The sequence below is a fragment of the Bos taurus genome, unplaced genomic scaffold (assembly GCF_002263795.3).
Source record: "Bos taurus isolate L1 Dominette 01449 registration number 42190680 breed Hereford unplaced genomic scaffold, ARS-UCD2.0 Leftover_ScbfJmS_1274, whole genome shotgun sequence".
NCBI lineage: Eukaryota > Metazoa > Chordata > Mammalia > Artiodactyla > Bovidae > Bos > Bos taurus.
Genome location: NW_020190379.1, coordinates 30362 through 174540, shown reverse-complemented (window position 1 = coordinate 174540; position 144179 = coordinate 30362). Strand labels below are relative to the sequence as shown.

Genomic DNA, 144179 nt, shown 5'->3' with positions numbered 1-144179 from the left:
ATACAGAAATAAACAGAACTGGGTTACATATAATCTATGAAACTAGGACACATGAAAGTGGCCGAAATCATCTGCTTCTGAACCCTGGAGGGGGCCAGTTTTCAGATCTGCTCTGTCCAGACACACTGGCTCCCCAGTTCTGTGTCCAGCTAGGTGCCCTGTGTGCTCACGTAACTCCCTGGTCCCCGTGGCTTTGTTTCAGACAAGAGCGCTGCCCCTCTGCCCCACTGGCCGCCTGGGGGCCACTGAACACACTGGAATCTTGATACACTAGAGACAGTCAAAGCTGGAAAGACGCTATAGAGAGACTTCATGCAAGCCGTCTCCTGTTACAGATGAGGCAGCTCCAGCCCGAAGGAGCAGTCACAACCCAGCAGAGCCCTGTCAGTGGTTCCAGCCCAGGGCGCCCTCCTCACTCCTGGAAACACAATTCACTTAACTCTTCATCTGTAGAGCAGAGGTTGGCAGATGTTTTCCATAAAGGGGCAGATGGTAAATAGTTTAGGCCCTGTGGGCCACGGGGTCTTTGTCCCAGTGCAAAAGCAGCTGCAAGCAACAGTAGATAGATGGCCATGGCCGTGTTCAGTACATATTTATGGACACTGAAACATTTGAATTTCATAAGCTTTCCACATGTCATGCAATAATATTCTTTTTTTGGTTTAGTTTTAACTGTTTTTAAAGTAAAAGCCATTCTTAGCTCAAGAGCCACATAGAAACAGAGGGCCACCTAGCCTTGGCCTGAGGGCTGCAGTTTGCTGACCTTGACCTAGAGGCCGGAAAGAGTGGGCCCCGACCCCAAGTGCCAAGGCGGTAGCTCGCCGTGCATTCCATGATTGGACAGGGTTACCAGCAGATTCTGGAAGAAAAGGCTTCAGTTGTATATTTGGTGGGTTGGCTGGGGTTGTTTCCTCTTGCATAGTAAATACCTGATAAAATGCATGCATATTAAACCCCTGGGCACGTCAACAGACAAGGAATGTACATTTGACCATGCGCTTGCTGCAGCTGTCACCACCAATTCCAGGACACACCTAACAGCACTTGGTCCCAATTCTCCCCTCCCTCCATTCCCTGCCAACCACAAATTTACATTCTGTCTCTAGATTTCCCTATTCTGGACATTTCACAGAAGTGTAATCATATCTTCTATGGTCTGTTTGTGTCTGACCTGTTTCATTTAGCAGGTTTTCAAGGTTCATTTATCTCGTGGCACATAAGAGTAGTTCTTATTTATTGATGAATAATATTCTATTGTATGAATAGACCACATTTATCCGTTTGTCAGTTGATGGACATTTGGGGTGTCTCTACCTTTTGGCTATTAAGAATAATGCTGCTATGAACACTGTGTGTTAGCTTTTGTATGAACATATGCTCTCATTTTTCTTGGGTATATACCTAGGAGTGAAAGTGCTGGATCATAGGCACTCTATGTTTAACTTTTTGAAGAACTGACGCACTGTTTTCCTTCCTTTTCTCCTTTGCCTTTTGCTTCTCTTCTTTTCTCAGCTATGTATAAGTCCTCCTCTGTCAATCATTTTGCCTTTTTGCATTTCAGGAAATGAATGGAAGCCTGGCTGCAGTCCATGCAGTAACAAAGAGTCGGATATAACTGAGTGACTGAACAACAACAAAACACTGTTTTCAAGATAGCTGTATCATTTCACACCTCCACCAACAGTGTATGAGGACTGCAACTCGTCCACGTTCTCACCAGCACTTGTTAGTGTCCATTTTTTAATTACAGCTGTTCTAGTGGTTGAGAAGTAGTACTGTGCTTTGATTTGTATTTCCCAGATGGCTAATGATGTCGAGCAATTTTTATGTGTTTATTGGCTCTTTGTGTATCTTCTTTGGAGAAAGGTCTATTCAGGGCCTTTCCCCATTTTCCAATTGGGTTATTTGTCTTGATATCCTTAGGAATGAAACACAAAGAGCAAAACTATTTGGTAAAAACAGCTGTCCCCATGCCCCAATGAATAAGGTAATGTAATTTTACCTCACCCTGAGAAAAAATCTTCTATCTAGATCCTCAAAGAGTCAGTTTTTTTACCATGTTTGTACTGAACTTTGACAAAGTGCCCACATCTGTTTTCTCCTCCTTTAACCACAAGGAGCTGAGTCTGGGGAGCAGAGTGGAGGGAGAAACTGACTCTGCCCAGAAAAGAAGATGTCCCATTTCAGGTGGAGTTACAAAGAACACATGACAAAGAAGAAACCTATAGAGGGGGATATTATGCCTGTGCGAATTTAATTCCATAGTTTTATAAGGAATGTGTAATTCATTTAATGAGATTTCATTCTATCAACAAATCGTGGGGCTGACCTGTAAATTTATTTTTTTAATATTTTTATTTTGTATTGGAGTATAGCTGATTTACAATGTTGTATATTTTCAGGTGTACAGCAAAGTGATTCAGTTATACATATACATATATTGATTCTTTTAAAATTCTTTTCCCATTTAGGTTATTACAGACCATTGAGTAGAATTCCCTGTGCTATAGAGTAGATCCTTGCTTATTATATATTTTAAATATAGCAGTGTGCACAGGTCAATCCCAAACTCATAAAATATCCCTCTCTCCTACCTTTCCCCTTTTTCCACTTTTCCCCTTCTTGACCTCAGATTTGCAAGCAATAAGTGCCCCAGCTCCAATAGGAAGGGGCTTACCTATTCCCTGATGCCCAAAAACCCAGCTTCATCCTCAAAAGGAGCCATAAAGAACATGAGGAGTCAGTGGCCTGTAAATTGGAGCAGAGAAAGTGTGTGGATCAGGGGAGTGAGAAGGGAAGCAGACAGAACAGTGGGAGGGAGAAGGAGCAAGAGATAAACGAGGGCCAGAAAGGAAGGGCCTGTGTCCACATGAAACATTTGGCCCATCCTAAAGGCGCCAGAGAGTTATACAGAAGTTTCCTGCAGTTGGAAATAGCAAGGATTTTGCAAGACACAAAGCAGCTTCCATAGAAGTGAGGTGAACTCAACAGGCGCCAGTAAGATTATTGAAACATTACACCAAAAGCAAAGGCAAGAAAAGCAAAAGCAAACAAGTAGGAACTACTTCAAACTAAAAAGCTCTGCACAGCAAAGGAAACCAACAGAATGAAAAGGCAACCTACCAAATGGAAGACAATATTTGCAAGTCATGTATCTGAAAGGGACTAATACCCAAATATAAAATATAATATAAATGCAACTCAAACAACTCATTTCAAAAAAAAAAAAAAAAAACTCTGATTTTAAAATGGGTAGAAAATGTGAAGTGACATTTTTTCAAAGGAAGACATTCAGATGGCCAACACACATACGAAAAGGTGCTCAACATCAACTAGTCATCAGGAAAATGCAAATCAAAACCACAATGAGGCATCACCTTACACCTGCCAAATGGCTATCATCAAAAGACAACAAATAACTAGTGTCAGTGAGGATATGAAGAACAGGAACCGTCCTACACTGTTGTTGGGAATAAATATTGGCACAGCCACTCTGGAAAACAGCGTGGAGGGTCCTCAAAACTTTAAAACAAAACAAAACAACCATACAACCTAGCAGTTACATTTCTGGGTATTTATCCAAAGAAAATCTATATGCTCCCCTATGTTCACTGCAGCATTATTTACAATAGCCAATATATGGAAACAACCTAAGTGTCTATCAGTGAGTGAATGGATGGGAAAAAAAAAAGTGGTATGTATATACAATGGAATATTATCCAGTCATGATAAAGAATGAAATCTTGCCATTTCCAACAACATGGATGGACCTTGAGGGCATTATGCAACCTGAAAGACAGATTCTGTATGACCTCACTTATATATACTTAAATGTGGAATCTAAAAAACAGACCAAAAAGCCACCCCAAGCTCAAAGATACAGAGAAGAGACCTGCGATTGCTGGCAGGGGCCACAAAACAGGTAAAGGGGATCAAAAGGTACAAACTTCCAGTTATACAACAAATGAGTCCTGGGGATGTAACATATAGCATGGCCATTATAGTTAATTGTGCGTGCTCATGCTCAATTGCTAAGTCGTGTCTGACCCTTTGTGACCCCACGGACTGTAGCCCGCCAGGCTCCTCTGTCCATGGGATACCCAGGCAAGAATACTGGAATGGGTTGCCATGCCCTCCTCCAGAAGATCTTCCCCACCCAGGGATCGAACTCGAGTCTCCTGCAGTGGCAGGCAGATCCTTACTACTGAGCCACCAGGAAAGCCCCATTGTTAATAATACTGTAATGCATATTTTAAAGTTGCTAAGATAGTAAATCTTAAAAGTTGCCATCACAAGGAAAAAAATGCTGTAACTATGTATGGTTTAGAGATGGTAACTAGACTTATTGTCGTGATCATTTTGCAGTATATACAAGTATTGAATCACTGTGTTGTACACCTGAAATTAACATGTTTTATGACAATTATACCTAAAAAAGATTACTGAAACTGTGAGATGTGAAATTAAAAAGAACCAAATTGAAATGTTGAAATATGATTTAAGAAAAAAGCTTACTTAGAAACTTTGGTGAAAAAGCCCAGGGTTCCTGGTACAGGTGGTCAAACCCATTTCATATGTATTTGTCAAAGTCAATTAGTTTTGATTGTGCAGAATACTGCCTGGGGTTAACTAAGAGAAGAAAGTTACCAGAAGGTAAAATTCATATACTGTTTGTACATTAACAGCACTCTACAGAGAAATCTGCTTTCTCGAGTTTTATTGCTTTCACATGTTTGCCTTTAGGTGAAAAGGTGAAACTGAGAAATCTGAGGTGTATTAATTCTTTCCAAGACATCATTTTTGACGCTGTACAAAAAGTATCACTTGTAAAACTCTCCAAAATGTTAATGATGAATACTTAAGCCATCAAAAACTTGTTAATGAAGTCAGATTTCTTATCCACTATCAGGGATTCCTTCCCGGGTCACAAATACATTTTAGTATTACAGCTACGTTGGAAGACATCATAAATTCGACATTACATATAGCCTTCTTACTTTTTTAAAACATGAAAAGAACAACTAAGACTCAACTCATGACTGAGAAATAAACAATGGATTCTGGATGTTCAGGCAACTACACAAATCATAAAACATTGCTTTGGTCTCCAGCTGCTCTATGGATGCAGAGACACGTTCTGTGTATATTTCCTATAGGAGAGCAAGCACCTTGAAAGAACTCTGTAGAAAAAGCCATCAGAGAACCATGGGAGTCCATAAATGAGCAACGTGCCTTGTAATTAATGAGTGTGCAGTCCATGTAGTCACCCAGTTTTGAGAAACAGCTTCAAAGGGATAGCCGCAAATGGGATTTTACTGGTTTAATCATCAAATTCACGTCTGGTCAGGAAAGTGGGAAAACAGTTTAAAAGAGGGAAATCACTAGTGGATAGAATGGCTAATAACTACTTTCTGATTTGTAGATGCTGGAGGAAATTTATTTATTACACCAAGAATCAAGTTCTGCATTCTATGCTTGATACTTTTTTTAATTCACATATGGCAGCTACTTAAAATTATGGATAAAAAGAAAATTATTTAAAGTGTTTCTGATTAAGCTGAAACAGTATTATTGAGGGGAAGAGAGAATCTACCACAGGCAAGCACAGTATTAATGATAACAGTGGGACACACTATCTTATAATATCTTTCTAAAAACTGCTTAAAAATAAAAAAGCTTTAACTTTTTGTTTCTTTAACTTCATAGTTCTCAAAGGACACTGCAAGTAAATGTTAGTAAGTAATTCAGATTACTTTCCCAGCATCGTCTCCTACCTGCCTTTTGCACTAATTCCAGGCCCAATCACTAACTTTCCCACCACTAATTTGACCACTCTTTAAATATCAGGTTGTGAGTACTCTGGATAAGAAATACAAACTATTAGGTGAAACCATATGAAACTATTATTTTAGAAGTTAAAAATGTCCAAATATCTGTATATCATATGTTACAGTTTAACGATCATGGAAGAGAAGGCTAGTTCAGTTCAGTTCAGTCGCTCAGTCGTGTCCGACTCTTCGAGACCCCATGAATCGCAGCACGCCAGGCCTCCCTGTCCATCATCAACTCCTGGAGTTCACTCAGACTCACGTCCATCGAATCAGCGATACCATCCAGCCATCTCATTCTCTGTCGTCCCCTTCTCCTCCTGCCCCCAATCCCTCCCAGCATCAGAGTCTTTTCCAGTGAGTTAACTCTTCGAATGAGGTGGCCAAAGTACTGGAGTTTCAGCTTCAGCATCATTCCCTCCAAAGAAATCCCAAGGCTGATCTCCTTCTGAATGGACTGGCTGTATCTCCTTGCAGTCCAAGGGATTCTCAAGAGTCTTCTTCAACACCACAGTTCAAAAGCATCAATTCTTCAGTGCTCAGCCTTCTTCACAGTCCAACTCTCACATCCATACATGACCACAGGAAAAACCATAGCCTTGACTAGACGGACCTTTGTTGGCAAAGTAATGTCTCTGCTTTTGAATATGCTATCTAGGTTGGACATAACTTTCCTTCCAAGGAGTAAGCGTCTTTTAATTTCATGGCTGCAGTCACCATCTGCAGTGATTTGGAGCCCCCCAAAAATAAAGTCTGACACTCTTTCCACTGTTTCCCCATCCATTTCCCATGAAGTGACGGGACCGGATGCCATGATCTTCGTTTTCTGAATGTTGAGCTTTAAGCCAACATTTTCACTCTCCGCTTTCACTTTCATCAAGAGGCTTTTTAGTTCCTCTTCACCTTCTGCCATCAGGGTGGTGTCATCTGCATATCTGAGGTTATTGATATTTCTCCCGGCAATCTTGATTCCAGCTTGTGTTTCTTCCAGTCCAGCCTTTCTCATGATGTACTCTGCATAGAAGTTAAATAAGCAGGGTGATAATATACAGCCTTGACGTACTCCTTTTCCTATTTGGAACCAGTCTGTTGTTCCATGTCCAGTTCTAAACTGTTGCTTCCTGACCTACATACAGATTTCTCAAGAGGCAGGTCAGGTGCTCTGGTATTCCCATCTCTTTCAGAATTTTCCACAGTTTCGTGTGATCACACAGTCAAAGGCTTTGGCATAGTCAATAAAGCAGAAATAGATATTTTTCTGGAATTCTCTTGTTTTTTCCATGATCTAGCAGATGTTGGCAATTGGATCTCTGGTTCCTCTGCCTTTTCTAAAACCAGCTTGAACAGCAGGAAGTTCATGGTTCACGTATTGCTGAAGCCTGGCTTGGAGAATTTTGAGCATTACTTTACTAGCGTGTGAGATGAATGCAATTGTGTGGTAGTTTGAGCATTCTTTGGCATTGCCTTTCTTTAGGATTGGAATGAAAACTGACCTTTTCCAGTCCTGTGGCCACTGCTGAGTTTTCCAAATTTGCTGGCACATTGAGTGCAGCACTTGCACAACATCATCTTTCAGGATTTGAAATAGCTCCACTGGAATTCCATCACCTCCACTAGCTTTGTTCGTAGTGATGCTTTCTAAGGTCCACTTGACTTCACATTCCAGGATGTCTGGCTCTAGGTGAGTGATCACACCATTGTGATTGTCTGGGTCATGAAGATCTTTTTTGTACAGTTCTTCTGTGTATTCTTGCCACTTCTTCTTAATATCTTCTGCTTCTGTTAGGTCCATACCATTTTTGTCCTTTATCGAGCCCATCTTTGCATGAAATGTCTCCTTGGTATCTCTAATTTTCTTGAAGAGATCTCTAGTCTTTCCCATTCTGTTGCTTTCCTCTATTTCTTTGCATTGATTGCTGAGGAAGGCTTTCTTATCTCTTCTTGCTCTTCTTTGGAACTCTGCATTTAGATGCTTAGAGAAGGCTAAGTGCTCAGTAAATCCATTTCTGTGTCTTCTGGGCACAAAGCTACACTATACTTCCCAGCCAGCCTGCTGGTTAGGTGGGGCCACATGACTGGTTTTGGCCAACAGAATGGGGGTAGACTGTCTCCAAGCCTGTGCACAAAGCCTCCTGTGGGATCCTCGACTCCGTTTCCATCAGCCCATATAGAGGACACTGGGGCCCTGGCCAAAGATGGCACCTCAAGATGGATGGAACCTGGTCCCATGTGAAAGCACGTAGCAGACTCTCTCAAATGTGTGTTGGAAATGAAGGCAGGCAAAGAAATGAACTTCTACTGTGTTCAGCCACTCTGATTTTGGGATGGTTTGACACATAAAGTTAGCCCACCTTGATGAAGAGAGTAATATTCCAAGACCATTTCTTTTCCTAAAGTCTAGTACACATGATATATTCCTCCTGTGTGAATCCACTGAAACAAGAAACAAAAACTTAGAAAGCTATCGGTGTGATTTGCATTTAGTTTCATGTTTAGCAAAGCATTTTTTTTAATGTAGAAAATTGGAGCAGTGCATGCTGGGAGATCAAGAATGCATGGTTAAGGCATTCTTAGTCCTGAATTTAAGAGACATCTGAGTATCATGAGCTCATATGCATTTGGCTGGATTAACCCAACTCTATGGAACCTGGTAAACCTGGGGTGATCAATAAAAAGGGAGTTCCTAAAAGAGAAAGACAAAGCTAGAAAGAGAATTCTTGGTCTTGGACTGAAAGGATCCCACCAACATTCGCTGCCACCCTGGGAAGTCTGACCAGGCTAGACAGCTGCTTGCGCATGTGTGCTTGTGTGCTCTGCCTTTGATCTCTCTTCCTAAACAACACTGGACATATAGCAGGCTCAAGGCACCCAGTCCTGAGGGCAGGGAAGTGGCTCTGTAGGTGAACAGTCTCTGTGGGGGAGGAGGCCCTGAGCTGTGGCTGTCTGAGCTACATGCTGAATTGCCCAGAGCTCCTTTCACGCATTACAGCTTGCTGTCTACATTGATCAGATTAATCACAAATCGCCATCTCCACAGCTGAAGTTAATGTTTTTTAAAACATTCCAGGGACTGTGTAAGTCATATAGTGTTTCTTCATGGGATTTCTCATTTTCTGTGCAAATACACTTTGCCAGAATTGTTAGTATGCCTGTTTATGGTCAGGTTCCAGGAAACTTTATGATATTCTCCAAGACAAATTGAGAAGTTAAAACTTTTTTGCTGATGTTTTTACATTTAAATATTGCCAAACGAAAGAAAAGAAGTGTTTTCTAAATACGGACAACAAGGTCTAGCCAGAAGAGATTTGTTTTTGCTTTCTCCTGTTTTTATCATACCTTCCAGCACGACAAGTCCATAGTACCCAACTAATTAAAATAAATTTGGGGCTCCCATCCATTTCTGACATACAGAGTCCAAGTCCTGCAGGCCCAGGGATGCCCCCCAAACATCTCACTTTCCTGGACGTGTAGGCATCTGAGAACCCAATCCAAAGTGCTCAAGCTATCAAGTGTATCCCAGTGTGTGTTGATGCATCTTCAAATTTCCCATGCCAGGAGTATACAAAACTTGGAACTCTTCACTGCTTCTTCTATTTCTCTCACTTATTCTTAATCCAATGGAGAGTTGCTGGGAGGTTTTAAGGAGAGAGCTGACCTGACCTAATTTATTCTCAAGGAGAAAACTCTAAGACATGGACTAGAGGGGACAAAAGAAGAAGCTAGGGGAAGCTCTTGGCAGGGGGGTGGTGGGGGTTCTGGTGAGAGAGGATGGTTATAGGGCTGGATGGTGGAAGGCAGGAGGGAGAGAAGGAGACGGACTTGACACATGGTCTGGAGTAGGACTTAGCACCTGACTGCAACATAAGTGGGGAAGAAGAGCGAGTGGTCAGGAATGACATCCAGGTTTTCGACACTAATCATTCTGGACACTCCTGAAACAGGGGGAATGGATGATAAGCAGGAAATGAGTTTTGGAGAGCTGACCAAGAGTTCAGTTTTGGATGTCCTAAGCTCAGTGAGACATCCTGATGGATAGGGCAAGAATTGACAAGGGATTAATCTCTAAAATATATAAACAGCTCATGTAGCTCAATATCAAGAATACAAACACCCCAATCAAAAAGTGGCTGCAAGATCTAAGTAGACACTTCTTCAAAGAAGACACTCAGATGGCTAAAAAGCACATGAAAAGATGGTCAGTATCACTAATTATGAGAGAAATGCAAATCAAAACTACAATGAAGTATCACCTCACACCAGTCAGAATGGCCATCATCAAAAAGCCTACAAAACAATAAGAGAGGGTATGGAGAAAAGCGAACCCTACTACACTGTCAGTGGGAACATAAACTGGTACAGCCACTATGGAGAACAGTATCAGTTCAGTTCAGTCGCTCAGTCGTGTCCGACTCTTTGTGACCCCATGAATCACAGCACGCCAGGCCTCCCTGTCCATCACCAACTCCTGGAGTTCACTCAGACTCACGTCCATCGAGTCAGTGATGCCATCCAGGCATCTCATCCTCTGTCGACCCCTTCTCCTCCTGCCCCCAATCCCTCCCAGCATCAGAGTCTTTTCCAATGAGTCAACTCTTCACATGAGGTATGGAGGTTCCTTAAAAAACTAAAAATAGAGTTACCATATGATCCAGCAATCCCACTCCTGGGCATGTATCTGGAGAAAATTATAATTCAGAAAGATACATGCACCCCTGTGTTCATTGCAGCACTATTTACAATAGCCAAGACATGGAAACAACCTAAATGGCCACCAATAGAAAAATGGATAAAGCAGAAGTGGTACATATACACAATGGAATATTATTCAGCTATAAAAATGAATGAAATAATGCCATCTGCCACAACATGGAGAGATTTGCAGATTGTTATACTGAGTGAAGTGTCAGAGACAGACAAACACCATATGGCATCACTTATATGTGGAGTCTAAAAAAAGGGGGAGTGGTAAAAATAAACTTATATACAAAATAGCAATAGAGTCACAGATGTAGAAAATAAACTTGTGGCTACCAGGGGGTAAAGAGGGGGTAAGAGTTTTATAGTATCCAGCCTTACATTTAAGTCTTTAATCCATTTTGAGTTTATTTTTGTGTATGGTGTTAGGGGGTGTTCTTATTTCATTCGTTTACATGTATCTGTCCAGTTTTCCCAACCGTGTGTACTTTCTTTTTAATTATCTGTCTTTTGTTTCTTAAGTTATTTTTATTAGAAAAATTAACATTGTCTGTTTTCAGGTGCACAATACTGATCTAGTACATCCCCAAGCCCCCAAGGAAGCCAGCTGTGCTTAACAACTCCCCCAGAGGAAACCCAGAAGACATGGCTGAGGAAGGCTTCTTGTAGCACAAATTGTTTCCATGCCTTGGCTATTGTAAGTAGTGTTGCTATGAACTAGCATATATCTTTTAGAATTATATTTTTGTCCAGATACATGCTCAGGAGTGGGACTGCTGGATCATATGGCAACTCTATTTTTAGTTTTTTTGAGAAATCATTTGAAATTTCATGTGTGCGTTCCCAAGGCTTTTTGTGCCCCGTCTCAGAGGTCTGATGGCTTAGGAGAACTTGTGCACATGCTTGTTGGGGCCTGGAGCTTTCTCTGAAGATAAGCCCTAGACTCTGCCCATTTCCCTTCTGTGTCATGTCCTTGCTACCAACAGGCTGAAATGGGATTTCTGCTTTAAACCATGACCTTGGATCCCAATCTTGGCAGGACCTTTAAGAATATAAGGTGACTGAGGAATCTGAGCACATTGGGGGCTCCCCATTATTAATCAGAGTGTGTGGGGTAATTCTTTGGAGAAAAGTTAATAAGTACATACACGGGCTTCTCCAGTGGCTTAGTGGTAAAGAATTTGCTTGTAACACAGGAGAGGTAGGAAACCCAGATTTGATCCCTGGGTTGGGAAGATCCCCTAGAGGAGGGCATGGAAACCCACTCCAGGATTCTTGCCTGGAGCATCCCATGGGCAGAGGAGCCTCGTGGGCTACAGTCCATGGGGTCACAGAGTCAGACACAACTGAGGGAGCATGCAGGAGTTGATGGTGCTACACAAATGCACTGATGTGCTCAGGGCAACAGAACTTTCTGGTGCTTTTTACTCTTCCTGTAGCATCCTCAGCTCACACTGACTTTCTAGTTGCAAGTGCCTTCATTTGTCACCTGTTGCCCACTCCCCTTTCCACAGGCCCAAATTAAGAAGGATCCAAGTTCCCAGGGGGACAATGAATAATCCTGCTGAATCCAATATTTCTCATAGCACATTTCAGAGTGTGTGCTCTTCCAAGCACAGAGGCGAGGCTTTGTGAGAACCACGTTACATGTTCACGAGCTTTCTCTGAGGCTCTCATACACTCATTGAACACGTGTGATTTTTGTTTTTGTTTTTTTTTTCTGGTTTCAAATATTTTTAAAAATCTTTATTGAAATATAGTTGATTTACAATGCTATGTTTCAGGTATATAGCGAAGTGATTGAGTTATATTTATTTATATATATATATATATTTTTTTATCAGATTCTATTCTCTTATGTTATTACAAAACACTGAGTATAGTTCCCTGTGCTCTACAGTAGGGCTTTATTTATCTATTTGGTATATAGTAATTTGTATCTGCTAACCCCAAACTTCATTTTTTTTTAAAAAAAGTAAAAGCATTTATTTTTATTTATTTATTTGGTTATGCAGGGTCTTAGTTGTGGCATGTGGAATCTAGTTCCCCGACCAGGGATCAAACCCAGGGCCCCAGCACTGAGAGCTCAGAGTCTTAGCCATTGACCACCAGGGGAGTCCCTAACCCCAAACTTCTAACTTGTTCCCTCCCTTCCCCTTTGGTAACTGTAATTTTGTTTTCTGTCTATCGATCTACCTCTGTTTTGTAAATAAGTTCACTGGTGTCAATTTTTTAGATTCCACATATATACAATATCACATAATATTTGTCTTTCTCTGTCTGACTTCCTTTTCTTAGTATGGTAATCTCTACACGTGGGTCATTTGTTACTTTGCTTTCCCCTATATACTAAGGACAGAGTGTTTACTAAAATGACAGTCATCTATTCTGGGTGTACAATGGGGAAAGCATCTTGACAGGAATTTGAACATTGCCCATGATGTCTGATGAGGCCCTCACTCTCAAAATGTTTAACACCCAGTTAAAAGTTTGAAATTGTCAGTTTGAATCACCTACTGTTCTGTCCCTGATTACCTTTCACAGCTAAATGTTCAAATGGTTTTAGACTTTCCGGTATCCTCATTCTCCAGAAACTCAGACGAATGACATGGTTACTCGTTTAAGTTTCAGTTTCCAAATATTTTTGTGTTCTGATTCTATTTGGGGTGGGGGAAGGGTGTATATTTGGAATGGTTTCATTAATTTCGGGAAAATAATCTTCCCTTCCAATCTGGAAACAAGATTGCTGGGAGAAATATCAATAACCTCAGATACGCAGATGACGCCACCCTTATGGAAGAAGGTGAAGAAGAACTAAAGAGCCTCTTGATGAAAGTGAAAGAGGAGAATGAAAAATTTGGCTTAAAACTCAGAATTCAGAAAACTAAGATCATGGCATCCAGTCCCATCACTTCATGGCAAATAAATGGGGAAACAACGGAAACAGTAAGAGACTTTACCTTGGGGGGCTCCCAAATCACTGCAGATGGTGACTGCAGCCATGAAATTAAAAGACACTTGCTCATTGGAATAAAAGCTATGACCAACCTAGAGAGCACAATAAAAAGCAGAGACATTATTTTGCCAACAAAGGTCCATCTAGTCAAAGCTATGGTTTTTCCAGTAGTCATGTATGGATGTGAGAGTTGGACTGTGAAGAAAGTTGAGCGCCAAAGAATTGATGCTTTTGAACTGTGGTGTTGGAGAAGACTCTTGAGAGTCCCTTGGACTGCAAAGAGATCCAACCAGTCCATCTTAAAGGAAATCAGTCCTGAATATTCATTGGAAGGACTGATGCTGAAGCTGAAACTCCAATACTTGGCTACCTGATGCAAAGAACTGACTCATTGGAAAAGACCCTGATGCTGGGAAAGATTGAAGGCAGGAGGAGAAGGGGATAACAGAGGATGAGATGGTTGGAAGGCATCACTGACTCCATGGACATGAGTTTGAGTGAACTCTGGGAGGTGGTGATGGACAGGAGGCCTGGTGTGCTGAATTCTGTGGTGTCACAAAGTGTCGGACATGACTGAGCAACTGAACTGAACTGCACTGATTTACATTCCCATCAACAGTAGACAAAGGTTCCTTTCCTGAGCATCTTGGCTAACACTTGTTATTTGTTGTCTTTTTGATAATAGCTATTCTGACAGGTATGAGGTGGTACCTCATTGTGGTTTTGATTTGCACATCCCTGATGATTACTGATGTTGAGCTTCTTTTCATGTACTTGTTGGCCATCTATATGTCTTCCTTTGAAAAATGTTTATTCAGATTCTCTTCTCATTTTTTAAACTGGGTTGTTTGCTTTTTTTGGGATGTTGAATTATATAATTATTTTTTTGTATATTTTGGACATTAATCCTTTATCAGGTATTTTGTGTATTGTTTACTTTGGTGTGCAAAAGCTTTTTAGTTTGATATAGTCCCATTTATTTATTTTTGCTTTTCTTTCCCTTGCCTGAAGAGACATATTGAAAGAAATATTAGAAGTCATGTCAAAGAGCTTATTGCCTATGTTCTTTTCTAGAAGTTTTATGGTTTCAGGTCTTACCATTTAAGTCTTTAAACCACTTTGAATTTCTTTTTGTGCATGGTGTGAGAGAGTAGTCCAGTTTGATTCTTTTGGCACATAGCTGTCCAGTTTTCCAAACACCATTTATTGAAGAGACTGTCTTTTCTCCATTGTATATTTGTGCCTCCTTTGTCATAGATTCATTGCCTGTATATGTGTGGGCTCATTTCTGGGTTCTCTATTCTGTTCCCTTGATCTATGTGTATGTTTTTATACCAGTACCATACTGTTTTGATGATTAGGTTTGAGGTATAGTTTGAAAACAGGGAGTGTGATATCTCCAGTTGTTTTGGCTATTTGAGATCTTTTCTGTTTCCATATTTACTTTAGAATTATTCGTTCTAGTTCTATGAAGAATACCATTGATAATTTGATAAGGATTTTGCATTGAATCTGTATATTGCCTTGGTCAGTATGAACTATTTTTTTAAGAAAAAGATAACATTTACTAGCTCCTTTAATTGATTAATTGAGAGGGAATCTTTCAGATGAGGCTTTATTCTAGGCTCTAACGATGTCTGTGACCCAGTTTTTGTTTTCATTTCCCCCCCATCTCCATTAAAAAAAATTTTTTTTTAAATTGGAGGCTAACTGCTTTACAATGTTGTGTTGGATTCTGCCATACAACAGCGTGAATCAGCTGTTAGTATACATATATCCTCTCCCTCTTGAATCTTCCTCCCAGCCCCCAGTATGGACTTTTTAACAATAATCATTCCTCCAGTCCTTAAATGGGTTTCCCTCATAGCTCAGTTTGTAAAGAATCTGCCTGCAATGCAGGAGACCCTGGTTTGATTCCTGGGTCTGGAAGATCCACTGGAGAAGGGATAGGCTACCTGTTCCTGTATTCTTGGGCTTTCCTGTGGCTCAGCTGGTAAAGAATTCACCTGGAATGTGGGATACCTGGGTTCAATCCCTGGGTTGGGAAGATCCCCTGGAGAAGGGAAAGTCTACCCACTCCAGTATTCTGGCCTGGAGAATTCCATGGACTGCATAGTCCATGGGGTTGCAAAGAGTCAGAGACAACTGAGCAACTTTCACTTTCCCTTTCCCTCTGTTTCTCTCATCCTTAATTTCTTTCATCAGTGTCTGATAGCTTTAGATTTAGTCCTAGGCATTATTCTTTTTGATGCTATATGATATATTAATTTTATTTTATTTTTGATATACTAATTTTAAAATTAAATTTTATTATCTCTATTTGAACAAATTTGAGTGGGAGAGATATTTTGTATTATTCAAATTTAAGAAATATATTTGAGTTAAGTGGAAATAAATTGTGACCAAGAAAACTGATTAGGGAATCTAAGTTGATAAAAGTAACATAGACTAGAACAACAGCAACTGGGAATGTTTTAGTTAATAAATCTATGCCTCACAAATAAAATAAAACTTAAATATATGTATACATATGTATGTTTTGTATTATATCTCAAATATTTCAACTAATATGTCAGATAGCTCTTATTGTAAAGGCTAAGATTAATTAAAAGATAATTTTTTAAAAGGTGAAATGATAAAGATATAAACACATGTTAAAGATTTTCTTTAATTGCTGTGGGAGCTAGGGAGATATGACAACTAGTTCAAAGGAGAAACCAAAGAACAGACACATATAAATCAGAAATGTTGAAATGAGCTTGCAAATGGAACCAAAACTGTCCTCTTCCACCATGAGGGAGGGAAGTCACTTGAATCTCCAGAAGACAGGATGTACATGTCTGTAGATATGAATGACTTTGCATTGTTATATTAGTAACTTATAGCTTGCAACAAAACAGCTCAAAGACAATGAAAGGCTAGACTCAGAAAACCAGGAAGGGTATGATCTAACAGTCTTTTCACTGAAGCATAAATGTTTCTCTACACCACCATGAGATAATACATGTTTTCCATTTACTATTTTTTAAATTGAAGTATAATTCATTTACAATGTTGTGTCAGTCTCTATTGTACAGCATAGTGATTCAGTTATATATATATTCAGTTTTGTATATATTTACATATATTCTTTTCATATTCTTTTCCATTATTGTTTATTTTATTTTTTTTTATTTTTTAACTTTACAATATTGTATTGGTTTTGTCATATATCAAATTGAATCCGCCACAGGTATATATGTGTTCCCCATCCTGAACCCTCCTCCCTCCTCCCTCCCCATACCATCCCTCTGGGTCGTCCCAGTGCACCAGCCCCAAGCATCCAGTATCATGCATCAAGCCTGGACTGGCGACTCATTTCATATATGATATTATACATGTTTCAATGCCATTCTCCCAAATCATCCCACCCTCTCCCTCTCCCACAGAGTCCAAAAGACTGTTCTATACATCAGTGACTGTTTTGCTGTCTCGTATACAGGGTTATTGTTACCATGCTGCTGCTGAGTCACTTCAGTCATGTCCGACTCTGTGCGACTCCACAGACGGCAGCCCAGCAGGCTGCCCCGTCTCTGGGATTCTCCACACAAGAACACTGGAGTGGGTCGCCATTGCCTTCTCCAATGCATGCAAGTGAAAAGTGAAAGTGAGGTCGGTATCATAGGATATCCTTACCATAGGATACTGAATACAGCTCCCTGTGCTATAGAGTAGGACCTTGTTGTTTACTGTTTTATATATAGTAACTTGAGCTCTTTTATACCTGTTCCCCTCCCTTCCCCCTTTGGTAACTAGAAGTTTGTTTTCTATGCCTATAAGTCTCATTCTCTTTTGTAAATAAGTTCATTTATGTCATATTTTAAATTCCACATGAAGTGGTATAATATGATATTTGTATCTCTTTGTCTGACTTACTTCCCTTAGTACGATAACCTCTAGGTCCAGATGGCATTGTTTTGTTCTTTTTTATGGCTGAGTAATATCCCATTGTATTATGTACTGCACCTTCTTTATCCATTCACCTGACTTTGGACATTTAGGTTGCTTTCATGTCTTGACTAGTGTAAATATTGCTACTATGAACCTTAGGGTGTATGGATAGTACACACTTTTGGACTGAGTTTTCTTTTTTTAGAAATAACATTAAAAAAAAGAAATAACATTTTTTATTTGTTTGTGTTTTGGCTGCAGTGGGTCTTTGTTGCTTTGCATGGGCTTTCTCTAGTTGCAGCAAGTGGTGGAATAGAACAATAATGGAAAAGAATATGAAAAAAATATATGTAAATATATACAAAACCGAATATATATATATATATATATATATAAAACTGAATCACTATGCTGTACAATAGAGACTGACACAACATTGTAAATGAATTATACTTTGTTACAATGTGCTGACTTCTTATTACGGTGGGTTCTCTTGTTGCATAGCACAGGATCTTGGCACATGAACTCAGTAGTTGTGACATGCCTCCCCTAGAGCATGTGGGCTTCAGTAATTGCAGCTCACAGGTCTGGTAGTTGGGGCTTGTGGGTTCTAGAGAGCAGGCTGAGTGGTGTGGCATACAGGCTTCGTTGCTCCTCAGCATATGGAATCTTCCCAGACTGGGGATCAAACCCATGTCCCCTGCATTGGCAGGTAAATTCTTTTCCACTGTGCCACAAAGGAAGTCCTAGACTGAGTTTTTTATTGGCGTGATTGTGTTTAGGATCTAACATAGCTGAAGAATAAAGCTTTAGAGGATTTATTAGAGAAAATAGAAGGCTAAAGAAGACAACTTTTAAATAATCTTTTTATGTTAGAAAGCATTAGCAGAATTCTTACATTTAATATTGGTGTTGTATTTGTCATTATGCACAAAATTAGGTCTACCAAATACATACCTCTTTGGTGTCCAGTTCAGTCCCTCAGTCATGTCTGGCTCTTTGTGACCCCATGGACTGCAGCACACCAGGCCTCTCTGTCCATCACCAACTCCCATAGTTTACTCAAACTCATGTCCATCGAGTCAGTGATGCCTTCCAACCATCTCATTCTCTGTCATCCCCTTCTCCTCCTACCTTCAGTCTTTCTCAGCATCAGGGTCTTTTCCAATGAGTCAGTTCTTTGCATCAGGTGGCCAAAGTTTTGGAGTTTCAGCTTAGCATCAGTCCTTCCAATGAATATTCAGGACTCATCCCCTTTAGGATGGACTGGTTGGATCTCTTTGCAGTCCAAGGGACTCTCAAGAGTCTTCTCCAACACCACAGTTAAAAAGCATCCATTCTTTGGCGCTCAGCTTTCTTTATAGCCCAACTCTCACATCCATACATGACTACTGGAAAAACCATAGCTTTGACTAGATGGACCTTTGTTGGCAAAGTAATGTCTCTGTTTTTTATTATGCTGTCTAGGTTGGTCATAGCTTTTCTTCCAAGGGACAAGTGTCTTTTAATTTCATGGCTGCAATCACCATCTGCAGTGATTTTGGAGCCCAAGAAAATAAAGTCTGTCACTGTTTCCACTGTTTGTCCATCCGTTTGCCATGAAGTGATGGGACCAGATGCCATGATCTTAGTTTTCTGGATGTTGTGTTTTAAGCCAACGTTTTCACTCTCCTCTTTCACTTTCATCAAGAGGCTCTTTAGTTCTTCTTTGCTTTCTGCCATAAGTGTGGTATCATCTGCATATCTGAGGTTATTGATATTTCTACTGGCAGTCATGATTCCAGCTTGTTCTTCACCCAGTCCAGCATTTCTCATGATGTACTCTGCATATAAGTTAAATAAGCAAGGTGACAATATACAGCCTCTTTGGTATACTAATCAACAATATAACTGGGAGGTGAACTTCTGTTTAAGCCCCAAACTCCAAAACCAACATTAGTTTTATATTGTGGTGTTATGGAAAGAACTTTGGGCTGGGAGTCAGAAGTCCTGGCTGCCTTTCTCTAGTTGTGGGCCTTGGATACATCTCTTAAAAAACATTTCCAACCCCAATATCATCTAACACTGAGTGCGTGCTTGCCCTGTGCCAGGCACCATTCCAAGGGCTGTGTATGAGTGCTAAGTTGCTTCAGTTGTGTCTGACTTTGTGACCCTATGGACTGTTGCCCGCCAGGCTCCTCTGCCCTTGGGATTCTCCAGGCAAGAATATTGAAGTGGGTTTCATGCCCTTCTCCAGGGGATCTTCCCACCCAGGTTTTGAACTCGCGTCTCCTGCACCTTCTGCATTGCAGGCAGATTCTTTACCACTAAGCCACTGGAGAAGCCCATTCTAAGGGCTGAGTTTATATCAACTCATATAACTTCTCAATGACTTTGCAAAGTAGCTTCTTCCTGTTTCACAGTTACGGAAATTAAGAAAAAAACCAATGCATCCCATGCGATACAGTTAGTAAGAAGTGGGGCTTTAACCTCAGTTCCTTATTTGTGGAAGTGATCCAGATCGTGCACAAGGTGCCATCTAGCTCTGAAATTTTATGTCATAAAGTCAAAACAAAATAATGATGGAGGATAATCAGGCAAAATGAGGTCTACTTCTATAGAAGTTTATTTTCCAAAGTTTGTCTTAGAATTCATTATTTCTCATGTCCATGCCTTTATGGATAAGAGTGGAAACCAGAACTTCCAGCTGGCCTTGCATCAATTTGAGTAGGACAGAAAGGGAAAAGCACAAGAAGAGATTAAACCATGGATAGCAAACTTGGGGAACTTCCCAGGTGACTCAGTAGGTAAAGAACCTGCCTGCAATGCAGGAGACACAGGAGATACGAGTTCAATTCCTGGCTTGAGAAGATCCCTTGGAGAAGAGCATGGCAACCCACTCCAGTATTATTGTCTGGAGAATCCCATGGACAGAGAAGCCTGGTGGGCCACAGTCCGCAGGTCACAGGAGTCGGACACAACTGAAGCAACTAAGCACAGCAGAGTACAGCAGACTTGTCACCTCCTTCAATGACAGTGTCTCATATCTATTTGCACTTACACTCAAATCAGAGTACAAAATTCCTAAATGTCAAACATCTAAGAGTACTCATTGACCCTCTAAACTGGTGAAGAAATACCATGATCAAACAATTCACTTTCATGAAGAATTAGTAGCGGCTTGAGATAGATCCCAGAAAAACATCTATTTCTGCTTTATTGACTATGCCAAAGCCTTTGACTTTGTGGATCACAATAAACAGTGGAAAATTATGAAAGAGATGGGAATACCAGAGCACCTGACCTGCCTCTTGAGAAACCTATATGCAGGTCAGGAAGCAACAGTTAGAACTGGACATGGAACAACAGACTGGTTCCAAATAGGAAAAGGAGTACGTCAAGGCTGTATATTGTCACCCTGCTTACTTAACTTATATGCAGAGAACATCATGAGAAACGCTGGACTGGAAGAAACACAAGCTGGAATCAAGATTGCCGGGAGAAATATCAATAACCTCAGATATGCAGATGACACCACCCTGATGGCAGAAAGTGAAGAGGAACTAAAAAGCCTCTTGATGAAAGTGAAAGAGGAGAGTGAGGAAGTTGGCTTAAAGCTGAACATTCAGAAAATGAAGATCATGGCATCTGGTCCCATCACTTCATGGGAACTAGATGGGAAAACAGTGGAAACAGTATCAGACTTTATTTTTCTGGGCTCCAAAATCACTGCAGATGGTGACTGCAGCCATGAAATTAAAAGACGCTTACTCCTTGGAAGGAAAGTTATGTCCAACCTAGATAGCATATTGAAAAGCAGAGACATTACTTTGCCAACAAAGGTCCATATAGTCAAGGCTATGGTTTTTCCTGTGGTCATGTATGGATGTGAGAGTTGGACTGTGAAGAAGGCTGAGCGCCCGAAGAATTGATGCTTTTGAACTGTGGTGTTGGAGAAGACTCTTGAGAGTCCCTTGGACTGCAAGGAGATCCAACCAGTGCATTCTGAAGGAGATCAGCCTTGGGATTTCTTTGGAGGGAATGATGCTGAAGCTGAAACTCCAATACTTTGGCCACCTCATGCGAAAAGTTGACTCATTGGAAAAGACTCTGATGCTGGGAGGGGTTGGAGGCAGGAGAAGGGGATGACAGAGGATGAGATCGTTGGATGGCATCACCGACTCAATGGACATGAGTTTGGGTGTGCTCCGGGAGTTGGTATTGTACAGGGAGGCCTGGTGTGCCGCAGTTCATGGGGTCGCAAAGAGTTGGACATGACTGAGTGACTGAACTGAACTGAATTCTAAAGGCATTTGACCTTATTTGAGAAGTAGGAAGTCTTGTGCTGCTTTATTGCTGAAGTTTGCACTTTTATTATTTCTCTGCATTTCCTGATGAATTATCCATGACCAGTTGGAACTTAGTAATGTTAAGCTTTGGACAGCTATTTTGCATGAGGTCCAAAGTCACATTTGAAAAGTACACATGCTGTGATTAATATCCCTCTCCGTGTCTCCAAAGGAGACCAAATGAATGTTTCGTTATTTTAAAAATCTTAATTAAAATGTTCCTTTGTAAGACAGGTTGTTTTTCTTCCCCCAACACCATGCAACATGTGCTGGTCTTAGTTCCTTGCCCAGGGATCAAACTCAGGACGCCAGTATTGGAAGGGCAGAATCTTAACCACTGGGCCACCAGGGAAGTCCTTAAAGATGAGCTTTAAAAAGCAGTTGCCATTTAAATAAATGATGTGTAAAGCCAAACAGAACTTAATGACTTGACTAATATCTCCAATTCTGTTTTCCTGTGATTTATAAAGCCAAATCAAGAGAGGGCCTTGGTATGTAACAAGATGTCCAGATTATTTAAAAATTTTTCTACACCTAAAAGCACCTTATATTACTTGTGCATTTTTGTACTTGGTTTTAAATTTTTATAGTTTTTTTAATGAAGTTTATTTGATTTATAGTGTTGTATTAGCTTCTGGTATACAACAAAGTGATTCAGTATTTTGGTAGATTATATTTCATTATAGGCTGTTACAAGATAATGGATATAATTCCTCATGCTTCACACTATATGCTTGTTGCTTATGTATGTATGTATTTTGCATCTGCTAATCCCATATACCAAAGTTGTCACTTCTCCCCTTCTCTCTCCTCTTTGGTAACCACAAGTTTGTTTTCTATATTCTGTGAGTCTGTGTCTGTTTTGCATATACATTCCTGTTATCCTTCAGATTCCACATATAGATAATATCGTTTGGTATTTGTGTTTTCTCTGTCCAGCTTATTTCACTAAGCATAGTATTCTCTAGGTCCGGCCACATTGCAAATGGTAATATTTCGTTCTTTTTTATGGCTGAGTAGTATTCCATTGTGTGTATATATACACACACACAGACATATATATATATGTGTGTGTGTGTGTGTGTATATATATCAGTTCAGTTCAGTCGCTCAGTTGTGTCCGACTCTTTGCGACCCCATGTATCACAGCACGCCAGGCCTCCCTGTCCATCACCAACTCCCAGAGTTCACTCAAACTCACGTCCATTGAGTCGATGTTGCCATCCAGCCATCTCATATACCTTGTGTGTGTGCTAAGTTTCTTCAGTGATGTCCAGCTCTATGTAGTCTTATGGACTGTAGCCCTCCAGGCTCCTCTGTCCATGGCGTTCTCCAGACAAGAATACTGGAGTGAGTTGCCATGCCCTCCTCCTAGGGGATCTTCCTGACCCCAGGACTGAACTCGGGTCTCTTAAGTCTCCTGCATTGGCAGGTGGAGTTTTTGCCACTAGGGTCACCTGGGAAGCCATATATATATATACACTACATCTTCTAAACCTCATTGTCTGTTTATGGACACTTGGGTTGCTTCCATGTCTTGGCTATTTTAAATAATGCTGTTATGTATATTGGGGGGCATGTATGTTTTCAAATTAGTATTTTTATCTTTTCTGATATATACCCAGGAGTTGTATTGCTGAATCATATGGTGCTCTACTTTTAGTTTTTAAAGAACTTTCATACTGCTTTCCAGACAGTGACTGGAATAGTGGCTGTGCCAAATTTACATTCCTACCAATAGTGTAGTATGGGAGGGTTCCCTTTTTTCCACATCTTCTCCAACATTTTTTCTTTGTCGACTTTTTGATGATAGCCATTCTGATGGGTGTGAGCTGATACCTCATTATGGTTTTGATTTGTGTTTCCCTAAATGAACAATACTGAGAATCTTTTCATGTCCCTGTTGGCCATCTGTATGCCTTCTTTGGTGAAATGTCTGTTTAGTTCTTCTTCCCATATTTGACTGAGTTGTTTGGGTTTTTTGATATTGAGTTGTATGAACTGTTTGTATATTTTGTATATTAACCCCTTGCCAGTCTCATCATTTGCAAATATTGTCTCCCAATCTGTAGGTTGTCTTTTCATTTCATTGATGGTTACTTTTGCTGTGCAAGAGTTTAATGAGGCCCCATTTATTTTTATTTCTTTTGCCTTAGTAGACTTACACAAGATAATATTGCTACGATTTGTGTCAGAGAGTGTTTCACCTATGTTCTGTTCTCAGGGTTTTGTGGTTTCAGGTCAGTTAGGTCTTTAAATCATTTTGAGTTTATTTTTGTATATGGTATGAGAAAATGTTCTAATTTCATTATTTTACATGTAGCTGTCCAGTTTTCCCAATACCACTTGTTGAATAGACTGTCTTTTCTCCATTGTATATTCTTGCCTCTTTTGTTGTAGATTTACTGTAGGTGTGTCAGTTTATTTCTAGGCTCTCCACTCTGTTCCATTAATATATCTGTCTCTTTTAATGGCAGTACCATGCTGTTTTGATTATTGTAGCTTTGTAATATTGTCTGAAGTCTGGGACGGTCATATCTTCAGCATTGCCCTTGTTTAAAATCAAGATTGCTTTGGCAATTTGGGGTCTTTTTTGGTTCCATATAAATTTTAGGATTATTTGTTTTACTCATGGGTATTTTGATAGGAATTGCATTAAATCTACAGATTGCTTTGGGTAGTATGGCCAGTTTAATAATTTTAATTCCTCCATTTGAAGGGCATGGGCTATCCTTGTATTTCTTGAAATCATCAGTTTTCTTCATCAATGTTTTTAAGTCTTAAGAGTGTAGGTCTTGTACCTCCTTGATTAAATTTATTCCTAGAGATTTGTCTGACTACTGTGGCTAGGACTTCTAATACTATGTTGAATAGAAGTGGTGAGAGTGGGCATCCTTGTCTTATTCCTGAATTTAGTGAGAAGGCTTACAGCTTTTTACTGTTGAATATTACATTGGCTGTGAGTTTGTTGTAAATGACTTTTATTATGTTAAAATATGGTCCTGCTCTACCCATTTGGGGAGTTTTTAATCATGAATGAATATTGAGTTTTGTCAAATGCTTTTCCTACTCCTGTTGAGATGATCTTGTGGTTTTTGTCTTTTGTTGATGTTGTGTATCACACTGATTGATTTGCCTACGTTGAGCTATCCTTGTGACCTTGGAATAAATGCAGCTTGATCATGGTGTATGATCTTTTTTAGGTATTGTTGGGTTTGGTTTGCTTTTATCTAATTGTTAATTGCCTGCTTTCCCTCATTATAAGGAAGCTCCCAGAGCAGGAATTTTCTCCTGTACCCTGCTTTGTCCCATGGATCTGTGCCATGTAAAGCTTTATTGACTGAAAGCAAACAGCATAGACTTTTTAACAGTAAACTCTAGGCACTGTCACATGTTTCCATCAGATCTATATTGTATTGTTAATTCTTGAGACTATGCAGTCATCTAAAATGTTTTAGTAATTAAGTCATCTTAATGGAGCCTAGTAGCAAACATGGGATAGCTTATTTTTATAATCTGAAGAGTAGTTAGCATCAAAAAAATTACATATTCTTTTCCTGTTTATCAAAGAAATATATAATAGCTGTCATATTGTGTTTATACCATATGCTTCTCATTACATAAATTCATGTCCCTGGCATCCAAGCAGTACCATGAGTTTGACAAAAGAAGGAAATACCAGAATTCACATATGTCATAAATCTGTCATTTAGGGAATTTATAGTGTACTTTGTTGCACTGAAAACAAAATTTAAAAGATGTGTTTTCTTCATTTTCACACCATACTAATTTTATACCATAGAGAAAATACCACATTCTTGTAAGTTCACTAAATGAAAGGTGTGTGACCAAACAATGAGTTTAGGATTAGACCCATGGGTTTTATTCCCTTGGTTATAATCAGACTAGAATAAATGAATGGATCATACCAAATGACCACTTTTCCATCTAAAGAAGAGCAAAACACCCCACTCTTCTCAAATTGGCCCTGGGGAGCCTCAGGGCTCACACATACAATATAATTTATGCTAGATGGAATTAAAAGGAGATTTGCTTCCAAAACTGCCATAAGACATAATTCAAAGTTTGAGTGGAAATTGTTTCTACCAGAATATATAAATGTCTTGTTTGGGGTTTCCCTGGAGGCAAGAAGGTGAATGCAAGCAGGTATTTGGAAGGTGATTCCTGGAAACACTGGCAGGGGAGGGTAAAGTGAGACAAGGAAAAGAAGGAAGCCATGGGAGAGTAAGTTATGAAGCCTGTTTCCTCTCTGGGCCTCTGGACATCATTCCCACTGGGGATCGCTAAGGGAGCATGTATGATATGACTCAGTTTTCTCAAACAAGGGGTGAGGTGGCTGGGGTATTGACTCACCAAGTCCCTATCCATCATTGGTTTTGGGCTGCCACCAGTAACTAAGAAACTGTCAAAGAGTTGCAGGTGTTCACAATAAGAAGCCTTTGGCAATTAATGGATTCAGAAATCTCGGTGTCCTTAAACACACATATTTGATCATGTATCATGTTCAGTTCAGTTCAGTCACTCAGTCGTGTCCGACTCTTTGTGACCCTATGGACTGCAGCACACCAGGCCTTCCTGTCCATCACCAGCTCCTGGAGTTCACTCAAACTCACATCCATCGAGTCAGTGATGTCATCCAGCCATCTCATCCTCTGTCGTCCCCTTTTCCTCCTGCCCCCAATCCTTCCCAGCATCAGAGTCTCTTCCAATGAGTCAGCTCTTCGCATGAGGTGGCCAAAGTACTGGAGTTTCAGCTTTAGCATCATTCCTTCCAAAGAACACCCAGGGCTGATCTCCTTTAGGATGGACTGGTTGGATCTCCTTGCAGTCCAAGGGGCTCTCAAGAGACTTCTCCAACACCACAGTTCAAAAGCATCAATTCTTTGATGTTCAGCTTTCTTTGTAGTCCAACTCTCACATCCATACATGACTACAGGAAAAACCACAGCTTTAGTTGGCAACGTAACATCTTTGTTGGCAAAGTAATGTCTCTGTTTTTTATTATGCTGTCTAGGTTGGTCATAGCTTTTCTTCCAAGGGACAAGTGTCTTTTAATTTCATGGCTGCAATCACCATCTGCAGTGATTTTGGAACCCCCAAAATAAAGTCTGTCACTGTTTCCATTGTTTCCCCATCTATTTGCCATGAAGTGATGGGACCAGATGCCATGATTTTCTTTTTTTTTTTTTTTTTTTTTGGGAATATAGTATATTATTTATTTTTTTTTTAAATTTTATTTTATTTTTAAACTTTACATAATTGTATTAGTTTTGCCAAATATCAAAATGAATCCATCACAGGTATACATGTGCTCCCCATCCTGAACCCTCCTCCCTCCTCCCTCCCCATACCATCCCTCTGGGTCATCCCAGTGCACTAGCCCCAAGCATCCAGTATCGTGCATTGAACCTGGACTGGCATCTCATTTCATACATGATATTTTACATGTTTCAATGCCATTCTCCCAAATCTTCCCACCCTCTCCCTCTCCCACAGAGTCCATAAGACTGTTCCATACATCAGTGTCTCTTTTGCTGTCTCGAACACAGGGTTATTGTTATCATCTTTCTAAATTCCATATATATGCGTTAGTATACTGTATTGGTGTTTTTCCTTCTGGCTTACTTCACTCTGCATAATAGGCTCCAGTTTCATCCACCTCATTAGAACTGATTCAAATGAATTCTTTTTAATGGCTGAGCAATACTCCATTGTGTATATGTACCACAGCTTTCTTATCCATTCATCTGCTGATGGGCATCTAGGTTGCTTCCATGTCCTGGCTATTATAAACAGTGCTGCGATGAACATTGGGGTACACATGTCTCTTTCCCTTCTGGTTTCCTCAGTGTGTATGCCCAGCAGTGGGATTGCTGGATCATAAGGCAGTTCTATTTCCAGTTTTTTAAGGAATCTCCACACTGTTCTCCATAGTGGCTGTACGAGTTTGCATTCCCACCAACAGTGTAAGAGGGTTCCCTTTTCTCCACACCCTCTCCAGCATTTATTATTTGTAGACTTTTTGGTCGCAGCCATTCTGACTGGTGTGAAATGATACCTCATAGTGGTCTTGATTTGCATTTCTCTGATAATGAGTGATGTTGAGCATCTTTTCATGTGTTTGTTAGCCATCTGTAAGTCTTCTTTGGAGAAATGTCTATTTAGTTCTTTGGCCCATTTTTTGATTGGGTCATTTATTTTTCTGGAGTTGAGCTTTAGGAGTTGCTTGTATATTTTTGAGATTAGTTGTTTGTCGGTTGCTTCATTTGCTAGTATTTTCTCCCATTCTGAAGGCTGTCTTTTCACCTTGCTGATAGTTTCCTTTGATGTGCAGAAGCTTTTAAGGTTAATTAGGTCCCATTTGTTTATTTTTGCTTTTATTTCCGATATTCTGGGAGGTGGGTCATAGAGGATCCCGCTGTGATGTATGTCAGAGAGTGTTTTGCCTATGTTCTCCTCTAGGAGTTTTATAGTTTCTGGTCTTACATTGAGATCTTTAATCCATTTTGAGTTTATTTTTGTGTATGGTGTTAGAAAGTGTTCTAGTTTCATTCTTTTACAAGTGGTTGACCAGTTTTCCCAGCACCACTTGTTAAAGAGATTGTCTTTAATCCATTGTATATTCTTGCCTCCTTTGTCAAAGATAAGGTGTCTATATGTGCGTGGATTAATCTCTGGGCTTTCTATTTTGTTCCATTGATCAATATTTCTGTCTTTGTGCCAGTACCATACTGTCTTGATAACTGTGGCTTTGTAATAGAGCCTGAAGTCAGGTAGGCTGATTCCTCCAGTTCTATTCTTCTTTCTCAAGATAGCTTTGGCTATTCGAGGTTTTTGTATTTCCATACAAATTGTGAAATTATTTGTTCTAGCTCTGTGAAGAATACCATTGGTAGCTTGATAGGGATTGCATTGAATCTATAAATTGCTTTGGGTAGTATACTCATTTTCACTATATTGATTCTTCCAATCCATGAACATGGTATATTTCTCCATCTATTAGTGTCCTTTTTGATTTCTTTCACCAGTGTTTTATAGTTTTCTATATATAGGTCTTAAGTTTCTTTAGGTAGATATATTCCTAAGTATTTTATTCTTTCCGTTGCAATGGTGAATGGAATTGTTTCCTTAATTTCTCTTTCTGTTTTCTCATGTGAATGTTGAGTTTTAAGCCAACTTTTTCACTCTTCTCTTTCACTTTCATCAAGAGGCTCTTTAGTTCTTCTTTGCTTTCTGCCATAAGTGTGGTATCATCTGCATATCTGAGGTTATTGATATTTCTCCTGGCAATCTTGATTCCAGCTTGTGCTTCATCCAGCCCAGCATTTCTCATGATGTACTCTGCATAGAAGTTAAATAAGCAGGGTGACAATATACAGCCCTGACGTACTCCTTTCCCAATTTGGAACCAGTCTGTTGTTCCATGTCCAGTTCTAACTGTTGCTTCCTGACCTGCAGACAGATATATCATGAGGCAGGTCAGGTGGTCTGGTATTCCCATCTCTTGAAGAATTTTCCACAGTTTGTAGTGATCCACACAGTCAAAGGCTTTGGCATAGTTAATAAGCACAAGTAGATGTTTTTCTGGAACTCTCTTGCTTTTTCGATGATCCAACGGATGTTGGCATGTATCCTGTTAGTCCCTGTTTAAAGTCCCTCCATGGCTCCCAGAGCCCATAGGATGAAGTCCAAACCCTTCAGCCAGGCTCATGAAGCTCGTCAGCATGCTATGCCAGTGGTTCTCACCAGGACAGTGCCACTTTCATGAGGGTGTTTTGAAAATTCACAGTGGCTTTAAAGGTAAGCGTGATGACTGGGGGCACTAATGTCAGTTAAGCTAGACATCCTGAACTTTATATCACCAACACCAGGCATTGTGCCTGGCCCCAAATGGATACTCAACAAATTAATGTGTACATGTAACAGCTCTCACAGAATGTGGAATAAACTCTAGAAGCAAAGCAGGATGGATCTTAACCACAATGGATGAAAAAAATCCAGTCATTTCTCTATCCATTGATTCTTGAGATCAAGATTCCTTTGCTGAAGTTAACCCAACTTTGCCATTTCACATATGGTCTCTGGGGACAGAGATGATTTTTTTTCCACCCTCCTCCAAAACAAAGTGTTTGAATCAGGCAACTTTGGAGAAAGACAGTGAAGGGTCCAGAATCCTTTTGTTGTTGTTTAGTCACTCAGTCATGTCCAACTCTTTTCTGACCCCTTGGACCATAGCCTGCAAGGTTCCTCTGTCCATGGAATTTTCCAGGCAAGAATACTGGAGTGGGTTGCCATTTCCTTCTCTAGGGGATCTTCCTGACCCAGGGATCAAACCTGCATCTCTTGCATTGCAGGCAGATTCTTTACTGTCTAAGCCACCTGGGACAGAGAAGGCAATGTCACCCCACTCCAGTGTTCTTGCCTGGAAAATCCCAGAGACAGGGGAGCCTGGTGGGCTGCTATATATGGGGTTGCACAGAGTTGGACACGACTGAAGTGACTTAGCAGCAGCAGCAAGCAACCTAGGAAGCCCCCAGAATCCTTTGCAAGCACAATATAGATGTAGAAAGTGAGACCCAATCAGGCAGACTGGATTGAACTTGGCACTAAATTCTGATTCTTCTAATTTCTAGTTCCAGGCTTTTTTTTTTTTTTTTTAACCAAATAGTGCCTCACTCAAGAATAGCAGAACTCCTGTGAGTCAGGACAGTGGGTTTGGGGCAAGTTATTATCTGAGTGAATACAGTTGTCAGGGTTTTCTATTTTCTAGAAATCTTGCCATCTAAAAATCATCTTATAAGACGACTCATGAATTCAGGGGGTCAAATAGGGACAAACATTTGCATGTAGAGAACACAAAGAATTTATCTTTTCCCTTTTTTATTTCTGAGGGCTTTCCTTATGGCTCAGCTGGTAAGAAGCAGCCTGCAATAAGGAAGACCTGGGTTGGATCCCTGGGTTGGGAAGATCCCCTGGAGAAGGGAAAGGCTACCCACTCCAGTATTCTGGCCTGGAGAATTCCATGGACTGTATAGTCTATGGGGCTGCAAAAAGACACGACTGAGCGACTTTCACTTTTTTATTTCCACAACACCCTAAAGTACTTCTTTACAACTTAGGTTATTTATTCTAATAGTATATTTACATTTCTGTCACCTATGGGTAGGGTGTATGTCTTAGTCATGTTTATACCTCAGCCAAACACTGTCTAGCCCATGATGGCCAGAAGACATTAAATCTTTGTTAAAAGAATGAATAAATCTATAAACCATGTATGAGAACTTTTTGAAAATAGAGAGGTAAATATGTTTAAAAATTTTTTGTTTTAACAAATTTTCCTATTTTTACCTTTTTTTAAAAAAAGGTCACAAATGTAGTTCTAATCTTAGAATTCACAGAATATTTCTCAACCCAACTTTCCCAAATCAAGTTGGAGTGACTTTGAGTAAAAGCCTTTACTCTTAAGCCCTATCTAAACTGAGTTTCCTGGCTTTAGCTCTCAGAAATCATTCTATAGGGTTTACATAGGAAAAAGTAAATAGACAAGCCTGGTAGGTGTATGCCAAGTTATTATTACATTCAATTGTGAACAAGAAAATAGCAAAAGATGTTTACACATGGGACAGGAAGGAAGTGCTGAGGATGAACTCAAGCCATACCTTCCCCCAATAAAGAAAGAAAAGCCCCTGATGATTGAGTGCCTTAAGTTGGAAACATGAACTTGGTAAAAATCAAGGGAGCTCACATGCAGACAACAAGATTTTATTCACAGACAAGGGGATTTTTCTATATGGTAACCACATTTAAAGGGTCATCAGTTCAGTTCAGTTCAGTGCAGTCGCTCAGTTGTGTCTGCCTCTTTGCGACTCCATGAATCCCAGCACGCCAGGCCTCCCTGTGCACCACCAACTCCCGGAGTTCACTCAGACTCAGGTCCATCGAGTCAGTGATGCCATCCAGCCATCTCATCCTCTGTCGTCCCTTTCTCCTCTGGCCCCCAATCCTCCCAGCATCAGAGTCTTTTCCAATGAGTCAACTCTTCGCATGAGGTGGCCAAAGTACTGGAGTTTCAGCTTTAGCAGCATTCCTTCCAAAGAAATCCCAGGGCTGATCTCCTTCAGAATGGACTGGTTGGATCTCCTTGCAGTCCAAGAGACTCTCAAGAGTCTGCTCCAACACCACAGTTCAAAAGCATCAATTCTTCGGCACTCAGCCTTCTTCACAGTCCAACTCTCACATCCATACATGACCAGAGGAAAAACCATAGCCTTGACTAGACGGACCTTTGTTGGCAAAGTAATGTCTCTGTTTTTTAATATACTATCTAGGTTGGACATAACTTTCCTTCCAAGGAGTAAGCGTCTTTTAATTTCATGGCTGCAGTCACCATCTGCAGTGATTTTGGAGCCCCCCAAAAAAGTCTGACACTGTTTCCACTGTTTGCCCATCTATTTCCCATGAAGTGATGGGACCGGATGCCATGATCTTCATTTCTGAATGTTGAGCTTTAAGCCAACTTTTTCACTCTCCACTTTCACTTTCATCAAGAGGCTTTTTAGTTCCTCTTCACTTTCTGCCATCAGGGTGGTGTCATCTGCATATCTGAGGTTATTGATATTTCTCCCAGCAATCTTGATTCCAGCTTGTGCTTCTTCCAGTCCAGCGTTTCTCATGATGTACTCTGCATATAAGTTAAATAAGCAGGGTGACAATATACAGCCTTGACGTACTCCTTTTCCTATTTGGAACCAGTCTTTTGTTCCATGTCCAGTTCTAACTGTTGCTTCCTGAGCTGCATACAGATTTCTCAAGAGGCAGATCAGGTGGTCTGGTATTCCCATCTTTTTCAGAATTTCCCGCAGTTTCTTGTGATCCACACAGTCAAAGGCTTTGGCATAGTCAATTAAGCACAAATAGATGTTTTTCTGGAACTCTCTTGCTTTTCCATGATTCATCAGATGTTGGCAATTTGATCTCTCATTCCTCTGCCTTTTCTAAAACCAGCTTGAGCATTAGGAAGTTAACGGTTCACGTATTGCTGAAGCCTGGCTTGGAGAATTTTGATCATTACTTTACTAGCATATGAGATGAGTTCAATTGTGTGGTAGTTGAGCATTCTTTGGCATTGCCTTTCTTTGGGATTGGAATGAAAACTGACCTTTTCCAGTCCTGTGGCCACTGCTGAGTTTTCCAAATTTGCTGGCATATTGAGTGCAGCACTTTCACAGCATCATCTTTCAGGATTTGAAATAGCTCAACTGGAATTCCATCACCTCCACTAACTTTGTTCGTAGTGATGTTTTCTAAGGCCCACCTGACTTCACATTCCAGGATGTCTGCCTCTAGGTGAGTGATCACACCATTGTGATTGTATGGGTCGTGAAGATCTTTTTTTGTACAGTTCTTCTGTGTATTCTTGCCACTTCTTCTTGATATCTTCTGCTTCTGTTAGGTCCATACCATTTCTGTCCTTTATCGAGCCCATCTTTGCATGAAATGTTCCCTTGGTATCTCTAATTTTCTTGAAGAGATCTCTAGTCTTTCCCATTCTCTTGTTTTCCTGTATTTCTTTGCACTGATCACTGAGGAAGGCTTTCTTATCTCTTCTTGCTATTCTTTGGAACTCTGCATTCAGATGCTTATATCTTTCCTTTTCTCCTTTGCTTTTTGCTTTCTGGATTGCTGACCTCCAAACAGCAAGGGTATTAATATTCACAACTTCTCCTCTCTTCTCTTTGGCATTTATCCTGTGCTGTCCTGTCTGGGCTACATTGAAAATAACTTTCCAGGAAGCAATCAGAAGTCTTGGGGGCTTAAAAAAAAAGGTTTATTTTTCTAACATTTAGAGTTAAACCTGCATCTCCAAGAACGTAACCATAACAAAATAGACCCTGGAAATCCAATTCTATCTCGTTTGCCTCCAAAAGTAGAAGAACGTTGGTGGGAAGCGTGTTTTCCCCTTCCTTCTCTCACTTATGATCTACTTCAAGCATTGAAATATTTCCCTGTTTAAAGTTCTACACTTACTGTTTGTCATTCAAAACTATTTCAGTGTCTAACATGTTCACACTATTACATGCAGGAGGAGAAACAAAGGTGAGTGTTTATATCCCTGTTCTGAAAGCACTTAGCATCAGATAGTAGATAGAAGTCAAACACAGAGGCAAAATATCTGGCTAGTTCTTGAATCAGATGAAGATATCAGTTTCGTGGGAGAAGCCTGCCAGAGTTCTGTGGAGTTCTCAGAGATGAGCAGAAGTTCATGTGTGGTTGGAGAAATCTGTACAAGCTTCTGAAAGGAGGGGCCCTACAAGGTAGTCTTTGAAGGATTGTTAGGATATTAACCATTGGAGTGGTGGGGAGGGGTGCCGCAGGGTGGGGTAACAATAGAGAAGGGGTAAAAAGTGCAGAGTAGGTCAGAAGAGCAGGGAGTCTGGTTTGACCTCATCATTGCCTGGGTTCAGGGAACAGAGTAAGACTAAAAAAGGCAGAGGCCAGATCATGGTTATGACCTCTGTCCTGGATTCAGGACCCAGCAGAGATTATTTGATGACTTCTAGGCAATTAAATCGGTCCTGATTATTCGTTGAAAGGACTGACGCTGAAGCTGAAACTCCAATACTTTGGCCTCCTGATGCAAAGAACTGACTCCTTGGAAAAGACCCTGATGCTGGGAAAGATTGAAGGCTGGAAGAGAAGGGGACAACAGAGGATGAGATGGTTGGATGGCATCACTGACTTGATGGATGTGAGTTTGAGTAAGCTCCAGGAGTTGGTTATGGACAGGGAAGCCTGGTGTGCTGCAGTCCATGGGGTTGCCAGAGTCAGCCACGACTGAGCCACTGAGCTGAACTGAACTAAAACTGAGGCATCACATGGCATCATCAGAGATATATATCTGGAATATCTCTTATTGTCACATTGGACATCGATATCCTAGGAGCAGTACCTGTGAAGGTGATTCTTGCACAAATATCCTGTTGAGAGGCACTTGGGAGAAATCTGTAAGGGACTGAGGGAGCTGGGGAAGAAGCAAGGCAAAGATGTGACTTCAAGAGAAGTTTGGCTTCATCCTGATCCCACAGTGAGCTCTGGACTGTTAATTCCAATGGAGCATTTGTCCTGCCCAGAAACCAGGGGCTAGGCTGTTAGAGCCATGCATCAGCCAAGCCCGGTCACAGACTTAGGTGAGGAAAGTGAAGAGAGAGAGGCATGCAACAAGTCTCCCAGACATCTATGAGCAAAGTGGTTCCCAGCAGCTGGATTAATATTGGCTTGGCCAAAAAGTTTGTTTGGGTTTTTCTGTAAGCAAGTGTAGAGAAACCCTAACACACTTTTTTGGCCAACCCAATACTTACTCAAGGAAATTGGTGGTAGAAACAGGGATAGAGGGGTAGGATACTCTGGGTGATTGTTTGGGGAACAAGAATAAATAGAGACAGCTGGGATTTTGAGTCCAGGTAGCTGGGAGGTGAATGGTGACGTTAGCAAAGGTAGGGTTGAGTCAAATGGGAGCAGGCTGGAGTCTTTAGGAACAAGCTTGCCTAGGGGTGGACCTTCTATGAGCCAGAGAATCAATGTGCAGAGAAGTAAGCAAGCATTTCTCGCAATTGCTGAGTCATCCTTTCATATGCTGGCTGTTTCTGGGACTCCTAGTAGATCCAGAAAATGTGAGAGTCCATGATTCCCTACCTGCCTAGTTTCTCTCTCATTCATTGCTTTTTCTCTCATTCCCATTCATGTCTTTGGGCTCTCCCATTTTCCTTTCTTCCTATCCACAGCGTTTTCTCCCTGTCTCCTCCTTATGAGCCAGACTCAAACTTTCCACCATCTTTGACTACGCTTTCTTGCCTAATGCAATCTGTTATCCATCCCATCCTTGTTTCTCCTGACACTTCAGGCATCCAACAAATATTTATTGAGTTCCTAGTTTGTGTCAGGTGTCTGGATACAGAAGTGGATAAAACAGAAAACGAAATCCTGCCTTTGGCATGCCTCTATGACCACCACTATCACCATCACCATCATGCTTGTGGTTCCCATCCTTGAGACCGGAGGCAGCGTCTCCCTGCCTCCAACCTGTGCTTTGTTCATTTTGGCTGATAACACACAGAATGTAAACTTTTAATTATTCAAAAGAGAAATGGGGAAATAATACAGAAGAGAAAAAAAAAAAACAGTAGAAAGGGGGAGAAGGACCTTGGCCCAGTATAACTATGGAGTTTCTTCCAGCTCACAACTCATTTTCCTTTAGTTAAATCTTTTGTGTTTACATACAAAACTGGCTAATTGTGATGTAGGAGGCTTTTTTTTTTTCTTTGAATGCCACTGGAGGTGTGGCAGTGCAAGGCAAAGTTACGGTCAACTTGTACTTGTGGGTGAAGGGGGTGAGGAGATGGGGCTGGTGATGTCATTCAGAAGCGAAGTACTACTCAGTATTTTCAAGGTGAAAATAAACTGGAGAGGAAACAGATCACCCTCTGTATTGTATGTCACCATGGATTTCTCTGCACACAAAAGGCGGCCAAGTTTAACATGTGTGCATTTCACTGGGCTGACTGTTTTTTAATTTGTTTATAGAAATATAGTTGACTTACAATGTTGTGTTGATTTCTGCTCCACAACAAAGTGATTCAGTTATACATATATATTGTATTCCTTTTTAATATTCTTTTCTATTATGGTTTATCACAGAATATTGAATATAGTTCCCTGTGCTCTACTGTAGGACCTTATTGTTTATTCATCCTATATATACTAGCTTGCAGCTGCTACTCCCAAAGGCCCAGTCCTGCCCTCTCTCATCCTCCCTTCCTGTTGGCAACCACAAGTCTGTTGTCTATGTGTGTGAGTCCATTTCTGTTTTGCAGATAAGTTTATATGTCTCATATTTCAGATTCCACATGTAAGTGGTATCATAAGGTGTTGTCTTTCTCTTCCTGACTTACTTTAATTAGTATGATAATCTGTCTAGGTCCTTCCATGTTGCTACAAATGGTATTATTGTATTCTTTTTCATGGCTGAGTAATAGTCCATTGTATATATCTATCATGTCTTTTTCACCTTTTACCTTTCAGTGGATATTTTGGTTATTTCCATGTCTGGCCATTGTTGATAGTGCCTGTATGTATCCTTCCAAATTAAACTTTTGTTCAGATAAATGCCCAGTAGTGGATTGCAACTCTATTTTAGCTTTTTTGAGGAACTTCCATACTGTTCTCTCTAGTGGCTGCACCAATTTTACATTCCCACCCACAGTGTAGGAGGGTTCCCCTTCCTATATACTCTTTCCAGCATTTATTATTTGTAGACTTTTTGATGATGGCCATTCTGCCTGGTGTAAGATGATACCTCATTGTAGTTTTGATTTGCCTTTCTTTGATAATTCTGATAAGTCTGAGTAACTCCGGGAGTTGGTGATGGACAGCGAGTCCTGGCTGCTGCGATTCATGGGGTTGCAAAGATTTGGACACGACTGAGTGACTGAACTGAACTGAACGGATAATTAGCCATGTTGAACATCTTCTCATATACTTATTGGCTCCTATTCTTTAATTGTCAAATACCTTTTCTTTCAACAGCTATGTGTGAACCTGGATGCAAGTTTGGTGAGTGTGGGGACTAACAAATGTAGATGCTTTCCAGGATACCACCGGGAAAACCTGCAGCCAAGGTCAGTACTATAGACCACGGTGGTGATACAGACCTACCCCAGGGCTTTCAGAATCAACTCAGGCAGTGCAGTCGTGTTTGGGACACAGTATAGCACTCAGGATTCTGTAGTATGTAACTCCGATCTTTAAACAAAAGTGTCTTCAGATAAGATTTTTCAATCTCTTCTAAAACCTCAAAGTCATTCTGATGCTTTGTGTTAGGATGCCAGATAAAAACAGTATTTTCCTCTGAACAAATAATGTTTATTGTTTTTTTTAAGCTAAGGAAGCAATGCATATATAATTTATAAGAAAACCAACAAAAAAAAGGATATAAATTAAAAAGTGAGTGTGAACATCCACAGTCCATCCTCCACCCATAGCTAAGAGTTTGACCTCCATCTCTGCAGTTTATTTTCTGTTATAGTTACAAATATGGATATTTCTCATGGGCATTTTTGCATGTCAGCACAAAGAGAGCTGTCTCATACTTTTTAAGGCTGTATCCTAGTCCCTAGGGCAAATGTTTGTGTCATTTACGTAAATATACTTTAACCACTATTATAGAAGTTGCCCCCAATATTTTGCCACTACAAATAGCACTATATCAGTCATTATCCTATGCATATCCTTGCACCTTTGAGTATTTTTATAGGGTAAATAACTAAAAATGGAATTGTTGGGTTGAATGACATGCATATTTTTATTGTAGTTGATATATTTTAAAAGGCAATTTATGACTTTTGTCATAGGCTGTTTATCTGAAGATAATAAAGCAGTTATAATATTAAGAACAGTGGTTCTTAAGGTAGCCAGTTTTGTCCCCTAGGAAGACTTGCCAGATAAAATACGTATCCCTAGTTAGATTTAAATCTTATTTTCAAATGCAATTTCACATAAACAACAAATAATTTTATAGTGTATGTAGGTTGCAAATATTGTATGGGACATTTACCCGGGCATCCTGTATTTTTATTTGATAAATCTGGAAGTCTTACCCCCGAGGTCATCTGGCGGTGCCTGGAGACATTCAGAGGGGTTTCTACTGACATCTAGTGGGTAGAGCCCAGCTGAACATCTATAGTGCACAGGGCAGCCCCCCTGCTAAGGGTGATGTGGCCCCAGATGTCCACAGTGTGGAGGAGCCTAGGCACCAAGAAACCTGTGCTAATTAAGAAAGGGTCCCCAGTTCTATAACACAGTTAAGCAAAGAGCAGAAAATCCAGTTCAGCTGCCATTAGGAAAGATCCCTTCCAGGGTTCTAGAAGGGAGAATGGAATTCCAGAGGAAGCCAGGGGTCTGTCCCACTCTGTCCCCCTGCCCCCAGCTCACTGCCAAGGCCAGATGCTCACATAGCCTTTCTCTGTGCTGGCAGACCTGCAGGCTCAGGGAGGAGCCTCTAGCTCTCCTGTCCCGACCCCAGGACGGGAGCCAGCACCGCCAAGGGGCTCCTTAGAACTGTGTCCAGAAGGCTTGAGGGAAGTGCGGCAGGAGCCATGCTCTCAGAAGTAATAATTCAAACATGTCCCTTAGCAGAGCTTTTCCCACCAGAAGACCTGATTTTCCATATGTCTTGGATTCTGTACCAAGATACCTTCTCAAGAGAGTTGGAATGGAAAAGGTGTTTTTTCATGCTGCTTTTCAAGTCCTGGCAAAGTATTCACTTTGAGGGAGTGTCCAGTGGCTCAGATGTGGGGCTGTCTGGCTTTTTCCCACAGCCTCCCTGCCCCAGGGCCACCTGATCAAAGTCCATATATATCCACTGATGGCCACAGGCCTCAACCCAACTGATGTCTTTCCCCAAAATGCTCTTGCAAGAGACGCCTCTGACTTAGCGCCAAGTGGTGGAATATCCCTGGCTTTCCTGTTATGTCCAACCAGCATTATTTAATTCGTGCATTTGAAGCAGTTAGGATCCATACAGGAGATGGTAGTGTACAGGGGACTGGCAGTGGAGAAGGAGGTTCAAGAGTCCAGAAAATGTGCTGGAAAAATCTCCATGTAAGGTTCTTCTCAGAGGTGAAAGCAGCCACTTACTTATTTTCCTGAATGGCCTTTGCCATTACTATGTGGAATTTTGGTCTTGATTGGAATTTGGTTCTTTTCTCCTTTCTATATCTGCCTTGGGAGAGATACGACATGTGGGACCCACATCACCATGTGCCCAAAGACGAAACCCATGATGGCTTTACAAGTTTTTTCCTTATGTATCATTTTTTATTTTAATAAAAGCTACTTCATTCTTAATGTTTCATGTTTTAAACCCTGAAAAGCTCAGAGAAGAAAGCCCCTCTCAATCTTCCCAGGAGGTAACCATTATAAATGTGTAGAGCCTGGTCTCCCAAGGTTTTTTTTTTTTTTTTCCTGCCTGTGCCACATTGCTTGCAGGATCTTAGTTGTCCAACCGGGGATAGAATGCAGACCCCAGCTGTGAAAATGCTGAGTTTTAATCACTGGAATGCCAGGGAATTTCCCTAGGCAATTTTTCCTATGCCTATTTTAAAAATGTGTTATCTATATACATATTTTTGTAACCTTCTTGTGTAACAGCGTCCTCTGAGCACCTTGATATGGGATTAAATATTGTCCTGTGACCTGACCACCAGTAATAGCCGCCTAGCAGGGCTCCCTCAGGAAAGGTGTGAGACAAGGCCATTTGTCCATCATGAGGCCGCTCAAAATAATAACTGAAAGGAGACTGTGCTGTTGGCATCTGTCACAGACTACCTGGAAGAGCTTTAAAGGCAGCAGTATCTAGATTATGTTTTAACTTTTTATTCAAGTAGGAAACACAAAATTGTACACCTGTCAACAATGTACAACTGCATGAATGCTCAAGAACACCCATGTAGCTGGCATTCAGATCAAGAAATGGAAACTTAGCCTCCCTGAAAACCTCTCATGCTCCCCTCCATCACTTGCCCCCAGCCCCCAACAAGGAACTGTACCTTGTCTCTCACACCACAGAGTCACTGTGCCTGGATTGTTTTGTTTCTTTCACTCATGCCTGGTTTTCAGTGTGCACATTTGTGTCCAGCTTCTCCCAGTCAGGATCATGTTTGTGTTTCATCCACAGTTGTTTGTACTTGTGGTTTGCTCAGCCTCACTGCTGTACAGTTTTCTATTGCGTGAGTGTACAAGTCATTTATCCATCCTTTTTGGAGGAGAGATTTGGATTCTTCCTGGTTTGAGGCAATTCAGAATAGTGCTACTGTGATCATTTTAGCATGAGATTTATGGTGGTTTAGTTGCTCAGTCGTGTCCAACTCTTTGTGATAGCCTGCCAGGCTCCTCTGTCCATGGGATTGTCCAGGCAAGAATACTGGAGTGGGCTGCCATTCCTTCTCCAGGAGATCTTCCTGACCCAGGGATCGAACCCGGGTCTCCTGCATTGCAGGCAGATTCTTTACTGACTGAGCCACCAGGGAAGTCTGGTGGGCATGTACCCATGTTTCTGTTGGACATTTGCCCAGGAGTGGAATGGCTGGCTCACGAGTGTCTGTATCTAGCTGCCACACAGTTTTCCAGAGTGGTTGTGCCTATATTTTCATTCCCTTCAGCAGTGTAAGATGATTCAGTTTGGTCCACATTCTCACCAACACTTTAATGATGGTCGGAGAAGAGGCAAGTCACCACCCTTTGTACCTACCTCCATAGCTGGCGTCCAGGGAGGCCAATCCCATTCCACATCTGGGTGTTTCCTCCTTCAGTTCACCTTTCTTCATTTCCTGACTGCCCCCTGCAGATGTGAATGAGTGTGGATTCAAACCCCGTCTGTGCCAACACAAATGTGTGAATACACACGGTAGCTACAAGTGCTTTTGCCTCAGCGGCCACATGCTCCTGCCGAACGCCTCATGTTCCAGTAAGTTTCAGCAGCTGGCCTGCTGTCAGTCAATCCAGAGGCTTGACTTTTGGCATTTAATGCTTGGGACAAAGTTAAATTAAGTTATTGGAGTGGAAACACCCCCCCACCACCACAGAGACTATCACATCACCCTAGACTAAAACATCTTTGCGCACTTATTTTTTTCAATTTATTTATTTTTTAATTGAAGGATAATTGCTTTACAGAATTGTATTGATTTCTGCCAAACATCAACATATATGTGTGTGTGTGTGTGTGTGTGTATGTATATATATATATATATATATATACCCTCCCTTTGGGACTTATTTTTAATTGTAGTAAAATACGTATATTGTGCAATTCACCATTTTGACAATTTTAAGTGTACTTCAGGCATTTACACATTCACAATGTTGTGCAAACCATCACTGCTCTCCAGAATATCTCCATCACCTCAAAAGGAAACCCTGTCCCCATTAGCGGTCAGTCTCCACTCATCTTCTCCTCCACCCCAGCCCTGCATTCTGTCTCTCTGGATTTGCCTGTTCTGGCCTGGTCGTTTTTAAATAAAAAGACTAACTAAGGGGAAAGATACATTGAGTCTCTCTATATATACACAGATGAATTAGAATTCTTCATGAAAAAATAAGCATACTGAAAATATAAGCATATTGTTTCAGGAAGGTGATAAATCTCAGTTCCATCTCAGGACATCAGTTCTTCCCACCAGCTATCTTTCTCACACCCCATGCTCAAAGATTAGTGACTCTTGTTGGAAGTCCATTCCAGTTCATATCCTGGAAAGAAAAGCCCTTCTTTGATAAAGAGAACCTATGTCCTGTGGGGCTTAAATGTCTATATCCGTTCATTTATTAAGAAGGAAGGCTTTTCAGGTTTTATGTTGCAGCTGAAAAGCAAATCCATCTGCCCTGCCACCTCCAACAAGCCTGCAGCTTGTGCCTTCTGCCAGCTTCCCATGGATGCAGGGTCCTCTGACTCCCCAGCCTATCCTGGGCTCTTCCTCCATTGGTTGTAAAATCCGGGCTCCTGAATAGCTCACTTCCCCCACCCCTGCCTCACCCTTGAGCTGCTGGCTCCACTTGGCAAAATGCCCCAACACCACTAGAGTCTCCATTAGCAAGCATGTTTAAGAGATAAAGCAGGCATTCAGAGAATCTTTTTTTTTTTTAATTTTTGAGTATTTAAAAAAAATATTTATTATACATTAAACAGAAACCCCCAAGAAACAAATACGTAGCTTAATGAATTCTCATAAAGCCAGCATCCATGTAACCAGTACCAAATAGAACTTTGCCAGAACTACCCCCCTTCACCCCCCAGCCCCTTGGGAACAACTGTCCAGGGTTTTCTAGTCATCACGTAACATTTTTAAAAAGATATATGCTAATGGATGTTTCTGAAATGTTCCACGAAAGCCTTTTTAGTGCCAAAAAAGATATCTTTCTCCAAATGGAAGAATGAAATGAGGTAAATTTTGAAGATTAATTTTGAAAGGAGACAACTAAAGAGAAAAGGAATAAACTAGAAATATAACCATTGGTCAGTGTTTGCTACATTACTGTGGCCTGGGTGTCTGTCCTGGTGCCCTCTTTGTCTATTACTATACATGTGAGGGTTGCCTCTGCCTCCCTGTTTATAGCTTCCAGTGGCCAGGTGGCCCTGAGTGTCTCTCACGGATGCTGATTTTACTTACCCAGCCCTTTGCAGTCTCTTTCGTCCAGCTGGTTGACTGGCATGTTATAGATGCGGGTGTATAAAGAGAGGATATTCATGTGCTCCCCTGTTATAGGCACTTTTGATCCATATATACTGGAACCCTACTCGGGATATGTGTTTTTGTGAGACACGGTCTATTTAGCAATGAGTGACAGAAAAATCGAACTAAATTATCTTTACTTTTAAAAGCTGGAGGCAAGCAGTTCCAGAACAGGTCAGCAAGGACTTCAGGGGGGCCTCTGCCATCTTCAGGGTATTGATTTCATCCTCATGCTTGTGGCCTTGTGGTCACAATATGGCTGCCCTAGCTCCAGATATCACACACACATCAAAGGTAGGCAAGACAAAGGGAAAAGGAGAGATGCTAGGAAACAAACGCCTCTTTTGTGTCCATCTGTTTTGTCATGCAGCAGGATCTTTTCCAGAAACTCCAACAGACTTATCTTATTATCTCTTTGGCTATAACTGAATCATATGGCCACTCCCTTGTTGTTGCATGGGAAGCTAGGAAAGAGATGTGTAACTGGCTTTTCAGCCTCAGTAATGGGAATGGCTTTTGGGTAGCTGATCAGCATTATCTGCTGCGTGTTTTAATACATGCACCTAAAAGACAAGGTTTAATGATTTCAGTGACTCTCAAGGAGGCTAGATATGAATGGACAGATGGGTAGAATTGGCATTTTTTTACCCTATTTATTCAAATGAATCATCTCTATCAGAGGTTGCATTTCAGCCAATAGTAGAGACCAGTCAGGTGACGTAAAGGATCTTGTATAGGAAGAGAGAGAGATGCCATCTTTGGTGACTGAGGGGTGCATGCTCTGCCTAAAGACAGTCAGGTGCAATGCATTGGCTAACAGAATCAACCAGGGGGCCAACAAGACACGACCCCTGCACAGATTCCATTTGGATCTCCATCTGGGACTCAGATGATGAAGCTTATCCTCTGATGCCATTCCACGTGTTACATTTCATATCTCAGAGGTCAGGGATCTTTCCTTAGTGAGCATTTTTTATCATCTCCTGGGGAAAAGGCTAACCCGTGCCTCTTTTCACAGACTTTAGGACGTGTGACATGACCAACTGCCAGTACGGCTGTAAAGACACGGAAGAGGGGCCACGCTGTCTGTGTCCATCTCCAGGCCTCCGCTTGGCCCCCAATGGAAGAGCTTGTCTAGGTAGAGTATCTGGAGCTACCTCCTCCCCTGACTTCTCCCTTTACTTCATTTCTCCTTTTTCATCCGTCACAACCTACTTGTTGACTAGACATTGAAAGTTCCTGAAATGACATATTTATGTCCATTTCCATGACAACATTTATAGCACGAATGTTTTAGATGCACTTTGCTGTGCTAGAGGAAACACTTTTCTATAATTTGTTGGGTTGCCTGATGCCATAATGGAAAAAAATACAAGTAATTTTATTTTTGTGTATTTACCCTGCACTTTTTACTTCAACTACCAAGTTGTATATACTCTTAGTGTATTTAACTATATTGCACTAAAGATAGATAATATTATGACCAAGTTAACACATAGCATTAATATGGGATGTCAAACCAAACAGAATGTTGAAAGAGTTCTTAATCTCTTTTGATGGAAGCAAGCAAATAGCACTATGATTTAATATTCTAACTTCTGGACTACAATAGAAATATTTTTCAGTTGAAGTCGTTGGTGTTTATTTACCGTAAATGTATTGATACATAACTTGATAAACCACATTTAGAAATCTCACTCAAATAGATCCTAAATCAGTTAACCACTTTAATAGAAGTCTGTATAAATTAAAATTTTGGTTCTGCTCTTTGAGAGCAGGCAAATATTTACTTCAGTTCATAGGGTTTAATGCTCTTCAGTAAAATCAGATTTATGTCAAGGCTAATTCTTGACCAAATGAATCCAAGTGTTCACCCACCTCTTTGATTTGTCTAGTGCCATTTGCATTGGAGGAGGAACTTGATGTACATGAAAGTGATCCCTGAAAAATAATTTTGGTCAATCCAATACTTACTCGTTAATTATATCAAGAATGCAAAAAGAACAATAAGCCAGCACCAAATTTCTTGTTTAACCACTGTTTCAAAATAATGATGGTTCCAAATTTACTTGATTTGACATCTGAAAGTTAAGGCAAAGTCTGAGTCTTAATGGTTTGGTCAGCATAGCTGTCAGCCCCTCTGTGATGTGACTTTCCATGGTAGCAAAGGAAGGAAGCCTCTTGTCTCCTAAGTTGCATCATGGCTTCATTCCACTTGACCCACCATTTATGTATCAGTACATTCTTTAGATACTGTGTTTCTGATTTGGGACAATATGACAGGATTTGGAGGCTGTTGCTAATGAAATAATTCTTTTGTAAAATGCAAGCTTTGAATGTTTGTGTATTAGGTTTGCCATGCAATATCCATAGCTGGAAGAATATTAATTCCTTCAGCAAAATGGAGTGTCTGTGTACCAAGTGCCAGCCGTATGTTCCCTGCCCCAGAAAAGGCAGGGCTTAATGAAAGAGAAAATGTGAATAGAAGTAATGCCATTACAGCAAGATAATACCTCTAAAATAAGCTGTACAAAGTGATAGAAATCCAGTGAATGTGCCTCGGGGATCTAGAACTCTTCCCGTAGGATAAGATGTTGGTAGCAGAATAATCAGTTTTCCAGTGAAGAAACCACACGTGTGTGTGCGAGCTGTGTGCTCTGGGTGCAGGCACAAGAATGTGCTGGAGGGAGGGTGCTTTCTTGGTGTGTCTGACGTGTCCTGGTTCTCCATCCTAGACATCAATGAATGTGTCTCTGATAAAGCCTTCTGCCCCTACAATCGAAGATGTGTGAACACATTTGGAAGCTACTATTGCAAATGTCATGTTGGATTCAAACTGAAATATATCAGTGGCCAGTACGACTGTGTAGGTAAGAAACCTAGAGGCTTTTTAACAGGTATTTATACATCAGTTCAGTCTATTAGTTGAACCATCTACTGTACTGACCAGCTTAACAACACAAAGAAAGCTATATTTTTCTAAATTTTGTCATTTGGGAACTCTGATGACATGAATTACATGAAGCCAGGTTCATCAAAGTTTAATGTAAAGGATTCGCAGTCTCTGTAGCTCTATTATGGAGATAAATAGCTTGAGATGATTTTTGTGGGTTTTTTGAAAAAAATTGATTGGTTTCCTTTTGTTTATATTTTTGGTTCTATTTCCAGGTATAACTAAAAGTGCTGTTACTTCAGTTGTGTCCAACTCTTTGTGACCCTATGGACCGTGGCCCTCCAGGCTCCTCTGTCCATTGGGATTCTCCAGGCAAAAATACTGGCATGGGTCACCATTTCCCCTTCCAGAGGATCTCCCCAACCCAGGGATCGAACCCACATCTCTTATGTCTCCTGCATTGGCAGGTGGCTTCTTTACCACTAGCACCACCTGGGAAGCCCTGAAAATGAGGACAGTGAAGCATATTTATATTTGATAAAAGGAGGAATAACAAGTCCTGCTTAATCTTGACCTCAGTGGCCCTTGCCTAAGTCTTCCTCAGGAGTGGCTTTAGAAAAATGAATGAAGGAGGTGCAATGTTCTCTTTCCTCACTCCTCCTTCAACCCTTCCATGGTTCCAGCTCTATGTCCCCTAAGATGTTCGCTTTCTGGTGTCATCAAGATGACTCTATGATAAGACTGAGGTATTCACTCAGCTCTCGGCCCGATACGGGTGAAATCAGAAATCCTGTCCCTTAGGGAAGGAATTCCAAGTCTCAATGAGCAAGTGAAGTGGGGTGTTTGGGGAGCCCTTGCACGGCTTCCCATTGCCCTTGATAGAGCATGGATGGGGCTGGTCCTGCAGACATCTCGGCCCCCTGGGGATTCCTGTTTACATAACGTGCCCATGACACACATGTGTGCGTAACACGGAAAGCTGACAGCAGCGGGGAAAGTAGGGTTTCTTTCCACCCTAAGCTCAGAGCTGACCAGGACGTGTCCTGTGTAATTGTGTTGGGGAAATATCCATTCCTGGGTTTTGAACACATTGTATGAAGCCTCCATAGCTCTTCCCTCAAGCCTAAAGGCCATCCTAATCCTGGCTTGTAACATCCCCACTTCTTGTGAGCTGGGATCCTCCAAGATGCTCCAGAACCCACCATCTCTGGGGTCCATCTCCAGACTGTGTCACAGAGTTGGAGCCTGTTTCCTGAGACCTAGAGGGAGATGCCACAGGACAGGGTGGGAGTCCACACGGGGAGCTGTCAAAGGAAGCAAATCTTTGTGATTTAACAAGTGATTAAGATCAGCATCTGAGCCCCCTTGTGGCTGAGGTAAAAACAATAGCCTAGGGGACCTCCCGGTGGTCCTGTGGTTAAGACTCTGCACTTCACGTGCAGGGTGGCACAGATTCAATCCCTGGTCAGCTAGCTAGGATCCCACATACCACATGGCATGGCCATAAAGAAATTAATTAATTAAACAAGCAAACAATAGCCTGTTTTGTGTGCATATTCCCCAGGCAAGAATACTGGAGTGGGTTGCCATTTCCTTCTCCAGGGATCTTCCCAACCCAAAAATCCAACCCATGTCTCCTGCATTGGCAGGTGGGTTGTTCACCATAAGTGCCCATGGGAAGCCCTGGAGAAGTATAGCAAAAAAGCAGGAGGGAAAAGAAGGCCAAGGAAGTTGTCACATGGGTGGAATTCAGTAAACTTTCTGAGTCTAAACCCAACAGATGAGCTCAGACCGGCCTAACCCCTGCTCCTGGCAGCCTGTGAACAAAAGGTTCACGTTTTTCAAATGATGTCAGTGCTTCCTAGCCCGTCTTGTTCTTTGTGGGCAAGGAGTTCCCAATCCCTTCCATGTATAGAATTTACTTTCTGATATTGTTATTTAGTGGTAAGTTTGGCTGATGACAATGTTATGCAATCAAGCCTGAACAACTAAGAGATGTCAGGAGCCTTGATAAGCAGGAGAGGAGGTTTCTGTGGGGGAGGTGAGCTGCAGACACCCTCCCTCCATACCGGGCAGCAAGCAAAGCCAGGGCTTTGGGCCAAGGTGCCAGGCATCCTCGGCTCTTCTGAGCTCCCCTGGCCACACAGGGTTCACTGGCTGGGTGGAGTGGTTGGCCCTGGAGTTACTCAAGTTCAGGGGATAGTCTTTCAGCAAGTGCTGTTACCACAAGATGATTCTTGCGACTGTTCACATTTTCAGATATAAATGAATGTGCTGAGAATACCCACACGTGCAGCCTCCATGCCAATTGCCTCAATACCCAAGGATCCTTCAAGTACAAGTGCAAGCAGGGGTATAAAGGCAGCGGACTGCAGTGTGCCCGTAAGTACACTTGGTCACCACATCTTCGCTCTTCCCTATAAAGCATTTGCTCCTTGTCTCCTTCCTCCCTTCCTTCTCTCTGCTCCTTCCTCTCTGGTGTGTTGGGAGCAGAAGGGGAGCAGGATGCCTGCATATAGTGTTTGGGAACTTAACTCTGCCTCCGACTGGTCTTCTCAGCTAATCAGACCACACCTCCTGTTCTCACAGAAGTTGTAGGCGCTGCAATTAAAGCACCACAAGGATTCTGAAGGTTCTTCTGCTCACGACATGTTTTCAAATACTGAAAATAAAATTTGAGGACGATGACACTGAGCAAATGTATCAGTCAGGACAGGCTCGGTTATGGGGCAATACCAAACATTCCTGAAGAGTCAGTGGCTTAGAACCGGAGAAGGTTTTTAACCATATGAGTCAGGACTTTTTTCAGAACGTATAACTGAAAAAAAAAGTACAATGAAGCGAACCTCCCTTTGTCATCCTCCTCAAGCCTCTATTCACTTTTTTTTTTTTTTTAAAGTTGAGTCAAGTCTCATGGTTTTGGCTGATGAATTCTTTAATGCTCAGCTGGTAAACTCTGAAACATTCAATGAAAACATCACTGCTGTCAGAAGCTGCACCAATAATCACAGTTTCTTTTGCCACTTGTGCTATACCCAGAGAGAGTTGTCAGGGAGTTTCTTGTCCACATTGTCACTTAGGAATGCAGGCTGACAGAGGTCCCACTGTCTTATGGTACCATGGTGTCAATCCGAGGCTGAGGGTTCATCACAGCAGTTAAAGAAGTGTGGATGATCATGATTAAGCTTGGAAGCAGGGGAGAAATATATCTAATTCTGTCACGCATCCTGAAAGAGAAGAAAACTAGAAATCATGGTGAGCACCCGGAATATCTTCCAAGACCAGCCAGCAAAGATCATAGGTCAGTCACGTGCCTGACCAACCATGTCCCACTCTGTTTAGTCACCTGGGCTTATCCTTTGATCATGTCCCTTTTAGCATTGGCTCATTGTGTGCCAAGACTTATTGGCCACCCTGACTCTACTCTCTCATAGATGCCTTAGGAGCATAGCCACATATTCCAATAAATATGGCTGTAAGTCGGCCCTTGACCTGTATCGCATCCTGTACCCCCACCTGGCTGATACTCCTGATGACGACAGAGCTGAACTCAGTGATGGCAAAAATAAACAGCCCACACACCATGATGGACTCTGAGCACCACACTCATAAAAGATTCATCATACCCCAGCAGCACTGGATGAAATGATGTACACAAGAGTATAAGCAATGAAGATGAAGTATAAGCAATGAAGAAATCACATTCTGTGAAGAACTGCCAAAAGAACTGGGCAGCATTTAACCTGGAAGAAAAAAAAAAAAAAAAGGTGTGGAAAAGCAGACACAGTGCCTGTCAATATTTTGAGGAATGTAAAGTAAAAAAGCCAACTCACTGGAAAAGACCCTGATTCTGGGAAAGATTAGAGGCAGGAGGAGAAGGGGACGACAGAGAATGCGGTGGATAGATGGCATCCCCGACTCAATGGACATGAGTTTGAGCAAACTCCAGGAGTTGGTGATGGAAGCGAGGCCTGGTGTGCTGCAGTCCATGGGGTCACAAGGAGTCGGACATGACTGAGCGACTGAACAACAACAAAAGTAAAAGTGCTTTCCCATAGCCGAAGTAGGCCAAGGGCGGGACTGCATTCTCTCTGACAAATTTCCCCATCAGGGATCTCAGAGTGAAGAGAACCTGTGGAGTGGGGACCATGGCCTCCAGGAGGGCCCCCGCTTTGGTTAGAGATGGGATTCAGCGACTCCTCGGTCTCCAGTAGCTTGTTGCTGTGGTTTCCATCCCTCTGTGTAGACGTGCCCATGGTGTCCTTCTGGAACTTTATTCAAAGAAAGGCTGAGAGACTGGCTTCCTGTGCAGGGATGTGCATGGGTAGGTGGGATGGCGGGAAAGATGCCATAATTTTGAAAGACCTGCAGAGAAGGGATGGAATCAGTAAACCTTCCACACAGGATCAGTGGTCAAGGGCTCCCTCATGCCACCAACTTTGCACATGTCCATTCTGGCCTCGCTGGTCTCAGGTCGTCTGGTCGACAGCCCAGCTTAGGGCTAGGAAGGCCTGAATTTGAATCTGAGCTGTACCCCGTGCTGCCTGTGGTCTTTGGCCAGGTGCTCCACCTCTCTAAACTCAGTGTCTTTCTATCTGAAATGGGCCCCGTGGTGGCCCTTTAGCGAGTCCTCAGAAGGGGCCAGGCCACCATCCCTTGGAGACCCCTGACTCCAGTGAGGTGGGGGACAGTTCTGTGCATGTCCCAAGCCCCAGTGCAGTGGACTCTGCCTGCATTTTGGCCTTGCGCCTTCCTCCCAGAGCTAAAGCCCCAAATTCTCACCCCCAAGGATAGTCAGTCCTCAAGCCGTGGGGGCCGAGGATCTACACCTCAATCCCCTAGCCTCCCCCGTGCAGCGGGACAGCTCTGAGGTGGGTTCTGTGCTGGTTCCCAGATGTCCCTCGACACCCACAGTGATTACCTGTCCATCGAGGCACCATTTTTGACTCTCCTCCCTTCCTGTCTCACTGTCCCTCTTACCCCTCTTCCGCCTCCTGGAATCACCTGTTAAGTAAACCACCTGCACCTAAATCCTTATCTTGGGTTATGTTTGGGGGCCCCCACATTCCTCCCAATACTTCTCTCATAGGTTCATTGAGACTTGAATGAGGTAGTATAGACAGAGAGCTTAGTTCGGCCAGGCACATAGTAGATGCTCAATAAAGTTAGCTCTGGCTCAGACTGTTATTAGCACAGTTTCAATCATATTCATTAAGGTCTAGCTCCTCCTGACTCTGAAATCCTGTAAAAATAAATGCAGAAAAATGCTGTGCATAGAGAAAAAAGGTTCACTGGAAAAACACTTGTGTCAGTAAGGGAGCAACTCAACTCACCTCCACGTACTCATCCCTGTCCCCAGACCAAAGAATCACAGAGATTAGGAAGAACTGGCCAAAACAGACCTGGAGTGCTTCCTTCTTAATCACTGGCTCCCTCTTGAAACAACAGTGTGTCACCAACGTCCAAATGAAGGCACTGTTTTTAAGCGAGCAAGTGGGTAGCTGTTTGCAACCCATGTTTTTTGTTATTGTAGCCCAGTGTTTAGAGATTGTAAATCCCCCATCAACCCAAACAGTCTTTAAATTTTACTGAAGTATAGTTTGTGTACAATGTTGTGTTAGTTGCAGGTGTACAGCAAAGTGACTCAGGTATATATGTGTGTGTGTGTGTGTGTGTGTGTGTATATATATATATATATATATATATATATAGTAGTGAGTGTATGTTAATCTCAGCCTCCTAATTTATCCACCCCTCCACCTTTCCCCTTTGATAACCATAGATTTGTTTTTGAAATATGTGAGTCTGTTTCTGTTTTGTAAATAAGGTCATTTGTATCACTTTTTAAAATTAGATTCCACGTATAAGTACTATCATATGAAATTTGTCTTCCCCTACCTGACTGACTTCACTTAGTATGATCATCTCTTGGTCCATCCATGTTGCTGCCAATGGCATTGCTGTGTTCTTTTGTGTGGCTGAGTAGTTTTCCATTGTATATATGTGCCACCTCTTCTTTATGCATCCCTCTGTTGATGGGCATTTAGGTTGTTTTCATGTCTTGGCTGTTGTAAATAGTGCTATGAGCTTAGCAGTGCATGTATATTTTTGAATTACAGTTTTCTCTGGATACATGCTCAGGAGTGGGATTGCAGGATCATATGGTAGTTCTGTTTGTAGTTCTTAAAGTACTCTCCATACTGTTCTCCACAGTGGTGTATCAATTTACATTGCCACCAACAGTATAGGAGGCTTCCCTTCCCTCCACACCCTCTCCAGCATTTACTGTTTGTGGACTTTTTGATGATGGACATTCTGACTGATATGAGGTGATACCTCGTTGTAGTTTTGATTGCATTTCTCTGATAATTAGTGATGTTGAGCATCTTCTCATGTGGTTTTTGGCCATCTGCATGTCTTCTTTTAAGAAATGTCCATTTTTCTGATTGGCTTGTTTTGTTTTTGTTTTTTTTGACATAGAGTTGCATGAGCTGTTTGTTAATGAGCTGTTTGTTATTTTGGTCAACCTAAACATTTCTTATGCTAAGAAAACTTTTCTTTTCTTTGGTCATCCAACTCTAAGCTTATTTAGGGGAGCAGTTTAAAACAAATTTTTCTTGATTCTTCAAAACCTCAAACTTATCACAATGTTCTGTTTGATATCTGAAAAATCATTAATTTTGTTGCTGTCCATTCTGCAGCAGAATCATTTCTCTAGTCTTTTGCCAAAATGTTTATTTACAGAAGAAAACTATCTTCGGGTCACTCACTATGTTATTTGCCCAGTCCTTTCCATTCTGCTTTGATTGATTCTCTGTAAAATAAACAGCCATGTCTCTTTTGAAAATTGATCTTAACGTCTTAACAAACATTGCTTAAAGGATGACCAAAATCCACCCTTACGTGCAAAGAAAAGTCATAGAAAAATGAGAGAATCACATCTAATTAGTGTTCAGCATTATAAAATGCTGTGTTGTAAAATACATTTGTATCTGTGTGAACTGCTTGTATATAATAATAAAGTAGCTTTTATTATGAGTGTATTGTTTTTGAAAAAGTCCAGACCTTAGATGGCAGTACAGAAGAGGAGTTAGTCAATTATCCTTATGCACCATCTGTATCCAAAGAACAATGCAACCTAAATGTGGATGTGTGTATTCTTTTACTGCTCTTATACGTGTGTGTTTGTATTAGTCTCTCAGTCATATCTGACTCTTTGCAACCCCATGGATGGTAGCCCACCAGGCTCCTGTGTCCATGGAATTCTCCAGACAAGAATACTGGAGTGGGTAGCCATTCTCTTCTCTAGGGGATCTTCCCAACCCAGGGATCAAACCCGGGTCTCCTGCATTGCAGGCAGATTCTTTACCATCTGAGCCACCAGGGAATATGTGGGTATTAATAATGCACCATTAGATAATGTGGTCTTAGTTTGACAGCAGCTATACGTCATTCTAAGGAAATCAAAACTCTAGTACTACCAAACTTGGTTAGTAACAGTCAATTTAAGAAAGGACACTGTGTCATTTAGTTACCAAGAGCATGGCTTCTGGAATCAAATTGCCTTGGCTTGATTCCTGGCTCCCTAGCCTACTGCCTATGGTCTGAGAGCAAACTAACCTTTCAGGATCTCAGTTTCTCTCTTCAAAATAGTGTGTGCGTGCATGCTAAGTTGCTTCAGTCATATCAGACTCTTTGCAACACTATGGACTATAGCCTGCCAGGCTCTTCTGTCCATGGGATTCTCCAGGCAACTGGAGTGGGTTGTCATGCTCTTCTCCAGGGGATCTTCCCAGCCCAGGGATTGAACTTGTGTCTTTTATGTCTCCTGGGAAGCTCATAATAGTATCTGACCTTTAATACTGTTTTGGCTATTACATGAAATAATCCATACATAATAAATAAGCATCCATGTGTAGGGCATAACTCCAACCCAGAATGTATTAAATGCTCTATAACCATGCACACATAGGAGGAGTAATAGTGACAGTGGCTTCTTTACCAAAATTCAATCATGGCTCCCATTGGAAAGCAGCTTCTTTAGTCATTGAACATAAGCTTTAATCATTAGAAGTTCACATTTTACAGAGCATATTCAAGAATATAGGTGTGAGTACAACGAGGCCATTCCCATACTTTTTCCTTCAGTAATAACACAAGCAGAAGAGGTATGATCTGGAAAAGAATTTAACTTAGTAGAAGATTTTCGATATTCTGGTGACGAATTCTAAAAATAATAGTAAACACAGGCCCAATATATGTTGGCCACTGATCTTAGTAATTGACATGTATTCACCCATTTTAACCTTATAAATGCCCTCTTTTTATCCTAGCATTTTTTTAAAGTCAACTTGTCATTTATTTATTTATTTGGCTGTGTCAGATCTTAGTTGCAGCATACAGAATCTTTCATTGCAGAACACGGAGTCTCTAGTTGTGGCACGTGGGCTTAGTTGCTCCATAGCATGTGGGAATCTTAGTTCCCCGACCAGGGATTTGTGCTATATACTAGGGTCCTTATTGATTATTTTACATATAGTAGTAGTGTGTATCTGTTAATCCCAAACTCCTATTTTATCTCTCCTTCCCTTTCCCCTTTAGTAATCATATATTTGCTTTCTATGTCTGTCAGTCTATTACAAAGATGCATTTTAAAAAAGAATTTAATTTAGTGGTGAGAAATACGAAATGAATGTAAAACTAAATATAGATGCCTCTCTATAAATAATCAATAAGGAAAATCATTTAGCTTTTGATACTAGTTGGTTGAGGTGAAGAAATTCAACGATATGTGTACACTGAATCAAAAGTCAACATTTTGTAGGTCACAAATGGCTCCTTGTAGGCAATGTACGTATGGTTCAACATAATGCTAGCTATAATTTTTTAACATCACATTTAAACAAATTACAGGGCTCCCTGGGCAAGAGTAGCTTTGACAAATACCAGTGTGAAAGCAGAAATATTAGAGGATTCTGGAAATTCATCACATTGTGATCTGTAACCCAGCTTAGTAGGAGCAGGTATTTCATCATCATAGTTTATGAAGCAAAACGAAGGTTTGTCTTTGAACGATTAAGGTAGTTAAGATTCCTGCTGTAACCATTGGAACCACTTAAAACAGATGCAAATGCAGTTCTTTCTAAAATATCAGATGATTGAGCCTCATATGTGTTGATTCTGGAAGCATTCATTGACTGCACTTTGACATTTTTTAAATGCTCCGTTTTTGTGAGAGATCTGATTATTGGTCAATGTGGAACTTCTCTTTTACTGTTGGTTTCAGTTATCCCAGAAATTCTGTGAAAGAACTCCTCAGAGCACCTGGTACCATCAAGGACAGAATTAAGAAGTTGCTTGCTCACAAGAATAGCATGAGAAAGAAGGTAAAAATGAAAAACATCGCAGAACCCAGAGGGACGCCCACCACAAAGGTTGACTCGGAGCCCTTCAGCTCTGAAGAGAGCATTTCCAGAGATGGGAACCCTCACGGAGAAAAGAAGAGGAATGAAAACAGAAAGAAAGAGAGGCTGGAGGATGAGAAAAGAGATGAGAACCATGTGCAACAGGAGCAAAGCCTTCATGGAGATGTGTTCTGTGAGTATCAAGTATGACTTTTGTTAATTTATGCATCTTATGAAAAGTGAATTGTAGTTTTCCCTGGCAAATGACAGGAAAGAGGAAGATGCCATAACTAAGACGGTGAAGTGAAGTGTGACAGTTAGTCGCTCAGTCGTGTCCAGCTCTTTACCACCCCATGGACTGCAGTCCGCCAGGCTCCTCTGCCTATGGAATGAGTAGCCAATCCCTACTCCAGGGAATCTTCCCAACCCAGGGATCGAACCCTGGTCTCCCACATTGCAGGCAGATTCTTTACTGTCTGAGCCACCAGGGAAGCCTATGTAAGATAGGGTCAGCTTTAAATCTGAAGAAGCAAGGTTCTCTATACGGTCTGGAAACTAACATCTTCTGCAGATACAAAATCACATTTGCTGCTGTGGGATGCACAAGGTCAGCCCTTTCCAATTACCTGGGAGGTGTCCTATTTGATGCAGCCCCTCCTTGCTCCTGACCAAGGAAGCCTGCTTGTCCTGCCAGCTCAGTCATCTGGTTGCCCAGCTGTGGGTGCAGCGCACCCCTAAACCCCAGAGAGATCCCGCCCCACCCAGGTAGATCTGCTAAGCTCTACCTTTTTCCTTCTTGAAGGCACTTTTTACAGACACACTCAGTGAAAGGAGAATGTCAGAGTTGTGTGGTTATAATTTTAAAAGGTAAAATAGAGGAACACTATATATAGAGCTTAAGCTTCCGTTTTCTACATGAGCCACAGAATCACCATTGTCACCGGTGACTGTACAGAGCCATCATCAGCCTCGGCCCCTGCAGGGGGATTTCCATGTTGACCCAGCCTGGGACTTTCCCTTCCATTCTCACCAGGCATCTGTTGCTCCCTCTCTATTTTGCCTTGTCTGTGCTCGCCCCATTGTTATTGTTATTGTTGTTCACTTGCTCAGTAGTGTCCAACTCTTTGTGACCCCATGGCCTGCAGCATGCCAGGCTTCCCTGTCCTACCATCTCCTGGAGCCTTCTCAAACTCATGTCCATTGACTCAGTGATACCACCCAACTGTTTCATCCTCTGTTGTCCCCTTCTCATTCTGCCTTCAATCTTTCCCAGCATAAAGGTCTTTTCTAAGGAGTCAGTTCTTCCCATCAGGTGGCCCAAGTATTGGAGCTTCAGCTTCAGCATCAATCCTTCCAATGACTATTCAGGATTGATTTCCTTTAGGATTGACTTGTTTGATTCTTGCAGACCAAGGGACTCTCAAGAATCTTCTCCAAAACCACAGCTTGAAGGCATCCGTTCTTCAGTGCTCAGCCTTCTTTATGGTCCAACTCTTACATCTATATATGACTACTGGAAAAACCATAGTTTTGACCATATGGATCTTTGTCAGCAAAGTCATGTCTCAGCTTTTTAATATGCTGTGTTTAGGTTAGTTAGGTGATGCCTAATGAGGTCCACTGGGGGCACCTTTCAAAAAAGATGTTCTAGATGCAGAAACTGGCACCAATATGAATGCTTTGGAAATGTTAGGGAAACACTGCTGTAACATACTCTGTAAGTAGAACACAGCTGTCCCTTGGTATCCCTGGGGGATTGGTCCCAGGAACCCCCGCAGACACAAAAATCCATGGATGCTCAAGGTTTATATAAAATGGTGCAGTATTCATATATAATCTAAACACATCCTCCCCTATACTTTAAGTAGTCTCTAGATTACTTAAAAGACCTAATACAATGTAAATGCTGTGTAAATGGTTTCCTCGTATGCAAGGCAAATTCAAGATTTCCTCTTTGGAACTTTCTGGATTTTTTAAAAAAATATTTTCAACCTGTCATTGGTTGAATCTGTGAATGTGGAGCCCATGGTTATAAATAGCCAGCTATGTATGATAAGCCATATATGATAAACCATCTTTGTTCATTGATTCATACCTTCTTAGTATGTGGGGCTTTAGGGATTTTCTTTTTTTACTGATCAAGTGTTCATTGTTAGCTCCTAAGGGGAATGAAGCAAGTGAAGTTGATCTGGTTCTGGTCCAAAGAAAAACTACATCATCCCATCTGAAACACAAAGGTAAGGAACATATATTAGGAGTGAGTATATTTTAGGAGTAATAGCACTCATAAAGAATATTGAAGAATGGAAGCAAGCATTACCTGGCATCTTTTAATTTTAGAAGTTAGACTGAAAACATCTTTTCTGGAATAGGGGAAAATAAGGGTTAAGAAGAAAGGAAAGTGAGAGAAGAGGCCTGTGTGTTTGTACTGGCTTAAGATATATGTAGATGGACAGCCTGGATTCCAATCTAGTTTAGGAGTCAGGTCTAGTTCCAGCCCTCAGTGTTTGGGGGACTTGGTCAAATCATTTGTGACTCTCAGTTTTACTTTCTTGAAAATGGTCACGATTGTAGAATTTTTGTGGCAGCCACATCAAATGATGTAATGTACGTGAAAATGCTTTGCAAATCATTAATGCGTCAACAACCAGTTGCTGCCCCTTTATCTCTTTAGCTTTTCCCCTTTCTTTGCCCTTCCTTTATTCTTAGTATAAACTGCAAAAGCCCCCCATTCCAAGCCAGAGTCTGGTATTCATTACAAATCAGAAACCTCTCAGTCTTTCCCTCTTTTTCCCAGTGGTAATTTCTGACACCTACATCAGAGGTCAGGACTTTTTTCTGTAAAGGGCCAGAGGCTGAATATTTCAGGCTTTGTGAACCATACACTCTCTGTTGCATCTGTCAGCTCTATCACTGCAGCTCAAAAGCAGCCACAGTCAATATGTAAATGAATAGGCTTGCTGTGTTTCAATAAAACTTTATTTGCAAGAACAAGCAGTGGGCCAGGATGTTAGTTTGCTGACCCCAATCTACATAAAAGTAACTGGAGGCACTGGGTCAAAGGTTGTTCTAGCTGACCCTGTAGTCCACGCAGTTGTTAGGATTTGTTAAATGAACATTTGTTAGATGGAGCCCCTGGGTGCCAGATGGTTCAACAAAAGACCACAAAATAAATTGAAATAGACAAGTTTATTACTCCAGGTCATGGGAACGACATGGCATGGCCTCCAGGGGCCCTAGAGGGAAGTCCAGGCAGAACATGGGGCACACGCCTCTCTGAGGGTCCATGTGTGTGTAGTGCTTTGGGCTTGTTGGGCTAAGGTTGCATTGATGGATTCCAATGAAAACATTGGGGTGTTAGTAAGCTTCAGGGGGGTCTTATCTAAGGCAGACACAAGGCCCTGGGAAGCAGGAGAGGGTTTCAATCACAGGGGACATTGGGAAAGTCATATGAGGAACTCACTTTTACAAGTGACTCCATGGGCTTGCACTTGCGTGAGGGCTAATGCCAGTTTAAGGCCCTCACAGATTGCAGGGCCAAACAAAATGGATACCAAGATGGCCATACTTAGCTAAACTTTTTTTTAATTGAAATATATTTGATTGACAATGTTGTGTTAGTTTCTGCTGCACAGCAGAGTGATGCAGTTATACATTCATAGGTATATATTTATGTTTGCATTCTTTCCCATTATGGCTTGTCATAGGATATTGAATATAGTTCCCTGTGCTATGCAGTAGGACTTTGTTGTTTACCCATCCTATAGATAATAGTTTGCATCTTTTAGTCCCAAATTCCCTAAACTCTTGACAGCAACTGCAAACATGGCCACGCCTTCCAAAGCTCCCAATGTTAAAACATTTCCTAATCTGCTAAATGATGCTGAATGATCCCTTTCTTAGCAGATTTAAATATCTCAGTTGACTGCACCTTTGACCATGGCATCTGTGGCTGGAAACAGGATATAGGAGATGATTTCAACTGGAATCCTGCGGACGGAGATAGTGGTATGTAGTCTTTACTGATCCATGTCCTGTGGTCTGGTCCTGGAATTAAAGCTATCCAATGATTCAAGGGTAATTGTTCTCATTGCTTGTGAAGTCAGGGTTGTTTGTCACGTTTGGAAGCTTTTAGACCTTCCCAAGTCTCCCCTGATAAATGATTGACTTAGTCCATTTCTCACCCGCCTACCCCGTAAAGGATTCTCCAGCAAACCTCTTCCGTATTCACTCCCCTGCTCATGAAACACAGATGTAGGACTTTGTATAAGGATAAAGAGTATTTGGGAAAAGGTAGAAGGAAGTTGTTTCTTTTCCCCAGTTTACCAGCTATGGTGCTCTGTGGTTGTCTTTTGAGTTTAGGAGGAAGGGGAAAGGAATCTGGAAAGGAAATATTAATATGACCTCTCCCTAACCCTGGAGTTTTAGGAGCGTCACCCCTCAGAGCACTGAAATCATAATAAGCAGCAGATCAGCACTCTGAACTCCTGGACTGGACTTGCCCACCTATTGCTGGAGGATTTCTTTCATTCCAATTAACCTTGAATTTTTCTCTGCTGACGCTCTGAGTTGCCTACTTTCCACTGTCTACTATTGATGGCCTCTAACTTCCTTTGAGGCAGAGCATTTGGACGGCAGATCCCATTTGGATCATAAATAGAATTTTGGTCATTTAAGGCTGACTCTGTAATTAGAAATAACTGTTATACTTTCAGGAAATCTGGTTCTTTACCCATCAAAGTGTTTCTTTGGAGAGGTATATGCCCAGCCCTCAGGTAAAAGATACTTCTAGATCCTTCCCTGACACTGATTCCTCCCTGAGAGCCTTCCTTGCAAGCCCTTACATGCAATCAGGAAACCTGGGTATCTCCTGACAAAAATTCCTTTAGAACGTGGGATTAAGGGAAAGGATAGAAGTTCCCTATTTACAAACACCTGATTTGCAAATAACCCTGAGGTTCACTCAACATGGGATGAATCAGCATTTTCAGAAGGCTGAAATCTCAAGGACAGATCAAAGTGGGCTTGAACTGGACTAAAAGGGAAAGCTACCACAGTGGGTCACAAAAGACTGTAGCTAGTAGAGCTGCTAGATAAAATGTAGGATGCCTCAATTTCAGATAATCAGCGCATGCTTTTTAGTATATCTCAGACATGTTGTTTATGTGAAATGCAAACTCCACAGGGCATTCTGTACTTTTATTCTCTGAATCTGGCAAATTTACTAACTGGGGAAGTAGACCAGACAGTCTCTGGGTCCAGTGAAAACTAAAGCAATGTCAATCTGGGCCCTGAGAATGTCTCTAGGAGTTGGACTACCAGAAAACTCCACCCACCCACCGTGTCTTTCTCCTGGCTTCTAGAGGAATATCTCCTTTCTGTCAACTTCTTCAAAGCCCACCCTATGAGAGTTTTTGTCCAAGTCCATCAAAGCCACAACCAGAAAGCTGCAGATGAGCAAACATCCACTACACTGGTTACAAAATTCTTGGGAAAAGGTTCTGAGAAACAGAAGGTAATCTGTGTTCCTGCCATCTTCAAACAGAACTTGGAGTGATACATTGCACATTGTGGCTCAGCTCCATGATACCGTTAGTACAAATTCATGTATGTTGTGATTTAAATACCACACTGTGGACCCACCTAACCAGCTAGCCATCGTACCTACAACTCAGTGGAGAAATGCATTCCAGGATCAAACAACCAAGGTGGAAAGTTCTGGAACACAAATTTTCTGTTAGCTGAAAATTATCTACAGTGATCAAAGATCATTAAGTTAGATTCTTACCCCATACCTACTACTACCAAGCTTTGTGAATGTGAGCAGATTCTTCAGTTTCTCTCTCAGTTTCCTTCTCTACAGAGCAAAGAATTTCAGCCCTAGGATTCTAAAATTCATGTTAGCATGAAAATTTTGTTCCTAAATATTTGAAATGAAAAGGACTTGAGCTTTCCCCGTAGGCACCTAGTGTTCATTTTTTAACAGCTATTTTATTCACTGTAGCCAACCCTTTGCAATGGCCTCATTAACTGTGGGTATTTCTTCTCTTCCAGCTGTTGGCTACTATATGGCTGTTTCAGCCCTGACAGGTCAGAAGAAGGACATAGGCCGTTTGAAACTTCTCCTCCCCAACCTGCAACCCCACAGCAACTTCTGTTTGCTCTTTAATTACCGGCTGGCTGGAAACAAAGTAGGGAAGCTTAGAGTGTTTGTGAAAAATAGGAACAATGCTCTGGCCTGGGAGAAAACCAGGAGCACGGATGAACAGTGGAGGATGGGGAAAATTCAGCTGTATCACAGAATTGATACTCCCAAAAGCGTAAGTAGAAAACTATATAAAATGAGATATTTACATTCTTTTTCAGTGACTTAAACAAAGCAAAACACTTAACTGAAGTACCTAGGCCTTGGGGCTACAGAGATGAATAAGACTTTCCCCTCCACTTAAGAGCTTATATTCTGGAGTGAAATAGGCAAGGTATTTAACAGCACAACTAACGATATTACTTGTCAGATGCAGGCATATCATATTCTGTGGAAATGAAATGCTCATGTGTCAGGCTCCTCCCACCAACTTCCTTCCAAACCAGGCTCTAAATTCCTTACTACATAAAAGCACATCCTGCTCATTGACTTTATGCCCAGCACTTATCACAATGAATGGAAACTAGAAGGTCATTTTCCAAAATACTTATTTTATTCAAGTATAGTTAGTTTATAATGTTGTGTTCATTTCTGCTGTACAGGTGATTAAGTTCTACCTCTGTATACAGTAAGTCCCCTGCATATGAATGAGTTGTGTTCCTAGAATGCATTTGTAAGTCCAACAAATTTAGCCAAGGTACCCATCTAACTCAATTGGCTATATAGTACTGTACTGTAATAGGTTTATAATAGTTATCACACAAATAATACATTAAAAAACACAGAAAATAAAGAAAACATTTTAAATCTTAGTTTAGTTCACTTCAGTTCAGTCACTCACTCGTATCCGACTCTTTGCGACCCCATGAATCACAGCACGTCAGGCCTCCCTGTCCAACACCAACTCCCAGAGCGCACCCAAACTCATGTCCATTGAGTCGGTGATGCCATCCAACCATCTCATCCTCTGTCATCGCCTTCTCCTCCTGCCCCTAATCCCTCCCAGCATCAGAGTCTGTTCCAAAGAGTCAACTCTTTGCGTGACGTGGCCAAAGTACTGGAGTTTCAGCTTTAGCATCATTCCTTCCAAAGAAATCCCAGGGCTGATCTCCTTCAGAATGGACTGGTTGGATCTCCTTGCAGTCCAAGAGACTCTCAAGAGTCTTCTCCAACACCACAGTTCAAAAGAATCAATTCTTCAGCGCTCAGCTTTCTTCACAGTCCAACTCTCACATCCATACATGACTACTGGAAAAACCATAGCCTTTACTAGACGGACCTTTGTTGGCAAAGTAATGTCTATGCTTTTGAATATGCTATCTAGGTTGGTCATAACTTTCCTTCCAAGGAGTAAGCGTCTTTTAATTTCGTGGCTGCAGTCACCATCTGCAGTGATTTTGGAGCCCCAAAAAATAAAGTCTGACACTTTCCACTGTTTCCCCGTCTATTTCCCATGAAGTGATGGGACCAGTTGCCATAATCTTCATTTTCTGAATGTTGAGTTTTAAGCCAACTTTTTCACTCTCCTCTTTCACCTTCATCAAGAGGCTTTTTAGTTCCTCTTCACCTTCTGCCATAAGGGTGGTGTCATCTGAATGTCTGAGGTTATTGATAATTCTCCCGGAAATCTTGATTCCAGCTTGTGCTTATTCCAGCCCAGCATTTCTCATGATGTACTCTGCATAGATGTTAAATAAGCAGGGTGACAATATACAGCCTTGACGTATTCCTTTTCCTATTTGGAACGAGTCTGTTGTTCCATGTCCAGTTCTAACTGTTGCTTCCTGACCTGCATACAAATTTCTCAAGAGGCAGGTCAGGCATCTGAAGATGTTATTCCCATCTCTTGCAGAAGCAGAAGCAGAAGCAGAAGATATTAAGAAGAGGTGGCAAGAATACACAGAAGAACTGTACAAAAAAGATCTTCATGACCCAGATAATCACAATGGTATAATCACTGACCTAGAGCCAGATATCCTTTAATGTGAAGTCAAGTGGACCTTAGACAGCATCATTACGAACAAAGCTAGTTGAGGTGATGGAATTCCAGTGGAGCTATTTCAAATCCTGAAAGATGATGCTGTGAAAGTGCTGCACTCAATATGCCAGCAAATTTGGAAAACTCAGCAGTGGCCACAAGACTGGAAAAGGTCAGTTTTCATTCCAATCCCAAAGAAAGGCAATGCCAAAGAATGCTCAAACTACTGCCCAATTGCACTCATCTCACACGCTAGTAAACTAATGCTCAAAATTCTCCAAGCCAGGCTTCAGCAATATGTGACCCGTGAACTTCCAGATGTTCAGGCTGGTTTTAGAAAAGGCAGAGGAACCAGAGACCAAATTGCCAACATCCACTGGATCATCGAAAAAGCAAGAGAGTTCCAGAAAAACATCTATTTCTGCTTTATTTACTATGCCAAAGCCTTTGACTGTGTGGATCACAATAAACTGTGGAAAATGTTACAGTACAGTACCTCAGAAAGCACAGTAGTGCAGTACAACAGCTGGCACATTGGGGCTGGCATAAAGTGGACAGGCAAGAGGAGTTACTGATGGAGGAGGGAGAGGAGGTGGGAGATGGTAGAGCTGAAGGATTGTCAGCAATAGGAGACAGAGGACGAGCTGGAATGTCACTCACGCCTGACATGAATGGAACGTACGTTTGCATCTCTGAAAGCTAGAAACTTGAAGGCTCATATGTAGGGGACCTAACTATAATTCTTCTTAATCTTTTCCATTATGGTTTATCACAAGGTACTGAATAGAGTTCCCCATGCCCTATAGTAGGACCTTGCTGTTTATCCAGTCTCTAATAGTTTGCATCTGCTGTTGCTGCTGCTGCTGCTGCTGCTGCTAAGTCGCTTCAGTCATGTCCAACTCTGTACGACCCCATAGATGGCAGCCCACCAGGCCCCGCCATCCCTGGGATTCTCCAGGCAAGAACACTGGAGTGGGTTGCCATTTCCTCCTCCAATGCATCTGCTAATCCCAAATTCCCAATCCACCCTCCCCCACTCCACCTTGGTAACCGCAAGTCTGCTTTCTATGTCTGTGAGTCTGTTTCTGTTTTGTAGATAGGTTCACTTTTCTCATATCTTATTTTATTTATTTTTTGGCCCCAATGTGCCACATGCAGTATCTTAGTTCCCCAACTAGGGATCAAACCCATGCCCCCTGCATTGGGAGTGCAGAGTCTTAACCACTGGACTGCCAGGGAAGTCCACATTTGTGTCATATTTTAGATCCCACATGTGACTGGTATCATATGGTGTTGGTCTTTCTCTGTCTGACTTACTTCATTTACTGTGATATTCTCTAGGTCCATCCATGTTAGTTCCTGGACCAGGGATTGAACCTGGGCCCTGAGAGTGCAAGCTCCCAGTCCTAACCAAAAGACTTTTAGGGAATTCCCAGTTACTATCTTATATATGATAGTGTATGTATATTAATCCCAGTCTCCCAATTTATCCCTCCCTACCCCTGTCCCCTTTGGTAACCATGTTTGTTTTCTATGTCTGTGGCTCTGTTTTGTAAATACATTTATATGTACTATTTTTTCCCACTATTTTTTTTTACATTCCATATATAAATCATATCACATTTTTGTCTTTCTATGTCTTACTTCATTTAGTAGGACCAACTAGATCCATCCATATTGTTGCAAATGGCATTATTTCATTCTTTTTTATGGCTGACTAATATTCCATTACACCACACCTTCTTTTCCCTTCATCTGTGGATGGACATCTAGGTTGCTTCCATATCTTGGCTATTGTAAATAGCTCTGCAATGAACATTGGAATGCATCTGTCTTTTTGAATTACAGTTTTCTCAGCACCCAGGAGTGGGACTGGCCTATCATACAGTAGCTCTGTGTTTAGTTTTTTAAGGAACTACCATACAGATCTCCATAGTGGCTGTACCAATTTGCATTCCCACCAGTGGAGGAGGAGGGTTCACAACGATAATTAAATTTCTTCTAGCCTGGGTTTTGAGAAGAAAACAGTATTATTCCTTTAGTTTTGCTTTTTTTTTTTCTTCTAAAGGGAAGGAATTCCAAAATTTCCTCTTAAACTTTACTATTCTCAGCTTTCAGGGCTTTTCAGATTCTTTTAGGTGTTGCAGGAGCCCTGTTTTCTCCAATTGTAATTCAGTCAGTGTAGATACCAGGCATCTGGAAAATACATTACCATATATTCAATGTCAAAGCCTGTTTCTATGGAATAGGGGCATATGAATTGAATTCAGTTTAATAGCAATTAAATAGTGGGACTTTATCATTGCATTAAATACTTGCAAGTAATTTTTTATTCCCTCTCCATTATTAGATCATTTTTGAAGCTGAACGTGGCAAGGGCAAGACTGGAGAAATTGCAGTGGACGGTGTCTTTCAGGTCTCAGGCTTATGTTCAGATGGCCTTTGACCTGTGGATGGTTGAATGCTACTGTTATCTTTTATATCTTTATATTTGGCTTTTACGTCAGTTTTCTGTTTTTTGACAATATATCATAGGTCACCCCCCTACATTTTAGAAATTGTGGTGTTCAAATAGACTCATTATTGTAAGATACCTTTCTTGTATATGATATACTGATATTTGCTTTAAATATAGTACCATTGTATCTTCTCATTCATTTCTGAGTCTATAAAACTTGGATGCATCAGTTCAGCCCTCCCCACCCCAGTACATGTGATGTGTCTACATGACTTGGTGAACCACTTTATGTAACATTTCTAGAATTACCCAAAAAAAAAAAAAAGCAACACAGAGAAATGTTTAACTATTTGATTTTTATGGCACTTCTTGGAAACTATAACATCATGCTGCTGCTGCTGCCACGTCGCTTCAGTCATATCCGAGTCTGTGCAACCCCATAGATGGCAGCCCACCAGGCTCCCCCATCCCTGGGATTCTCCAGGCAAGAACACTGGAGTGGGTTGCCATTTCCTTCTCCAATGCATGAAAGTGAAAAATGAAAGTGAAGTCGCTCAGTGGTGTCTGACTCTTATGACCCCATGGACTGCAGCCCACCAGGCTCCTCCATCCATGGGATTTTCCAGGCAAGAGTACTGGAGTGGGGTGCCATTGCCTTCTCCTAGACTTTTACCCAAGAGGCTTAGCCAGATCTTTCACAACCAAGTTTGTATATTTAAGTCCTTTGTAATAATAATATCCAAATAATCACCTTGTGTCATGGTTTAAGTTTGTCTAAGTAAGAAAATGTGTTGTTGATTGTATGTTTAATTATGTGTATCGTTATTTGCTTTGCTAGAAAATGTGTTTTATATTCTTTTTTCTGTGAAAACACATATTATTTTTAACTTATATTATTAAAAATTCTTAAAATTACTTGCTATTATGGAAACACACAACTGCTTTCTTAGGCCTCATAACTATGATGCCAATTAGCTTAAGTTGTTGAATTAAAGGTCTCCAAGAATTATCTAAAATCAAAATTATTCTAGTAACCAGGTTCCAAAAAGACTATTTTGTCTTTTTCTCTTGTCTATTTCTCTTTTCTTCCAAATTCAAGAACTTCTTTGTGTGGTAATGAATCCTGAGTGTACATTCCTGTGGATAAAAGTATATTCTGTTTTAAGATTCTAGGTTGGAAGGTGGTTCAGGACAGCTCCCAAACAGAAGATTCCCCAGATATTTGCCTGTTAGCCCTGGAAGTGACAAAGGAATTGACCTGTAAAAGGAAGGAAAGCGAGAATGTGTCCACCTACTAACCCTAAAAATTTGTAGCCTTTTTCTTAGAGTTTTTTTATATTGAAACTTATAGTAATCCTTCTTCTTCTTTGTCTTTTTCTTTTAAATAAGAAGGATTATTTAAAAGAAAAAAAAAAGACAAAAGGAAGGATTACCAAGGGTTTAAATCAACCTTTTAAGATGGTGGGGAAAAATACATTGTTTTCATTTAGTGTGAAGTTCTTTTCCCATAGAAAGTCGACACAGGACTGTGGGATCTGTTAGGATAACTACTAGTTACAGAAACCCCCAAAACAGTGTTTCTAGTGAGACCAGATGAAGAACTTCCTGGCTTAGTGAAATCAGCCCACAGAATTGTAAGACATAATAACATTATAAAATGGTTGTGTTAAGGTGCGAAAATGAAAATGTGGGGTGGTTTGTTACATGGCAAAAGTTGACCGACACAAGTGATTTCTATTATATGACGGTGCTAGAACCTGAAGAAGACCTCCCCCACTGTGTCTCCTCAGTGACCAGGGAAATTTGAGAGCATAGTCATGGCTTAGAGTAAAGAAAGATAGAGAGGAGGCTGTGCAGTGAAGGCCAGTCAGTGCCCCAGTAACCCATGTGATAGGAAGAGATGTTAAACTGAAATGAAATAGGGAGGCCTGCAATTATGTTACATACAGGGAGAAAATCAATATGAAGCTGATTTAAATCGAATTTAGTAATAGTGCACATTTCTCTAGTATCTGTAGCAGAGACTTCTAGTTGCCTACCCAATAGCCTTTCTCACCTTTTTCCTTACCAGTATGACCATGTATAAATATATATGGGGGGACTGCAATGTGTTCAACTAAAAGGCTGTGTTTCCCAACCTCTCCTACAGATGGAGGGGGCTCACTGAAGTCATTGGTGAGGCTTCCAGGAAGGATCATTAAAGAAGGCTCTCAGCTGGCAGCTCCTTTTGCCATTTCCCTCCCTCCTTCCTGCCTGCAATGTGATTGTGAAGGCAGGAGCTCTGGGAGCTGCCTTGTGACCATGAGGGCAAGGGCCACAGCCTATGGTGGAGTACACAGCTGGAGGAAAGCTGGGTTCCTGATGACATGGTGGCATGTCTACACTGTCCCACACTGGTCACTGCTTGACGTTACATGAGACAAAAAGAAATCCTCTCTTGGCCTATCTAGGATTCCAAACAAAACACAATCCGATGTCATGTGACCATTCTTCTTGAGCCCCAGAGGGCTGCCTTGCCATGTCCACTGCAAGAACACAGTCTTTGGGACCAGCTTCTTGGACGTTAAACACCAATATCTTGTTTCGAATTCCAGTCCACAGCCTATAATCATGGATCTGTAGCCTGCAGCAGCACGGAATCCCATTGGATTCCTTTGGCGAACCTAAGGTCAAATATTTCAGCCACGACTCCCATACCTGTGGACCCTGGCCACTACTCAACATGGAACTCCCCTTGTCATTCATCCTCTCCCACTCTCTCCCCCCTCGCATTATGGGCTCCCTCCTCTGGACACTAACTCCCACTCATTTCTGCCCCTTCCCCATCACACCTGCTCCTCTCCTAAACAAGGAGGAATACCTTCAGCTCGGGCACTTGATGCGTCCCGAAGACTGCACTGATCTCTAGCGTGGCCTGATGTCACCTATATTTTTGGTGCTCTTCTTTTTTCCTCAGGCACAGAATACTTGTGGGATTACTCTGGAATTCTTTTACCTGAAGATGTTTTCAGATGTCAAGAACCGTAGCCCTACTTGCAAAGCTAATAAGTTGACCTGTCACAGTTTTATTAGGTATCAGTAGAAAAGACAAGCCTCCTGGGTCAGAGACAGACTTTATTTCTCATGGGACAACAGGTAGCATGGGCCTCGGTCAGTCCACTGCCCCTTACCCCCCACCCCGAGTCTCCCAGCGGGTGGGCCAACAAAGAGGCCCATCCAGAAGGATGCCAGGTACAGGGTGAGTTTGTGTCCCAGCTGAGGAGTCCTGAGTTAAGGAAAGCCCCACACTTATAAGGGGACCACTAGCCCACCTGCCCAAACTTTGCCCTAGAAGGAGACTGTTTTTTTGGCTTTGTCAGGAAACAAATCTGCTCTTGAGAAATAAGATACTATCTCTCTTCTCCCAGGCTGTGTGCCGCACCACTCTCCTTGATAAGACAGCACAGAACAAAAGCTGCCAACGCCTTTGTACGGAAAACGGGCAGAAACACACGAGACCCATGGAGAATGGCCTCCCGACAGCAGCCTCTTAGGACCTTTCAGGAGTCAGTTGGGTGAGGGGATGGCAGTGCGAAAAGCTGGGTAGCAGTGTGGACTCCTGAGAAGTTTAGAACTTGGCAGTTAACATTCTCACCTTTGATACTACTGCTTTCTGGAACTTACTTTTCCAGGACCAATGTTTAAATCTTTTTCCAATCAGACTGGAAGAAATAAGGTGAATTAGTTTCTGCAAAATAAACAGACATAAAGTAAAAGCATTCTATGTTCTGAGAGAGAACTATCAATTTTTTTATTATTTTTTGTAATTTTATTTGTATTTTACATTGGGGTAGAGTTGATTTACAATATTGTATTTCAGACGTACAGCACAGTGGTTTAGTTAAACATGTACATATATCCATTCTTTTCCAGATTCTTTCCCCATATAGGTGATTACAGAATATTGAGTAGAGTTCCCAGCACTATACGGTAGGTCCTTGTTGATCATCTATTTTATAGAAATGTGTATATGTTAATCCCAAACTCCTCATTTATCCCTCCCCCTCACCTTTCCCCTTTGGTAACCATAAGTTTGTTTTCAAAGTCTGTGAGTCTGTTTCTGTCTTATAAATAAGTTCATTTGTATCATCTTTTTAGATTCCACATGTAAGTGGGATATTTTCAACCTTTTTCTTTTTCCTCTTCAAGTCAGCGAAACAGTGACTACAAATGCCAGATCACTGTGTTTGGTCTCCACGCAAAGCCTTATCCTGTGCTACATGGAGGCAGCTTCATTCTATGTGGCCAGGGAACAGCAAAGCAGTTAGCAATTTGGGATTTCTGTAAATGTGTACAGATAGGGGTTCTTCCTTCCTGTGGAAAATTGAGTTGTAGATTGTAATAGTTATTTATGACCTGTGGGGAACTCTTACATCTCTAAATATGCTAGCCTGCTTCATAAAAATTCCATCCTTAGCACACATGTGAAAAAATTCTGTACAACAGTTTGCAAATCGACTTTTATCTAAGAGGCAGTTGTGGGGCGGTGAGAGCCCCTCCTGGAGCGGAGGAGGGCTCCCCGAAGTGGGTTTAGAATGGAAAGGTTACATCTGCCTATTTTGGACCGAAACCTGTCCTATGTATATCTCTAGTCGGTTTAGGAGTGTTATAGAAATTGTTTTCCATTTCTAGGTCATGGTTTTGTTTGTTATGGTTTCTCCCACTCTGTGGCCACTTTCTAGACGATGATGGGTGGCGGATTCAGTGCAATTAGGTGAGAACCAATTACTCTTTCCTTCTCAGTAATTTCTTTGAGAGCCTATATGTGTATTTCACTGGCAATGTTGCTCAAAAAACATTTGGAAGTGCCTTTTTAGGGTACAAAAATCATACAGAAGACTTTATATGTCAACTTATGGTCACGCATCATTTATGACCAAAAACAGCACTCCACTCCTAGGTAAATATTCCATAGAAACACATGATGGCACTGTGTATAATAGTCATACTAAAACAACTCAAATATGCATCATGTCCCTTTTGAGTAGAATGGATAAATAAACTGGTATATTTATTCAGGGAAATATTAGCAAGAAATGAGAATGAACAGACTAATACTACTCACAGGAACACTGATGAATTTCTGAAATATGACATTGATCAAAAGAAGCCTGGGAATTCCCTGGTAGTCCAGTGGTTGGACTCCATGCTCTCATTGCCGAGGGCCTAGGTTCAATCCCTGGTTGGGAAACTATGATCCCAAAAGCCACACAGCACACTCGAAAAGTAAACAAACAAACAAACAAACAAAGCACATACTGTATGGTTCCATATATATGTTCCCCCCAACATACACTTATATGAGTTTTGAGATCAGATGCAATGAATCTAGGGTGGCGAAGTTGGCATTGTGTTTACCCTTGGAAAGGGTGCCAGGAAGGAACACAGGGGGACTTCTGGGGGTGGTTATTGCTTCACATAAGTGAAAGTGTTACCCCTCTTTAAGATGAACCTCATCAGTGTGACTTGGGGCCTGCTGATGGGACATGAGTTCATCTCTCAATACAGGCAGGTTGTGACTGTAGTTCCACAGACTCATGCATAATCCAGCCATTGATGACTTTGACCTTGGGGATGTCCCCTAGCCTGCCATCCAGGATACCCAGGGACCTTGGCCTGGAGATAAATGGCTTTGGAACCCACCCCCAGCTCTTCTTGGCCATGCTACACAGCATATGAGATCTTAGCTCCCTAATCAGGGATGGTGGAAGCATGGAGTCTTAACCACTGGGCCACAAGGGAAATCCCAGCATTGGAATCTTGAGGAGTGAGTTCAACAGGCCCAGGGGTTCAGGCTTGAGGGTCTTCTTTCCCGCTGTTGGGTGCCTGGAACCCCCATCTCTGCCCCATTTGTTGGTCTTTCTGGACACTGATAAAAGTTTCCACATCCCCCTTTGTTCTCCCTGTCACTGTCCTTTTAGAATGCTTTTCCTCCTGAATTTGAGCTGGAGTCCCCGAGCTCCCCTGCTGAAAGGGACAGTTGGTCCTTGCCTCCCTTGGTTTCCAGCTCCTCTCTCAGAGTTCCCGCAGTGCCCTCTTGTGGCAGCTTCCCTGTGCGTGCGTGGCTGCCAGCAGGCAGAAGTCAAAGAGGGCTGTCTTCAGCATCTCTTGCTTCCTCTTCATCCCATTTCTCCTCTCCCTAGTATTTTGTGAATTCATGCTTCTTTCTGGGTACCCAGAACCTTCCAGTCACTCGCCCCTGAGCTCTTGGAAATCCAAGCTTGCAGGCCTCTCATTCTCTCCCTGTTCACCCCGTCAACATTGACTTGTCCTCTGTCCCTTTCTGTTGATCTCTGACAAATGAAAAGGAAACCGCCCTTATAAAAAAACTCAGGCTTAAGGAATAAACAGCTGGAACTGTAACCACACTAAGTAATTGTTGTTGTTGTTTAGCCACTGAGTCGTGTCCCACTCTTTTGTGATCCCGTGGATGGTAGGACGCTTGGCTCCTCTGTCCATGGGATTTCTGAGGCAGGAATACTGGAGTAGGTTGCCATTTCCTTCTCCAGGAGGTCTTCCTGATGACCCAGGGATCGAACCTACAGGTCCTGCATTGACAGGCAGATTCTTTACCACCAAGCCACCAGAGAAGCCCAAATAATATTTACTCTTTTGTAATAGTAGCTTCCACTGCCTTAATACCAAGAACAGGTAAGAAGGCACTTTCAGCACTGTGTAAGATCAGAGATTCTCCTCTGATGATTCAGATCACACAGCTGCATTAAGATGGAGGCTGAGTCAGTGTTTGCTGGTAGCCAGTGACAGAAAACAGACCTCTGCTAACCTACAGTAAAGGAAGTTACAGTAAGGAAAGACAAGTGTGTAGGATGGAAAGCCCAGCAACCCAGCCTTGGAAATAAGCTCCAGGGCTAGAAGTGGATGGGAAAAAGCCACTGTCTCTCAGGAAGCCACCATCTGCTGGAAAAATCTCTTACCAAGTTACTCTCCATGTTGTTCCACAAAAGTCACTTTCCAGGGAGGGGTGTGCGATCAGGCCACCTTGGATCATGTAGCTGCCCCCTGGCTAGGCCACGGAGCAGGGCACCTGATGGGCTGTTCAGAAGGTGGGATGAAAGCTGGGTTGCAAAACCTGTCCGAGTCCACCACATGAACGCCGTCACATAAAAGCTGGTATTGAGTACATGTAATTGTCCCAGCCAACATAGCAAGCTAAGTGATTTACTCTTGTCATGACAAGGAGTTGAACACATTCATCGTCTTCAGCAGCTAGAAACCTAGGTGGTGTTTGGGTCAGGTTTGAAATGAATAATAACAGAAATACTATTGTATGCACCAAATGATGTAGCAACTACAGTGTGGTAGGTTGTTATGGGGGGAAAGTGAGGCTAAAATGCAAAAACTGCTTCTCTCGGGCACCATAAATCAGAATGGTATACTTCTGGGCAGATGCATCTCAGAAGACCTGGGATGAGCATGGTTCTCCTTCATATTCTCGTTCCTGATGAATGGCTGCTTCTGGCAGCACGCCCTTGGGATGTGGGGAAAGGGGGTCTGTAGATGCTATGTACGGTGGTGAATCTGGGACAGTAAGCCTTCAGGCTGTGGGGTACAAGCACAAAAGACCAAGGAAGCAGCATACGTTAATGGATTTTAGTTCACTGCTTACATCTTGGGCTTCCCTGGTGGCTCGGATGGTAAGGAATCTGCCTGCAATACAGGAGACCTGGGTTCGATCCCTGGGTTGGGAAGATCCCCTGAAGGAGGGCGTGGCAACCCACTCCAGTATTCCTGCCTGGAGAATCCCCATGGACAGAGGAGCCTGGTGGGCTATAGTCACAAAGAGTCAGATGTATGTTGCTCCTCTGATGAAATGCTCTTACAAAACGACATCCTTTTGAAAGAAAACCGTGAGAACCAAATGCAGTGGGGGCTCTCATAGAATAGTCCACATCACAGGTAGGCGCGTTCCTCATGGTAACAAGTCACTGACAGAGTGACGTTCCAGGGGGTGGGCTTCGGATCGAACTTATTAACAGCAATGCGGGAGTCAGCTGAATAGACAGGCGGCGGTATTTGAGTTGGTCTCTTTTTATCCATCTCTTTTTGTACTTTTTCTCTATTTTTCTGATTACATGGATTGTGAAGCCCTCCCCTGCAAACAGTGACCAAGTAGTATCAATGTTGTTTCTCTGCCTCTTGAATGATATGTACCACCAAGTAATGGGAGCCTGGCTTGTGGATCCTTCATTGTCTCCTACTCTGTTGCCACAAATCTGTGGTAGAACTTCCCTTCCAGAGAAAGGGCAGAATGGACAGAAGGTGTGGGAGAGGAGAACAAGAGGTATGGAAATGACCTCCGGGTCACCCCTGGGGCAAGAGGATATTAAACGGGAATTTCCTGACTTTGATTTCACCTAGATCAGAGCTCAGTGTTTAAGTACCTGCTGGGCACTCTTCTAGAGAGACAGTCTACATGGGGCTATGTGGGGAGCCCAACACTACATCTGCCAACCGTGGTTTGTCACCCCTTTTCAGCTGATGCACAAGAGAAGACAAAATTAGAAGATGGTTGTTAGAATTCTAGAAACTTCCTCCAGCCTTCCCGGCAAGTGGAGGGGAACTTGAGAGAACCACTCAAGAGAGACTGACAGATGCTCCTGAACTGAATTGAAAGGGCACAAGGTGCTTGATTCCCTGGAAAAACCCTACAGGTGAGGAGCTAGCAGGGGCTGCTTAAGTCTACCTCTGATGGCAGAGGGAGCAGCCTCTGCTTCCAGGGCTTGTGGTAGAGTGGGGAGGGGGACAGAGCTGCTAGGACTTTCCCAAGGGCTAAGTGCATAGCAAGCAAGTAGCTAAGGACCTCATTTAAGAGGCCTGTCTGCAGGTGACCTGACTCAACAGAAGGCTGGGTGCAGCATGCCACTAAATGCAGGAGCTGGTATTCAACCACTGTACCGTCTGAACCAGAGAATGGGTGAGTAGGGGCCCCCCAGCAAGGGGGAAATCTCCAAAAAGTATCCCCAAAGTGAGCACACAAAAGAGGCAGCCTTTGAATATCAGCATCCGGAGAGCTCCCATACCAGGTAACACCATCGTTAATTAGTTTCCTGTGGCTGCCATAAAAAACTGGGTGGCTTCAAACAACGGAAATCTATTCTCTCAGTTCTGGAGCTACAAGTTCAACCTCAAAGTGTTGGCAGGACCATGATCCTCCAAAAACCTCTGGGGAGAATCCTTCCTTGCTTCTTGTGGCTCTAGGAGTCTCTTGGCTTGTGGTTGCATCACCCTGATGCCCACCTTGATCTTCAATGGCTTCTCCTCTGCCTCTGTGTCTTCTCTTCTGTCTTTTCTAAAGATACTCATCACTGGGGTTAGGGTCCACCAAGGTCATCCGAGATGATCTTATCTCAGGATCTTTAACTTAATTATATCTATAAAGAGCCCCCCCCCACTTTAAAAAAAATAAGGTGACATTCATAGGTTCCAGTGTTAGGAAATGAGTATATCTTTCTGGGGGAGGTGGAGCACCATTCAATCCACAATACTAATCAGATAAAAGTTTTTACCTCTCCTTCTTCCTGTCCTTATCCTGGAGAGACCAGAAGATAGCACAGGAAGCCAAGAAAGGGTACAAGAAGGACAGTGAAGGAATAGATTCCTGTGTCATTTGCTGGTCCACAGAGTTACAGATCACACCTGAACTGAGGGAGCATTGGTGTTTGAATTGGTTAAGTAATCGAAGATCTGATTAGAATGGACTTTTTAACAACTTAAGATTGTTTCTTTATACTGAAAGTGACTAGAAAAATCTATGAGGAGGCAATGGGAAGGGGAATTGGATAGAGGTAGTCAAAACACACAAACCTCCAGTTACAAGTTAGCTGCTGCTGCTGCTGCTGCTGCTAAGTTGTTTCAGTCCTGTCCAACTCTCTGCGACCCCATAGACGGCAGCCCACCAGGCTCCCCCATCCCTGGGATTCGCCAGGCAAGAACACTGGAGTGGGCTGCCATTTCCTTTTCCAATTACAAGTTAGCAGTAGGGCTATAATGTACAACTGTGATAAAGATAATTAACAATCACTGTATGTTGAATATGAAAGTTGTTCAGAGTAAATCCTGGGAGCTTTCATCACAAGGAAAACAATTTTTTCCTTTTATTTTTATATGAGATGATGGATGTTCACTAAGCATACTGTAGTCACCATTTCATGATGTATATAAGTCAAATCATTATGTGTACATTTTAAACTTAAACAGTGAAAGTGAAAGTTGCTCAGTCGTGTCCAACACTTTGTAACCGCATGGACTATACAGTCCAAGGAATTCTCCAGGCCAGAATACTGTAGTGGATAGCCTTTCCCTTCTCCAGGAGATCTTCCCAACACAGGGATCGAACCCAGGTCTCCCGCATTGCAGGCAGATTCTTTACCAACTGAGCCTCACGGGAAGCCCAAACTTAATACAGAGCTGCACGTTAATTATGTCAATAAAACTGGAAGGAAAAGAAAGCTGTGGGATTTGCTCAAGCCTCAAGCTCCAGCCCTAGAGCAGCCAAGATGTAGGAAGAGAGCCAACAGAGAGTGTTTCAAGGCAGTGGTGAGAAAAACTTTAACGTTTCTCCTTACTTATACCCTACAGAGCTGGGGCGGTTCATTAAATTAGATTAATAGGTTTCTCACTTTGTTCTTGTGCTGGAAACAATTTCACAGCGATAGCCTTTTGAAACTAGTCTCCTAGATTACATCTAGGATAAATCTGCAGTTCTTCAAGTTTTTAAGACGGAGTCGCTGCTCCTGCGTTACTGATTACAGTTTTAGTCCTGGTCCTGTCTCCCCTCCTTCTAGGTAATGTTTATCACGTGGCTCAATCATACAGACACCCTGCTTCCTTGAACCATCCCCCAAGATACCCTAGAGTAAAGGATCAGCAAAGAAGGCTGCCACTTTCTCTAGTCCTACCATCAGGGTGTCTTTACGGGATCCTGGCAGGGAAAGAATGTGTGGGGTGGGACACGCAGCATGCACAAGGCTCCTTAATGAATGTCTTCTGCTTTCATATCAACCGATGCATGCGAGGGGTGCAATAAGTACTTGTTGAATTAATTACCACGTTAAGTAAACTCATTTTCGTCCTAAGTGTTGTCAACATTTCACCGAGCACTGTCTTGATGGGAAACAGAAAGGGTAGTTCAACAAACTTCGATGCTCAAAAGCAACAGTGGGGCTATTTGTTTATTTCTTTTTATTTTTTTCAATTCGTGGCTGGCTGCAGATTGCTGGCTCCAGACCAGGACCAGATTTTGGGAGCTGCGGGGGGTGGGGGGTGGGGGGTGGGGCCAGCCTCTTGCCGGCAGATCGCCCTGCGCAGACGCCACTTTCCTATAACGCATGCGTTGAGTCCCGGGCCTTGTTCTCCAGTCTGAGGGATGATTGGTTGAGCTTCCGTGGTCCCGCCCCGGCACCGGAAGCCCTCTCGGGCACCGAGGACACCGAGGACTAAGGGGTTTCGTCCGTGCTTCTCGGTGAGCGGTGTTCAGGTTTTGCCAATGTCTGTTTGGCTGCACACAGGCGACCCAGTTGTTCCCAGTGGAAGCCCACCCCGCTCGGGGAGGGTCTCAGTGTTGCCGGGCCCGGTGACCCGGACGTGCTTTCGCCTTTGCCTCTGCTCCAGCCGAGCGTGGGTAGATCCCTCAGGGCCGCCACTCCCTGCATGCTAGGTGCCAGGCTGTCACCCTTGGAAGTCTTGCAGCCGACTTTGCTTGTCGCTCCACCCCACCCACTGGAACCCGAACCCAGGCCAGAGTGGGCCCTTGTGCCAGTCCCTTCCCCTCGTCCCTTCTGCTCGCTGCACATTTGCTATTGGTCATCATAAAGCGGAAGGGCGCTAGAGCGGTATTGTGCCACTTCAGAAACTGCGACGCTCCTGACAGCATCATTTCTCGCCATAGAGGAAGAGGCTGCCTGTATAGCCAGAGGTGTACCTGGGTTGTGACTAGAAATTTAAATTTTTTGTTTAGATCTTAGGTCTAAACTCTTCTATGTTATTCCTGATTTGTTACCAGCTTTGGGGCTTCCCTGGTGGCTCAGAGGTTAAAGCGTTTGCCTGGAATGTGGGAGACCTAGGTTTGATCCCTGGGTCTGGAAGATCCCCAGGAGATGGAAATGGCAACCCACTCCAGTAGTCTTGACTGGAGAATCCCATGGAGGGAGGAGCCTGGTAGCTAAATCCATGGGGTCACAAAGAGTCGGACAGGACTGAGCGACTTTGCTTTATTACTAATTTCACCTGTTTATTTTTTTTTCTGTGGCCACTAGAGATTTTTAAATTCTTTGGCTTGCTATTATACTGCTGTTGGACAGCACTGGCTGCAACCAAATCCAGCCTTTCTGCCTTTGAAAAAGAGATTTATTGTAGCAAAGCCATATCCGTTCATTTATATATTGTCTGTGGCTGGTGTGTCTGACTCTTTGGGACTCCATGGACTGTAGCCCACCAGGCTCTTCTGTCCATGGAATTCTCTAGGCAAGAATACTGGAGTGGATTGCCATTTCCTTCTCCAGGGGATCATCCTGATCTAGGGATGGAACACGGGTCTCCCGCATTGCAGGCAGATTCTTTATGGTCTGAACCACCCACTAACACAATTTTTATTGTTTGTGGCTGCTGTTCTGCTACAAGAACAGTGTAGCTGAGTAGTCCATACAGAAGCTGGATGGACTACAGAGCCTAAAGTATTTACCATCTGGCCTTTTATAAAAAAGTTTGCTGAACCTCTGCTCTAAAACAAGGTCAGGTATGGTAGATACATGTAAACCTCTTCATTGTATATATAATGAATATATATTATTCCTCTTCATTGCTGTATAATCCTCAGTTGGGCTTAGTGTTGACATAGTTCTAAGAACTTTGTAAGGACTATCCCTTTGATTTCTCATATTAATCGTGTGATGTTGCATTCTCCCTCCACCCCTCAAACATACTCATCATACTTCTGGGAACTGTACCTTCTAATCCTTCCTTATCCCCAAATGACTTGACTCCTGGGTCCTGATTAGCCCACAGGAGGCACTGTGCTGCTTTTGTTTTTTAACTCGAATATTTTTAAAGGATTTTCTAAACTAAAATTGAGATAAGTTTGGTTTCCCATGGAAGAAACTGACGGGCTTAGGCGCAGTGGGTACAAGCAAGCCAGTCTGTGGTTCAAAAGGATGATGCTCACAAGCAGAGAGGAGATAACTTGTTGAGTAATAATGAGCCCTGGCCAGGTGTTTGCCAGATGTGTATCAGTGACTAAATCAGACATCATTCTTCTGTGGTCGTGTAGGAAAAGCAGACAAGAAAAAATTATTTAGTGTGATTCAGTTCAGTTCAGTTCAGTCACTCAGCCGTTTCTGACTCTTTGCGACCCCATGGACTGCAGCACACCAGGTTTCCTTGTCCGTCACTAACTCCCAGAGCTTGATCAAACTCATGTCCATTGAATCAATGATGCCTCCTTTGTCTTCCTCTTCTCCTACCTTCAGTCTTTCACAGCATCAGGGTCTTTTCCAATGAGTCAATTCTTTGCATCAGGTGGCCAAAGTTGGAGCTTCAGCTTCAGCATCAGTCCTTCCAATGAATATTCAGGATTGATTTCCTTTATTATGGATTGGTTTTGTCTCCTTGCAGTCAAAGGGACTCTCAAGAATCTTCTCCAGTGCCCCAGTTCAGAAGCATCATTTCTTCGGTGCTCAGCTTTCTTTATGGTCCAACTCTCACATCCCTACATGACTACTGGAAAAACCATAGCTTTGACGAGATGGATCTTTGTTTGCAAAGTAATGTCTGTGCTTTTTAATATGCTATCTAGGTTTGTCATAGCTTTTCTTCCAAGGAGCAAGCATCTTTTAATTTCATGACTGCAGTCACCATCTGCAGTGATTTTAGAGCCCAGGACAATAAAATCCCTTACTCTTTCCATTGTTTCCCCATCTATTTGCCATGAAGTGATGGGAGCAGATGCCACGATCTTTGTGTTTTGAATGTTGAGTTTTAAGCCAGCTTTTTCACTCTCCTCTTTAGTGTGATATGCACCATGGGGGAAAAATGTACAAATATTTGATGTTCTTAACAGGTTTCCTCCTCTGTAAGATGGCGGTAGCCCTGTACCTGTGAAGATGGAGATGAGCGTCTATAGCACACAGACTTACTCCATGTGCAGTGCTTTCTGCTGTTAGGAGGTAAGTGCAGGAATGAATGCAGGGGACTGGGTACACAGTGACACTGAAAACATTGCAGTCGCTGGTTGGAATTTGTAGAAAAGGTTTTCAGGCGAGTTGTGCATAGCACGTTTTTTGTTTTAAACATTTCACAATTTAATGAGGCTCCCTCCAGCAGAATGTGAAGTCAGAGAGGTGGTGTGCATTCAGCCCAGGAGCATATCGGGAACTGCCTTTGGGTGGAGGCCCACGAGCTGGATCAGTCCTGCTGCAGGAGAGGAGTTGTGCCTGTGTGCTCAGGGCCGTGGTGATGGCTCTGGTTTAGATCACAGTCACCTGGAGAGCTTCAATGTGCCCAGGCCTGCCTGCAGAGATTCCAATTCATTCTGTCTGGGGTGAGGTCCTGGCATTGTTTTTGTTTTGGCTGTGTAAGTTCTCCAGATGACACGGATTGGCAGGCAGGAGTGAGAACCACACACAGGCTCAGAGAGCTAGTGGAGCAAAGGCATTGAGCTGGGGGATGCAAGTGCCTGCCAGTGATTCAGTCAGATCACAAAGGACGCTGGAAAGGGGCTTTTCACTACTGGCCAGGGACCTTGGGCTCCATCCTGAGAGCAGAGGGGAACCTCTGAAGGGCCTTAAGCAAGAAAAGGAGGGAGCCTTTTGCTGAAATCTCTAAGAGAAGATGATCCCTCTAACAAAATGTCTTGTGTAGAGTGAAAGCAATAAGAACTGGAGCCGACCAGATAGCAGGAAGTAGAGGTTTGGTTTGTGTATCCCTCCTACGTGTGCCCCTTAGCAGCGGTGTCTGTCCTTGTATTTGCCAGTTTATTGTCTGTATTCTGCTGGGCTGTCAGCTCCTTTATGGCAGAGAGTATCCCATTAGGTCCAGCATCTATCGTGTATGAGATACATAGCAGATATTTATTCAGTGAACTGTGTAGAACTCTAAACTGGACACACAGCCTACTTCATCTTTTTATGGAAGTTCTCAAAATTTTATATCCCAGTTGCTTACATACTACAGCCTCCTAAGGCAATAAATTGCTTTCTATCAACATGACTGTCCTACCATGAGAATAGAAAGTTTGACATCATTGAAATGCTGCAGAAATTATGGAAGAGAGGCGCACAGTTCTTGAGGTACTAGCCTACTGTATTCCCTGTTTGCCTGGCAAAGTAATAAAGCCACTTTTTCCTCCAAAAAAAAATATATATATATATATGACAGTTTCTCGAAAAATTAAAAATAGGATGCCTATATGATCCAGCAACCCCACTTTTGGGTATACACCTGACAGAATTGAAAGCAGAAAGATATTTATGCATTCATGTTCATGGCAGCATTCTTGACAAGAGCCCAAAGGTGGAAGCAATTCAAGGGTCCATCAGCAGATGGATGTATAACACAATGTGGTCTACCCACCCAGTGGAATATTATCTAGCCTTGAAAGGAGGGAAATTCTGACAGACACTCCGATGTGGATGAACCTTGAGAGCATTATGCTGTGTGAAATAAGCCCGACACAAAAAAAGCAGATACTGTATGATTCCACTTATATGAGGTATCTAAAGTAGTCGAACTCAGACAGTAGAATGATGGTTACTAGGGAGTGCAGGGTAGAAAGAAGTGGAGAGCTGTTGAACAGGTGCAATTTGTTTTGCAAGACAACTAGCATTCCAAAAGCTGGTTGCACAATAGTGTCAGTGTACTTAATGAACCATCCATGTCAAAATGGTTAAGATCATAAATTATATGTGAATTTTTACCGCAATTAAAAATTTTAAAATGTAGAGGAACAGTAAATAAAAGGGTTATGAAATGAAGAGCAGAGTGCTTATATATATGAAACCTTTAACTTCAGTAGATTTCCATGAGTAAAGAAAAAGTTTCAACAAACAATGCTTCCATCTCCCTGAAGCCCTGAAGCTACAATTAACTTCGCCTTCTGAATCTCCTTAAAGCTCTGACCTTTCATTGAGAAATTCGACCTGAGTTAAAGATTGCCTAACCTCCTTGGGGGAACTCTAGACCAGTGTCTTATTAACCCCCTTGCTGACATCCAGCCCAGTTCAATCCTGCTTTCTCAGGTAATGATATGTACAGAATGAGTGTAGAACATGAGGAGACTGAGTCCTTGCTAGGAAACGTTCCCACACATGGGGGAGGGTTCAAGTGCCCTGAGCTCCTTGTGACCGGACCGTCGTGACTCCCTTGCTTGACTTCCTCCAGGTCCCGAGATCTCAAGCGGACAGTGCTGAGAGCAGAAGTCAGCAAGTGAGGGTGTGTATTTTTAATTTTTCTGTGCTGTCTTGCCTGCTCTTTGTTGACTGGGCCTTTGATTATTAGGAAGACCCTTTCTACTGTTGCAGTGGATTTCAATGAAATAATGACATTTACAGCAACATGGATGGACCTAGAGATTATCATACTAAGTGAATAAGTCAGAAAGAGAAACGCAAATACTATATGATATCACTTATCTATGGAATCTAAAATATGACACAAATGAACCTATCTATGAAACAGAAACAGACTCACAGACATAGAGAACAGACTGGGGTTGCCAGGAGGACAGGGTGAGGGCGGGAAGGATTGGGAGTTTGGGATTAGCAGATGCAAACTGCTGTATACAAATGGATAAACAACAAGGTCTTACTGTAGAGTGCAGAGAACTATATTCAACATCCTGTGATAAACCATCATGGAAAAGAATATGAAAAAGAATATTCATGTATAACTGAATCACTTTGTTATACAGCAGAAATTAACACAACATTGTAAATCAACTACAATAAAATTTTAAAAGGAACAATATATAAGTAAATGGGTAGGATTGTGTTCCAATAAAACTTTATGTACAAAAAAATTAATCAATACATAGATCTTCATTCTGATCATTCAGAAAAAGAAATGGAATTCACAAAGGAAAAACAAGGATCTTGAAGTACCAGTTCTCGATAATTAGACAATACCACTTACAATCCAGAATCAGTGGCCCATTGAGTTCTTGTTATCTGACTTTAAAAAAGAATAATAAATAAAAAAGACCACCAGGTGGTAAAAATACAAGACCCAGAACCTTGATCATGTGCACTATGCAATGGGGAAAACCAGTAGGAACCTCAGAGTTGTGGCTGTGGGTGATCACCTGTTCCTATTTGGGGATCAGGTTTGAGGGGAGATGGAACTGTTTGCAGTGCAGCAGTGGGCTTCTGAGGAAGGTGAGAGCCGATATGAATGCAGTCACAGGTGAGGTGAGGCGCTTCCCTTCTGGTGTCCTGATTCCAAGGGGCAGTAGGACTGGGATGATCCATGAACCATGGCATTTTTCAGTAAACAGATCTCTGGAACATATAGGGTTTATCATGAAATTGTAATAGACCCATAACTTTTCTGGTTAGGAAAACAGTGCATGTGTATACATCAATAGAAAATATAAAAAAAGAGTAAAAGAACAAACAAAAATCACTTAAGAGCTTGCCATTCAGAAAGTAACACTGTCAGGAAATTTTTAAATCTATTTTCAGTCTTTTCTCTTCTCATGTGATTTTTAAATAAAATTTGGATCAGACTTTAGATCCCACAAGCTGTGCAGCACGACCAGAAAAAAATAGTAAAGATAAAAATAAATGGAATTAGATGTTGTTTTTATTTTTATTAATTTTTAGCTTTTTTTTTTTTTTTGGTCACACTGCACAGCTTCTGGGATCTTGGTCCCCCGAACAGGGATTGAACCCAGGCCCTCAGCAGTGAGACTACTGAGTCACTGGACTGCCAAGGCATTCCCTCGATGTTGTTTTTAAATAATAGCTTTGTTCAGATACAGTTTTTATACCATAAGTTCACCTAGTTTAAGTGTACAGTTAATGGGTTTTTTAAAATCATATTCACAGCTGTGCAATGGTTACCACAGTCAATTTGAGAGAAGAATTTGTATCTCCCCCAAGAAAAGCTGTGTACCCATTAATAGCCACCACCTCTTCATTTCACCTCACTTGTTCCCCGATTCTCTCCATCCCAGCCCTCGTCCACCATGAATTTACATTCTGTCTCTAGATTTGTGTATTCTGGACATCCCATGTAAATGAAATCATACAGTATGTGGTCTTCTGTGTCTTCAATTTAGCATAAAGCTTTGAAGGCTCATCCATGTTGTCTGTATCAGAATTTCATTTTATTGACAACATCCCATTGTATGGATATATTAGGGTTTGTTTCTCGATTCCTCAGTTGATAGACATTTGGATTGTTTCCACTTTTTGTCTGTTATGAGCCATGCTGCTATGAATGTTCATGTGCAAGCCTAAACATTTGGAACCTCATCATTTCTTCTAAGTTTGCAGAAAATTCTTACTAAAACAGCCTCCATATCTCTCATTTCCTTAAAGTAAATTTTTAGAAATAGAATTGCTGACTAAAAGGACCTTAAACTTTACAGCACTTGTCAGATGGTATCTAGGAAGACTGCATTAACTATCTCTGTAATCACTTCAGTGTTGTGAACCTGTGTGTCTTTGGTGATTGTTATTTAATATCATGTGCTATAAAACAAGAGTCCATGCAGTCTGGAAAAGATGATATCCCTGCCATCAAAATGCTTATGTTCACATTTAGACCAAACAGGCAGATACAGATCCAGGGGTATTTTGTAGGCAAGGTTGTGTGCATTAGGTGGAGAGACAAAGAGACGGGTTAGATAAAATGAACTTTTGCCTCCTCGGGATGAGGTTCACACAGACATAACCAGCTTTTTACATCTACAAGTGGTGGTGGGGTGGGGGAGGGTGCGGAGAAAGGAAATGGAATGAAACTCTGGCCTAGGGACCCATTAGTCCAAAGTCCTAAACCCTCTGGATTGCAGAGTCAGAACCTTGACCCCAATGTTCAGAAGACTTAGACGTCAGCACCGTGTGGCCTGGTGACTGTTGGGGCCCATCTGACCTGCGTTCAGCTGCCTCCCAGCCTGTGGTGTTTCATCATTTCTGTAGATTCCTTGGGACTTCTCAACAGCATCTTATTTTGGCTCTGTTTTTCATGCTTTTATATTCAGAAAAGTCCTACTTCAAGACTATAAAATCAGGGAATTCCCTGGCAGTCCAGCAGTTAGAACTCCATGCTTCCACTCCAGGGAACCCAGGTTCAGCCCCTGATTGGAGAACTAAGATCCCACAAGCCACAGTCAGTCAGTTCAGTTGCTCAGTTGTGTCCGACTCTTTGAGACCCCATGGACTGCAGCATGCCAGCTCTCCCTGTCCATGACCATCTCCTGGAGTTTACTCAAACTCATGTCCATTGAGTCAGTGATGCCATCCAACCATCTCATCCTCTGCTGTCCCCTTCTCCTCTCGCCTTCAGTCTTTCCTAGCATTAGAGTCTTTTCCAGTGAGTCGATTCTTCTCATCAGGTGGCCAAAGTATTGGAGTTTCAGCTTCAGCATCAGTCCTTCCAATGAATATTCAGGACTGATTTCCTTTAGGATGGACTGGTTTGATCTCCTTGCAGTTCAAAGGACTCCCAAGAGTCTTCTCCAACACCACAGTTCAAAAGCATCAATTCTTTGGTGCTTTCTTTATAGTCCAGTTCTCCATCCATACATCAATGCTTTATAAGCTTTCTTTATAGTCCAGTTCTCACATCCATACATGACTACTGGAAAACCATAGCCTTGACTAGATGGATATTTGTTGGCAAAGTAATGTCTCGGCTTTTCTTTTTTGTTTTAATATCCTTATCTCTTAGTCTTTATTAAAGGAAAACAGAGATGAATGGAAAATGCCATCCTAACAGCATGAAGATCAAATTAAGGAGTGAGATTGCAGGGAAAAAAATATTTTGTACTGACCTTTCACAAACACTTACTCAGATACAAGAAAGCACACCCCACACTTTTTTTTTTTAACCCTGAAATGATTTTGGCTTTTAGATTTCTAAATTCTCTATTGTCAGAGTTTACCTTTTTTTTCGAACACCCACAGCACTGATGTTAATCAAGGTTACAAAGTCACTGATACTAAAATCTTACCACCAAATAGAAGCGGCTACTTCTTAGTGTGGAAATTAAAATACCTTATATCTTTTGTCTTTTAAAAACAGTATAAAATAATCTAGTTTCCTTCTGTTGATAGCCATGGAAAGTAATCAATACTTCAGTGACTGCTGCTGCTGCTAAGTCGCTTCAGTCATGTCTGACTCTGTGCGACCCCAGAGACGGCAGCCCACCAGGCTCTGCTGTCCCTGGGATTCTCCAGGCAAGAACACTGGAGTGGGTTGCCATTTCCTTCTCCAATGCATGAAAGTGAAAAGTGAAAGTGAAGTCACTCAGTCGTGTCTGACTCCTAGCGACCCCATGGACTGCAGCCTACCAGGCTCCTCCATCCATGGGATTTTCCAGGCAAGAGTACTGGAGTGGGGTGCCATTGCCTTCTCCATGTCTCTGCTTTTCAATATGCCATCTAGATTGGTCATAACTTTTCTTCCAAGGAGCAAGTGTCTTTTAATCTCATGGCTGCAGTCACCATCTGCAGTGATTTTGGAACCCAAAAAAATAAAAGTTTGCCACTGTTTCTACTGTTTGCCCATCTATTTGCCATGAAGTGATGGGACTGGATGCCATGATCTTAGTTTTCTGAACGTTGAGTTTTAAGCCAACTTTTTCACTCTCCTCTTTCATTTTCATCAAGAGGGTCTTTAGTTCTTCTTTGCTTTCTGCCATAAGGGTGGTATCATCTGCATATTTGAGGTTAATGTTATTTCTCTCAGCAATCTTGATTCTAGCTTGTGCTTCCTCCAGCCCAGTATTTCTCATGATGTACTCTTTATATAAGTTAAATAAGCAGGGTGACAATATACAGCCTTGACGTACTCCTTTCCTGATTTGGAACCAGTCTGTTGTTCCATGTCCAGTTCTATGTGTTGCTTCTTGACCTGCATACAGATTTCTCAGGAGGCAGATTGGTGGTCTGGTATTACCATCTTTTTAAAAGTTTAGGTTCAGCCCCTGGTTGAAGAACTAAGATCCCACAAGCCACAGTACAGCCAATAAAAGCTATATATTAAAAAAAAAAGTAAAACTATAAAATCAGCAAGGACTTCAGTTTAAATAGCTGAACACGGGGGAAAATAGTCTGGCCTCCTCAGCCTTTCCCCATGGACGCTGACATTGACATGTTTTCATTCCCAACATAACCACCAAATTCCACACACAGGAGTTGACTAGTCTTGATCTGGAAAGGGCATTCATTTGTAAAAGTAGAGATGGGAAAGTTACAGCAGCTCTTTCAGCAAGCCTCCTTTAAGTGATTGTTACTGCAGAGGCTGTTTATAGGGCCACTATTTTTGTTGTTGTTGTTGTTGTTTTTAACTATGGAGACTCAGACTTTTGAGACTGAACCATACTGCATTGCAGATTGCATTTTCTAACATGTCACACCCACTTTTATTACCTAACTCTTTCTCTGCCTGGCTCAGATGGTAAAGAATCTGCCTGCAATGCGGAATACCTGAGTTCTATCCCTGGCTTGGGAAGATCCCCTGGAGAAGGGAAAGGCTACCCCCTCCAGTATTCTGGCCTGGAGAATTCCATGGACCATATAGTCTCTGGGGTCACAAAGAGTCAGACAAGACTGAGCGACTTTCTTCTTCTTTTTCTCTGCCTAGGTAACTGGCAGAGAGCACGATGCATGTATGATGGAGCTGTGCCTGGCAAACACAAGCTTGAGAACATGGAAAGCCCTTTTTTCTTGGCAGCTCTAACGATGTCTGACAAGAACCAGATAGCGGCCAGAGAGTCCCTTATCGAGCAGCTGATGTCTTAAAGGAATTTTGAGGATCTCGGCCATCACCTCACTGTGCTGGAAACTCTGCATGTGACTCCAGAGCACCTTCAGGAGACGAGGGTGGTAAGGGCGGTGTACAGAGTCCTCAAAAACTGTCCCACGGGGGCTTTGAAGCAGAAAGCCAAGCGTCTGCTGTCAGAATGGAGAGCGCTGTATAAGGATACTCTCTGCAAGCCGGAGGGCAGCCCTAAACTATTTCCTCTGGGTGGAAGTCAAGAAGAAAATCAAGGTCTTCCTCCAAATCAGGAGGAGGAGGTACGGGGTGGCTCCAGGTATAATTTTCTGTTCACAACCCCAGATGTGGCAGGAGCTGTTGAAATGATCATGCCAGAAGATAGCTGCAGCGGAGTGGAGCCTAAGGCAGTGCCTTTCAGTGCCTGGGACCCTCAATCCACTGACCTGGCAGTGAGTGGGCAGCTGGACCCCATAGTGCCTGTGAGAGCCAGATGCACAGAGCTGCTGTACAAAGCTCTAACTGCTTCCTCCCCAGGCCAGTCTAGAGCCCACGTGTGGCCCAACTTGGCACAAGAAATCGAAGCGCACGTTTTTGCCCTTCATCCCAAGAACCTCCAAAAATACAAAACATGCATCCGCAGCAAAATGGCCAATCTAAAGAACCCTTGCAATTCTCACTTGCAGCAGAACTTGCTCTCTGGGACCATGTCTCCGAGAGAATTTGCCAAAATGACCGCCATGGAGATCGCCAGCCAGGAACTGAAGCAGTTGAGAGCCTCCTACATGAAATCTGCCTTACAGGAACATTACCTGCCCCAAGTGGTGGAGGGCACGCCGACGAGGAAAATAAAATACGAGGGCTGTGAGAAATTCAACTGCCAGGTCACTGTCGTCCCCAGAGGGACACTCTTCCTTCCAAGTTGGGTGAGGAATCCAGGCCCAGATGAGGAAATGATGACCTATGTCATCTGCAATGATGGGAAGCAGTGGTATCATAGCAAGTGGGTGTGCTTGTGATTATAAATAAATGTTCTTTTAACAGCAGATAACTGAAGTGATATCTTTTATCTGTACCACCTTTTTATGCTTGTCTTTTAAATCTTATACATACTATTCTTTTTCTTATTTGAGGTATAGTTAATTTATAATCTTTTACTAGTCTGAAGTGTATGGCAAAGTGATTCAGTTCAGTTCAGTCGCTCAGTGGTGTCTGACTCTTTGTGACCCCATGAACTGCAGCATGCCAGGCCTCCCTGTCCATCACCAACTCCTGGAGTTTACTCAAACTCATGTCCATTGAGTTGGTGATGCCATCCAACCATCTCATCCTCTGTCATCCCCTTCTCCTCCCACCTTCAGTCTTTTCCAGCATCAGGGTCTTTTCAAATGAGTCAGCTCTTCGCATCAGGTAGCCAAAGTATTGGAGTTTCAGCTTCAGCATCAGTCCTTCCAATGAACACTCAAGACTGATCTCCTTTAGGATGGACTGGTTGGATCTCCTTGCAGTCCAGGGAACTCTCAAGAGTCTTCTCCAACACCAGAGTTCAAAAGCATCACTTCTTTGGCAATCAGCTTTCTTTATAATCCAATTCTCACATCCATACAAGACTACTAGAAAAACCATAACCTTGACTAGATGGACATTTGTTGGCAAAGTAATGTCTCTGCTTTTTAATATGCTGTCTAGGTTGGTCATAACTTTCATTCCAAGGAGTATGCATCTTTTAATTTCATGGCTGCAGTCACCACCTGCAGTGATTTTGGAGCTCCCCAAAATAAAATCTGACACAGTTTCCACTGTTGCCCCATCTATTTGCCATGAAGTGATAGGACTGGATGCCATAATCTTAGTTTTCTGAATGTTGAGTTTTAAGGCAACTTTTTCACTCTCCTCTTTCACTTTCATCAAGAGGCTCTTTAGTTCTTCGCTTTCTACCATAAGGGTGGTGTCATCTGCATATCTAAGGTTATTGATATTTCTTCCAGCAATCTTGATTCCAGCTTGTGCTTCATCTAGCCCAGCATTTCTCATGATGTACTCTTTATATAAGTTAAATAAGCAGGGTGACAATATACAGCCTTGATGTACTCCTTTTCCTGTTTGGAACCAGTCTGTTGTGCCAAGTTGGGTGTGTTTTAGGGGGTAGGATTTTGTTTGTTTTTTATTTTGGTGTTTTTTATTTGTACCAGAATTTTGCAAACTGAATGTGCACATTAATGGAAGCACTTTAAATGGAAATTCCTTTATTCTCCAATATCTAAAAATCTTAGTTGTCTTCCTCATTTTGTATCAACTTTGTCAGTGAGTTGTAAATATATATAGAAAAATAGTAATCCTTTTTTTTTCTTTTTGTCAGTGAGAGAGCATTACATTTTCTAAGTTTATGGCCTTCCCTGGTGACTCAGACGGTAAAGAATCTGCCTGCAATGTGGGAGACCCAGGTTTGATCCCTGGGTCAGGAAGATCCCCTGGAGAAGGGAATGGCAACCCACTCCAGGATTCTTGCCTGGAGAATCCCATGGATAGAGGGATAGAGGAGCCTAGCAGGCTACAGTCCATGGGATCACAAAGAGTCGGACACAAGGGAGCAACTGATATATGTATATGTATGCATGTCTTCTTCATTTTGTATCACCTTTGCAGTGAGTGTTGCAACTATAGATAGGAAAACAGCAACCAATTTGTTTTCTTTTAGTCAGTGAGAGAGCATTACATTTTCCAAGTACAGATAAGAGTTCTTTTACATCCTATGCTTATCTCCTGAAAAGAAAGGGGTTTTCTTTTAAAGTGCTCATGGGGTAAAGGAGCTCTCATTTGTGTTAAAATCATTTTTACAAGGACAGCAAGTCCAAAGGCCCCAGGATGGGAGGGTGTCTGACACAGACAGGGCACAGGCAGAGTCTGTCAGAGCTGAGGCACAGTAGGAGGAAGGGGATGAAGGATCCAGGAGATGCCAGGCTCATGAGGGCCCTGGGGAGTCATGATGAGGACTTTGGAATTTTTGCCAAGCTTGATAGGAAGCCATGGTAGCTGAGGGTGGGTAGTAATCCAATTTGAATGACCTCAGGATACAGCTCTCTGGCTGCTGTGTGAAGGCAGATGAGGAGGGAAGCAAGGCAGGGGCCCCAGTGTCATTTAACTGGTTTCTAGCAAGAGTGCACAAAGACTGCACTCCTTGCATCCTTACAGTTGATGGAGTCCTCGGTGATGGGATTGAGGACATGCTACCCCATTTGGCACTTTGGCATAGTGAATATTTTAAGCTGAAGGAATCTGAGAAATGGCAGGGGCAGGAAGGTCTCTTGCTTTTTGCCTATAGAAAAATTTAATCAGATAAGTGAGAAAATGCAGAAGTAAAGGAGACACAATAATAATATTTTCAGTTCAGTTCAGTTGCTCAGTCATATCCAGCTCTCTGCGACTCCATGGACTGCAGCACACAAAGCTTCCCTGTCCATCACCATCTCCTGGAGCTTGCTGAAACTCATGTCCATTGAGTTGGTGATGCTGTCCTACCATAATAATAATAATTAAGTCATTAAGAAATGTCAAGGACATTTAGTTCTTCCTCAAGAGCTATAGATAATATTCTGAGCTATATCCTTTGAGTTGTTTCATAGATACTAAAACCCTTACCATGTGCAAGAATGTAACTATACAACGACCAGGCTGTAGTCATGACATAAGCTGCAACGGTTCTGAGAACTGGCCTCAAAAAATGGGAACAAACCAACCTTGGGACCTGAAGATTAACTGTACTTAAAACAATCAAGATTGACACTGATCAGACCACCACATGATCAATTTCAAGATAGGACTGTCAGAGTTGACTATGTTGTTTCTACTTGTAGCCCCCTCCCTCCATCTATACACCCCTGAAACTCCCCTATGAGCGCTCTTGCCTGCTGATTGTCAGTAAGGAGTCGGCCTTTGGAAATGAGTTCACCCTGCCTTCTGAAATAAAGCAAACTTCCTTCCCACCAATCTTGCCTCTCAAGTATTGGCTTTTGAGTGGTGAGCAGTTGGACCTAACACTGATGTGGGACTGTACTTAGTGACTGGTTTCTGATGAAGAGATTATGGTGGGAGGGATGGAGAGTAACTTCTGAGATTAGCACATAGGAGGCATTATAATTTCCTCTTTGTTCTCTCTCTTTTGTAACTCTTAATATGTAGGAAGTCAGCTGACACCTCATAAGGACACTCAAGTAGTCTTATGGAGAGTCCACAAGGCAAGGAGCCCATGGCCATGTGAGCACACCATCTTGAAAGAAGATCCTCCAGTTGGGGTCAAGCCTTTCAATGACTGCAGCCTCGGCCAACAACTCAACTGTAACCTGGTGAAAAACCCCAGGCCCCATTTAGGTACACTGCTCCTGGATTTCCCATTCACAGAAACTGTGAGACAATAAATGTTGTTTTAAACCACTAAGCTTTGCAGTATTTTGTTGAATAGCAATAGGTAACTGTAATATATGTGGGGACCAAAAATCAAACAAAGGGAAAACTTGAACGACAAGGTGATGATCTTTATAAAGGTATTTGCTGCTTTGGTATTTTGATTTTTAATTTGTGTTCATCAAATCTGAGATACTATGGACTATTATTATGTACACTAGGGGCAAAAATGCTGCCAGGTAAACTAAACTATTGCTCATTATCTTAAAAATTATTTTGTGCAATTGTGTGATAATTCTGAGCATGAATTGGTCATAATGGGGTTATTGTTAAAGAATTCAGCCAGCGATGCCCTGCTTTGCTCACTACTGCCCTCAGATCAAAGCTCAAATTCCTTCCCCAGACATGCAGGGCTCCTCACAGAGCCCGCGCTGCCTGTGAGCATGGCAAGCTGAACACGTAGACTTGGCATCCTCCGAAGCCCTCCACCAATGACTGCTGGGAGCACAGATACCCCAGCTCCTGTGCCTCAGGGGGGATAATTCTAAGGCTTGGGCCCTACTCTCTTCTAGAACTCCCCAGCAGAATTCAATCACAATGGTAACTTATTTATATAACATGTCTTTCCCTTCTCTGTCCTACTAGAACTAGCACTTTTGGGGACAACCTCCCAAATAAACCGTGTACACTTGAATTCTGGTTTCAGAGTCTGTTTGTGAGAGAATGGAAACCTAGAGAGGAAGGGCTTGGGAGAATGGAGCACCAGGAAGTCCCCACTTATTCTACACACATACCTTGATGGTGCTGGGCAAGCATCAAGCTCAACAGGCTTACTGGTGATAACATGTGAGAAAGTACTTTGTAAGAACGTCAGCTTCTATGTACTCAATTTTTCTTCAGAAACAAATTTGAAAGTTTGGAATGTCACTGTTGTTAGGGCAGAAGACCAAATCCAATGCAGTTCTTGAGGAATTGTCTAATTTCAATTTTCTCCATCCCACTGTCTGTCAAAGTGACCCAACACTTATTTCTTAGGATTGAAGAGACAGTTGACTGAAATCACACTGAAAAAGTGTTGACACATAGTGATTCAACAAAATTGGCTAAATGCCAATCTGATTTATTAAGACTAGATAATATACTTATTCATTTTAATGTTTACATAACCTTAGATTATGTACATAAATTACATATAAATAGGACTTTAACACTCTTTAAACCAATGAAACTGTTGAAACAAGACTGCTCATAAATGATTTCTATACTGTACTTAGGCATTTCATGCTCACCATTTCCTAGAAACACTCAGCTCTTGAGTTTTGGGTATATTCCCACAAAGCTTGGTTTTAAGAATAAAGGAATGATACGCCAACCACTCACAAATCACTAAAATCATGTTTAAATATAAGATCCAATCCATAAAACCAAGAACAACAGACTCATAGCTCAGACTTCCTGTGGCAGGCTGAATGATGAACCCCCAAAAGTTGGTCATGTCATAATCCCTGAAACCTTGAAATCTTACCTTATGGAACAAAAGGGAAATTTCATATGTGCTCTTATGCATCTTAAGACAGGGAGGTCACCCTGTATTTTCTGGGTGGGCCAGGTATAATCACAGGGTTCTTTTTAGAGGGAAGAACATGATTAAGGGTCAGAGAAAGGCAAAGGGACAAAGGAAGAAGAGATGCAGTGATGTGCCTACAAGCCAGGTACTGTTGGAGCATCTATAAGTCTAAGAGACAAGGAATGGATTCTCCCGTGGAGCCTACAGAAGGAACAAACCCTGCCAACAGCTTAGTTCTAGCCCCATAAGACAAATTTTGGACTTCCAACCTCCAGAACTCTAGGAAAATAAATGTACATCCCTGCTCCACCCCTGCCCTATGCTGCAAGGCTTGTGGGATCTTAGTTCCCCAGCCAGGGATCGAACTGATTTGATCTTAGTTCCCTGTGCCCTCGGTAATAGAAGCAAGGAGTCCTAACCACGAGACCACCAGGGAAATCCCAAATTTATGCTATTTTAAGCCACTAATTTTGTGGAAAATTGTGACAATGGGACTTCCGTAGCAGGACTCTGAGAAGAATCAATTCTCAAACAGGGTGTAGTTTGCAGAAAGCAGGCCTCTGTCCATGAATACACGAACTCAGTAATTCCTTTATCGCTCACATTATTGTTACTTGAACTCAATAGAGAAAAGAATGTATATTGCATAAATATAAGAAGGGAGTTGTTCCACACATCAAACTCAAGAACAGGAAAGTTAATAACATATTTATCTTATGTGCCCAAGGCAGAAAGGTACCAATGTTAGGACCTGGAATGCTGGAGATGGAGTTCAGATCAGTAACTGTTCTAGACTAACACCATGCAATAGAAATATAATTCTAGCAGCCATATTGTTTCAACTGTAAAATAAACAGGTGGAATTAATTTTAGTAATATATTTTATCTAATGCAGTATATCCACAACATTATCAACATGTATTCAATAGGAAATGATTAGTGAGATGCTTTATGTTCCTTGTTTTTAGAAAGTCTTCAAAATCCAATGTATATTTTGCAATCACAGCACATCACAACTTGGACTGGTTATGTTTCAAGTACTCAACAGCTACATGGGGCTAGTGACTACTGTATTTACTGTATTGGACAAAGCAGGTTGAGAGCATCTAAATAGTCCCAAAGCTCAAATGGCATTAAAATTCATGGGGGTCACATAGGGAAACAGGCAATATTTTTAAGAACTCTGTATGGTGTGTCAGCTACAAAATTACTGAATCACTATGTTGTACACTTGAATATAATACTGTAAGTCAATGATACTTAGAGTATTAGTTTGAAGTAGCATACAAGATAAAAGTAAAGGGTTTATGCCAAATTCTGATGCTGAAGATGAAAAAAAATTCCTGCTGTTGAGGATTTATTCACTTGATGACTGTTAATTGACTGGACTTCCCTGGTGGCTCAGAAGGTAAAACATCTGTCTACAATGTGGGAGAAACAGGGTTTGAGCCCTGGGTTGGGAAGGTCCCCTGGAGAAGGAAATGGCAACCCACTCCAGTACTATTGCCTGGAAAATCCCATGGACAGAGGAGCCTGGTAGGCTACAGTCTATGGGGTTGCAAAGAGTCAGACACTAACTAGTAGTTAATTGACTACTAATACAGTAATCACCATTTAAAAGGCATATAATCTTCTAGGTCACTGAAATTATGGTATGGTGTCTCAATTAAAAAATACAACAATGGGTGCCTATCTTAGAAATCCCTATAAAGTAGTCAGTTTTTACTAAAAGTCATAAAACCTCAGGAAATAACCAGTGGACACGCTCTTGTGCTACCAGCACCGTGCCTTTCCTGTAAATGTGCTGTCTGTAACCTGGGGGCTGGAGGTGATTACACCTGGTCCCTGGGCAGTTCCTGAAAAACTGAGCATGAGACGTTTCCAAGCATGTGGCACAGATAATGAGCATACCAGCTCGTGAACCTGAGACCACAGAAAGAAACCACGGTTCACATCTTTAAAACTGTGAAACTGCAGAATCCTGATGTCAAGCCTCCATTTTAATATTCTTGGGTTTACCTTGGGAGCTTTTCAACTGCTGATTTAATTTGGTGGCCCTCTGAAACTGAGGCTCCTGGAGGTCCTTTTGTCCACTGCTAGAACAACTATTAGTCTCATCTCTAAATAGCACTTGATGTTTCTTAAGTGGGCTTTCTAACAATGCCAGAACCTCCAGCATTCCAGGAAATGTGATCATGAGCAAATTGCATCTCCTTACATTTTTATCACAAACAGGAAATTGACACTTGAGATCATACATTCTAAGAACCGGGTCTGAAGCTTATTCTATTTGAACTTCAAAATCCTTTAATATTGTGACTGATGCTGATGAAAGATTTGTCCTGTACATCAAACAAAGATAGCTAGGCTCACCTTTAAGAAGCCCATTCCAAACCAAGGCTCTCAGCCAGCTCTCACAGAAACTGTTGACTAAAAAAATGAATAGTGCAGAGGTCCTCGCTCACCTGGAGACAACTGTGCAAAACCTCCAGCCCCATATCAGTACTTTGGGCAATGCCTGGACCCAGTTCTGATGGTCACAACCTAGGAAAATTGCTACTGATCTAGTGTGCAGAGGTTACAGAGGCTGCTAAGAATCCTACAGTACATAGGACCGCTCTCTAACCACCTTGAACAAATAATTGTCCCGCCCAGCCCAATAGTGCTCAATAGTGCCACAGTAGAGAAAGAAACTAGGGTATGCCTGGGAAAGCAAGAGAACCAGGAATACTTTTTCAGTGAGTGATTCCCAAAAGGCTGTCCTAGGGCTTCTCTGGTGGCTCAAAAAGTAAAAGGTAAAGAACTCTCCTGCCAGTGCAGGAGATGTGGGTTCGATTCCTGGGTGAGGATGATCCTCTGAAGAAGGAAATGGAAAACCACTCTGATATTCTTGCCAAGAAAATTCCATGTACAGAGGAGCCTGCGGGGCTACAGTCCATGGGGTCACAAACAGTCGGACATGACTGAGCAATTAAACAACAGCAACAGCACAGCACTGGGGAAGAGCAGGGACTCCAGACCAGATGGCCTGGGTTTCAACGCTGGTGTTTTCATTTACTGACTGTGCCACTTGGGGCAAGCTACTGGACTTCTCTGTGCTTAGTTTTTCTCTTCTACAACACAGGGATTATAATAACAGTATCTTCCAGGCAGAGCACTTACAGGTTTTAAATGGGTTCATAACCCTCACGTGTTTAGGATAGTGCCAGGCTTACAAGATGCACTATAAGTTTGTATTTATTAGGTGCCTTTGCTGATCTCTGGAAAAAGAAGTTTCAGGGCTTAGAATTGTTTGTGAGAAGTAAAGAAACAGCTTTAGACGCTAAATTGCCATGGCAAGAAGAGAGAGTCAATTTCATCTGACAATCCTGGCCTTTCTTTGCAGTTCATCGACCTTAATCATAAAGGCATTGAGTAGAGGGCTCCCCAGCTCCTCATGGCGGGCTCATTAAACCCTCACCATGGATCGTCCTCTGGTTCTCTCCCTCTTTCCCCAGCAAAACTAGCCACTGACCGTCAGTTGGCCCCCTTACAGTAGAGTGGAAAACACAGGACTGTACAAGCACGGAACACAGCAACCCACAGACAGACACGCACGCCGGCCCAACGGTGGATGTCTGCAGCCCACCGAGTCCGCACGCACCGGTGGGTCCCTCTGCCTAAGGACACAGCCAGGTGGAGCGCAGCAGATGCCAAGGAGGTTCTGCGAAGCCCACCAGAGGGGCGTGCAGGGGAGTCCATAGGCGCACCCAGCCTGACATCCTCTTTGAATTCCATCTTAACGGGCACAGATACACATGCCCACGGGCGCCTAGGGGGACGGGGCACAAAGAAAAGGGGCCAACGGTGGGGAGAGGTGGAAGCTCATGGCCCGGGGCCAATCGTCAGCCAGACACTCACCTGGCTGCCTTCCCTACTCCACTTGCCACCCAGAAGAGCAGAAGCGGGAGCGCCAGAGCCCAGGGCTGCAGCATCTTCGCGGGGTCCTCCTTCTTCCGTGCCTCCTGCTGCGCCCCCTCTGGAGGGCGCGGAACCCCGGGCACCACGAGGCCACCGCCTCCACTGCCCTCCGCTGCTCCGGGCCTCGGCTCCTCCCAGGACTCGGTCTTCGCGGGCGGGAAGGGGACGTTGGGCAACTGCGGCGGGGACGCTTGCGGCCCGGGAGAGGCTAAGGTCGTCCTGAAGAAGCTCACTGCGGCTCCTCTCTGGGTGCGCAAGGGAGGGCTGGGTGGGCCATGCACAAGTGGCTGGGAACCGCCTCCAGCACCACCCGCAGTCCTTCGCTCTATCAGTAAGACACTTCTGTCTTACTTTCTGCGCTTTCATACTCTGCGAGGTTTTCTTCCCAGATGGCAAATCACGGGCGGCTAGAGCTGGAAGGTCACCAGGTCCTGGGCGACCCCCTCAGCTGACAAGTGATCTCTCCTGCTCATTTGCAACAGCTTTCCTGACGTGGGGGCCGCCAGAGTATACGGTAATACAATAACCAGTGCAGAAATCATGGTAGAAACACCAGTGCTATATGAGCTCAGAGAATCCACGTGGGTATTTAGAGGTTCTCTGTTTTGACAACAACTTATTATAATAGAATGAATGGCTGGTCCCTCCTGCACCCACTCCCTGCACCCACACTCTGTAGCTTCATGGTGGGCAGAGCCTCTGGACCCACACTTTGGCTTTGGACGTGGCTGTGTGACTTGCTTTGACTAATGGCATAAGGACCAGTTCCAAGCCTAGACGTTAAGACCTGGGCCTCTAATATGGTGGTGAGAAGACCAAGCCCTAGCCAGCCTCTTGACTCAAGGAGAATGAGGATCAGGGGGAACAGAGTGACTTGGTCAACTGCAGACCTGTAGCAAGCCTAGTGTATACTAGCAACCCGCAGATGCATGAATAAACTCAGTCACAGTCAGCAGCCCCAGCCAAGCTACTGAGGCTTATTGGGATAATTTGTTACACAGCAGTAACAAACAGTCTGATACACCTGTGACCTGGTATCAGAAATAAAATGAAGAATATAGAGAAAGAGGAGATTTGTCTTGACTGTAAGCTTGACTCCTGGTTACATAATGGGTATATACCTTAATTCGAGGCAGTGAAATATGCAAAATGGGGATATGGCAGATGTCTGTTGCAGACCATGGACATCCATACTGGTGTAAGCCATGCTCCACTGGATCTTCTGTTTTATGGATGAAGACATCTTAATGGACTCAGTATCCTTAGTAACCACTTAAGCCTTGAACTGTTCATAGCTAATAGAGACAAGCATTATCCTAAACACTTTACACACATCTTACTGAACACTCACAACTGTATAGGTTAGGGGTGAACAGCTCCCTCATGTTTGAAGTGTCCAACTGAGAGGCAGAATGGTGAAATGACTTGCCCCAGTTCACAAAGCTAACAAGTATAGCACCAGGATTGGAAACCAGCGGCCACCTCCGCCTGGGCTGTGCCACTATTATACTGACCCCTTTTTTTCATCTTCTTACTCCTTTGTGACTTCAGATGTCAATGAGTCTCATGAACAAGGTAATAAGATGATCTCTTCAAGGCCATTACTAAAATCCTTTGAAATCTTCATATCATACCGAGTTCTATCAACTGAACATATCAAAATTGAATGGAAAGAATATAAAGGTATGAATGGTATACCTACAAGTATCTTAAAGCAAATACAAGATTAAATTTGTCTAGCTGTGGGTTTTCCCACAAGCAGATGCTAAGGCAAGGATTTGAGTGGAAGTAGATTGCTCTACCGGAGAAAGCAATGGCAACCCACTCCAGTGTTCTTGCCTTGAGAATCCCAGGGATGGGGGAGCCTGGTGGGCTGCCATCAATGGGTCCCACAGGGTCAGACACGACTGAAGCGACTTAGCAGCAGCAGCAGCAGATTGCTCTACAGGCACACAAAACAGTAGTAGGGGAGTGAGGGAGTGAATCGGGAAGGGAGGAAAACAATAGCAGGAATGTTTCAAGTTATCATGGGGCCACTGAAGCATCAGGCTGCAGCATCACCCAGATTGTGCATCACCACATGATCTCGCTCAACAGGCGAGGGAGCTAGGGTATTTAGGCACCATCTGAATTCAGAGATTGCCTAAAGGGCACTGCCTTCTAGCAGGGCACTGATCCTAGGAATTTTGCTTGCTGAGCTGAGGGCAGAGAGCTGAGCCAAAGAAAGCCCTTAGTCCTGTAGATGCCAACTGATGAAGTCCTATTGAAATGTTAAGGCCAGAGCCATGTGGGCAAGGCCCCACAGTGACTGTGACCTAAAGTCTAGAAATTGAATTGAACTGAGACTTAAGTTTTTACCCATGCCAATTCTCCCCACACATTCAGATCCAAATCACTCCTTCCTCCAATAACACCATTCTTCAAAAAAGTCCTACTAGAACACAACGAACCTCCCACCTGCTTAGCCCTGAGTTATCAAGGGTCAGAATTACATCTCGCATAACGTTTATCTCTCACTTTCTAGCTTTAGTTTCAGCATTTTGATGTGCTTTCTGCTTTTTTTTTTTTTCCAGAGGTGACTTTTGTTTAATTAAAGGAGGTGATGAACATGACAAGGCGACCATGAAAGGGGAAACTTTCAGAGGAAATCAAACACTCCTCCGCCAACGCACCCATTTTTTCCTGGGGCGAGCTATCGACGAGGGCATGGTCAGGAAACGTGAGGAACAGAGAAAGAAACCTGGAAAAGATGTGAAGCCAGGCTCTCGCTGGACACAAACCACCACTTAGAGGCAGGTGTTGGTAATAACCACACCGGCAGGGCTGACTTTGAAGAGAACTGCTCTTTAGACGGCCCTACTGCATTCTACAAAGGAAAAGCAATCTTTGATCAGAATCATAAAATCACCCGCCCTTTTTACAGGAATACTTATTTTTTCCCAATCTATTTCCACTTAGCCCCCTGCATGGCATAGGCGTGATGGGGTATTTTTGTATTTTGTGCTATTTATAGGCACATAACACACATATAAAGCTTTCAACCCTTATGATCTGCCTGGGGTTGAGATCCAGAAGTTATATTGAAATATCAACACCAGAAATAAAGCACTGTTGGATGAAAAGGCAGGATGGGAGAGTGTCCAAGCCAGAATTTTCAAACTTTAATGTCAATACAAATTACCTGTGGGGTCTCTTGTTAAAATATTCTCAGGTGGAGCTAGTGGCAAAGATCCTGCCTGCCATGCAGAAGATGCAAGAGAAATAGGTTCAGTCCCTGGTCCGGGAAGATCCCCTGGAGGAGGCCATGGCAACCCACTCCCGTATTCTTGCCTGGAGAATCCCATGGACAAAGGAGCCTGGCAGGGGTAGCAAAGAGTCAGACATGACTGAAGCGACTTAGCACACACTTGTGTAAATGCAGGTTCTGTCTGTGTGGCTCTGGAATGAGGGCTGAGTCTTGATTACAAAAAGGAACCCAAGTGGTGCCCAGGCAGTTTGTTGACAACAACTTAGGGCAGTGAGGGTCTAGAGACCACCTGGCCCAGTAGTTCTCAAGTTCAGCTGCATATTGGGATCATCTGGGAAACTTTGAAACTACTGATGCCTGTGTCCCACCTAAGGTGAGTCTACTGTCTGGACGATGGCTTGGCCATGGGGACAGTTGGTAACTCCTTGGGTGGTTCTATTGGAGAACCAAGATTGAGATCCATTGATCTGGACCAGCTCAGACATCTTACAGATGGAAAAACTCCATGTATGAAGCACCTTAGCTGAGGCCGCACCCAGGATGAGTTCATGTCCCTGAGTTTCCATCACATCAGCCCTCCTCTTCAAGCTTTACAACATTTTCTCCATCCCCCATTCTACCGAAGAAGAAAATGGCATCACTTCTTCACCTTCTCCATCAATTGTACCCCAGCAACATGGTCTAGAAATGGATGTCTTTTCCTAGTCTCTTTCTTTTCATGTCTGCTTGTTCCATGAAAGGAGGCAGTGAAGACGTGTTAGACTCAATGCAGACACTGTTAAATTCTGCAGGGGAAAGTGTGTCTTTAGGGACACATTGCTTTCCTTCATCCTGTGTCTGTCAAGGACTCTGTTCTCGGGGATTTATGGTAGAAAAAAATATCCAAAGAACTTCAGTCTTCCTTCCTGTTCTCCCTTCCTACCTCACAGCCTCCATCCTTCCCTTTCAATTCCTACCCTCTTTCCTTACTCAAACATTTACCAGAGTGCTACATTTCTCAGTGGTGTCTGACTTTCTGCAACCCCATGGACTGTAGCCTACCAGACTCCTCCAACCATGGAGCTTTCCAGGCAAGAATACTGGAGTGAGTTGCCATTCCCTTCTCCAGGGGATCTTCCCAACCCAGAGATTGAACCAGGCATTGTAGGCAGACGCTTTACCATCTGAGCCACCAGGGAAGTCCATGAAACATTTACCTGGAAGCTACAAAATGCCAGACCCTGATATTTATTGTCCACTAAGTGACGACACTTGGTGGAGATGGGTACTCAGATGGCCCCTGGTTCCCTTTACTCACTGGTGACATGGGCTGGACAACCAACAATATAAGAACATATGATCTTTAACAATAGGACTCTCACTTCTTAGGAAGCAGGAAAAAATGAAGGTAAGATTAAAAGAGGAAAAAAAAAACATCATGATTCATTTTTTCCTCAAATTTTGACAACTCCCCACTTGTGATTTGCGGAAGAGAAAGTAATTGATATTTGTGGAGTGATTCTGACATGCTAAACATTTTAGGCTTCCTTGATAGTTCAGTTGATAAAGAATCTGCCTGTCATGTGGGAGACCTGGCTTCGATCCCTGGGTTGGGAAGATCGCCTGGAGAAGTGAAAGGCTACTCACTCCAGTATTCTGGCCTGGAGAATTCCATGGACTGTATAGTCCAAGGGGTTGCAGAGTCGGACATGACTGAGTGACTTTCACTTTCAAACATTTTAGAGAGAGTAACTGTTTACTCTTAACAATACTGATATAAAGTAGATATCACTACACAATTTTACATCAATGGGAGGTTTAGAGCAGACAAAATCTTATGTTAAGATCACTTATCAACATCACAGAAAGAACATGGATTTTGAAGTTAGATATCACTGAAGATTAATCTTGCCACCGGATTTCATTCTTCATGACATGAAGTGGTGATGGTGGGGAGGGGGCAGGGATCTGTTCACCACCAGCAACAGTGAATAATGTTGTATGTGGAGGGGAGGGGAGTATGTTCTAGTGAGGAGCAATAGGAGTTTCTTCAGATTTTTAAGTGAGTCTATGACCCTTTAAAAGGAGAGTGAAAAAGTTGGCTTAAAGCTCAAAATTCAGAAAATGAAGATCATGGCATCCGGTCCCATCACTTCATGGGAAATAGATGGGGAAACAGTGGAAACAGTGTCAGACTTTATTTTGGGGGGCTCCAAAATCACTGCAGATGGTGACTGCAGCCATGAAATTAAAAGATGCTTACTCCTTGGAAGGAAAGTTATGACCAACCTAAATAGCATATTCAAAAGCAGAGACATTACTTAGCCAATAAAGGTCCATCTAGTCAAGGCTATGGTTTTTCCAGTAGTCATGTATGGATGTGAAAGTTGGACTGTGAAGAAAGCTGAGTAGTGAAGAACTGATGCTTTTGAACTGTGGTGTTGGAGAAGACTCTTGAGAGTCCCTTGGACTGCAGGAGATCCAACCAGCCCATCCTAAAGGAGATCAGTCCTGGGTATTCTTTGGAAGGAATGATGCTAAAGCTGAAACTCCAGTACTTTGGCCACCTCATGCGAAGAGTTGACTCATTGGAAAAGACTCTGATGCTGGGAGAGATTGGGGACAGGAGGAGAAGGGGACGACAGAGGATGCAATGGCTGGATGGCATCACCCACTTGATGGACGTGAGTTTGAGTGAACTCCGGGAGTTGGTGATGGACAGGGAGGCCTGGCGTGCTACAATTCATGGGGTCGCAAAGAGTCAGACATGACTGAGCGACTGAACTGAACTGAACTGAACTGATGACCCTTTAAATATGGTTACTGTATAGAAAAATCCCCTTGTCCATGAATAAAATCTTATTGTCTGCATGTGAGCTCCCTTGACTTTCACCAAATTCATGTTTCCAACTTAAGGCACTCAGTCATCAGGGGCTTTTCTGTCTTTATTGGGGGACGGTATGGCTTGAATTCATCCTGAGCGCTTCCTTCCTGTCCATTGTATAAACATCTTTTGCTATTTTCTTGTTCACAGTTCAGTTCAGTTCAGTCACTCAGTCGTGTCTGACTCTTTGCGACCCCACAATTGAATGTAATAATATCTTGGCATACACCTACCAGGCTTGTCTATTTACTTTTTCCTATGTAAACCCTATAGAATGATTTCTGAGAGCTAAAGCCAGGAAACTCAGTTTAGACAGGTCTTAAGAGTAAAGGCTTTTACTCAAAGTCACTCCAACTTGATTTGGGAAAGTTGGGTTGACAAATATTCTGTGAACTCTAAGATTAGAACTATATTTGTGACCTTTTTTTAAAAAAAGATAAAAATAGGAAAATTTGTTAAAACGAAAAAATTTTAAACATATTTATCTCTCTATTTCCAAAAGGTCTCATACATGGTTTATAGATTTATTCATTCTTTTAACAAACATTTAATGTCTCTGGCCATCATGGGCTAGACAGTGTTTGGTTGAGGTATAAAGATGACTAAGACATACACCCTACCCATAGGTGACAGAAATGTAAATATACTATTAGAATAAATAACCTAAGTTGTAAAGAAGTACTTTAGGGTGTTGTGGAAATAAAAAAGTGAAAGTCGCTCAGTCGTGTCTTTTTGCAGCCCCATAGACTATACAGTCCATGGAATTCTCCAGGCCAGAATTCTGGAGTGGGTAGCCTTTCCCTTCTCCAGGGGATCTTCCCAACCCAGGGATCCAACCCAGGTCTTCCTTATTGCAGGCTGATTCTTTACCAGCTGAGCCACAAGGAAAGCCCTCAGAAATAAAAAGGGAAAAGATAACTTCTTTGTGTTCTATACATGCAAATGTCTGTCCCTGTTTGACTCCCTGCATTCATGAATCATCTTATAAGATGATTTTTAGATGGAAAGGTTTCTAGAAAATAGAAAACCCTGACAACTGTATTCACTCAGATAATAACTTGCCCCAAACCCACTGTCCTGACTCACAGGAGTTCTGCTATTCTTGAGTGAGGCACTATTTGGTTAAAAAAAAAAAAAAAAAAAAAAAAGCCCAGAACTGGAAATTAGAAGAATCAGAATTTAGTGTCAAGTTCAATCCAGTATGCCTGTTTGGGTCTCACTTTCTACATCTATATTGTGCTTGCAAAGGATTCTGGGGGCTTTCCAGGTAGCTTGCTGCTGCTGCTAAGTCGCTGAAGGGAAAATCCTCCAAATGGGACAGAGTGTTCATGGTGCAGGGCCTCCAGTTTCTGTTGAAGCTGAGTATGATCACTATCTCATCGTTCAATGTAAAAGTCAAGGCCTGAAAGTTCTCAACAATGCATGTTTGTGTCACAGACTTGGGGATTTAAACCACATTTCTCTGAATGGGGGACTGGATCAGAACCTGGCCTGCAGTTTTTGTGCTTTGCAGCAATCTCCTTAATCTTGGGATCTTCCATTAGGGAAGAGTCCTCTGGGTTGGCCTGAGGTTTATCTGGAGAGCCAAGAGGGCTATGCAGCCGTCCCCGGTGGTACTAGTGGTAAAGAACTCGCCTGCCAATGCAGGAGACACAGGAGCTGAGACCCAGAGCCCTGGGTCAGGAAGATCCCCTGGAGGAGAGCATGGCAACCCACTCCAGTATAATTGCCTGGAAAATTCCATGGACAGAGGAGCCTGGAAGACTGCAGTCCACGGGGTTGCAAAGAGTCTAACTCGACTGAGCGCACACACACACGAGAGGGCTGTATAGTATGACAGTTATGCCCCTGGAGTGGCATTACTGGCTCCATTCCTCCTTCCTGTATGAAGTAGGGGTGACAATCTGGTTAGTCACTGTATTTCATTCCAGGTCTGCTCAATAGCACTGTGTGTCTAAACATAAAAGAAGGTGCTACTATAGAGTACAGAGAACATATGCAATATCCTGTAAGTCATAATGGAAAAGAAATGTTTCAGGAAAGATTGTGAGTGTGTGTGTGTGTGTGTGTGTGTGTGTGTGTGTGTGTGTATATATATATATATATATATATATATATCTGAACCAATTTGCTGTATAGCAGAAATTAATACAACATTGTAGGTCAAGCACACTTCATTAAAATTTTTATTTAATTTATTTATCTGGCTGTGCTGGTTCTTAGTTGCAGCATGTGAACTCTTTGTTGTGGCATGTGGGATCTAGTTCTCTGATCAGGGATCAAATCCGGGAACCCTGCATTGGGAGTGCAGAGTCTTAGCCACTCAACCACCAGGGAAGTCCCTATAGTTCAGTTTTAAAAAGATTTTTTTAAGTAAAATAAAGAGTCCTTTCCAGAGAAGGCCATGTCAACCCACTCCAGTACTCTTGCCTGGAAAATCCCATGGACAGAGGAGCCTGGTAGGCTGCAGACCATGGCGTCTTAAAGAGTCGGACACGACTTCAATTTCACTTTCACTTTTCACTTTCATGCAGTGGAGAAGGAAATGGCAACCCACTCCAGTGTTCTTGCCTGGAGAATCCCATGGACAGAGGAGCCTGGTGGGCTGCCGTCTATAGGGTCGCACAGAGTCAGACACTACTATAGCGATTTAGCAGCAGCAGCAGCAGCAAAGAGTCCTTTGATCTGAAAGTTGCTGAAGTTGGAGATTCCAATGGCTTTCACCAACCCCCTCACCCACCAGCCCCAATATGGTCTCTTAGGCTTCCAAGAATGCTATTTTCCTGGTGAGGACATCACCTTTCTTCTGGGGAAAAGTCTTCCCCAGGCTGGAATCCCAGCCATTAAGATAAATGTCCAGATGGTCCAGTTTTCAGTCCTTAAGGTTCTGACAGGTTTCCTTCACCAGCTTCTCTCAAAGAAGATGGACCATAACTTGTTCATGATGAAGAGGTCCCCCTGCTTCACACCTTTCTCTCAGATGGCTTCTGCCATCTTATTCTTCTTCTGATAAGACACAGGCACAGTCAACGTGGTGGTTTCCTGCACCAATGGCCTCCTTCACAGGCTTCTTGACTTTGCCGGTGGGAGACTTTCATGTGTCCAGGCCCACAGTGGATACCCTGGCTTCAGTATCGAGCACCAGAGGTGGCCATGGTCAGTGAAGACACAGTTCTGAACAAGGAAGTAGGGACCCTGGGCCCTGGTAAAGAGGATTGGCCCTCCCGCAGGGACTCTCCTTAGCGTGTTCACTTCTGTATTCCTAGCACTTAACACAGAACTTGGCAGGTCACAGATGCTCCATAAGCACAGGTGAATGAATGAGGCTTTTCAAGAGTAATTCCTTTATCCCTTTACTGCCCTTACTGCTTCAGTGACTGCTCCTTCACACCATAGGATCTAGGCTATAAGTGATAGGGGGCAGTGCTACCCGATTGCCAGTCCGGAAAGTGTGAGTTACTGGTCTAAGCTGAGACACAAAGCTTATACCAAAATGTACATCTGATATGCCACTCAGCACAGTGTTTATCAGGATGACTTTTTTTTTCGTAGTAAGATTTCATTGATGAAAGAAATTGCACTCCATTCTAGCACAGGCTTATCTCATAAAGCAGTGTGTGCACTGGTGCCTGTGTTCAGGATGCACTGTGACCAGCACAGACACGGGGGTTACACAACTAATAAAATATGTTTTCTGACTTCAGAAAACTCATAGGTAGGAGAAATACACAGTTTAAGACACAATTACCAAATTCTGTGTCAAGTTGTATAATAAACAGTTGTGGGAGAAAACATGGAATTGTGGAGTAATAAGGAATTGTGGGAAAGAATGGAAAATTGTGAGAGCTGAGGGAGAAAACAGAATTTTAAAAGAGAATGGAGAACCAACACAGAGAAACAAGTGTGAGAGTAAATGTAGAATATTAAGAGGAAACAGAATTGTGAGAGAAAAATGGAGAACTGTGTGGGAGAATGTGAAAATCCCAAGAGAACACAGAGGATTTTAGGATAGAGGATTATAGACGAGATATGGAACCATGGAAGTGAAAAGATACTAAAGGAGCTGTATGGAACTGTGGAAAAAATAGGGACTTGTGAGGGTTGGGAATTGTGAGAAAGAATGAAGAATTGCTAGAGAATAGATAACTGGGAAAGAGAAAAGTGAATGGCCTGACATGAAAAAATGGGAGAGAAAACATGGAATTGTGGGAGAGAATGAGAAAATTTTGGGAGAAACAGTGACTTGTGGAGGCAATGAGGATTTGAGGACATAAGTAAGGGATTGTGGGGTCTAGATGGCATTGTGGGAGAAACTTAATGTGGAAAGGTTGCATGGAATTGTGGGAGCAAGTGGGAGATTGTGGGGGCTGTGGGGAATAGTGGAGGGTACACAGAATTGTGGGAGTGATAGGGATTATGGGGGGCCACTGGGGATTGTAGGGAACAGTGATGAGTGAGAGAGAGGGCTTTGTGGAATTGAGGAAAAATAGGGAATCGTAGGGGCTGCCTGGAATTGGGCCAGAGAATGAGGAATTAAGGGAGAAGTAGTGATGGGGGAGTGAGTAGGAAATGGGGAAAAGAGGATTATAAAAGAGCAAAAAGAATCATGGAGAGATCAAGAATTATAGGAAATATAGGAAACTGGGGGAGGGAATGGAGAACTCTGGAAGACAATGAAGAATTGAGAGAGACAAGGAATTGTGGAAGCTGGAGAAATACAAAAGGAGCACTGATAACGATGAAGAACTACAGGTTTGGAAAGGCAACTCACTTTATGAGGACCAACCCTAAACTGAGCTAGCAACCCAGAAAGAGTGGCTGATTGACCTCTGCTATCCCTTCACGTCTGACAGCAGCAGTTCCTATCACAGTGTCACAGGCTGGCAATCTCCTAGGCACTGCCTCATGTGTTCCAAGGTCTGGTATTATTATTCCAGACCGGGTCGCTCCTCCTGTCCTCACAGGCTGGCTCGGCCTCCATTCAAAAAGTTAAACACAGCGGTTTAGTGCATTTTGCCACACTTGAAACTCTACCCAGAGGAGCCCTGAAATGTGTGCCCCATACCCATTTTTCATGTCTCTTGAGTTTTCAGTCCAGAAAGAAAAGGAACATAGGTCTTTGCTCAGTGACATTTTCCCTCTTTTGTACTTTTATTTTCCATTGAAACTAGGAATCTGCTCACTCATCAGGAAATGGCCCATTTATCATTCTTATGATAAATGTAATGAGGAATGCTAGTTTCAACTTGGAAGTGTTATAAATATAAATCATTGGATTTGGAATGGAAAAAAAAAAAATCTTTGCTGACCTCTGGCCAAGAGCTGAGGGCTTCATATTGCTTGCATTTATACATCTATGATTTTGTGTTTTATAATTGTAACCAGGGAGATCTCCTGGATGTAATTCAGGACTCTTTCACTCCTGATCAATAATGCTTTCCATATGTTAGTTTAGAAATGCTGTACCTCTTCTGTCAGCAGCCTCTTCCCCCTCTCAAATGCCAACAGCTTTAAAGACATAGGGATAGTTCACTTTTTCAGTGGGAAGAACATTGTCATGTTACAGATAGTTACCTTCTCTCTGAGGTACTTTCATGCCTGTACATATATGCGTGTGAGCTCAGTCGCTTCAGTTGTGTCCAACTCTTGGCGACCCCTGGACTGTAGCCCACCAGCCTCCTCTGTCCATGGGGATTCTCCATGCAAGAATACTGGAGTGGGTTGCCACTTCCTCCTCCAGGAGATCTACCCAACTCAGGGATCAAACCCACGTCTCCTTCATCTCCTGCCTTGCAGGCAGATTTTTACATACTGAGCCACCTGGGAAGCCCCTATACATACATATGGAGTCTTTAAAGACTCATGTTGATGTATGGCAAAACCAATACAATACTGTAAAGTAAAAAAATAATAATAATTAAAAAAAAAAGTCTCTGTAAGCCAGAAGACAGCCTCCCCATTGCCCGTGTCCTTTTGTCACTCAATATCCCTTCCTGAAGATAGTATTACCATTTCCTATGTACAAATGACTCATTGTCAAAATGAACACGTTCTTAAACTCAAACTGCTTTCCACTAATATTATTCAATATTCAATGTTAGCAAAATTCCACTCAAACAACATAATTTGCAATGAACTGAAATGATATGACCTGAATGTGTGTAGCCCCACAATGACTGTAAATGGGGTTAAGTAGTAAACCAGTCAGTGAGTACACTGGAATCAGACACCTGAATTATCACCTAGTCAGTGACTTCTGGGCCAGGGGAAACTTCGGGGGTCATTTTCAATCTGTAATTTGCTCTCAGGTGCACCAAAAATTCCTACCATTTTAACCTAATTCAACAGCTTCAGTCCAACTTAGAAAGGCAAAGCCCAGAATGTTCTGAGACAAACAAAAGACCTGCTAAGTCACTGGGGAATGGCAGCCAGTGTTTTCCAGCCTTTATCAAAGTTGAGATGTAATGTGCTGGAATTTCTCAAATCTTTGCCATAACAGCTAGGGATGGCAGAATCTAAATCTTAAAAACACAACCAATAAAGGATGTACACTCTCTGAAAATAAATCACAGACTAAGACTTGTTATCAGTTTGTGTCTGATTCTTTGTGACCCCGTGGACTGAACCCCACCAGGCTCTTCTGTCCATGGGGATTCTCCAGGCAAGAATACTGCCGTGGGTTGCCATTCCGTTCTCCAGGGGATCTTCCCAACCCAGGGATCAAACCAAGCTTCCTGCATGGGCAGGCGGATTGGTTTACCAGTGGGCCACCAATTAGGTTCATTTCAGTTGCTCAGTCAGGTCTGACTTTTGCAACCCCATGAATCGCAGCATGCCAGGCCTCCCTGTCCATCACCAACTCCCAGAGTTCACTCAGACTCACGTCCATCGAGTCAGTGATGCCATCCAGCCATCTCATCCTCTGTTGTCCCCTTCTCCTCCTGCCCCCAATCCCTCCCAGCATCAGAGTCTTTTCCAATGAGTCAACTCTTCGCATGAGATGGCCAAAGTACTGGAGTTTCAGCTTCAGCATCATTCCCTCCAAAGAAATCCCAGGGCTGATCTCCTTAGGATGGACTGGTTAGATCTCCTTGCAGTCCAAGGGACTCTCAAGAGTCTTCTCCAGTACCACAGTTCAAAAGCATCGATTCTTCACTGCTCAGCTTTCTTCACAGTCCAATTCTCACATCCATACTTGACCACTAGAAAAACCATAGCATTGACTAGATGGACCTTTGTTGGCTAAGTAATGTCTCTGCTTTTCAATATGCTGTCTAGGTTGGTTCATAACTTTTCTTCCAAGGAGTAAGCGTCTTTTAATTTCATGGCTGCAGTCACCATCTGCAGTGATTTTGGAGCCCCCCAAAATAATGTCTGACACTGTTTCACTATTATCCCATCTATTTTGCATGAAGTGATGGGACCAGATGCCATGATCTTCATTTTCTGAATGTTGAGTTTTAAGTCAACTTTTTCACTCTCCTGTTTCACCTTCATAGAGGCGGCGGTGAGGCGATACCCCTCGTCCAAGGTAAGGAACAGTGGCTGTGCTTTGCTGGAGCAGCTGTGAAGAGATATTCCACGTCCAGGTAAGAGAATCCCAAGTAAGATGGTAGGTGTTGCAAGGGAATCAGAGGGATTCAGACACACTGGAACCATACTCACAGAAAACTTGTCCAATCTAATCACACTAGGACCACAGCCTTGTCTGGGCCACCCAGAGGCCCTATAATTGAGACAGAGCATTTAAATAAAGGAAACCATACAGGTGAAGGCTGGCACAAAACACCCCCCAGTGTGGGGACATGAGGCCCAAGGACCACAACAGAACCAAGAATCTGGGTGGGGCCCTGTGTTAGTGGTAGGTCCTCTGTGGAAGCATTCGTGATGGGCCTTAAACATGTGAGGGTTTTATTGAGGGCAAATGCCTGTAGGAGAAATTGAGAAGGACGCTGGGAAGGCTGGAGCCACTTCAGTCCTTGATGGAGGATGAAGGGGAGCAGGAGGGCAGGCTGGTGGAAGCACCCTAGACTCCCATGCAGACTAAGAAAGGATCACCCAAGCTGCTCGGGTATCTTGGAGCCCAAGTCCACCAAGAGAGGAAAGTGTGTCTCCGTTAACAGGCTGCCTCGGTCCTGTCACACTTGGCCACTGGGCGGGGAGCCCGTCCAGGAGGCGCAGCCTCAACACAGATGCTGAGATGGTGTTCAGAGCACAGCCCACTGGGGCCTAAGTTAACTAGGCTCCTTCAGGTAGAGGTCAGCAAGGCCCGTGCTTATGACATTCTCAGGCCCTTCTGTGTCAGATCAACAGTCCCATCTAAAGCTGACTTGGGAGTTGATGTCACAACTAGTCCATCTCCTGCAGGTTGGACCCCTGGGTGGGGAGGATCCCCTGGAGGAGGGCATGGCAACCAACTCCAGTATTCCTGCCTGGGAAATCCCATGAACAGAGGATCCTGGCGGGCTATGGTCCATGGAGTCAACAGAGTCGGACACAACTGAAGCAACTGAGCACGTGTATGCACTAGTCCATCTCCAGCCTTGTTTCTGACTAATCTCTATCTGCTCAAACCCACTACAATCAGCTCTCTGCATCCACAGGGTCCAAATCCATGGATTCAGCTAACCATGCGTCAAAAATACTCAGACAAAAAATTCCTGAAAGTTCCAAGAAGCCAAACTTGAATTTGCCACAGTCTGGCAACAATTTCCACAGCATTTTCCATTGTGTTAGTATTATAAGTAATCTAGAGATGATTTAAACTCTATGGAAGGATTGAGTAGTTTATATGCAAATGCTATTGAACCATAATCAGTATCAAAGCTGCAAAGAACAAAGAGCTTTACTTCTTGTTTAGTTCCTAAGTCATGTCTGACTCTTCATGACTCCATGGACTGCAGCATGCTAGACTCCTCAGCCCATGAGATCCCTCAGGCAAGAATATTGGAGTGCATTTCCATTTTCTGCTCGAAGAGAAGACTTAGTGTGTAAGAAGTTTCAATTCAGGAGACAAAGATTCAGATAAAACAAAGACTGACCTGGGGAAGAGAAAAGCAAAAGTCACGAGGTTATTAAAGTTGTCCTGTAAGAATTATGATTGGTTCTGATACAAAAAGGATGTGTTTGTCCTTAAGGGCTAGGCTGTCACAAGTTATTTAGGATAAGGATCCCATAAGTATCTGAAATTTCTGGAACATTATGCAGATGTTCTGGATGCTTGCGTTAAGACAGAAAGTGGTCAAAAGTTCAGATTCCACCTGGGCTGAGATGTAAAACCACCTCCTCAGTGGCTTCCTGGCCCCATTTTAGACAGCTCTCTTACCAATACTGGGCTTCCCAATTGACACAGTAGTAAAGAATCCACCTCCCAGTGCAGGAGATGGCAGGAGATACGGGTTCGAACCCTGGGTCGGGAAGATCCCCAGGAGAAGGAAATGGCAACCCACTCCAGTATTTTTCCCTGGGAAGTCTCATGGTCAGAGGAGCTTGGCGGGCTCCAGTCCATGGGGTTGCAGAGAGTCGGCCACGACTGAGCACACACACACACTTAGCAAGACTGACTCCACTTTGATTTTCCTTTCATAGTACTGCCCTATTTTATATAAGGGACTTGGGGATCCATGGATCTTGGTATCTGAAGGGTTGGGGGTGGGATGTCCTAGAACCAATTCCTTGCAGATACTGAGGGAAAACTGTATTTACAAAGCTGTACAGAGTTCATGTCCTGAGAGTAGGTTTATTTATTCAGCTATTATGGTATCTTTAGTAAAAGAAACTTTTAAAGTATTGTTAAGACAACTGGGCTGGTGAGCTTTAACTGGTGACTGATATCAAGTTTCTGGTGCTCAGAAGAGGTAGATCAAGTGAACAAACGCTCTATACAACCTGGATCCTGGCAAGACCAGCATCTTTAGGAGTGCAAATACTGCCTATGCACCTGTCGGCTGGAACACTGACACACTGACGAGGGCATGGCAAGACTTCTGGCTGAGGTCAAAACTGAAGATTTCAAAAAGATTAGTCCCCAGGGGGGAGAGAAAATACTCCAACTCTGCCAAATTGCCTCCAGTCAGCTTCACAAGGGCGCCATGTGAAAACACAGGGCTTCAGCAAAATCCCTTTCAACAGAGGACCAGGAATGCTCTATTCACACATACTTGGGCTACAGTTTGTCTCCTCTTTCATGATTTGTTCTTGTGTATGAAGTGGAGATAAGAAAACAAAACTCGGCACATTCGTGGGCAGTAGAATGCCTATCTGTACAATCAAACCCAGAGAGAGAGGGTGGATTCTGAACCCAGCAGTGTGCCACCTTCACCACACAGCACCCGTCTCATGTATAGCAGGGAAACTCAGAACTGAGCCCTCAAAATACTGGAAAGTTTCTAACCTCAGTGCTTCCATCAAAGTTCTAAGAAACACTGGCCACAGATACATGCACCCTGGTATTCACTGCAGCACTCTTTACAATAGCCAGGACATGGAAACAACCTAAACGTCCATTGACAGGCGAATGGATAAAGAAGATGAGGTGCATACACACATACACACACACGCAATGAAATATTCAGTCATAAAGAAGAATGAAAGAATGCCATTTGTAGCAACATGAATGCACCTAGATACCGTCATATTGAGTGAATTAAGTCAGATAGAGAAGGAGTAATATCGTATGATATCCCATATATGTGGAATCTAAAAAGAAATTATACAAATGAACTTATTTACAAAATAGGAACAGACTCACAGACTTAGAGATTGAACGTATGGTAACCAGGGGTGAAGAGTGAGGACACTGCTGTATTTAAAATGGATAACCAAGAAGGACCTACTGTAGAGCACAGGGAAGTCTGCTCAAAGTCATGTGGCAGCCTGGGTGGGACAGGATTTTGGAGGAGAATGAACACATGCATATATACATGGCTGAGTGCTTTCACTGTTCAACTGAAACTACCACACAGTTAATCTGCTATACTTCAGTATAAAATAAAAAGTTTTTAAAGAGAAAAGAAACATTGCCCAAGAAAGAGGTTCCTGGAATTTTTTGTCTTCTCTTATTTAAAGTTTATTTTTAGGGGTCTTGTTTTTGTATCCATTCAGCCAGTCTTTGTCTTTTGATTGGGGCATTCATCCCATTTACGTTTAAGGTAATTACTAATAAGTATGATCCCGTTGCCATTTACTTTATTGTTTTGGGTTCGAGTTTATACACCATTTTTGTGTTTCCTGTCTAGAGAATATCCTTTAGTATTTGTTGGAGAGCTGGTTTGGTGGTGCTGAATTCTCTCAGCTTTTGCTTGTCTGAAAAGCTTTTGATTTCTCCTTCATACTTGAATGAGATCCTTGCTGGGTACAATAATCTGGGCTGTAGGTTATTTTCTTTCATCATTTTAAGTATGTCTTGCCATTCCCTCCTGGCTTGAAGAGTTTCTATTGAAAGATCAGCTGTTATCCTTATGGGAATTCCCTTGTGTGTTATTTGTTGTTTTTCCCTTGCTGCTTTTAATATTTGTTCTTTGTGTTTGATCTTTGTTAATTTGGTTAATATGTGTCTTGGGGTGTTTCTCCTTGGGTTTATCCTGTTTGGGACTCTCTGGGTTTCTTGGACTTGGGTGATTATTTCCTTCCCCATTTTAGGGAAGTTTTCAACTATTATCTCCTACATATGTTGTCTACAAGAGACCCACCTCAAAACAGGGGACACATACAGACTGAAAGTGAAGGGCTGGAAAAAGATTTTCCATGCAAATTGGGACCAAAAGAAAGCAGGAGTCACAATACTCGTATCAGATAAATTAGACTTTAAAACAAAGGCTGTGAAAAGAGACAAAGAAGGTCACTATATAATGATCAAAGGATCAATCCAAGAAGAAGATATAACAATTATAAATATATATCCACCCAACATGGGAGCACTGCAGTATGTAAGACAAATCCTAACAAGTAATATCATAAAAAACAAAGAAAGGCTGTAAAAGTGTTCCAGATTAAAAGAGACTTTATCAACATGACAATGAAATGCAATATCTGATCCTGGACTAGATCTTGTACTAGAAGGAAAAAGTGCTAAAAAGGACACTGAGGGTCAGTTAACAGTATTAGAATACAGACAGTAGATTTAATAAAAGTATTTTATCCATGTTAAATTACTGAAGTTGACAACTGTACTATTACAGTTATTAACCGAATATCCCTATTCTTAGGAAATTCAGAAAAAAAAAAAAAAACACATATTAGCAAAGCAACACAATCACACACACACAACCTTGGTCTTTAGTAATAATGTTTAAGTGATTAGCATGTAACTGGAATATATTCAGAGGTTTTGCTGCATCAGGTAGGAGATATAGAGATTGCTTTACTTTACTCTTACAGAAATATGCTGCCAGTGTCTCATTTTTTAGACATAAATTCATTATGTCATTCCCTTCTCTAAAACTCCCACTGTCCTGTCTTTTCTATACTTCTGACACCCTACATGGTATATTTGTAACAGTCAGATTCCAACAGATTGACAGGCGGTTCCTGAAGGTGCAGTGTTAAGGATTCTGATATAGGGCTGCTGGATAAAATCTAAGATGCCTGGTTAAATCAGGTTTCATATGAACAATAGACACTTTTGGATATACGTTTGTCTCATGCTATATTTGGGATTGACTTACACTAAAACATGATGTGCTGTTCCTTTGAAATTCAAATTTAACTGGGTGTTCTGAACTTTCATTTGTTAAATCTGGCCATCCTACTGATGGTGTACCAAGATTGACGGGGAATGTGAGGTGATCTATTTAATCTGTCAGCTACTGGAATGGGAGTGGAGGTTAATGGATTATATATACAAAGAACTGAACAATCTTTGCATTGAAACTGGAATTCTCCATCAGACTCAGTTATATTGAATTTGTGGCACCTTTATCAGTAGAGGAACAATGGGATATGTTTTCTGTCATAATATATCAACCACTTCTCACTGAAAGCACTCTGATCCTCATCACCTGGAAGTCACATAGCCTGGGATGCAAGAGAAGGAGAATGTTGGCAGCAACTGCTGTGATAAGTGTTGTATCATTTTGTGATAATGGCACTTAACAGTGGAAGTCATCAACTGCTTTAAAATTAATGGCAGCTCCGTCTCTGCTCTCAAATGTATATTTGTTATTAAACCAGTGTCAGAAAAAAAAAATAAAATAAAATTTATTTTTAAATTTTGTATTTGTTTAAACTTCTTTTTTTTTTTTTGCCACACAGCGTGGCAAGTGGAACTTCCCCTATCAGGAATCAAAGCTGTGCCCGATGCAGTGGAAGCACAGTCTTGACTACTGGACTACCAGGGAAGTCCATGCTGCTGCTGTTGCTGCTAAGCCACTTCAGTGCTGTCCGACTCTGTGTGACCCCATAGACGGCAGCCCACCAGGCTCCCCGTCCCTGGGATTCTCCAGGCAAGAACCCTGGAGTGGGTTTCCATTTCCTTCTCCAATGCATGAAAGTGAAAAGTGAAAGTAAAGTTGCTCAGTCATGTCCGACTTTTAGCTACCCCATGGACTGCAGCCTACCAGGCTACTCCATCCATGGGATTTTCCAGGCAAGAGTACTGAAGTGGGGTGCCATTGGGAAGTCTATAAACTTCTAATTTTTGGACAGATAAAATTCACAAGTACAAAGTACATATGCCATGAAAAACACACCTTGTTTCCTCTGTCTGTGACAAGGGCATTGATCTCTACTGGAGCATGGAAAATGGTAGAAAGTTAAGAAATATCCCTATGCTTTTGAGTTCCAGGAAAAGGCTTACAGCAAAGAACCACCTTTCCCCATAGGACTTAGATAAGACTCATGCATAAAACCCTTGTGATGTACTACAAGGCCAGATACAGGCTTGAAATGCTTTTTTGCCTTAAAAATGATTTGCTGAACTCTTGGCCCCAGTGATCCATCAGAACAAAATGCTTGACAACCAAACTTTGGTGAAGTTCCTCTCTTTTCCCGAGACCCTGGAATCCCCTCAGCTTGAACCAATAGATACGCCTCCTGAGGATAGGGGAGGCTTCCAGTGCAGGCATTCTTGGAGGACTGTCCCGTGTCCTGCCTTACCTGGTCCTTCCCTAAGGAGGAACCCCTTCCTGTCTAACCCTTGAGAGCCGGCAGATCTGTGCTGAGGTGTCCTTCCTGTTATAATCATCTCTTGCACCCATCACTACAATCTTTCTGAATAAAGTCTTGAATTATTGGATCTGGTTTTCTATTTTTTTTTCATTTTATTTTATTTATTTATTTTTTAAAATTTTATTTTATTGTTTATTTTTTTAAATTTTATTTTATTTTTAAACTTTACATAATTGTATTAGTTTTGCCAAATATCAAAATGAATCCACCACAGGTATACATGTGTTCCCCATCCTGAACCCTCCTCCCTCCTCCCTCCCCATACCATCCCTCTGGGTTGTCCCAGTGCACTAGCCCCAAGCATCCAGTATCGTGCATCGAACCTGGACTGGCATCTCGTTTCATACATGATATTTTACATGTTTCAATGCCATTCTCCCAAATCTTCCCACCCTCTCCCTCTCCCACAGAGTCCATAAGACTGTTTTATACATCAGTGTCTCTTTTGCTGTCTCGTACACAGGGTTATTGTTACCATCTTTCTAAATTCCATATATATGCGTTAGTATACTGTATTGGTGTTTTTCCTTCTGGCTTACTTCACTCTGTATAATAGGCTCCAGTTTCATCCACCTCATTAGAACTGATTCAAATGTATTCTTTTTAATGGCTGAGTAATACTCCATTGTGTATATGTACCATAGCTTTCTTATCCATTCATCTGCGGATCTGGTTTTCATTTGATACCCATCTCCCAATTCTCCCCCTTAGAGCCAATCACTATTCCCAGATTCTTACAAATTCTTGCCTGGTCTCTATCAATAAAAATGTGAAAATTTACATAGTTTATACTTCCTTATTTCCATGTCACAGGGTCATTTACAAATTATTCCCTGTTAGTACACATGAATGACCTTATTGTGTTTGAAGTCTACAGTTTTCTATGGCATTCTATGGGTGCACCATCATTTATTTACAGTTCCCTATTGATGGACATTTAGGTTGCTGTACAAACTCTAATGCAATGAATTATGCATATGTTTGTCATTTTTAAACCTGTGTATACCCACAAGAGAAAGACTGTAAGCAGATAGGGTAATGGATCCCTGGAGAATGAAGCAGGCAAGGCTTTCTTGACATAACAGGAGCCATATTTGGCCTACGCCATTTTGTGATCTAAGCCTGGCCACAATGCTTGCCCTTGAACGGGTCTCAATAGTTAATGATTTTAAGGGGAAAAAAGAATGCAGAAACAATGCCTGCTATAATGCAAGAGAAGTAACAACAGCAAAGATCAGGTGAAGAAATAAACCAGTAAACATAGAAAACAAATTTATGATTACCAAAGGGGAAGAGGTGGGGGGAGAAGGGATAAAATGGAAGTTTAGTATTAACATATGAACACTACTATATATATTTTATATATGTATTTTGTATACATATATAAAATAGATAACCAACAAGAACCTACTGTATAGCTTGGGGAACTAGACTAAATGTTGTGTACTAACTTATCAGTGAGAAGAATGTGAAAAAGAATATATATATAAATCACTGTTCCGCACACCTGAAACTAACACAACACTGTAAATTTACTACTATTGTTGTTCAGTCACTCAGTTGTGTCTGACTCTTTGCGACCCCATGGACTGCAGGACGCCAGGATTCCCTGTCCTTCACCATCTCCCAGAGCTTGTTCCAACTCATGTCCGTTGAGTCGGTGATGTCATCCAAACATCTCATCCTCTGTTGCCCCCTTCTCCTCCTGTCCTCAATCCTCCCCAGCACCAGGGTCTTCTCCAATGAGTCAACTCTTTGCATCAGATGGCCAAAGGATTGGAATTTCAGCTTCAACATCAGTCCTTCCAATGAATATTCAGGGTTAATTTCCTTTACGATTGACTGGTTTGATCTCCTGGTAGTCCAAGGGACTCTCAACTGTACTTCAATTAAAAAAGAATTTTTAAAAATCAGTTGTAAAGATACCCAGTTCTGCTTCAATAGTGAAGAGTAGCCTGAAGCAGTCAACCACCAGATCAATTGGAATCTAAGGTATGATAATGTTGACCTGTGTGACCCTCATGACTTCAATCAAGCTTGAACTCTGTTGACTGCTCAAAGCCGCTTCATGAATACACATGAACCCTTGGCTTAAAATTGCCCCAGGTTTGCTGTTGGGGAGACACTGCTTTGGGAAAGGTTCCTGGCGTTCTCCTTACTTGCTGCAATTAATAAATCCTTCTCCTGATCTTTGGCTTGGTTGTGCCTTTTGATACCCACCAAGACGGGAACCCAGTTTTCAGGCAATCATACCTTTGGGGGAATTCTGGGTCAGGCAAAGAGATACTTTTAATTTTCGTAGCTTGTGCTGGATTATTCTAGTAAGCCCAAAGTGTCAATTTACATTCCACTGACCAAAAAAGAAAAAAAAGAAAGAAAAGCAGAATCTCAGGTCTCTGCTCAGATTTACTTAATCAGGGTTTGCCTTTTACCAAAGCCCCGGGTGATCTCCCTGCTCCTCAGGCTTGAGAAACTGCCCCCAGAGCAGTGGTTCTCATTCAGCCAGAGACTGGAATCAGGTAATTTAAAGTTGGCGGACTACGAGGGAGTCCCTTTGGCCTGCACGACCTTTGGTAATGCTGTATGAAAACTTTTGTTTTAACTACATCTCTGTCTCTTTTATTCATCCCCGTTTTTAGCAACCATCTAACGATTTCCACTTTGCTAAAATGAGTCCTGTGGTTTTTCCCTTTCTGTTTTCTCTGTTTCACTCCTGTCAATATTTCTGCATTTAGTATCTTAATAACCTTTAAAAAATTTCCACCACGTTTGGAAGAGTCCCTTGACTCCCACTGGACCAATTGTATGAGACTACTTGGGGGCAGGCTCTGGCCATCTCAGGTCATCAACTATTTCAGAGAATTGAGCACCACTTCATTCAAGCCTTCTTACCCTCCAGCTCAAACTCACTTGTGAGTTCTTTCGGATGGACTGATTTATCTTTATAGTTTTTATTTTATTTTTATACCCTTGTAGATTCATTCATCTCTTTCTCTCTCTAGATCTGTGCTGTCCAATATTGTAGCTACTAGCTGCACATACAATTATAATTTAAATGAAAATAAAAGTAGAAATTTAGTTCATCAGTTTCACTAGCGATGTTTCACATGCTCAAAGGCAAAAGGTTAAGTTAAAATTAATTAAAATAAAATAAAGTAAAATAAAATTCCATTCTTTAGTCCCACACTTGTAGTGTCTAACAGCCACATAGTTACTGATTCCTATATTAGACAAAGCCGACCAAATGAGGGCTAATGTGACGGACTGACAGTGTATCGTATGTAAGGCCTGCATGCTCTGACAAGCTACAGCACAACTATTTTTTTAATTGGGAGAAAATGGAGACAGCATTTGTGGGGTTTTTTTTTTAATGTTTCGATAATCATATTGGTGGGGATGTAAGCACTGTTATTCTGAGGTCATTTGATGTATAATAGGAGATAAAGCAAATGATTACAGATTACATTTGGGGTATTCTAATTACATTATGTCCTAGTCTTGGAAAACCAGGATGCTTGGTGTGGAAGAAAGGAGTTATAAATGTAATGGAGAAATGCTTAAGTCAAAGTTCTGTATTCTTATATCTGAATTGGAAGTATCATTATGAGCTCATGAGATTTTATGTGTGTGTGCACATGTATGAATCACCCCATCCTACTCCCAGGCTTGAGTCACTGAAATGGACTAGAAACAGTGACTGACTCAGTAGCAATGAATATCCCCAGTGACCAGACTGGACTACTTAATTATTTCTCATTAAAAGAACCCCAGGACTTCCTGGAGAAACTACTGACTCCAAGTCTGGTCCAAGAAATAAAGAAGAAGAACCTGTATGATAACTGCCTGACATAAGGCTCTTGATTGTCAAGGTACCCATTTCAAAGACAGCTATCTCAATGGATAAAGAAGTTGTGGTACATATATACAACAGAATATTACTCAGCCATAAGATTAGATCACATCAGATCAGTCGCTCAGTCATGTCCGACTCTTTGCGACCCCATGAATCGCAGCACACCAGGCCTCCCTGTCCATCACCAACTCCCAGAGTTCACTGAGACACACATCCACTGAGTCAGTGATACCATCCAGCCATCTCATCCTCTGTCGTCCCCTTCTCTTCTTGCCCCCAATCCTTCCCAGCATCAGAGTCTTTTCCAATGAGTCAACTCTTCACATGAGGTGGCCAAAGTACTGGAGTTTCAGCTTTAGCATCATTCCTTCCAAAGAAATCCCAGGGCTGATCTCCTTCAGAATGGACTGGTTGGATCTCCTTGCAGTCCAAGGGACTCTCAAGAGTCTTCTCCAACACCACAGTTCAAAAGCATCAATTCTTGAGTCAGTTCTAGTGAAGGGTATGAACCTAGAGCCTGTTATACAGAGTGAAGTAAATGAGAAAGAGAAAAGAAAACATCATATATTAACCCATATATATATGGTATCTAGAAAAATGGTATTGATAAACCTATATACAGGGTAAGAATAGAGACACAGACTTAGAGAATGGACTTATGGACATGATGGGTGAAGGGGAGCGTGGGAAGCAATGAGAGAGTAGCACTGAAACATGTATATAACCATATGTAAAATCGATATAGACAGTGGGAATTTGCTGCATAGCACAGGAAGCTCAAACCTGGTGTTCTGTGACAACCTAGAAGGGTGGGATGGGGTGGGAGGTGGGAGGGAGGTTCAAAAGGGAGGGAACACATGTATACCTATGGCTGATTCATGTTGATCTATGGCAGAAACCTGGGCTTCCCAGGTGGCTCAGAATCTGCCTCCCAAGCAGGAGACCTGATCCCTGGGTTTGATACCTGGGTTAGGAAGATCCCCTGGAGAAGGGACTGGCTACCCACTCCAGCATTCCTGGAGAATTCCATGGACTGTATAGTCCATAGGGTCACAAAGAGTCAGACACAACTGAGTGACTTTCACTTTCACTTTTCACTTTCATGGCAGAAACCAACACAACATTGTAAAGCAATTATCCTCCAATCAAAAAAAAAAAAAAAAGACCGCCATCTCGAATAAACACAGTGCCAGTTGAATGACACAAGCTACTAATAAACCAATTAGACAAGGAGTCAGGCCACCCCAACCCGTGAAGTTCACCTTTTAGAAAGGCCCCGGGTGGCCTAGACAACTGACCTCTTGAGTGACCCCGTTTCTCCCTTCACACTCCCTCACTGCCACTCTTACGCTTTCCATCTGCCACTGAAGAGTGAATCCCTGAAACCCTAGATCCCTACCCTCAGACCCTAATAAAGGGAGAGCCCCAGGTCTGCACCCCCTTCCCCTCCTCTCTACCTGTGATCTGGCTGTGTGGTCCTTGGGCATGTCAGGTACCTTCCCAGATTTGTGAGTAATAAATCACATTCTTCAAAGTTCCCTGAGGCTTGGTGCTAAGGTACATTTCATAATCATAAGAACCACAAAGGCTGGTCTAGCCACAATGTTGGCTCTGGTTTGGGAAGTGTCTATGGGGGCTGCCACAGGTAGTGGGGGCTCAGGTGAGAGCTTCAGGTGTTTCTGGACAATAGCATCACTATCAAAAGGCTGACATGACACAACAGAGTCTGGAACAACTTCTGACACCAGATAGCAAGGACACTCTCAAAAACATCCAGGATCACATCAGACCACTTAGAAATCAATTTGATAAGGCACCCACTGGCCAAATATAACCTCTAAGAATAATACTAATTGCCATGGACTGAAATCCATCAAATATTTAAATACATGAGTTCATAATAATATTCAGAATGATGATGATAATTTCCACCTTTATAGGAGAATAAGACACTAATTTTTAGTCTTAAAAAATGATAAATGAATTGAGTCAGAGATTTATCTGACCTTTCCTCTATGAACTATATGGTTCAGTTTAGTTCAGTCGCTCAGTCGTGTGTGACTCTTTACGACCCCATGGACTGCAGCACGCCAGGCCTCCCTGTCCATCACCAACTCCCGAAGTTTACTCAAACTCGTGTCCATTGAGTCAGTGATGCTGTCCAACCATCTCATCCTCTGTCATGCCCTTCTCCTCTCGCCGTTAATCTTTCCCAGCATGAGGGTCTTTTCAAATGAATCAGCTTTTCACATCAGGTGGCCAAAGGACTGGAGTTTCAGCTTCAACATTAGTCCTTCCAATGTATATTGAGGACTGATTTCCTTTAGGATGGACTGGCTGGATATCCTTACAGTCCAAGGGATCTCAAGAGTCTTCTCCAACACCACCAATCAAAAGCATCAATTCTTCAGTGCTCATCTGTCTTTATAGTCCAACTCTCACATCCATACATGACTACTGGAAAAACCATAGCCTTGACTAGACAGACAGTTGTTGGGAAAGTAATGTCTCTGATTTTTAATATGCTATCTAGGTTGGTCATAACTTTTCTTCCAAGGAGTAAGAATCTATGGACTATACCAGTAGGTAACAGAGAGTAAATGAGGAGAGTCTTTCTCTATAAAAGTATTCCAACTAATACATGAAAAAGAATGGATAAAGTTAAAACATAACCATTTTGCAACCCCTGATGAATACACAGATAATGTATAGATGTTAGATATCAATGGCTGGTGACGTCATCAAAACAGGGACAGACAGACATTGTGAGCCTCCTGACAGGAAAACACCTCGACATCCTATGGTTTGGGCCAAAGAGAAGTGACTTGAGTCTGACAAATCTCAGGATCAGATGCTGAATTGCAGAAATATGGAAGACAGAGGAATACACTGACCTACGTGAGTCAAGAGTGCTGTGTTAGTTATTTACTGCTGCATAACAAATGACCCCAAAGCATAGTGGCTTAAGACAACAATTCACATTTATACTCACAGTTTCCTTGGGTCAGGAATTCCAGAGTGTTTTTGCAGGGTGGTTCTGGCTCAGAGTCACACATGAGGTCACAGTCAAGATGTTAGCTGAGGCAGATGTCATCTGAAGGCCTGACCAGGGCTGGAATACCTGCTTCCAAGGTGGATCATTCACATGGCAGCTAAATTAATTCTGGCTGTAGGTGGGATGCCTCAGCTCCTCCTCACATGGGCCACTCCCAGGCTGCTTAAAGGTCCTCATGACGTGGTAGCTGATTTCCTGCTGAGTAATCTAAGGGAGAAAAACAGACACAGCACAATGTCATTGATGGCAAAACCTTAGAAGCCACACACTATCACTTTGGCTGTATTCTGTTGGTCACACAGACCAACCCTGATGCCATGTAGGATGGGACTATACAAGTGTATGAATGACAGGAAGTGTGGGTCATTGGCACCCCGCTGGAAAGCTGGAAACCACGAGTATGCCATCAGCAAATGCCATGCTGTCAAAACACGACTGTTCAAATAGTCTATGAACTTCATCAGATAAATTATAAGCAAAAGAAAGAATGAGCAGGGAACTTATAGATTGAAGGAGATATAAAAGCCATCAAATTTTAAAATGCCAGCAAAACTATGTAATATCTAGGTACATCTATCTGGATAACAAAACTATTAAAAATTGCAAGGAAGTGATTACTAGAAAAGCCAAAATGGTTTCTTATGGGGAATGGGTGGGAAGAGATGAGGACTGGGTACAAAGAGGGGCTTTTGGGTTGGCTCGCAAAAATTTTTCTGGATGTGGTAATGGTTACAAGCACAAGGGTGCTTGACTTAGACTACTTCACTAAGACATATGTTTGCTCTATGTGATTTCTTGTGTTTATGCTTTATCTTACAATAAAAATTTTTAAAAATAGAAATCCTAGCCTGTTAAATCTTCTTAAAGATATTTATTGAACTTTGTGCAAAAGTCACAGTTCCTTGCAATATTAGAAAGTAGGAGGCCAGAACAGAAGTCTGACTATCTATCCACCCATTTACCTATTTAGCTGCACTAAATCTTAGTTGAGGCACATGAAGTCTTTACTTGCAGCATGCAAACTCTTAGTTGTGGCATGCGACATCTAGCTCCCTGACCGGGAATCGAACACCGGCCCCCTGCATCAGGAGTGTGGAGTCTTTAGTCACTGGACCACCATGGAACTCCCCACAAGTCTTTTTTTTTTTTTTAATGAAAATTTTCAAAAGTACAAAAGGAAGTGCAAGCATGCCAACATATTTACAACATTCCTACAGTTTTTTTTTTCCTTCCAATTTTCAAGGTAGTAAAAATAAGAAATATCAGATAACTCCTAATGAACAGTATAAGTACAATTATTCTGTCTTCCCTCAAAACCAGATCATTGTATTTGAAATGGAAATAGGAAATTGAACGTGATGGAATGTCCTTCCACCCACCTTTCAGGACAGGAATATTCAATGCAAGTAGCACCAGTATTCCAGGCCTGCCTTTTGAATAAAAGAATGAAATCCATCTCCCCCTACCTCCTCTGTCAATAAGCTGGGCTTACCAGGTAGCCCTAGTGGTAAAGAACCCACCTCCCAATGCAAGAGATGCAAGAGACATGGGTTTGATCTCTGGGTCAGGAAGATCCCCTTAAGGAGGGCATGGCTACCCACTCCAGTATTCTTGCCTGGAGAATCTCATGGACAGAGGAGCCTGGCGGGCTACAACCCATGGGATTGCAAAGAGCTGGACACAACTGAGCAACTTAGCATGCATCAAAAATATCGGGGGCTTCCCTGGTGGCTCAGACAGTAAAGAATCTGCCTGCAATGAAAATATTAAAAGAAATAACCTCCCAGCTAAAGATGTAGGTTCTCATAGTTCCTTATAAAGCCCGAGAAAAAGAAAAAAGAAAACATACTACTCTAATCTCAAGATATTACTAGCTATTGGAACTAAAATAGAAAGGCAAATCCAATCAGATCCATCTTTTTTCTTAAGTGAAAATGATTTTGCAGTGAAAACCAGGTAAATTTTACTGGTCAGTGGCTGAGTGAACTGTTTCCACTGGGTATTTTTTAGTTTTCTAAAGGCTGTTTGTTACAAGTTCAGGGCCGCTCATTATTGGTGGCAAGAAACCAGTTTCTGATCAAAGTCCCTTCACCCAGTTACAGTGAGCTGAATTTCTGTTGTGCTTACCTCCCTGTTATGTATGCCCTACTCTCATTTTCAGGAATGTTTTTATAAACTGGGTACCAAAAAGGGAAGAAGAGCCCTAATGAAAGTCTCTCTGGGATGCTCATGGACTGGGCCAGAGTAGAAGAAATTTCTGGAGCTTTTTCATGTGTCTGTCAGGAATGGGCCAAGCCTGCATTGCCTCCACAGCAAACTGAGGGTTTTTCTGTCCTGTTTGCTTTTACTCTTTTTCTCCTCAGTTCAGTTCAGTTCAGTCACTCAGTCGTGTCCGACTCTTTGCGACCCCATGGACTGCAGCACGCCAGGCCTCCCTGTCCATCACCAACTCCCGGAGTCCACCAAACCCATGTACACTGAGTCGGTGACACCATCCAACCATCTCATCCTCTGTCGTCCCCTTCGCCTCCTGCCCTCAATCTTTCCCAGCATCAGGGTCTTTCCAAATGAGTCAGCTTTTCGCATCAGGTGGCCAAAGTATTGGAGTTTCAGCTTCAACATCAGTCCAGTCCTTCCAATGAACACCCTGGACTGATCTCCTTTAGGATGGACTGGTTGGATCTCCTTGCAGTCCAAGGGACTCTCAAGAATCTTCTGCAACACCACAGTTCAAAAGCGTCAATTCTTCAGCACTCAGCTTTCTTTATAGTCCAACTCTCACATCCATATATGACCACTGGAAAAACCATAGCCTTGACTTGATGGTCCTTTGTTGACAAAGTAATGTCTCTGCTTTTTAATATGCTGTCTAGGTTTGTCATAACTTACTTAGGTTTCTCTTATCTCAGACTTGGGATATCTCTTCATGGCTTCTCCGGCAAAGTGCAGCCACTGCTCCTTACCTTGGATGTGGGGTACCTCCTCTGGGCTGCCCCTGCACCATTTTTCTCCTCATCCTCTTCTTTTTATACTTTAGAAATTAAATTTTAATAAAGTTTAATACATATTTATATAATTACATATACTTTTTATAATAATATATGTAATATAAAACATATAATATATAATAATATTTGTAATAATGTTTATATATAGTAATGGTGATGTGAATGACACTGACTCTTCTCAAACATGTTGGATCAGGAATCTCAAGGCATGTCAAATTATCTGGGCCAGGTGGGTAGTTCCTCTATCTGTGTTGTCTGAGAACAGTGAATGTCATTCACATCACTGTTATATATAAAGTTAATTTAAATCAATTCGGTGAATGCTGAAAATATTTTAGATATCAGATTTTTTCTTTTCAGGCATCAAATATACAATATAAATATCATGTCTTTCCATCAGTGGCATTTTGAGCAAGGCCTGGAGGTACAGAAGTCGATTTGCACACCACAGGGCACCTCTAAAGGTCAAGGATCTAAGGAAACAGATGGAATCTGGATTCTGACCCACAGACTATCTTACCTGTGTTCAGACACATGAGTAGGCAGAGGAGGAAGACTGCCTGTTAGGAATGCCCCTCTGTTGGTATCCTCTGCTTTAATCAGCGGATGCCTCCTCCATGTTGGGATGAGCTAACTGGTAAATCCATCACAGGACTGATCAACTGAAATGACAGAGGAGTGGCACTCTGGGTATGTTTACTAGGGACTATAGCTTGGAATTCAGTCTTTCTGAAAATTTTTCTTGGAAAAAAAACATTTAGGGGAGCTTGTTCAAACACTACATGTTCCATCCATTGCTCTAGTTGGCACTTCTCAAGGGAGTTTTGCATGAGAACCACGTGGTAAGGGAGTTAAGAACACATGGGCATGGCTCCATCTGGGACACAGATTCCCAGGTCTAGGGTGACATCAAGGCAGTTCATGGAGAACGCTCCCTAGGTGGTTTTGTGTCTGCTCCGGATGACCCTCTCATCACAACCTCCATTCTCCATGAGGTTCCTGCCCCAACACACAGGAGTGATGCACTTCAGGCTCATCGTTAGTAATTTTCAGGACAAACATCCTAGAGTTCTATACTGGAAGAGTATGTAAAAAGAGAGTATATATCTGAATCACTCTTCTGTACACCTGAAACTAATACAACATTGTAAATTGATATTATTTCAATTAAAAACAATCCAAGAGTCCTAGTAAATGTCAGAGAGGATGGCAATGAGGAGGTGCTTATGGAGTTTGAAAAGATCCCCAGCTGATTCCAACAGCTGGATCATTTTCCCAATTATTCTAAGAACCGCACCTCTACCATTTATCCTTGGATGAAAGGATCCATTAGAAAGATTCTCATCCAGACAAAAGTGTTTTGATACCTAAGCTCTTTGCTTCAGAATTGCTTTTTTATTTTGATTGGCCTACTAGAAGAACAAACATACCAAATAATTTTTTCATGGGGTCATTGATAAGGTCCTTCTTCACTTTTATACTGTTCTCTTTGCTAGGACTGGGGAGAAGAGAACACCTTAAGAGTTTATGCTTTATGAATGCTGGATCATGTAACTGCCTGTGTTTCTCTTCTTGTCTTGCCTGTTTGGAAGTTTAGAACTAATTATGTTGAGCAGTTCACTCTATTTGCTTTTGCCCAATTTCTTCACTTACTTCTTTTTTAAGATTTTTTTTTTTTGATGTGGACCGTTTCCAAAGTCTTTATTGAATTTGTTACAAGATTGCTTCTGTTGTTTCTGTTCTAGTTTTTTTGGCTGCAAGGCACAGGGGATCCCAGCCCTGACCAGAGATCAAACCCACATCCCTGTCAACTATAAATCTGCACTTGCCATGGGTGCTTGCCATCTATCTCTACAAGGATTAGATCGTGCTGCTGCAGCTGCTGACCTCTAACACCCCCGAAAGAGTTCAGGGTGGAGAGCAGACATGAGGCCCTCTGTGCTCTGGGAAAAGTGGCTGGACAGGTCTTCAGATAGTTAGATATTCTCAGGAGCTGATTTTATGAGCCCAATTCTTGCATCTCCTCATATCTAGAAAACCACTAAAATCTTTCATGGACACTGTTCCTCGTGACTATTGAAGATTTCACAAGACTAGTAGAAGCCTTCTGGAAAAAGTGCTTCATGGCATGGATTTCCCCTTCACCAAAAATCACTTATATACTGACCTTCTCCCCTGCCTCTTTGGAGCAGTTTCTCAGAGCTATCTGAGGCGCTGGCTCCAGGGCTGCAGTCTCCATTTTGCCCCAAATAAAACTTAACTTCCAACTCTCACATAGTGCATTTTTTTCTTTTAGGTCGACATCCTCATATCTAGAAAGATATGAAATCCTTCATGGTGACGACTGTTTCTCATGACTGGCAGAAAGCTTCTGGAAAAATATGTGCTCTATTGCATGTATTCCACCTTCACCAAAATCACATATACACTGACCTTTCACCCTGCTCCTTTGGAGCAGTTTCTCAGAGCTATCTGAGATGCTGTCTCCTGGGCTACAGTTCTCATTTTGCTGCAAATAAAACTTAACTCACAACACTCACATTGTGCATTTGTTGTTGTTGTTGTTGACACCACCCTCATTGGAAGGTGAAGTCTCAACTACCAGACCACCAAGAGTCTCTCCACTTATTTTTAAAGTTAACTTTGTCTCTTATGTTTAAACACTGTTCAATGGATACTTCTGAGATATAACAATCAATACATTTAACACAATGTATAACAAATATACTGCTGCTGCTGCTGCTAAATCGCTTCAGTTGTGACCAACTCTGTGCGACCCCATAGACGGCAGCCCACCAGGCTCCCCCGTCCCTGGGATTCTCCAGGCAAGAACACTGGAGTGGGTTGCCATTTCCTTCTCCAATGCATGAAAGGAAAAGTGAAAGTGAAGTCGCTTGATCATGTCCGACTCTGTGCGACCCCATGGACTGTAGCCCACCAGGCTCCTCCGTCCATGGAATTTTGCAGGCAAGAGTACTGGAGTGGGGTGCCATTGCCTTCTCTGAACAAGCATACTAGTGAACAGTTATTATATAATGATTGATACATTTATAGCAGTTGATGAGTTTCAGAGTATGTCATGTTTTGTATTTGTCTTAGATCCATTCTTGAAGGATAGCCTGCTATAAACAAACAAAACAACAGACAGACACTACTGCTTCCTGATATACTGCTGAAATATTTGGGTAATTTAATAGGAATACGGCTGACTGTTAGTGGGGGACGTGGAGTCCATGGCCAGACTACAGTTTACTTGTCAGTGTCTCTTCCACATGGTTTTCATCTAGGGCCTTCCAAAATGGAATCACTTGGGGAAACTGGAATAACAGGGCTGTTTTCTCAGCTACATCCAAAACTGATGATCCTTTTCTAGATTTCCAGGGTTCCTGTGGATGTCTGATTCGTGATTGTCTCTAGGGTTCTTCTTGATATTTAACAGGGAACCCAGACACAAACAATTTTTTGCATACACCAAACACACATACATACATATAATATACACATATGCATGTTATATGTTATTATAAAGTATATTTTAAGAAAAATAACATTTTAAAAAGAACAATTCTTCTTTATCAATTCTTCTATTCCTTCTTCTTATTCCTATGTTCCTGACCATGTGGTATGTATTTCATATGGCACATGTATTTTCTTTAAAAATAAGAGGAATGGCCATTCTATAAATAACTGGCTTTTGATCTGGCACATTTTCTTCTTTGCTCTGGTTGAGATCCTTTATAATACACCATAAGCTGCTTCAAACGCTGGAAACTATAACATCTGAGGCCAGTCCCCCAAGGAATGGCCTGAGCTCACATATGGAGAAGCTGTTAAAACCTCATCACAGAAGTGTTCGGTTCTCCTTTCAGTCTGGAAGTCCTGCTTTCAAGTATGTTGAAGTGTCCTGGTGGAAACAGCATGTGAGCTGCTCGGGCTACTGACACCCTGTGAGCAGGTGGCAAGGGCAGCAGGGTGTGGCTGAAAATAAAAGACATGGAAAATAATGAGCTTTGCATCTTGACGGTCATTGTCGGCTTAGCTGTTTCTGGCTCCCTTCCATTCCGTCAGAGAGCTGAGCTCAATTGGGCAAGGTGCCCCCAGAGTGTTTGGAAAATGACCAGAAAGAAGGCTCCAGGGGCATATTTAAGAAGAGAGCACAGACACCACTTTGCTGCATACTTGACGTCTGCTGGATAACAGAAGTCTGTGCAATGAGGCAGACATTCTATGTCCGTGCCGTCCAACATGGACGCCACCAGCCACCTGTGGCTATGAAACCCTGAAACGTTGCTAGTGCGACATGAAACCAGATAACTTTATTTCACTTTAATTCACTGAAATTTAAATTGCCACATTGTGGGTAGTGGCTACTCGATTAGACAGTTTCATGAGGATAATGGAGTATGATTTGCTCACCGACGTGCCAAAAACGCTAGGCCTGTTCAGTCTGTAATTCTTAGCTACTCTCCGTCTCTAAGGCTGTGGTCCCTGAGGATTTATTCACTCACAATGACCGTGGTCTGCGCTCCGGCTTGCTGTCTCTGTCATTTTGCTATTGCTTCCTCCTTTGCAAATAAACTTTGGTTTCTTCCTCCCCAGCCTGCTTCTTGCACACAATGCCAGAGGGCAGGGCTGTCTGCTAGCACTCCACCCCAAGGCTTAATTCAAAAGGCCGAGAACAACTCCCTCAGGTCGGATACTGGTTAGAGTTCTCCAAGCACAGGGCTGGAGCCATCTGCCTTGACGCCACTCGGCTACCTCCTCCGAACAAATTGATCAGGTGAAATTAAATCACTTCCAGATGAGGAATGTAGGCCAGTGACAAGGGCAAAAGCCTGAACAAATTGCGAGCTTGACAACTGTTACTTCTAATTGCACTTAGCCAGGCTGTGTGATGGCTGAAAATCAAGACAGGACCCTCAAATGGGCTTTCTCACTAAGTCACTTTAAATGCCTCGCAAGCGGGAACTCTGGTGGTCTTAAGCCCAATTAAGGAACTTGACCCAAAACACAAGCTGTGGTGAAATGCACCTGACCACATTTTACAGTGCTAATCTGGATCACAGCAGGGCCAGCAAAGCCCCACATCTGATGCGTAGCAAATGAAACTCGACCCAAAATGCGTGAAAAACAAGTGAGCGTATCTAGAAACACAACGATTGAAGAACAGGGATAGTGGTTACTGTATGCCAGGCCCCAAGCTGAGAGCTGGTAATACAGATAGAAAGGAAACCAAGCCTGTGCCTTCAAGTTGTTCACTGTCTAGTTAAAAGAAATAGCAGAAAAAAAACCCCCAATATTGTAATAGACTGTGGTAAGGACTCTCAAGAAAGAGCAGGTAAATACTGTGAAAACACATCAAAGAGCCTGGATTCAGCCTGAGGTTTCACCAAGGGGGCTTCCTGGAGGCAGCGGCATGGGAGCGGGGTGCTGCTGCTTAGTCACTTTGTTCATGTCCGACTCTCTGTGACCCCACGGATCTGCAGCCTGCCAGGCTCCTCTGTCCATGGGATTCTCCAGGCAAGAATACTGGAGTGGATTGCCATTGCCTTTTTCAGGGGATCTTCCTGACCCAGGGATCAAAACCAGGTCTCCCACTTTGCATGCAGATTCTTTACTGCCTGAGCCACAAGGGAAGCCCTGACAGCAAAGTAGGAGTTCGCAAGTGGCAAGGGCATTCTGGACAGAGGCATCTGCCCAAAGGCACAGAAGTAAGAAATACTTGGTGTATCTAGAGTAAGTCAGATGGTATATCCTGATCTTCAGGCTGTAAAGTCAGTTTATTTAACAACTCAGGCCACACAGAACTGCCTAAAGTAGGGGAAGAGCCAAGATGGCGGTGGAGGAGGATGGGGAGAACACTTTCTCCCCCACAAATTCATCAAAAGAGCATTTAAACATCGAGTAAATTCCACAAAACAACTACTGAATGCCGGCCGAGGACATCAGGCACCCAGAAAAGCAACCCAACTCTTCAAAAGGAGGTAGGAAAAAATACAAAAGACAAAAAAAGAGACAAAAGAGGGAGGGACGGAGCTCTGTCCCGGAAAGGGAGTCTTAAAAAGAGAGGTTTCCAAACACCAGGAAACCTTCTCACTGCCGAATCTGTGCCGAGCTTTGGAAGCACAGAGGGCAACATAACAGGGAGAAAAAATAAATAAACAATTAAAACTCGCAGATTGCGAAGCCCTACGGTAACTCCCCCAGCGGAGAAGCAGCGCAGACGCCTGCACACGCCATTAGCAAGCGGGGGGCTTGGCAGGGAGGCGCGGCGTGGGCTGCATCGCTCAGAGTAAGAATCTGGCCTGAATACCCTGAGCGCTATCTGAGCAAAATAGTTTGGGCTAGCAAACCAGACTGTGGGATATCTACCACGCGAAAAGCCAGCCCCAACCTAAGACCCTGCCAGGCCCACGCACGGAACAAAGGACTGAACAGAGATAGCTGGCTGCAGACCATTCCCCTCAGGTGACAGGCAGCCAGAGCTGGAAGGGGGCAATCACAGCCCCAGAGAGACATTATCTATAAAACTGTAAGCAGGCTTCTTTGCTAACTAAAACTTCTTGGGGGTCTGGACGGTCAACATTTGCCTGAGAAGGTGTGCCAGTTTTACACCCAGATAACCGAGTGGGTGGGGAGGCGATAAGTTGCAGCATTGGTGCTCACCAAACACCTCATCACCTGAGCTGCTCGGACCTGGGAAGAGCACAAAACGCAGGCCCAACTGAGTCTGCGCCTCTGAGGACTACCTGAGTGCCTGAACCTGAGCAGCTTGGACCTGGGAGGTGCATGCAGCCCAGGGCCAGCCTCGGATTGTTCCCGGTGGAACAACCTAGAGCCTGAGCAGTGTGGGCAGGGAGGCTACACGCGCCATGAGCGGGGGCAGACCCAGTGTGGCTGAGGCACTGAGACGCACACCAGTGTTATTTGTTTGCAGCATCCCTCCCTCCCTCCCCACAGCTCGACTGAACAAGTGAGCCTAAAAAAAAAAAAAAAAAAAAGTTTCCCCCACCGTCCCCTTTGTGTCAGGGCGGTAATCGGACACTGAAGAGACCAGCAAACAGAAGAAGTTATAACAGAGGGAAACGCCTTGGAAGCTATAGGCAATAGATTAAAACCCCGTGGTTACTACGGACTACATAGGAAGGGGCCTATAGATCTTGAGAAATATAAGTCGGGACCAAGGAACTAGCCAAAAATGAACTGAACCCACAATACTCACAACAAAACCAGAAAAAGTCCTAGATATATTTTTACTATTTTTACGATCATTCTTTCTTTCTCTCTCTCTTTTTTTTTAATTTTTAGAAAAAAAAATTTTTTTAAGTCCTCTATTGTTCCTTTAATTTTCACTTTTATAACCTATTACTTTGCAAAAAAAAAAAAGACCCTATTTTTTTCTTCTTCAGCAAACTTAATATAATATATTATAATTTTTTTGACCTTATTTTTTTTTCTTTCTTTTCTTCTTTTCTTTAACATTGTATTTTTGAAATTCCAAACTCTACTCTAGTTTTTTAATTTTAGCTTTTTGGTATATGTTATCAATTTTGTACCTATAGTGTTTTTTTATAATTTCTGTGACTTTTTTATTTTTTTCTGTTTCTTTCTCTTCTTCTTTTATATAACAATGTATATATGGAAATTCCAAACTCTACTCTAGATTTTTAATTTATGCTTTTTGGTATTTGATATTAATTTTGTGCCTGTTATTTTCTTTATAATCTTTGCGACATTGTTTTTGTTTGTTTGTTTGATTGTTTTCTCTCTTTATGTCTCTTCTTTCCTTTTTTTTTTTAACATTGTATTTTTGAAATTCCAAACTCTACTCTAGATTTTAAATTTTTGCTTTTTGGTATTAGTTATCAATTTTGTACCTGTATTTTCTTTATAATTTTTGCAACCTTGTTTGTTTTTCTTTGTTCGTTTTTTCTCTCTTTCTTTTCTTTCTCTTTTCTTTAACATCGTATTTTTGAAATTCCAAACTCTACTATAGATTTTTAATTTTTGCTTTTGATGCATTTGTTACCAATTTTGTACCTTTAAGAACCCAATCCTCAGACCCATTTTTCACTAGGGAGCGAGATTACTGGCTTGACTGCTCTCCCTCCCTTTGGACTCTCCTTTTTCTCCACCAGGCCGCCTGTGTCTCCTCCCTAACCCCTCTCTACTCTACCCAACTCTGTGAGTTTCTGTGTGTTCCAGACGGTGGAGAACACTTAGGGAACTGATTACTGGCTGGATCTGTCTCCCTCCTTTTCATTCCCCCCTTTTATCCTTCTGGCCACCTCTGTCTCCTTCCCCCTTCTTCTCTTCTCTGTATAACTCCATGAACATCTCTGAGTGGTCCAGTTGTGGAGTGCACATAAGGAAGTGACTACTGGCTTACCCCACTCTCTCCACTATTGATTCCACCTCATCTCATTTGGGTCACCTCTAACTCCCTCCTCCCTCTTCTCTTCTCCATGTAACCGCTGTGAACCTCTCTGGAGTGACCCTCACAGTAGAGAAACTTTTCATCTTTAACGTAAATGTTTTATCAATGGTGCTGTATAGAAGGAGAAAGTTTTGAAAATACTGTAAAAATAAGACCAATAAACTGGAAGCAGGAGGCTTAAGTCCAAACCCTGACTCCAGGGAACTCCTGACTCCAAGGAACATTAATAGACAGGAGCTCATTCAAACGCCTCCATTACCTACACTGAAACCAAGCACCACACAAGGCCAACAAAGTTCCAGGCAAGACATACCAAGCAAATTCTCCAGCAACAAAGGAACACAGCCCCTGAGCTTGAAGATACAAGCTGCCCAAAGTCACCCCAAAACCATAGACATCTCATAACTCATTACTGGACATTTCATTGCCACTCCAGAGAGAAGAAATACAGCTCCACCCACCATAACACCGACGCAAGCTTTCCCTAACCAGGAAACCTTGACAAGCCACCTGTACAAACCCACACACAGCGAGGAAAAGCCACAATAAAGAGAACTCCACAAACTGCCAGAATACAGAAAGAACACCCCAAACTCAGCAATTTAAACAAGATGAAGAGACAGAGGAATACCCAGCAGATAAAGAAACAGGATAAATGCCCACCAAACCAAACAAAAGAGGAAGGAGATAGGGAATCTACCTGATAAAGAATTTCCGAATAATGATAGTGAAATTGATCCAAAATCTTGAAATTAAAATGAATCACAGATAAATAGCCTGGAGACAAGGATGAGAAGATTGCAAGAAAGGTTTAACAAGGACCTAAGAAGAAATAAAAAAGAGTCAATATATAATGAATAATGCAATGAATGAAATTAAAAACACTCTGGAGGCAACAAATAGTAGAATAACAGAGGTAGAAGATAGGATAGTGAATTAGAAGATAGAATGGTAGAAATAAATGAATCAGAGAGGATAAAAGAAAAATGAATTAAAAGAAATGAGGACCAATCTCAGAGACCTCCCGGACCAATATTAAACACTACAACATTCGAATCATAGGGGTTCCAGAAGAAGGAAGACAAAAAGAAAAGACCATGAGAAAAATACTTGAGGAGATAATAGTTGAAAACTTCCCTAAAATGGGGAAGGAAATAATCACCCAAGTCCAAGAAACCCAGAAGAGTCCCAAACAGGATAAACCCAAGGAGAAACACCCCAAGACACATATTAACCAAATTAACAAAGATCAAACACAAAGAACAAATATTAAAGCAGCAAGGGAAAAAACAACAAATAACACACAAGGGAATTCCCATAAGGATAACAGCTGATCTTTCAATAGAAACTCTTCAAGCCAGGAGGGAATGGCAAGACATACTTAAAATGATGAAAGAAAATAACCTACAGCCCAGATTATTGTACCCAGCAAGGATTTCATTCAAGTATGAAGGAGAAATCAAAAGCTTTTCAGACAAGCAAAAGCTGAGAGAATTCAGCACCACCAAACCAGCTCTCCAACAAATACTAAGGGATATTCTCTAGACAGGAAACACAAAAATGGTGTATAAAATTCGAACCCAAAACAATAGAGTAAATGGCAATGGGATCATACTTATCAGTAATTACCTTAAACGTAAATGGGTTGAATGCCCCCAACCAAAGACAAAGACTGGCTGAATGGATACAAAAACAAGACCCCTACATATGTTTGTCTACAAGAGACCCACCTTCAAACAGGGGACACATAAACGGCGGGCGGGTCTGAAGTGAGGGCTGGAAAAAGATTTTTCCATTGCCAAATTGTGACCAAAAAGAAAGCAGGAGTCACAATACTCGTATTCATATAAATTAGACTTTAAAACAAAGGCTGTTGAAAGAGACAAAGATTGGTCACTTACATAATGATCAAAGGATCAATCCAAGAAGAAGATATAACAATTTATAAATATTATATGCACCCAACATGGGAGGCACCGCAATATGTAAGACAAATGCTAACAAGTATTGAAAGGGAAATTACCAATAACACAATAATAGTGGGACTTTAATACCCCACTCACACCTATGGATAGATCAGCTAAACAGAAAATTAACAAGGAAACACAAACTTTAAATGTATCATTTAAAGTTTGTGTTTCCTTGTTAATTTTGACCAGTTAGACCTAATTGGTATCTATAGGACAATTTCAATCCCAAAAACAATGAATTTCACCTTTTTCTTAAGCGCACATGGAGCCTTCTCCAGGATAGATCGCATCCTGGGCCATAAATCTAGCCTTGGTAAATTCAAAAAAATAGAAATCATTCCAAGCATCTTTTCTGACCACAATGCAGTAAGATTAGATCTCAATTACAGGAGAAAAACTATTAAAAATTCCAACATATGGAGGCTGAACAACACGCTGCTGAATAACCAACAAATCACAGAAGAAATCAAAAAGAAATCAAAATTGCATAGGAACGAATGAAGATGAAAACACACAACCCAAAACCTGTGGGACACGGTAAAAGCAGTCCTAAGGGAAAGTTCATAGCATACAGGCACACCTCAAGAAACAAGAAAAAAGTCAAATAAATAACCTAACTCTACACCTAAAGCAACTAGAAAAGGAAGAAATGAAGAACACCAGGGTTAGTAGAAGGAAAGAATCTTAAAAATTAGAGCAGAAATAAATGCAAAAGAAACAAAAGAGACCATAGCAAAAATCGACAAAACCAAAAGCTGGTTCTTTGAAAGGATGAATAAAATCGGCAAACCATTAGCCAGACTCATCAAGAAACAAAGGGAGAAAAATCAAATCAATAAAATTAGAAATGAAAATGGAGAGATCACAACAGACAACACAGAAATACAAAGGATCATAAGAGACTATTATCAACAATTATATGCCAATAAAATAGACAATGTGGAAGAAATGGACAAATTCTTAGAAAAGTACAACTTTCCAAAACTCGACCAGGAAGAAATAGAAAATCTTAACAGACCCATCACAAGCACGGAAATTGAAACTGTAATCAAAAATCTTCCAGCAAACAAAAGCCCAGGTCCAGACGGCTTCACAGCTGAATTTTACCAAAAATTTAGAGAAGAGCTAACACCCTATCCTGCTCAAACTCTTCCAGAAAATTGCAGAGGAAGGTTAAACTTTCCAAATCTTCATTCTATGAGGGCCACCATCACTCCCTAATACCAAAACCTGACACGAGATCCCACAAAAAAGGAAAACTACAGGCCAATATCACTGATGAACATAGATTGCAAAAATCCTTAACAAAATTCTAGCCAATCAGAATCCAACAACCACATTTAAAAGATTCATACACCATGACCAAGTGGGCTTTATCTCAGGATGCAAGAGATTCTTCAATATCTGCAAATTCAATCAATGTAATGACCACCACATTTAACAAATTGAAAAATAAAAAATACATGTTATCTTCAATATATGCAGAGAAAGCCTTTGACAAATTCAACACCCCATTTATGATAAAAAAAACTCTCCAGAAAGCAGAATAAGAAGGAACATACCTCAACATAATAAAAGCTATATATGACAAACCCACAGCAAACATTATCCTCAATGCTGAAAAATTGAAAGCATTTCCTCTAAAGTCAGGAACAAGACAACGGTGCCCACTTTCACCATTACTATTTCAACATAGTTTTGGAAGTTTTGGCCACAGCAATCAGAGCAGAAAAAGAAATAAAAGGAATCCGAATTGGAAAGAAGAAGTAAAACTCTCACTGTTTGCAGATGACATGATCCTCTACATAGAAACCCTAAAGACTCCACTAGAAAATTACTAGAACTAATCAATGACATTAGTAAAGTTGCAGGATGTAAAGTCAACACACAGAAATCCCTTCCATTCCTATACACTAATAATGAGAAAACAGAAGAGAAATTAAGGAAACAATTCCATTCACCATTGTAACGGAAAGAATAAAATACTTAGGAATGTATCTACCTAAAGAAACTAAAGACCTATATATAGAAACTATAAAACACTGGTGAAAGAAATCAAAGAGGACACGAATAGATGGAGAAATATACCATGTTCATGGATTGGAAGATCAATATAGTGAAAATGAGTATACTACCCAAAGCAATTTATAGATTCAATGCAATCCCTATCAAGCTACCAACAGTATTTTCACAGAGCTAGACCAAATAATTTCACAATTTGTATGGAAATACAAAAAACCTCGAACAGCCAAAGCGATCCTTGAGAAAGAAGAATGAACTGGAGGAATCAACCTACCTGACTTCAGGCTCTACTACAAAGCCACAGTTACCAAGACAGTATGGTACTGGCACACAGACAGAAATATAGAACAATGGAAAAAATAGAAAGCCCAGAGATAATCCACACACATATGGACACCTTATCTTTGACAAAGGAGGCAAGAATATACAATGGATTAAAGACAATCTCTTTAACAAGTGGTGCTGGGAAATCTGGTCACCACTTGTAAAAGAATGAAACTAGAACACTTTCTAACACCATACACAAAATAAACTCAAAATGGATTAAAGATCTCAACGTAAGACCAGAAACTACAAAACTCCTAGAGAGAACATAGGCAAAACACTCTCTGACATACATCACAGCAGGATCCTCTATGACCCACCTCCCAGAATATTGGAAATAAAAGCAAAAATAAACAAATGGGACCTAATTAACCTTAAAAGCTTCTGCACATCAAAGGAAACTATTAGCAAGGTGAAAAGACAGCCTTCAGAATGGGAGAAAATAATAGCAAATGAAGCAACTGACAAACAACTAATCTCAAAAATATACAAGCAACTCCTACAGCTCAACTCCAGAAAAATAAATGACCCAATCAAAAAAATGGGCCAAAGAACTAAATAGACATTTCTCCAAAGAAGACATACAGATGGCTAACAAACACATGAAAAGATGCTCAACATCACTCATTATCAGAGAAATGCAAATCAAGACCACTATGAGGTACCATTTCACACCAGTCAGAATGGCTGCGATCCAAAAGTCTACAAATAATAAATGCTGGAGAGGGTGTGGAGAAAAGGGAACCCTCTTACACTGTTGGTGGGAATGCAAACTAGTACAGCCACTATGGAGAACAGTGTGGAGATTCCTTAAAAACTGGAAATAGAACTGCCTTATGATCCAGCAATCCCACTGCTGGGCATACACACTGAGGAAACCAGAAGGGAAAGAGACACGTGTACCCCAATGTTCATCGCAGCACTGTTTATAATAGCCAGGACATGGAAGCAACCTAGATGTCCATCAGCAGATGAATGGATAAGAAAGCAGTGGTACATATACACAATGGAGTATTACTCAGCCATTAAAAAGAATACATTTGAATCAGTTCTAATGAGGTGGATGAAACTGGAGCCTATTATACAGAGTGAAGTAAGCCAGAAAGAAAAACACCAATACAGTATGCTAACGCATATATATGGAATTTAGAAAGATGGTAACAATAACCCTGTGTACGAGACAGCAAAGAGACAGTGATGTATAGAACAGTCTTATGGACTCTATGGAGAGGGAGAGGGTGGGAGATTTGGCGAATGCCATTGAGACATGTAAAATATCATGTTTGAAACAAGTTGTCAGTCCCGGTTCGATGCACGATACTGGATGCTTGGGGCTAGTGCACTGGGACGCCAGAGGATGGTATGGGGACAGAGGAGGAGGAGGTTTCAGGATGGGGAACACATTGTACCTGTGGTGGATTCATTTTGATATTTGGAAAACTAATACAATTATGTAAAATTTAAAATAAATAATAATAAAAAAAAAAGAACTGCCTAAAGTAGAAAGTCACATGAAATATTTTGATCCACACTCCATGCTCTGTAGATGGTCACTGGTAAATATGTGATGTATCCTTACAGACTGTATTTATAGTGGTGACAAACAGCGCTCAGTACAGAGTTCAACAGATAATAAACAAGGTTAATTCAATAAATGCTGTCCCCGCATGGACACAAATGTATGGAACGGCCACAAAGTCCAGACACAGGCTCCCTCTTTCTCCCACAAACATATATCTCCCCAAGTGCTTCTGAACATCTTCCTCTCTGAAACCTGGAAAGCTCCAGAGGGAGCCTTTTCAGCCAGTTTGTGGTCTTGATTGTGAAACCGTCTCAGACATAGAGCTTTGAGGCCCCTGGGTGTTTTTGCTGGCAGGTTGATTTTAGAAACTCCCACTCAAGAATCTCATTCTGTTGAAGCCTAGACCCTTTTGAATCCTGGAGGGACTGCCCCTAGGAGGGCTGCTTTGGAAGCCCTAGGCTACCATTTTAAACCTATGCAGTCACTTGGCCAACAAAGGTCTGTACAGTTAAAGCTATGGTTTTTCCAATGGTCATGTATGGATGTGACAGTTGGACTGTGAAGAAAGCTGAGCGCTGAAGAATTGATGCTTTTGAACTGTGGTGTTGGAGAAGACTCTTGAGAGTCCCTTGGACTGCAAGGAGGTCCAACCAGTCCATCGTAAATGAGATCAGTCCTGGGTGTTCATTGGAAGGACTGATGTTGAAGCTGAAACTCCAATACTTTAGCCACCTCATGCGAAGAGCTGACTCATTGGAAAAGCCCCTGATGCTGGAAAAGATTGAGGGCAGGAGGCAAAGGGGACGGCAGAGGATGAGATGGTTGGATGGCATCACTGACACGATGGACATGAGTTTGAGCAAATTCTGGGAGATAGGGGAGGACAGGGAAACCTGGTGTGCTACAGTCCATGGGGTCACAGAGTTGGACATGACTGAGTGACTGAACAACAAATTTCTATCAGCCTAGTCCTTTGCTACTCAGTGCAGTACATGGACCAGCACCACCTTGGAGCGTGTTAAAAGTGCAGAGTCTTGGGCCCTACTGGACTGGAATCTGCACTAGAGATCCCCCAGTGATTCTGGTGCCTGTTACAGATTGAGAAGCTCTGGCCCAGTCAACATCCCTGTTCCTAAGAGTCACCCAAGCGCTGGCCTGGACCACAGCTTGGCCAGCCCTTTCTCCTCTCCTTCACTTGCCCTAGCTTTTGAAATTTCCCTCAAGAGAAATCAGTCAATTTCTGGAGGGTCCATTGTAGCATTTTCTTCTTGCTTTAGCTAGGAGCCCTTCTTCACGCTCTTCTTGACCCTCCCAACATCCTGAGTTCTCCTTGGAATTGCTACTCTGAGCCTTGATCTTCTGCTGGTCCATCTTGGTGGCTTCTGCCCTTCTTGCCTCTGTGTCACCCCTTTAGCGATGCAGAGAGACAGGACTGTCCTTGAATGAATGGCCTGTGGCTCTTCCCTGTCATGGGTTTGACTCCCAACCAGTTGTGTTAACTTGGGCAAGTTATGCCACCTCTCTGTGCCTCTTGCCAGCTCCTGAATTTGCTTGCATAGACAATTACCCACACTGGTATCTAAATCACACCTCATGTCATCGTTCCAAGATGGACACATCTACCATCTTCTAAGGCTAACTCAGGCCAATGTGACAGACAGAGAAACATTCCAGACACTAAATTCTAGACAATAAATCAATCCAGAACAGATTGATTTATTGTCTTCCTGGTTGTTATTTATATAGACTGGCTGGCTGTTGGCCCTACCTACAGGACAACACAAGGGTAACAAATTGTTTTTCTTGGGATTCCTTAGACCTCAGCTGAGTATTAACGGTTCTTTGATAGCTACCCTCTCTGACAATCAAGGGTCCTC

The 144179-nt window shown here is 42.2% G+C and overlaps 1 protein-coding gene and 2 pseudogenes across 1 annotated transcript; 2 read left to right on the top strand and 1 right to left on the bottom strand.

Annotated features, from left to right (window-relative positions):
- The first annotated feature begins 37342 nt into the window (after nt 1-37342).
- On the top strand, nt 37343-66676 carry LOC104968405 (epidermal growth factor-like protein 6; annotated as a pseudogene).
- Nucleotides 66677-87798: 21122 nt separating this feature from the next.
- On the top strand, nt 87799-89006 carry LOC112445410 (transcription elongation factor A N-terminal and central domain-containing protein-like). Its single transcript, XM_024988916.2, is given in 1 exon segment — nt 87799-89006. A coding segment is annotated over 1 exon segment (1128 nt). The 3' UTR covers nt 88927-89006.
- An 8647-nt stretch (nt 89007-97653) lies between these two features.
- LOC100848880 (aldo-keto reductase family 1 member B10-like) lies at nt 97654-107093 on the bottom strand (annotated as a pseudogene).
- Between the last annotated feature and the right edge of the window lie 37086 nt (nt 107094-144179).